Source organism: Felis catus, chromosome B2, assembly GCF_018350175.1.
Source record: "Felis catus isolate Fca126 chromosome B2, F.catus_Fca126_mat1.0, whole genome shotgun sequence".
NCBI classification, from domain to species: Eukaryota; Metazoa; Chordata; class Mammalia; order Carnivora; family Felidae; genus Felis; species Felis catus.
In genome coordinates this window covers 127,462,910-127,607,088 of record NC_058372.1, presented here as the reverse complement: position 1 = coordinate 127,607,088, position 144,179 = coordinate 127,462,910, and the positions used below count along the sequence as shown (strand labels likewise).

At 35.6% G+C, this 144,179-nt stretch overlaps 1 long non-coding RNA gene and 1 other non-coding gene across 3 annotated transcripts; one reads left to right on the top strand and one right to left on the bottom strand.

Annotated features, from left to right (window-relative positions):
• Nucleotides 1-28,807: 28,807 nt before the first annotated feature.
• On the top strand, nucleotides 28,808-127,979 carry LOC123385559. 2 transcript variants are annotated; one of them, XR_006598347.1, is made up of 6 exons: nucleotides 28,808-28,866; nucleotides 32,810-32,902; nucleotides 43,051-43,130; nucleotides 43,452-43,582; nucleotides 47,432-47,532; nucleotides 126,764-127,979. It is a non-coding gene; the product is annotated as an uncharacterized LOC123385559 (long non-coding RNA). The 2 variants fall into 2 exon arrangements; XR_006598346.1 differs by lacking the exon at nucleotides 126,764-127,979 and having other exon boundaries at nucleotides 47,432-49,505.
• On the bottom strand, nucleotides 119,144-119,228 carry TRNAG-UCC. Its single transcript has one exon. It is a non-coding gene; the product is annotated as a tRNA-Gly (tRNA).
• Nucleotides 127,980-144,179: the final 16,200 nt, after the last annotated feature.

Sequence of the window (144,179 nt, the reverse complement as noted above, 5' to 3'; positions counted from 1 at the left end):
CACATAACTTGTCCAAATATTAACGTAGAAAGTAAGTATACTTGGGGATACTTTTTTCTTTAAACAAATATGTCCTTAATCTCAAAGAGTGCTCTTTAACAAGAAAAGGAGTCAGTGTTGCAACTGTTTTAGAGGATTATAAAGGTGATTATGAAATTAAAAGTGAAAAATGGAGAGCTTAGAGTCCAAGAGAGCCTCTCACAAGTCATGAGAATGTAACCATGAGAAAAGGAAAAGCAAAGTACTTACAAAGTTTCAAACAGATTCAAGGCAGATGCTGTAAAGTTTAGGAAACAGCCAGCAGGTAGAGAGGAAAGAAAGACTCAGTTTCAGCTACACAGAAGAGCTAAATATTGTATCATCATGACAGTTTAGACCATGTGATCATCCCTTGATTTGAACTAATAAAGCTATTATACGAAGAAACAAGAAAATATGACATCGTAAAGCCTTTAGAATTAAAAGGTATAAGACAGCAAATAAGTTGAATTGCATATGAGGAGAAAAAAGTAAACAATGGAAGCAGCAATAATAATTTTGCACACAAGTCAAAGAACATCACATTATTTGAAATAGCATAGAATACTTCCATAAAATTATTTTAATGTTTATTTTTCAGAGAGAGAGACAGAGCATGAGCAGGGGAGTGACAGAGGGAGAGGGCGACATAGAATCTGAAACAGGCTCCAGGCTCTGAGCTGTAAGCATGGAGCCCGATGTGGGGCTCGAACTCATAAACCTTGAGACCATGACCTGAGCTGAAGGTGGATGCTTAACCAATGAGCCATTCAGGCACCCCTGGAACAGAATATTTCTATCATACATGAAAAGGGATCAGATATTTTAACATTTCAAGTCAGAAAAAAATATTGTATTAGTTTGATTTTATTAGCCTTATCTAAACTTAGAGAGAAAGTAGCCATGTGGTTTTTAGAGTGTGTTGTTCTTAGAAGTCATGCATAACTTGTTCGAACATTAAGATAGTTTCTTGAAGGCAAAAAAATTTACGGATCTACATACTATAATCATATTACATTCAGAACTTATTTATTGGGACAATAACTCTCTGAATATGGATTTACAGATTCCTGGAAATAATTCTGTTCCTTAAATACACTACATATATTCTCACCTTTGCGTATTAACTGTTTTCCTTTCATGAGCAACTTTCTGCCTGATCTTTTCAATCAAACTGTGCCAAATCTTCAAGGGCCACTTCAAGTTCTACATGGTACATGAAGCCTTGTTCCAACACCTTTGTCTCCAGTGATGTCTGCCTCCTTGAAACTTCCTTAGAATGACAGAGATGGAGGGAGGCTTTGAGACCACCACCACTTCTTCTGTGCTACACGAGGCAACCATTTGCCTGTATTACACCTTTGTGAAAATTACAGGACAATGCTTCTTTTGGCAGATGCAACTGGAACATATGGCTTGGCAGGTGGAACATGAGCTGAATTTCATCTCCTAGCAGCCCCTTGGCTAGGTATCATTGTACAGGACGCAACTGGCAATATACATTTCGTTCTGATCATATCCTGCCTCTTAACATCATTTGACTTTTCCATGCCAAATAATATGATATATAAGATTAATATAATTTCTGTGGGGTATAAAAAAAACAAATTTTAAGGGTACGATTACATATTTCTCTGCATAATTATAGAATCCAAAGAAGACCATCAATGAATAAGTGATATTCATATTAAAACTCCTAAAGGCAATCACATCATATTGTAATAGAAAAGTCAAATCAAAATTTGGGCACTAATATTTGAACTGAGTGGAAATGAAAGAAGCTTAAGCTAAAAGGCAAGCGAAATAAGTTATTTATTGACAAAGTATTTATCGAAAGGAACAAAGACTTTGGAAATGTCATGGGGGAAATTAAAGAATAATCGGTTTCAGAGAGAACAGAATTGTCCAAAGATTAAGATAATTCAGGTAATTCTTGCTTGACAGTGTGATATTGGTGAAGAGACAGACAAAAAAAAATCAATGGGACAGAATGGAGAACACAAAAATAAGTCCACACACAGTTATTCAGCGGATTGTTCACAAAGGTGCAAAAGCAATTCACTGAAGGAAGGGCAGCTCACTGAAGAAATAGCTCTGGAGAATTGGATATCCATAGGGGAAATAGAGGAAACTCAACTTAAATCTCCCATCTTATACAAAAACAAAACAAAACTTAAAATGGATTTCAGACAAATGTGAAATATAAAATGATAAAAAATTTTAGGAAACACATTGATCAAAATATCCAGAATCTAGGGCTAGGCAGTGTTCTTAGACTTGACTTTAAAAAACTATAACCTAGGGGCGCCTGGGTGGCGCAGTCGGTTAAGCGTCCGACTTCAGCCAGGTCACGATCTCGCGGTCCGTGAGTTCGAGCCCCGCGTCAGGCTCTGAGCTGATGGTTCGGAGCCTGGAGCCTGTTTCCGATTCTGTGTCTCCCTCTCTCTCTGCCCCTCCCCCGTTCATGCTCTGTCTCTCTCTGTCCCAAAAATAAATAAACATTGAAAAAAATTTTTAAAAAAATAAAAAACTATAATCTATAAAAGGGGAAATTGATAAGTTAGACCTCATCAAAATAAAGTAAAACAGCAAAAACTTGCCCCTTGGAATGTGGGTCACTCCTCTTTTTTTTTTTTAATTAAAGTGAGGCCACCTAGATTTATCTATGTGTGAAGCTATTATTAAAACTATTATTTTTCTCCATGAAAAACTCATCTTAAGGCCTTTTTTTTTTTTAAAGATTTCAAAACAGCTCAACATGTAAAAGATAAAATAATTTGCAACAGCTGTTAATTGGAGGAATGTTTCACAAACTTTATTATCTGCAGACAGATAAGGTTGCTAATTTCAACCATTAACAGATGCTTTAGCTAATGATTTCTACATAGTCATTGTATGAAATGTGCTCAAATGTGTATTTGATTATTTTAGTTGATCCTAAGAAGTTGCTGGAATTGGTGTAATTCATTTTCTGAAAAGTCTGTGACCAACCATATGAACTACTATTTCAAATAAGTTTGTATTTTTAGGAGATAGTGTATAATGTATAACTCTCTGATTAATATCACCCAGGCTTTTAAGCCATTGAACATATGACTGGAAGGATGAGAAAACCTATAAGGAACACTGTTATAAATCTGTAATCCTATATCTTGTTAAGGGAATCTAGTTTTACCTATACAACTACCAAGTGTATTACATTATTTCTTCATAATGCTCTGGCTTAGTCCTGAAATGGTGCTGGTATTCTGGCTCAATTTTATAGACCTATGAGATTATTGATTAATTAATCTAGAATAGTGTGTAAAATATGATAGCACCATAGTCTTAAAAAAATAGACAAAAAAATTGAGTATGAATTTTTTCTTACATAGTTTCCTTTTTAATTTTTTAAAGTTTATTTATTTTGAGAGAGAGAGAGAGTGCACATGAGTAGGGGAGGGGCAGAGAGAGAGAGATTGAGAGAGAGAGAGAGAGAGAGAGAGAGAACCTTAAGCAGGATGCCCACTGTCAACACAGAGCCCAACATAGGGTCCATCTCACCAACAGTGAGATCATGACCTGAACTGAAAACAACAGTCAGATGCTTAACTGACTGAGCCACCCAGGTGCCTCTATACAGTTTTATTTTTAAAAGAAAATGTCTTAAAATCTTCAACACTGATAATAAAATTCTTTATAAAACTGTTCCTATTTCTCACACTCCTTTAAATTATTCCTTTTATCTTTGAAATTGATGTGAAAGCAAAATTTGTATGTTAACTTGATTCCACTCTTTAAATTGCTTTTTGAAAAAAAAGAACTAAAATGAAAAAATATGTTTGAGACTCAAGAAGTCACCAAATGCACCTAATTTGTTTTGCAGTGATCATTAAAACATTGCATCTCTGTTATATTGTAACTGGCTAGCATTCAGGGTGACAATCTAGATTATTGTAGAACATTTTTAACAATTAAAAATATAATTTTCCCCATATTAAGAAAGAGAAATCTGGTTTGCGTCAAGAGTGAAATCTATAGAAATCCTGAAAACAAAATTTCCTTTCTCTTAATCATACAATTTAAAGGTTGACTCAGCTTGGCAGTCGTGAATACACCATCAGTAATAACCCTTCCAAACACCTTAGTATGCACACCTAGTGGAAACTTCTAGGAAGTGTAGAACATCTTTAATTTTCAATTCTTCTTAGTATGAATAGTGATGAAATAATAAATTATGAAGACCAATAGGAAAAAATTGAATTGATTTAAAATAGTCAAACATCATCTTCAATCAAAGGAAAACTAAAGGTATGTATTTTTTATTCCCAATATCATAACATGCAATACTTACCTAGGTTAGGTTAACTATATCATGTACAATTTAGTCAAGAAAATGAATCGTTTAAAAATTCTCCTGGGGCCTTATTTTTGCTTTCTAGCCTCAGCATAGCCTGTAGGTTGCAGATCTCCATTGGAAAGAAAAAGGGGTATGCAAGGAGTTCTCTGAAGTCCTGATCAAAGATTAGCTGGCTTGCCCCAGAATGAAAATCAATGCACTGTTCCCTTCATTGAAAAAGTCTTGCCCCTTTCCAACACATACAATTTAGTCAGCTGAACTAAATAGTGCGTTTAGTCGTATAGTTGATTTATATTCTGGCTCCAGCTCCTTATGTGGTATCAATCTGTCAACAGACAGTTTCCTGTCAGCAGTCATTTTGGGGTCCACACTTTGACAGCATTGCTAGGGTGGCTTGTTGCCCACAGATCAAAGGTAAAACACCCAAGAAGCAACCAGCTACTAAAGAAGCTGACGAACGTGTGCCCTCTCCAGGAGGGTTTAAGAACTTTCATTATTACTTGTTAATTTGGCACTCTGAAATTGATAACATCAGAGGTCTACTGACTAATAAACTTCACTCCTAGGTCCTAGTGCAAAAATTTTACTTGGGGCTTAGATCTATTCTTACTTCTGTGGGAACTTCATGGGAGCGAAGTGGGACTTATCTGGTTGGTTCCTATGTGCTACCTATGGCAAATATGTAACAATTATGCCAAAAGATTCTTGCTAACACACTGCATATGTGGAGAATATAATAAAGTCATCTATGGGAGGAAATGTTTCATTTGTAACTAAACAACAAAGGTTTTCTTTCTATTATTGGTAGTTTCCAGTGTGGCCCAATGAAGCCAGAAGGTATACATGATAGCTAATGAAAACACAGGCCACAGAATCAGATACTGGCAAGTTGTTTTATTTTCCATTTTCACTCAAGTGTGAATTTTAATACAAATACATGGGCATAAAGAACTGAGACAAGTCAAAATGTTTCAGTAAATAGGTTTCAGAAATGCCAAATTATAGCATATATAAATAAACTTATAAAATTGTTCTGCACAATGCCAGCTTTCAGATATTTTAAAGCCAAGAAAACTTCCCATTGATGGCAACTAAGTGGTTTTCATAGACTGTTCATTACATACTATGCTCCACCTACTGATGATACTTTTCTTTTTTTTTTAACTTTTTTTTAACATTTATTTATTATTGAAACACACAGAGAGAACGTGAGCAGGGGAGGGGCAGAAAGAGAGGAAGACACAGAATCTGAAGCAGGCTCCAGGCTCCGAGCCATCAGCCCAGAGCCCGACGCAGGGCTCGAACTCACAAACCGCGAGATCATGACCTGAGCTGAAGTCGGACTCTTAACCAACCTTGGGCGCCCCCTGAAGATACTTTTCGAGATGAGTTCTTACACATGCAAGTACTCATTTATAATGTTGGTTCTCCGTGTTATTCTTATAAGTATTCTGTTTAAGCAAATTAACTCTTCATAAAAATTACCCTGGGCTCACTGAAGTCAGAAACTGCGAGTTTCATGCCTTGCCTTGGATCAAGTGAATCTCAGGTTCCTCATTTGTGAAAAAGGAGATTGGTCTAGCTGACATCCAAGCCTCTCCAGTGAACAATTATTTGTGTGTCTGTCTGGTCCACTGTGAGGGGTACTGTAGATGAGAAGATAAAATTAGAAAAAAAAAACATTATACTCTATAAATCTTTTCTGCTTCTAAAATAGTATAATATCCTAATATTTGTTAATGAGTCTCCATTAGACTGCACCACGGTTTCTTTATTATCCTGAGAAATTAATTAAAAGCATTTCAAAGGATTCATTACTTTTTCTCTTTAATGAAAATGTTTAATGAAAGGAGTACTGTTTATAGAAAGCAGAGATGGAGAGGAATGATTTACTGTTGAAAAAAAGAAACATTAACTCATTACTGTCTTCTTTACAATTATTCAATGGATGTAGCTCTGGAATCAGATAGATTAGATTCCAAATCTTTTTTTTTTTCTGTTGTGTGACCTTGTGGGAAGTTCTTTTATCTTTCAGTGCCTCAGTTTTCTTATCTATGAATAAGGATGCTAACGGTGACTGAGGAGAGTCTATGGCAGAAGAAATGAGAGGCTATTTTGAAAAACATTTGGCTTGAAAATGCAAGGGAAGCCATGGGGAATATTACTGTTTGTTGACGCTGTAATTGTCCCTCTTGGTCTCCCCAGCTCTGATCTCTATTTCAATCCTGTTCCACACTGCCTTAGACTAACAAGTCTGTTTGTATCACATCCCTTCTTAAAACATGCAATGCTTTTCATCACAGGGTTCAAACCTATCTTCCTAACCTCATTTCCTGAAACCAAGCCTTCCCAGGTCTTACACTTCAAGGCCCTTTACTCCTTTGCAGGCTGTTCTGTAAATATGTTACTTCCTAAACTTTGTCAGTGAAGTGAATGTTTCCATTCTCCTCTCTGCCTGCATCTTGTCTCTTTTCTCCTCCCCAAATCATCAACTACAATGCAGTGAAATATTTATAGTGTAGTGTGGTACCTTATACACTAAGAGTTGTTGGAGTTAAAGTCCAACAACCCTGTTTGATTTTGTTTTCTGAAGACAGATCACATAGTACCAAGTTCATAGTAAACACCCAGGACTTGGAAATTTGGAGATTTTATGAAAAAACAATTTGATGAAAAAGTACAAATGATACACTCTCAGAAGCTCTAGAAAGTATTCTAAAATCCACACTAGAAACAGCTAAAAATTACCAAATAAGGTGCATAGATGATGTTGGCTCACTAATTGAATTTCTTTTTTTTTAATATGAAATTTATTGTCAAATTGGTTTTCATACAACACCCAGTGCTCATCCCAACAGGTGCCCTCCTCAATGCCCATCACCCACCCACCCCTCCCTCCCCCCCCCCCATCAACCCTCAGTTTGTTCTCAGTTTTTAAGAGTCTTTTATGGTTTGGCTCTCTCCCTCTCTAACTTTTTTTTCCTTCCCCTTCCCCATGGTCTTCTGTTAAGTTTCTCAGGATCCACATAAGAGTGAAAACATACGGTATCTGTCTTTCTCTGTATGGCTTATTTCACTTAGCATCACACTCTCCAGTTCCATCCACGTTGCTACAAAGGGCCATATTTCATTCTTTCTCATTGCCAAGTGGTATTCCATTGTGTATATGAACCACAACTTCTTTATCCATTCATCAGTTGATGGACATTTAGGCTCTTTCCATAATTTGGCTATTGTTGAGAGTACTGCTATAAACATTGAGGGGATTGCAAACCGGTGTAGCCACTCTGGAAAGCAGTGTGGAGGTTCCTCAAAAAATTAAAAATAGATCTACCCTATGACCCAGCAATACTGCTAGGAATTTACCCAAGGGATACAGGAGTCACTAATTGAATTTCTACAAAACGTTTTACTCTTTTTTTTTTTTTTGAGTTTTATAAGAAAGGAAATTAACTCTTTGTTTTGCAAGGCCATTTGCATTTATTTATAGGTATACATTTACTCAGATGTGAGATCAACTATATATATATATATATACATACATATGTATATATATTTGGTTACAGCTCTAAACTGTTCTGGGTCTATAAAATAATTTGTGTCACCTGTCTCCATTCCCCAGAAAAGGAAAAAAAAAAAGCAAACTGTTGTTCAGTTGGAGTAACCTTGGAAATCATTTCTTGTGCTCTGAATACATTACAGGTGTCTTTATGTTTGTGTTTAACATTAAGTTATCTATATATTTTAAATTACACCCTGCTACAAACCCCTGCTAAGTCAAAAATCCATCTTGATATTGACTGGATAGTACATATTTTCCAAATACTCAAAGTAATGGTGATAAAGTGAGTGAAACAAAGGTCAAAGGAACACAGCTTCTTAGAACCATAAGCCGGGAGAATCACGGAGACAGCCAAAAAGTTGATTGCACCTTGTTTGCAATCCTCTGACCAGTTGATCAGTGAAGCCTGCAGACAGAAGCCATTAGCCACACATTCTTGGGATTCACAGGAATATATTTGCTCTTTTGAGCAGTTCACCAGATTTCAGTGTTGCCATGACAACCTCTGAATTCATCCGTAGGTATGTACTGATATCACATCTTGCCAATTGAGGGGACCACATGATCCCTCTGGGCAACTACTTAAATTATCACCTTTTAAAATAGTGACAATTACAAAATTTTCACTTCACTGTGTATTAAGGTATCAGGCAGCTCTGGGTAGAATCCAAGTGATAATTTTTGTAATTATCCATCTACCAAGTAGCATGCAATGCCTTCCAACTAGGAGCAGTTAAATTCTTAGTTGTGGGTAATAAAACATGAAAAACTCTTCTTTTCTGATTCCCTGAATTTTACTTTAAATTATGTGTGAGGGCGCTGGCTCAGTTGGTAGAGCATGCAACTCTCAATCTCCGGTGGTCAGTTCGAGCCCTACGCTAGGCAGAGAGGCTACAAAATTATGTGTGGCTCATAATTTAGTTGAATAAAGGAGTGCGAGCATGTGAGATGACTTCTGGGACTGACCCTTAGCAGGAAACAAGAAAAGTTTTCCCAAACTGGAATTTAGGAGTTCAGATTAAAAGTTAGTTGGAAAGGAAGTGAAAATGCTGTAGGACATTTTCATTTTTAAATGGTGACATCATTTTCATGCTTCAATTATCTTCTCATCTCTGCACAGAAAAGTAAGGGACGCTAACTTGCAGAGATAAAATTATGCTTTGTTACTTTTTTTCTTTTTTTTTTAATGTTTATTTTTGAGAGAGAGAGAGGCAGACAGAATCCAAGTTGGGGAGGGGCAGAGAGAGAGGGAGAAACAGAATCTTAAGCAGGCTGCAGGCTCTGAGCTGTCAGCACAGAGCCCGATCCCAGGCTCGGACTCACGAACCGTGTGATCATGACCCGAGGTGAAGTTGGACACTTAACCGACTGAGACATCCAGGTGCCCCATGTTTTGTTACTTTTTTATAATACCAGAAACTCCAGAGACCAGAGAGCAAATATTTAATTTGTAATTTTTAAAAGAAAAAGCAAACAGATATTGGAGATGATAATATATTTAAATAAAAGTAATTTTTGTAAGTATATTTTAAACTACAGATTAGCTTACCTTAGAATTAGTATTTACTTCTTTTTAGGATATAGATATTTCATTAAATTAACTGATAAAGTCTTCTATTGTCCAAGAAAAAAGAAAAAATTTGCTGTATATGATATGTGAATATGCACAATATAAATATTAGTTATTAACTAAATTATCTCTAATTACAGAAGGTAATGTATGACTGTCCCAAGTAAGTGGTATGCCTGCATATTTTAACTAATTTTAATAAATCTTATGTTAAGTATAGGTGGGAATACACAATTAAAGCTCTGTCATCTCACAATATTGACATGAAAGGTAGATAACTTTTGCATAATTGAAGAAAATGGCATTTTCAATATTTAGTGCTTTTCAAGACAGTATCTAAAACACATGGTATCCAATATATATTTGTTGAAAGACAAAGTGAGTTGGCTTCTCATTTTAACATACTAAATGGTCATTAATATCATTACCATGGAAGATTACGTGAATGGGGATGGTATAGGTTCAAACTTTCAAACTACCGTGCAGATGGTACTGGCTGTAATGGTGACTGTAGGAAAATAAACTTAAATTCCAGTTAGTAAGGGAAGGTGGATGGATCCTTGGAAGTGGGAAATGTAATCAAGTGAGGGGAATGATGGAAACAAATGCTCTTGAAGGGAAAATGAAAGGACTTTGTCCCTGGTCTTGGTTTGGGACTTACCTTGACCCATTTGCAGAAGTAGTTCAAGAGGCATGGGGTGGGGAAACGTAAGTCAAGTATCAGTACAAAGAATAAATTATCACCAAATCTAAGACAGGAGAGCCCCTGAATAGGGAGAGTTTGGGGAAGTCAGCCACACCACTTAAAGGATAAAAGACAACTGGGTATGGCCAAAGGCAGGCTACTAGATCCAGTTTACTGGAGGATATTTTACAATGCAAATGTTAAGAAGAAATTGTCAACAGCATTAAAAATGAGCATAGTATGCCAAGACAATAACAGAGGAGCATTTCACAACAGCTAATGTCTGGGCATAGTGTAGGCCAATTTTGGTCTCTTTCCACAGAGACCTTGGAGTCAGTAGAACAATGAAAACTGTAAGAAAGAAGGCCGTGAACAGATACATCAATAGTCTTTCCTTTTTTCAACACGGGAGAAATTAGGAAAGAGAGAATTTCCGATGATCTGGCTGGAGACCTACTTACTGTTTTGTGTATAGATTTGCTTCTGCTAACTGATAAATATGAAAAAAAGATATATTTTGAAGCAAAGAGGTTGATTTGAAGCAAAGAGGTTGATTTGAACTAAAGACTCCACTCAAGTGCTTCAACAATGAAATGCGTACTTTACACTGAAATTCCAATAGCAATTATAATAGGAAAAATGATTCTAAAATCATAGACAAGAAACAGATTACTGGTACATTCTCAGACCTAAAGGGGTAACTATATTTTGCCACCCTCTCTTCACCAAACCCATTGGGGTTTGCCTATACAGTTTTTGCTCCTATAAATAGGGTCCATCTTGTGTGTGTGTGTGTGTGTGTGTGTGTGTGTGTATGTGTATACATATACATATACATGTACCTATACTTATACATATACCTATACATGTGTACATATACATGGGTGCATATATACATACATATATATACATGTTCATATATATACACATACATATATACATATATGTATATACATATATATACACATATGCATATGTATACATATGTATGTATACATACATATATATACATATATACACATGTGTGTGCATATGTATACACACACACACACACACATATATATCCCTTTAGCTCACTCGTACTCATCCTTCAAAACTCAGCTCAAACATCACCTCCTTTGAAAAGTCTGCCTTGATTTACTCACAAGCTGACCTAGATGCCTTTCCTACATACCCTATTCTATTTGATTCTAGCTCTTATCATGTCATATCAGAACCCGTTGCTTTGCTGTCAGTCTCTCCCACCAGATGGAGTGTTGCTTTAGACCAGGACTTCCTTTGGAGACTCTGCCCATTCTCAGGGTCTAACACGTTTGTGAGTATTCTGTTTACTCAAAGAAAGGCTGTAACAGATTTAGCAAACTTTTCTTTGGCACCACTGAGTCAGGTGCTATGGGGGTGACAGAAGAATTATAACACATGATCCCTGATGTCAGAGTGATTAAAATCTAGCTGAGCCATATCTATATCTACCTCACTTCCCTCCCTCTTTTTTTTTTTTACATTTCCTGTGATTCAAGGCACTTTTTTCAATTCAGTAACTAATATTTTATAATATTTGTCCTGGGAGAACTATTTAAGGCTTGAATACAGAAATACCAGAGATAAGAACGAATGGAGTTGTACCAGAGGATCAAAAGGCCAAGCAGAAAATTGAGGGAAAAAAAAACCAGAAAAGGAGGCTCCTATACTCTGCTGATGCTCAGGAAGCTTAGAATACCCTTTAAGGGACAGAAATGGGTGCTCCAGCTAGCAATGAAATTGAGGTAGTTCCTTAGTACACATGTTCAGTGTGGGATATCCCTGTGATTTTAATCCTTGCTGTGGCTGTAGGAAATGTTCTTTGGCACACAGATTTACTTTCCTTTCTCACTTGATATTTTTATTATTAGTTTTTTTAAATTTTTAAATGTTTATTCTTAGAGAGAAAGAGAAAGAGGAAGAGAGAGAGAGGGGGGAGACAGAGAATCTCAAGCAGGCTTCTCACTGTCAGCACAGAGCCAGACATGAGGCTCCATCTCATGAACAATGAGATCATGACCTGAGCTGAAATCAAGAGCTGGGCGCTTAACTGACTGAGCCAACCAGGCACTCCTCTTACTTGATATTTTAAAAATACTTAGCTGCTCTATTCACAGATGCTGCTTCATCAGGAGCTTAACCTTCCTTCTCCCTCACTGTCTCACCAACATATTGCAACAGGACAGTCCCTGACCATGCTCGCGCATTTCTTGCCTCTCTTCATCCTACATCGCCATCTGTGGGACATCCACCAGAGGAGACCTTATTCCATCTCCTCCTCTTCTCCAACCTGCCTCAAAGTTTGGTCCAGGATACTTTCTGTCACATTAACAAGGGGAGACCACAGAGGTGTGCTCAAACTCACTGAGAACCTAACCACTAGAGACAACACAGTTGTCTCAGAAACACATGTAAACACTGGTGTTGCAGCTCCACTAGTTGGAACTTCAACAGGAGAAAGCCATCTTGAATTCCAATTTCTTAGTTTGTAAATCAATATTTAGAAAATGAATTTTCTGTGACATAGTGGTTCCTTGTACCAGTGGAGCCTGTATATTTCAAAGGTGGGGAAAGAAAGTATTAGATCTCACTCTCAGAGAATCATGACTTCCTGGGCAAGAGAAATGGCTTAACACAATGATGATTTCGAGGGGTATTAGTTTGGCAATAGTTTACAGATGTGAATGGAGATGCCCGAGACAATTCATTCTGGGAATCTAGGTAGGGACTTCCTTTGTACTGAGAGGTGAGAGAATTAGATGTTAAAATATGGTGACATCAGTGAGCTTAAAGATTAAATAGCTAAGTGTAAAAAAGTGAGTTGAATATCTGGCTATGAGGCTTTCCTGGCCAGTGAGTTTTTCTCTTTCTAACTTTTCTGGACTTTCATCTGTCTCTTCTTCCTTCAGGATTCAAACTGCATCTGAACAAATACACAGAGTGGGTGAGGTTTGTGGTGCCCTTGGCCCCACTTTAATGCAATATTATTCTTTAGAACATCCACTTCTCCAGTTTCTGTATTCACTCCATTCTTCACAATGCCTCTGGACTCAAGGATTTATGTAGCTCTATACAATTTTAATTCAGCACATCACCTATCTTAGGGATTAAGGGAGGTGATGATGTTGAATCTTACATAGAATCATAGAATATAAAATTTCTACAAGACTTTGGAGGGTATAGAAACACTTTATTATGCAGAAAATGGAGGCCTCAAGCAGTGACATGATTTGCCAGAAAATGGCTATTTTCACTTAGGACTTTCCACTGGGAGAGGTGGTCTTTTTTCCAGATAAAGAAATTTCAAATATCAATCAATCATCCTGTGAGAGAATGGCAATGAAATAAACAAATCTGTATTTTAAGGCCATTTTTAGCTAAACACAAACTAGTCGTTACTAATATATATGTATATATTTAATATGGCACAATAGTTGTTTATAATAAGAGATAGAGATATGGTCATTTTCATTAATGAAGACAAAAAAAAGTAAAGAAAATGCAGTGTCATGATGTTAAACTGGAAATAATTCCTGATTTCATTGAGAGCTTGGGCAGGATCCAAACAAAAAATGATTAATGGATTTAGCCATCTTGTTTTTGATATTTCTAGCACTGTGAAATATAACTTATTTGAATGATTCGCAGACTCTTAGTGAATTTATCTGTGTCAACATGGTTTTTTTAGAAGAAAATTCTGCTTGACAGTTTTTTTTTCTAAAATACAGGAGAATAAAAATTAGGGGATACTTATATGGCATTGTGCTATTTGGTTCCTCTTCCAATCCCATTTTCATTGGTAATAAAAAGCAATAATATTTTTAATTCAACAGTAAGCTTTTCTGTCTCTTATTAAAAATAATGAAGAATACATTTTTACAATATGAAGCCTCAGGTGAGAGAGGAAAATTTATTGAGCAGTATTTTGTTAACAATAAAACTTGATTTGGGGTTTTTGACCACATAAAGGGACTAGAGCAAAAAAGAAAAACTCAGAAAAAGATTATTTTTATCTTGCTTTTGAAGTGAGGCTTCTGCACTTGCCTGAGATCTAATCACTCTTCTTCATGAATAACATTATGGTAAAAGAGAAAAGAAGAAAGAAAAGGTGTAACACTTTGCAATCAAACCGGTGGCCGGAAATCAGTGCCACAAAATGCAGTGGGTGCAGTTTAGGACAGGAGAGTTAGGAAAGAGGAAAAGACTCAACCAAGTAAGATAAGAGCGAATTGCTTTGCTATATGAGAAGAAAACCTGTACAGATTGCATATTTACCACTATATCCCAACCTGGGCATATTTATACTAGAACAATTAACTTTCTTAAGCTGCATATTCAATGACACATTGCTTCATTTTCTTACTGCTTCTTTGGATTTCCTCATGCTCTGCCTTTGAGATCCAGGACCCTCCAAGCCTTGCACTTCTAGACAGTGATTCACTTTTTGGATTTTTTTCCCCCCACTTTATCCCTCTGTTAAAATTTACCCATTCAACATGTCACTCTGCCTCCTAAATATTCCCCATGTCCCATGGTGGCAACATCCTTTGTATCTACCAGATACCATTCCTTGGGATGAGTTTCTGAGATTATACCCAACAGGGAATGCCATACATTACTCTACCATGAAGTCATTTCAGGCTTGACAACTGACTCTCCTACAAGGCTGCAAGTTCAGGATGACCTGAAAATTAAATTGCAGTGGGGTCAGAGGACAGTGTTGCAATTTGTGAGGTAAATTTTTGAAAGTTGTATAAAACTAAGGAACTTGGTAACCTAAAATAAACTTCACAAATTTACTTAAGATTAGCCTCCCAAAGGGGCGCCTGGGTGGCGCAGTCGGTTGAGCGTCCGACTTCAGCCAGGTCACGATCTCGCAGTCCGTGAGTTCGAGCCCTGCGTCAGGCTCTGGGCTGATGGCTCGGAGCCTGGAGCCTGTTTCCGATTCTGTGTCTCCCTCTCTCTCTGCCCCTTCCCCGTTCATGCTCTGTCTCTCTCTGTCCCAAAAAAATGAATAAACGTTGAAAAAAAAATTAAAAAAAAAAAAAGATTAGCCTCCCATGTGATGATAATATCACGTAGACAACAATGACACAGACCAAGTATTTTGCATTGGTATTGGTGTAGAAAGAAATACACAAATATACTTCATTTACATTATAAAAACAGGACTTTCTGTTGAACAAGAAAAGATTCAGTATCTATATCTGAATCTCTTTAAAAATAGAACATATTCACATTTGAGTGATTAACTTTGTAAAAGATCAAGGTGAACCTTGCTTTATTTCATAAAAGCACAAAATACTTCCTAATTAATACATCCAAGCTGGTGCATATGTAGATCTCTCACTACAAAACAGAAACAAACAGAATCTCGTGAAGGGTATAAAATAGATGAAGGGTGCCTGCAGTGACTTTTTGGCCTGTGAATGTTCTCTATTACTGGGGTAGGACATGTGTGGGTTTTTCTTAGTGTGTTTTTATGAATTCATTTATGCTTTGATTAGTGGAAATTCATTGAGGCCTAACGCATTGACTAACATTGCTGGTTTCCAAGAAAGTCAGAACTTTTGATCTCCTGGTATAATTTTTCTTCTCCTCTTCCTCTTTCCTCCTCTTACCCCTCTTTCTCTTCTTCCCTTTCTTCTCCTATTCTTCTTCCTCCTTCTTCTCAATGACTCTTTCAATGAGAAGTTGGAAGAGTTAGCTACTTCTCATCTAACCTCTGAATCTCCTTCATAATTTTATTATAATAGGTTGTGACAAAGTAAATAATCTCTGTTGGCTAAATTTACTTTACTGAAATGAATTTGAATGTATAAACAAGTGCAGTATCACTACTGGACTTAATTTAACATTCTAATTAGATGTCACTACTTCCAAACCTAGAGTAATTGACTTGTGATTTCAAGGACTTTAAGCAGATTTGCTTAAGCTATGACTAATGTTTTTTATTTTCCTGGAAAAATTATTCATGGCCATGATTCAAATAAAGAGAAAAGGCTTCTGTAACCTATGTGTGAAAGATCTGAAGATATGTCTGTGACCTCTGTGCTCCACTGGTCACCATGTTGATTGACTGATTTGGATGTGTTCCATATTTGTTTCTTTTAAAAAGGAAGACCTTTCCCCACAGAGAAGGAGGAGAGGTTCTCTAGGAAGGAAAGACTTTGGAAATGTGGTGCTCTGGATCAACAACTTGGCCATTTTTTTTTTCACCATGAAAATGACATTACATTTCCTTACATGGAATAATTAAAAATGTTGCCTGAGAGTTGCAACTAAGAGTTTGTTTTCTCATCAGAAGACAAGAAGTTCTGATAAAAATAGTAACAAAACTCTACAATAAATATTTAATCATAAATATATGGGGTGGGTGAGTGTATATGGACATTTTAGAAATCAGATACTGTACCAATAGTGAAATCATTAAAGCTTACTTGACCTATCAACTTTTCCCTGAGCTGTTTCCTACCGTATACCAATATTAAAAAAGATCAGATAAATTGTCCGAATGAGACAATGTCATTCATGTATAAATTATTAAATAATAATGAATTTTTTAAAATAAAAATTCAAAATTTGAACCAGGAAACATGACTTTGTTCCTTGCTTTTTTTTTTTCTTTTAACATAGATACCCTCCCCTGGATCTGCTTTACTTTTATTTTCATAATATGTCTGTCTTCAGCCTCTCACCTGAGTGACATATCTGCAGAGCAAACTGTCACTGGACATCCGTACTTGGGTTTCTCATTGGCTAAAATTCCACATGCCCAGGACATGGATAATATCTGCCCACCATCTTTTTTTCTGCAGCATGCTTGTGTACGTATCACACAAGATTACTCATATCCACATCTCACACTTCTTACCTAACTTCTGTTTCTCATTTCAGCAAGAGGCAATGCCACCCAGAGAAAGAAATATGCTATTCTTATTTCACTCTACTTCATCCTTACACTCCTCAATCAATTAACTATCAACTCCTGTAACCCAGTAACTGCAGTCCAAAGGCACACGGTTCATTAAGAGAGACAGACCACAGAAGGGGTCGTAAAACAAACCTCAATAAGTTTAGAAGGATTGAAATCATTCAGAGTATCTTTTCTGACCACTCTAAAGTAAAATTAGAAGTCAATTACATTTGACTGATAATCAAATTACAGTAAGATATTTGGAGAAAACCCAAATATTTGGAAATTAAGCAACAAACTTCTAAATAACTCATGGATAAAAGAATAAGTTACATGGGAAATTAAAAAGCATTTGAACTGAATGATAATGAAAACACAACATATTGAATTGTGGGATACAGCTAAAGCAGCACATAAAGGGATATTTGTAATTTTTTAAGTTTTTATTTAAATTCTAGTTAGTTAACATGTAGTATAGTATTGGTTTCAGGAGTTACATATAACACATAGTGCTCATCACAACAAGTTCCCTCCTTAATACCCATCAACCATTTAGCCTATCCCCTGCCCACCTCCCTTCCAGCAACTCTCAGTTTGTTCTCTATAGTTAAAAGAGTTTTCTCTGGTTTGCTTCCCTCTCTCTTTTTTCCCCTTCCCCTATGTTCATCTGTTTTGTTTCTTAAATTCCACATAGGAGTGAAGTTATATGGTATTTGTCTTTCTCTGACTGATTTATTTCACCTAGCATAATACATTGTAGCTCCATCCATGCCACTGCAAATGGTAAGATTTCATTCTTTCTGATGGTTGAGTAATAGTCCATTGTATATATGTATATGTATATATGCATATGTATGTGTACACACACACACACACACACACACACACACACACACACACACTACGTCTTCATCCATTCATCAGTTAGTTGATGGACATTTGTGCTCTTTCCATAATTTGGCTATTGTCGGTAATGCTGCTATAAACATCAGGGTGCCCGTGCCCCTTCGAATTAGTATTTTTGTATCATTTGGGTGAATATCTAGTAGTGCAATTGCTGGGTCCTAGGGTAGTTCTATTTTTAACTTTTTTGAGGAATCTCCATAGTGTTTTCCAGAGTGGCTGCACCAGTTTGCATTCCCACCAGCAGTGTGAGAGGGTTCCCCTTTCTCTGCATCCTCACCAACATCTGTATTTCCTATGTGAATTTTAGCCATTTTAACAGCTGTGAGGTGACATCTCATGGTGGTTTTGATATTTGTAATTTTTAATGCTTACATTAGTAAATTCCATGAAAGTAGATATTGTTTGCTGAGCATCCACATGTCCGGAACATAACATAGTAAATCCTAAATAAATATGTATTTATGGAATCAATTTCTTTATACATCACTTGTTTTCTGACACTTTCTAACTATATTCTCTCATTCAACTCTTTCTTGTTTATCTCATTTTCAAAATGTGTAAAAATAAAAAACTACAACATAAGTCTCTCTCACTTCTGGGTTTGATTTTATACTTCCCGATCATGAGAGTAGTGATTTCTTTTCAAGTGTCTTTAATCTTTTTTTTTCCTTATGGAAGTATATTCATCTCGTTACAGAAAATTATTAACAAAAATTCCTGTTTAGCTTCATTTTCATTTCACCTGCATACATTGTATGAGAAGAATGTTTAAGATGCAAATAATACAATTTAGAGAATGGTAAAACTTATACTAGCTCTCCACAAACAGACAACTGAATAAACACACAAGTTTTAGTGATAGAATTATTCTTAGAAGAATACATCATATCAGCCTAAATTTCATCTACTATTGAAAAAGTATTTGAAACCTTAGATCCTATTTGTGAATTAGTCACATCATTACTCTTTTTCTTTTTAGTCACATTGTCTTGATGTTTGACACTGATTGATTGTAATTTGTGCCTGCCAATTATGTATACCTTTGTCATTGGTTTTCTTTGTAATGTAGAGATCGAGTTTTACACAGATAATGGTCTCAATAACTATTGATACATATTTACCCATTTGGCTTGATTTCAAAGTGCTTACCTATGCTCACCACTCTCCACTCCCTACGCCCAGTGAGAGGGATAATTTCTGGCTCATTCCCCCAATACCTAAAATAGCACTTTGTGCAACATTTCATAATTCAAGTAACTAAAAGAATGCCGATAGCCTGAAGGAAGGAAGGAAGGAAGGAAGGAAGGAAGGAAGGAAGGAAGGAAAAGAAAGAAAGAAAGAGAAAGGAAGAAAAGACAAAAAAAAACCTGTTTAGTGCTAGTATGGTTTCTGATGAAAAACTTGAGGAGATCATCACATCAGTCTGTGGCTCCAGCACTACTGAATCTCTAATGACAGATAGAGGAGGAAGGTGTCCAACACTGACCTGGCTCTAAGAAGCACTTGTGCTTCTCCTGACTTTAAAACTATTCCTCTCTTAAAGTTGAGAGATGCTGGCATATGCTACCCAGGACAGTACTTATGGATTAAAGGCTCACTTTGACATTTTGACAAATAAACATGCGTGCTAATTTCTCCGAGCAGCCACAGATGACTGATTATTTCATCAGGTACTCAATTTAAAATGATAAGTGGTGCCAAGCCAAAATTAATCAGCAATCTAAGTGACTGACATGTTGCTTAAAATCGAAGGCTCTGCCATGCAACTTTATATGCTTATCCATTAGTCTCCAAATGCAAAAGGTGGTAGAGAAAGAAAATGTCATTTACTTGAAATACATTTTATTAGCTTGACACTAATAAAATGTAGTATAAAACATTTTTAGAAAAACAAAAAAAAGGATAATTTGATTACACACTGGTATTGATTATTTGAAAACAAAAACTAATGACTTTTTTTCACAAATCACTTTTCAAGCGATAAAGTACATCAAGCAAAAAGAAGATTAAGAACCAAAGAAACCACTATTTATCATAGATGCATAATTTTTTCAGCCTTTTCTTACCTAGGTATTAATCTGTTAGGATATAATTTTCTGAAGACAAAAAATTGGAGGAGAGAGTCCATCTAATATTCTACAAATTATTTTTTGTTTTTTTTTTAATTAGCAATTTATTTTCTATATCTTTTCCCAGTCTTTTATATAGCTCTGATTCTTCGTATGGTATTTTGTATTTCATTCATTCTGATTCCAGCTTCTTGGTACAATGGTACAGTAAAGACTTATACATATGAACCGAAGCACTCTCACTCAGTGCACAAGGGATTAAGGTTGGGAAATTCAACGATAATTAAATAAAGACTTAAAAGAAATGGTATGTAAGAATATTAATTCTTGAATATGCATGCATATGAATGTACTACTTTTTGATACTCTTTAATTGTGCCAACACTAATTATATTACCACACCATCTTCTTTTGCAGAAGCCACTATTCTTTTGCATTCAGTTTTTTTGTAAAAAAAATCATGCAAGAATTTAAGCACATTTAAAGTGTCTTTAACTGCAGGATAATTTTAGATTTTTTTCTTTTGCATGCAATCTGACAAATACGTTTTAATGCGTTGTTTTTGGTTATGTTTTTGTTTTTCAGATCGTCCTAAAACTTTCAAAAACTTGTTTTTAACAGAAACAAGTGCATCCCTTTTTTTCTGGTGTATATTATTTCTGGTGTGTATAATATTTAATAAAATTACATAGTTACAAGTTCTACTGAGGTACTAGGTTTGGGAACAAACACAACTAATTGAGTAAACTTCAAATTCATCGGTGTGAACAGGATATCCGAGTGTACTAGAAAGCAGCTGGGTCATCAACATGTGGCAAGGCATGGTTTCAAGTGGTTTATAAATGAGAAAGTGTCAGCTAACCTGGTATATTAGCTAAGTGGAGGTCAGTTAGAGTTTCAACCTCTCGTTTTTACATGCTGTTTTGTATGACAAAAGGTTGAATTAGGGGTTCAAAGAGTTTGAAAATTTAAGATTTCCATAGATATCACCAGTTTTTTCCCTCAAAGTATCTATGCTTCCATCAAAACTATAGGAGTTTCCATTTTCCATAGATTTATAAATGCTGGGTATTATCACACCACCTGGGTGGCTCAGTCAGTTAAGTGATCGACTTTGGCTCAGGTCATGATCTCACAGCTCGTGAGTTCAAGTCCCATGTTGGGCTCTGTGCTGACAGCTTTGAATCCTGTTTCTCCACTTTCTTTTTGCCTCTCCTCTGCTCACACTCTGTCTTCTCTCTCTCTCTCTCTCTCTCTCTCTCTCTCTCAAAAAAAACCAAACATTAAAAAAAATGCTGGGTATTATCCATCTTGCTAATCTTCTCTATACAATGGATAAAAATTATACTGTGTTTAATTTTCATTTCTTTGATTTTTAGAAAGATTGGAGTATTTTTTTTTAAGTTTACTTTTATTTTTAATTTTTTAAATTTTTTTAATTTCAATTTTAATTTTTAAAATTTACATCCAAATTAGTTAGCATATAGTGCAACAATGATTTCAGGAGTAGATTCCTTAGTGCCCCTTACCCATTTAGCCCATCCCCCCTCCCACAACCCCTCCCATAACCCTCAGTTTGTTCTCCATATTTATGAGTCTCTACTGTTTTGTCCCCCTTCCTGTTTTTATATTATTTTTGCTTTCCCTTCCCTTATATTCATCTGTTTTGTCTCTTAAAGTCCTCATATGAGTGAAGTCATATGATTTTTGTCTTTCTCTGACTAATTTCACTTAGCATAATACCCTCCAGTTCCACCCACGTAGTTGCAAATGGCAAGATTTAATTCTTTTTGATTTCCGAGTAATACTCCATTGTATATACCACATCTTCTTTATCCATTCATCAATCAATGGACATTTGGGCTCTTTCCATACTTTGCTATTGTTGATAGTGCTGCTATAAACATGGGGGTGCATGTGTCCCTTGGAAACAGCACACCTGTATCCCGTGGATAAATGCCTAGTAGTGCAGTTGCTGGGTCGTAGGGTAATTCTATTTTTAGTTTTTTGGGGAACCTCCATACTGTTTTCCAGAGTGGCTGCACCAGCTTGCATTCCCACCAACAATGCAAAAGAGATCCTCTTTCTCTGCATCGTTGCCAACATCTGTTGTTGCCTGAGTTGTTAATGTTAGCCATTCTGACAGGTGTAAGGTGGTATCTCATTGTGGTTTTGATTTGTGTTTGCTTGATGATGAGTGATGTTGAGCATTTTTTCATGTGTAGGTTGGCCATCTGGATGTCTTCTTTGGAGAAGTGTCTATTCATGTATTTTGCCCATTTCTTCACTGGATTATTTGTTTTTCAGGTGTTGAGTTTGATAAGTTCTTTATTGATTTTGGATACTAACCCTTTATCTGAAATGTCATTTACAAATATCTTTTCCCATTCTGTTGGTTGCCTCTTAGTATTGCTGATTGTTTCCTTTGGTGTGCAGAAGCTTTTTTCTTTTGATGATGTCCCAGTAGTTCATTTCTGCTTTTGTTTCCCTTTCCTCCGGAGACATATTGAGTAAGAAGTTGCTGCAACCGAGGTCAAAAGGGTTTTGCCTGCTTTCTCCTTGAGAATTTTGATGGCTTCCTGTGTTACTTTTATTTTTCTGTATGCTGTAAGAAAGTGGTCCAGGTTCATTCTTCTGCATGTTGCTGTCCAGTTTTCCCAGCACCACTTGCTGAAGAGACTGTCTTTATTCCATTGGATATTCTTTCCTGCTTTGTCAAAGATTAGTTGGCCATATGTTTGTGGGTCCATTTCTGGGTTTTCTGTTCTGTTCCACTGATCTGAGTGTCTGTTCTTGTGCCAGTACCATACTGTCTTGATGATTACAGCTTTGTAGTATAGCTTGAAGTCTGGAATCGTGATGCCCCTCCTGCTTTGTTTTTCTTTTTCCAGATTGCTTTGGCTATTCAGGGTCTTTTCCGGTTCCATACACATTTTAGGATTATTTGTTCTAGCTCTGTGAAGAATGCTGGTGTTATTTTGATAGAGATTGCATTGAATATGTAGATTGCTGTGGGTAGTATTGACATTTTAACAATGTTTGTTCTTCCTATCCAGGAGCATGGAATCTTTTTTCATTTTTGTGTTTTCTTCAATTTCTCTCATAAGCTTTCTATAGTTTTCAGCATATAGATTTTTCACCTCTTTGATTAGATTTATTCCTAGGTATTTTATGTGTTTTTTTTTGTGTGTGTGTGTGCAACTGTAAATGGGATCGATTCCTTGATTTCTCTTTCTGTTGCTTCATTGTTGGTGTATAGGAATGCAACCGATTTCTGTGCATTGATTTTATATCCTGCAACTTTGATGAATTCATGAATCAGTTCTAGAATTTTTTTTTGGTGGAGTCTTTTGGATTTTCCATATAGAGTATCATGTCATCTGTGAAGAGTGAAAGTTTGACCTGCTCCTGGCCGATTTGGATGCCTTTTATTTCTTTGTGTGGTCTGATTGCAGAAGCTAAGACTTCCAATACTATGTTGAATAACAGTGGCGAGAGTGGACATCCCTGTCTTGTTCCTGACCTTAGGGGGAAGGCTGTCAGTTTTTCCCCATTGAGGATGATATTAGCGTTGGGTTGTTCATATATGGCTTTTATGATCTCGAGGTATGCTCCTTCTATCCCTGCTTTCTTGAGGGTTTTTATCAAAAAAGGATGCTGTATTTTGTCAAATGCTTTCTCTGCGTCTATTGAGAGGATCATATGTTTCTTGTCCTTTCTTTTATTGATGTGATGAATCACATTAATAGTTTTGCAGATATTGAACCAGCCCTGCATCTCAGGTATAAATCTCACTTGGTCGTGGTGAATAATTCTTTTAATGTATTGTTGGAGCCTGTTGGCTAGTGTCTTGTTGAGAATTTTTGCATCCATGTTCATCAGGGAAATTGGTCTATAGTTCTCCTTTTTAGTGGGGTCTCTGTCTGGTTTTGGAATCAAGGTAATGCTGGCTTCATAGAGAGAGCTTGGAAGTTTTCCTTCCATTTCTATTTTTTGGAACAGCTTCAAGAGAATAGGTGTTAACTCTTCCTTAAATGTTTGGTAGAAATCCCCTGGAAAGCCATCTGGTCCTAGACTCTTGTTTTTTGGCAGATTTTTGATTACTGATTTGATATCCTTACTGGTTATTGGTCTGTTCAAATTTTCTATTTCTTCCTGTTTCTATTTCAAGTTTTGGTAGTGTATATGTTTCCAGGAATTTGTCCATTTCTTCCAGATTGCCCATTTTATTGGCATATAATTACTCATAATAGTCTCTTATTGTTTTTATTTCTGCTGTGTTGGTTGTGATCTCTCCTCTTTCATTCTTGATTTTATTTATTTGGGTCCTTTCCTTTTTCTTTTTGATAAAACTGGCTAGTGGTTTATCAATTTTGTTAATTCAAAGAACCAGCTTCTGGTTTCATTGATCTGTTCTACTGTTTTTTTTTTTGTTTTTTTTTTTTTGTTTTTTTTTTTTTGCAACAATAGCATTAATTTCTGCTCTAATCTTTATTATTTCCTGTCTTCTGCTGGTTTGGGGTTTTATTTGCTGTTCTTTTTCCAGCTCCTTAAGGAGTAAGATTAGGTTGTGTATCTGAGATCTTTCTTCCTTCTTTAGGAAGGCCTGGATTGCTATATACTTTCCTCTTATGACTGCCTTTGCTGCATCCCAGAGGTTTTGGGTTGTGGTGTTATCATTCTCATTGACTTCCATATACTTTTTAATTTCATCTTTAACTGCTTGGTTAGCCTCATTCTTTAGTAGGATGTTCTTCAGTCTCCAAGTATTTGTTACCTTTCCAATTTTTTTCTTGTGGTTGATTTCGAGTTTCATGGTGTTGTGGCCTGAAAATATGCATGGTATTATCTCAATCTTTTGTACTTACTTAGGGCTGATTTGTGTCCGAGTATATGGTCTATTCTGGAGAACGTTCCATGTGCACTGGAGAAGAAGGTATATTCTGCTGCTTTAGGGTGAAATGTTCTGAATATATCTGTTAAGTCCATCTGGTCCAGGGTGTCATTCAAAGCCATCGTTTCCTTGTTGATTTCTTGATTTGATGATCTATCCATTGCTGTGAGTGGGGTGTTCAAGTCTGCTACTATTATGTTATTATTATCAATGAGTTTCTTTATGTTTGTGATTAATTGATTTATATATTTGGGTGCTCTCACATTTGGCGTATAAATGTTTACGCCATTGTTAGGTCTTCTTTGTGGGTAGACCCCTTGATTATATGATATAATACCCTTCTGCATCTCTTGACACAGTCTTTATTTAAAACTTTTTTTTAATGTTTATTTATTTTTGACAGAGAGAGAGACAGAGCATGAGCGGGTGAGGGGGAGAGAGAGGGAGACAAAGAATCGAAAGCAGGCTTCAGGCTCCGAGAAGTCAGCACAGAGCCTGACATGGGGCTTGAACTCATAGACCATGAGATCATGACCTGAGCCGAAGTCAGATGCTCAACTGACTGAGCCACCCAGCCTCCCCGATACAGTCTTTATTTTAAAGTCTGGATTGTCTGATAGAAGTATGGCTACTCTGGCTTTCTTTTGTTGATTATTAGCATGATAGATGATTCTTCATCCTGTTATTTTCAATCAGAAGGTGTTTTTAGGTCTAATGTGGGTCTCTGTAAACACCATATAGATGGATCTTGTTTTCTTATCCATTCTGTTACCCTATGTCTTTTGATTGGAGCATTGTGTCCATTAATGTTTAGAGTGAGTACTGAAAGATATGAATTTATTGCCATTATGATGCTTGTGGAGTTGGAATTTCTGGTGGTGTTCTCTGGTCCTTTCCAATCTTCGTTGCTTTTGGTATTTATTTATTTATTTGTTTGTTTGTTTATTTATTTATTTATTTATTTATTTATTTATTTATTTCTATTTCATCTTTTCTCCGCTCAGAGAGTCCCCCTTAAAATTTCTTGTAGGGCTGGTTTAATGGTCACAAATTCCTTTAATTTTTGTTTGTCTGGGAAACTTTTTATCTCTCCTTCTATTTTGAATGACAGCGTTGCTGGATAAAGAATTCTTGGCTGCATATGTTTCTGATTCATCACATTGAATATATCCTGCCACTCCTTTCTGGTCTGCCAAGTTTCTGTGGATAGGTCTGCTGCAAACCTCATCTGTCTTCCCTTGTAGGTTAGGAACTTTTTTTCCCTTGCTGCTTTCATGATTCTCTCCTTCCCTAGTATTTTGTGAATTTGACTATGATATGCCCTGTTGATGGTCGGTTTTTGTTGAATCTAATTGGGGCCCTCTGTGCTTCCTGGATTTTGATGTCTGTGTCTTTCCCCAGGTTAAGAAAGTTTTCCTCTATAATTTGCTCACATAACCCTTCTGCCCCTATTTCTCTCTCTTCCTCTTCTGGGACCCCTATGGTTCTGATGTTGTTCCTTTTTAATGAGTCACTGATTTCTCTAATTCTTAAATCGTGCTCTTTTGCCTTAATCTCCCTCTTTTTTTTCTGCTTCATTATTCTCCATAAGTTTGTCTTCTATATTGCTGATTCTCTGTTCTGCCTCATCCATCCTTGCCGCCACTGCATCCATCTGTGATTGCAGCTCAGTTATAGCATTTTTTTATTTCATTCTGGCTATTTTTTTTCAACGTTTATTTATTTTTTGGGGGACAGAGAGAGACAGAGCATGAATGGGCGAGGGGCAGAGAGAGAGGGAGACACAGAATCGGAAACAGGCTCCAGGCTCTGAGCCATCAGCCCAGAGCCCGACGCGGGGCTCGAACTCACGGACCGCGAGATCGTGACCTGGCTGAAGTCGGACGCTTAACCGACTGTGCCACCCAGGCGCCCCTCATTCTGGCTATTTTTTACTTCTTTTATCTCTACAGAAAGGGATTCTAATCTATTTTAGACTCCAGCTAGTATTCTTATTATCATGATTCGAAATTCTGGGTCAGATATCTTGCTCATATCTGTGTTGGTTAAATCCCTGGTTATCGTTTCTTCATGCTCTTTCTTTTGGGGTGAATTCCACCATTTTGTCATTTTGAAGGGTGAAAAGGAATTAATGAGGTAGAAAAATTAAAATTAAAATCAAAAAAATATTAAAATTAAAAAATTAAACACACACACAAATTGAATAAATGATGCTAGATCCTAGGTGTGTTTGGTCTGGGTGTTGGAAGTGGTTTGACAGATTAGAGAAAAAAAAGGGGGGGGGAGAAAAAAAAAGGAATCATTTGAGAATTTGAAAAAATGAATACACTGAAGTACACTAAAATGAGAGGACGGGAGTAAAATAGAATTTGAAAAAATATACACAAAAGTAAAGAATATAGTAGAAAAAATTTAAAGAAAAATATTTTTAATAAAATTAAAAATAATTATGAATGTTTTCTTCTTCTGTGTTCAAGAAAAAGAAAAGAAATGAAAAAGAGACAAAAGATTAAAAAAAGAAAAAAAAGGAAGTCGTTTGAAAATTTCAAAACGTGAATACATTGTAGTAGACTAAAATAAAATAATGGAAGTAAAATATAATTTGAAAAAACTTACATAAAAGCAAAAAATATAGTAAAAATTAAAGAAAAATATTTTTAATAGAAATTAAAAGTAAAAATGAAGTTTTTCTCTTTCTGCATTCAAGAAAAAGAAAAGAAACAAAAAAGATAAAGAAAAAGAAGAAAAGGAAATCATTTTAAAATTTGAAAAGGTGAATACACTGAAGTAGACTAAAATAAAATGATGGAAGTAAAATAGAATTTGAAAAAATTTACACAAAAGTGAAAAATATAGTAATAAGAGTTAAAGAAAAATATTTGTAATACAAATTGAAAATAAAAATGAATTTTTTCTTTCTGTATTCAAGAAATATTTGTAATACAAATTGAAAATAAAAATGAATTTTTTCTTTCTGTATTCAAGAAAAAGAAAGAAGTGTCAAAGAGAAAAAAAAGAGAATTGAATAGATGGACCTGCTAACAGATTGAAGTAGGACTGAAATTAGTTCATTTTCCCCTAAAAGTCAGTCTGTGTAGCACTTTATAGTCCATAAACTACACGGGTGGTGAGACATGTTCTTGAAGAGTGAAGTTGGCCCAGTTGGGTGGGGCTTAGTGTAATGGCTCCTCTCTCCACTAGATGGCGCTGCTAGTCTACTGGGCTGGAGTATTGGGGCGCTCATAGGTGCATATGCGCATGCGCGGAAGAAGGGAAAATGGCGTCACCTGGTCTCCAGTATGGGAACTCTGTTCTCTCTGATCAGCAATCGCACACCCTCTGTCTTCGGCTCTCATCCACTCCTGGCTTTTTCACTCTCCGTGAACAGGCCCCAGGCAGTACCTCTCTCCCGAGTTTTGTCTCAGATGCGGCTGTTTTCCCCAGCCCTTTACTTCTGAAGGACTGCGGCTTTGACCCGTTCTGCCCCTCTGTGGGAAGGTCTCACAGAGCAGTGGCCAAATGAGCAATGGCTGAATGTCAGCTGCACCGAGGAACGCTTGCTCGACCCTGCTGCTGCCGGTGCCCCGAGGCTACGGCCAGGCGCCAGCCCGCCCCACAAAAAGTTCGCGAGATAGTGTAGCAGCAGCTTTTCAGGGATTGTGGAAAATCACAACACACATCTGGCACCAGGCTTCACCCTTAACGACCTTGTTCCAGCACCAGCGAATGTGGCCGCCTTCTGGGGTCTGCTGGGACCAGGTGGCTTCAACAGTCTCTACCAAATGTCCTTCCAGCAGTGGAGCTGCTTTTCTATGTGTGGCCCGAGAACCTCCCGGACCCCACTCTGTTCCTGGGGATTCGCCCTTCCCACCAGGAGCACCACCAGGTATGGAGCTGCGGAGTTGCAGCCTTTGCGCTCCCCTTGTTACAGTCTTAATGGAATTTAAACCCTCTCCTTTCTCCCTTTTTAGTTTAGACCCTGCAGCTGTTTCCAATTTTCCACTTTCTCTCCAGCTGCTTTTGGGTCCTCTCTCTGCTTGCAAAAGCACCTCCCTTCCTGCGCCTTCTAGCTCCCCAAGTTCACCTCTTGGTGCTGCGTACCTGCTGAATTCTGTGGTTCAGGTTGTGCAGATTGTTGTGTTACTCCTCCAATCAGTTTTCTAGGTGTGCAGGATGGTTTAATGTTGGTCTGGCTGTATTTCATGGATGCGAGACAGAGAAAAGACTTCCAGGATGTTCTGCCATCTTGCCTCCTCCCTAAATGTTTATTTTTGAGAGAGAGAGAGAGAGAGCTGCATGCGTGCGTGCACACACGTGGGTGGGAGAGGGGCAGAGAGAGAGACACACACAAAATCCAAAGCAGGCTCCAGGCTCTGAGCTGTCAACGCAGAGTCCAACGCCAGACTCGAACTCACAAATTGTGAGATAATGACCTGAGCCCAAGTCTGATGCTTAACCAACTGAGCCACCCAGGCACCCTAGATTAGAAATATTTTTACATTATTTTCTGTGAACTGCTAATTTATATATTTTTCTCATTATTATGCTATTATATTAGGCTTATTTTTTCATAGGAATTTTATATATTTCTTTTTATATATTAAAGCCTAGTTCACCCCCAAATATGCTGAAGTAATTAGTCTAGGGTAGCATAATTTTTAAAATGTCTCAAGATGATACTAATATACAGCCACAGATGAGGGTCAGTGGTCCAGCTTTATTTGTAGCTTTATGGATGATACCTTTCACATTATAGAAGGTTTTGTTATATGGTACACTTGTTAGCATCTCTCTGTTTTTCACTCATAATCAATATTTTATGCAGAACTGAGTATCTTTTTCCAACTTATTTATAATGTCTTTCATTCTACAAAAAAATAAATTTTAATATTGTCAAGATTATCAATCATTTTCTCTTTGTCATCAGATTGAAATATAGTATTTGTATTGTCCTGAAAGTAGATACAAGGGTCCTGGGTCAAGGTCAAATTACTTATTGCTTGTCTACAGTAATAACTCTGCTGAGTCTACCACACTCCAGTTACCCCTCTCTGGAGTGACTCCATGAAGGCCTGATGTCAATCTACCTAAACTGGTGTGTACTCCATGGGCAAGGAACCACAAAGTAAGAATCTAGAAGTTAAGCCAGAAAAAGTACAGCTGTCTCTTAACCCCTCCCCTGTGAGACGAAGAGAAACTCCATCTCCCAAGTGTAAATGAATTTTCCTTTGAACCCATAGAGAAGGATCCTTGGTTTTTGCCCTTTAGAATGTAAATAAACATCTCCAGGGAGAAGCTAAGACTAGTTTCTCTGAGTTTACAACCCATAGGTTGGCTCCATGGTGCTGGCTCCATGTCATCCCTTTCTTGAAATGTGAACCTATGCCTCAAGGGAGGGAAATCTCTGGAGTTTTCACTGACTATTCAGTCATAATTTAACTTCCATACCTTGTGTTTTAGTCCAGAAGTTCTACTTGTGCAGAAATAAAAAAATAATTTCTCTACAGTCCCATACTATGGTTGATACTTTTGTAACCCCCTTAAGTAATCTTTTCTTATGCCAAAGGCATAAAGATAATCTCAACTCTTTTAAAAATTTAGTTTGTGTTTTATATTTGAAGCTTTAGGCTGTCTGGAATTTACTTTTGTGTCGAGTATGAAGTAAGAAATTAATTTTATTTTTTTCCATGTGGACAATCTACTGTACCATTCCAGTTTATTATTAATAATTAATTCCTTCTCGTCATCGATTTTCAATTCTATATCTCAAATATAGCAAACTACAGCTTTAAAAATTTTTTTTTGTTTTTTTTTTTTTAAGTTATTTTGAGAGAGGCAGAGACAGCACAAACAGGGGAGGGGTAGAGAGGGAGGGAGAGAGAATGCCAAGCAGGTTCTGCACTGTAAACGTAGAGCCTGATGCATGGCTTGAACTCACAAAACCGTGAGATCATGACCTGAGCTGAAACAAAGGGTCTGATGCTAAACCAACTGAGCCACCCAGGTGCCCCAAGCTTACAAATGTATCAATAATACACTATTTCATTTACCAAGGCTCAATGATAAATTTTGATTAATTCAAGCTTTCTTTTCCTGCCCTCTCTCCTCTCTTTTCTTTCTTCCTTCTTTCCTCCCTCCCTTTTTCTTCCTCCCTTCCTCTTTCTTTTTCTTTCTTTCTTTCTTTCTTTCTTTCTTTCTTTCTTTCTTTCTTTCTTTCTTTCTTTCTTTCTTTCTCTTCTCTCTCCCCCATCTTTTTACTTTTTAATTTTTTTCTTCTCTTCTTCTCTTCCATCATTGCCATACTCGTCCTCCTCTTCCTCCTTCTCCTCTCCCCCTCCTCCTCCTCCTTCTTATTTTTCCTCTTCTGCCTTCTTCCTTCTTCTTCTTCACCATTCTTAAAACTTTCAAGTTTCCTACAAATTTTGGGGTAAGCTTAATACATTCCATAAATAAACTCTTTGGAATTTGATTAGAATTGCATAGAACTGATAGATGAAATTGTGAAGAACTGCCATCTTTACCATATCAAAATGTTTTCATCTATGAACCTGACCACTGTGTTGAAAGTGGACTCTGGGAAGGAGGGGCAGAGAAGGAGGGTGGCAATGATATAATCACATATACCAGCTAAGAGGTTACTGGAGCAATAATGTAAACAAGAAAGATACTGGCCCCTTAAAGTGGTAGCGACAGAGGTGTTAAGAGGTGGTAATGTTTTGAATGTTTTTTTTAAAATTGTTAACAGGATTTCATGACTGATTGGATATGATATTTGAGAGAAAGAAAGAGTAAAAGAGGGCCTCGATATTTTTGCCGAAACAGCAGGAATGATGGAGTTTATATCAATTATGAAGAAAGTTGTAGGTAGAGCCAGATTTGGGGGAAGAATTTCAAGAATTCATTTTGGAGTACACTCAGTTTGAGATATTAATGAGCAAAACTGGGAAGAGGTCTGGACCAGTAATATAAATTTGGGAGTCATCAGCTTGCAGAGGGCATTTAAAGGCATGGGAGTGGATGGGATCACCAAGAGTTTGAATGGAGAACAAAACAAGATCAAAGACTAATTTCTGGAAAATTTCAATATTAAGAAATTGGAAGAAAAGAGAAATCAGCAAACATCAGAAAATGTACAAACAGCTATGAAAGAATAAATAAAATATAAGGATGTGGAATGTGCTGGAAGTAACAAAAAGACAAATCAAGGAGGAAGTCACAATTTTTGTGCAAGTACCACTGACAGGTCAAATAAGACGACAGCTAGAAAAAAATCACAGGATTTAACAATGTAGAAGTCATGGCATCATTGACATGAGCAGTTTTGGTGGAGTGTTGGGATGAAAATCTGAGGTGTATGGGTTTAAGAGAGAATGAGAAGAGAGAAAATGGATAAAGTCAGTCTAGACAATTTCTTTCTATATGTTTTGTTGCCAACATGAGTAGGGAGGTTAGGTGATACCAAATGGGGAAAATGAGATCAAGAGGAAAAATATGGAGGAGAAATAAGAAAATGCTTATTGTTTAAGGGAAGAATCCAGCAATTAAAACATTAAAAGGAATTCCAATGTTTTACAACTTCAAGAAAATCAGAAATGTTACTCCAGCAATGTTTGTTTTTGTTTTTGTTTTTGTTGTTTTCTTTCCAAAATGTGCTTCCTCTAGCCCAGATTCACTCACTTCCCTGGCACAATCTCTGCTTGAACCTCTCATTTGCTAATCAATCAAAGCCTTGACCTCCTTTCCACTGAGTCTAGCCCATCCTCTCCCATCTGCCTTGGACCTTGAGAAGGCTCATTCTTTCTAACAGCCTATATCTTTCTCTGATCTAGAACCTACATCAGAGATGACTAGAAACTTGGCTTCAAGGACTCCTCTAGGAAGTGAATGTCAGGGTCAGGGGTGAACAGAAGGTAAAGCTGAGGGTAAGCCAGACAATATCCTTATTCAATAATTTATTTTCCTTTTTTTTTTTCAACGTTTATTTATTTTTTGGGGACAGAGAGAGACAGAGCATGAACGGGGGAGGGGCAGAGAGAGAGGGAGACACAGAATCGGAAACAGGCTCCAGGCTCCCAGCCATCAGCCCAGAGCCTGACGCAGGGCTCGAACTCACGGACCGCGAGATCGTAACCTGTCTGAAGTCGGACGCTTAACCGACTGCGCCACCCAGGAGCCCCAATAATTTATTTTCTTATTGCTGCTGTTTGTTTGGGGCCATGTTGGTTTCAGGCTGCAACCCAGGGGAAATGTAATTGGGTAAAGACTTTTCCCTTGAAAACTGGGTCAGTGCTGAACTAGTTGCAAATGCAGAGCCACAGGAGTATTAAATACTCTGAGGGTGTTTTTTAATACCTTACTTATCATGAATGTTGAGATTTAAAACCTATTAAATCACAACAACCTATCTCAATGAGGTTTTGTACATTTTCTTTTGGCATTTGTAAAATAATTTTTTTCTGAAGCTACAATAATAATAAAAATCTTTGCTTATTTAGGTGGTATGTCTATTGTTCCATACATTTATATTTTCTATCTAAAAAATTGCTTACTTTGTAGCATTAGGTACAATTACTACATTACTAATAATCACATAATTATGATCCTAATCTTTAATACTTGATTCACAATATTTTGAAATTTTCATAGCATTAAAATAACACTGCAGGTCAAAGATATACTTCTATGGAATAATTTATCTGGATAGTTTGCAAATATTGCACATATTCTTATCCCTCTTATTTGAAGTTAGAAGAAAACTTTAGACACCAAAAGATAAGCAGTTATCAGAAAAATTCTGTTGACTCTGAAAATACCATTTGACATTTTCTATTAAGTTTTGGGAGTGGAAAGTAACGTTTCCTTTACATTTGATTTATTTGTGTAAGACTGAACATAGTAAGTGATTTAAAAACTCTTCTTGACGTCTGCTTTCTGGTCCAGTATTTAAGGAGCTTGGGAATCATCACTTCCATCCTCAAAACAAGGTAAAAGTTGAATAAACCAAAAATCAATAACTAGTCTGAAATCCATCAGAAAATTAAAATAACAAAGCCCCCCAAACTGGAAAGATAGGCAGATAAAGAGAATCATTGCTTATGGGGAGCAGAAGCCAGGATGGGAGCCTGGCAGGAATGCCTAAAGAGCAATAGACTAATTGCTGGAAGCTGGGTGTAGACTACTTTGGGAGATAAAAACTCATGGGGGGCTGGGGGGAGTTGAGTTTTGAGGGGAGTTGAGTGAGCACCTGCATTTTCTAAATTTTACCTCCAGGAACCCCATCTGGTTCTTAGGGTGAAGATCAGAGAAAAATCCCCTCATGCTTCTGGCAGAAGAAGAGGAAAAGTAACCAGTTTCAAATAAGTCCAGAACACTCTGGTCTCCATAACAAAGGCCTTCCATCAAGGGACACTATTTCACGAGAGATTTAATTTGGGTTTTAACAGACCCTAACCAATCTGCGGAAAGGAAAATGCCGCATCTGGCCCTCTAGCCTTTCCATTTCACCAAGTGGGGGAAAACAAACCTGAGAAGAACTTGTGAAGATCACAGCCCAGGGACATACGATCCCAAAAGCCTAAGACTTAACATTGGATTATAGATAGAATGCCTTCCCTCCCCAACACCGCCCCACCATGAGAATATGGTTCCTATATAACATCAAGGGGTTACAGCTGAAAGAACCACAAGGCTCAGAACCTATGTAGGAGGTGTCTGAAAAGAAACCCCAAGACAATAGAGGCAACAAAAACAAAGTAATTAGATGGAAGTTAGACTCAAAGTCCACAACTAATGAAACAGTAAACACAACTGCACTCTTAGCTATAAACATAAAGCCTCACATCAAATGCCTTATCTCAGTTCTTTATACCTGACACATCATATCTGACTTTCCGCAAAAATCGTAAGTCATGCTATAAAAGGCAAAAAACACAATCTCAAGAGATAAAACAAGCATCAAAATCAGACTCAGGTGTGGTAGAAATTTTGGAAATATCAAACTGGGAATTTAAAGTAACTGTTATTAATAAGCTAAGGGCTGAAATGTAAAAACTGAGCAACATGGAAGAACAGAAGGACAATGTCAGGAGAGAAATAAAACTCAAAAGAAAGAATAAAAAAATGCCAGAAATCAAATTTCCTAACAGAAATAAAGAATACCTCCTACAGACTCATCGGTGCAATAGACATGACCTAGTTTGCTGAGAGTTTGCATCATGAATAAGTGTAGGATATTGTAAAATGCTTTCTCTGCATTTATTAATATGATTATATGATTTCTCTTGTTTAGCCTGTTTATACAGTGGATTGCATTGATTTTTGCAATCAATTTGGATTAATTGATTTTTGAATGTTGAACCAGTCTTGAATACCTAAAATAAATCTCACTTGGTTTTATATATGGTTGGATTCAACGTGTTAATGCTTTCTTGAGAATTTCTCAGTTTATGTTCATGAGAGATATTGGTCTCCAACATTCCTTTATTATGATGTTTTTGCCTATTTTGTATGAAGATAGTTCTGCACTCTTAGAAAGAATTAAGGAGTACTTTCTCTGCTTCTATTTTCCGAAACAGATTGTGGAGAATTGGTATCATTCTACTTAAATATTTGATAGAGTTAACCAGTGAACCCACTGGTACAAATAAGCAAATGGAAAGATGCTTAACATCATATGTCAGTAGGCAATTGCAAATTAAAACAAGATAACATTACACCCATTAAATGGCAAAAATCAAAAACACTGATGATGCCAAAGGCTTATGGAGATTTGGGCTAACAATTCTCATTCATTTTTGGTTGGAACACACAATGGTACAGTCACCTTATAAGAGAGCTTGAAAGTTTCTTAGAAAACTAAACATAACCTTGCCATACAATCCCACAACTGTGTTCTGTGGTATTTAGTTGAAAACTTATGTCCACACCAAACTTGCACACAAATGTTTATTATAGTGTTTTATCTGTAATTACCAAAACTTAGAAGTAACCAAAATATCCTTCCGTAGGTGAATGGATAAACCATGGTGTATCCATTTAATGGACTATTTTTCAGTGATAAAAAAAATGAGCTGTGAAGACACAGAGGATCTTTAAATGAATATTACTAAGTGAAAGAAGCCAGCCTGAAAGGCTGCATACTATGTGATTCCAACCATATGACTTTATAGACAAAGCAAAACTGTAGAGAAAGTAAAAAGATCAGTGGTTGCTAGGGGTTAGGGAGAAGGATGAATAAGTGAAATCTAAGAGATTTTTAGGGCCATGAAACCTTACTGTATAGTACTGTAATGATGAATAGATGATATTATGCATTCACAGAGTGCAGTCTAATGTAAACTATGGACTTAGTCAATACTAATGTCTAAATATTTGTCCATCAATTGTAACAAATGTATCACACCAATGCAAGATGTTAATAAAAGAAGAAACTGTGGAGGGTGGGGGGAAGAAAAGAGACTATACAGAAACTGTACTTTCTGGTCAATGCTTTTATAAACCTAAAACTGCTCTAAAGATAAAGTCTATTTAATTTTAAACAGTTCATCTTTACTGTTTTGTTGTTATCTTGAATAAGCTTTAATTTCATGAAGAGAATTAATAAAAGAAATAGTATTGTTGCTTAAAAAAATATCAGACAGCGTGTGGTGAGGTGTAGAATAACTCTATGGTCCTGTACTTAAAAGAAATGATTTCTCCTTTAACATCACTTAAATGACAAAAAGCTGCTGATGTGGAAGAGAAGAAATTATTTTGTTAGTTGTTAGGCATGATTTTCTAGGTAGCTGCAGTTTCTTAGAATAATTCATAGTTAATATTGGTCAAAGAAGCAGTGAAAATTTCACTTGACTTCTGCTTTCATTTTGTAGAACTCAAGTGATTATAAGAGACATGTAATGACAGAGCAAATGATGATTAGCATTTGAGATACAAAAGATAGCTTTTTGTTCATTTTTGTTGCTAGATAAAAAATGAATGAAGGGCACATAAATTTAGTCAAATTAACCAGAATCTTATTGAATAACTATATCACATAACCATTTCAGAGTTTGATTTATTTTAGGTTACCAGACACTTGATAAATGACAAGAATTTTAAGTATACTTGGCTAAGTTCTGTCATTTGATTGGGAAAATAGAAAAATGAAATCACATATTAAATTATATCAGATTTTATGGTAATCATTTGAACTGTAATATAATTCTAATTGGTTTACCAGTGAATTTTTTCGGGTTCTTATTTCTGGCATTTTTGATGATCAATTTCAATTTGCTTTCATGTATTTTATTTCTCCTTCCATCATCTGTCTTTTAATATTGTGAAACTTGGTAATAATATATTCATTTGAATTTTATGAGCCCAGTAAATGTCCTTTTATGATGCCTTTTTCATTTAGAGAGAAAAAGGCATTCCTAGCCTCAGAAGGTTATTTCTTAAAGCTTTTTATAAAAGCTAGTCAAATTGGTTCAACTGTCCTGACCTCTTCAGTTTTAGTCAGTTTTCCATTTTACTGTTGCAAGTAAAAGTACATCTCAAGTTTTTAGTAGCTATCAAAATTGAAGTACCGAAGATAAAAATTGGGGGAAAAAAACTCCAGCATGCTATGAAAACAAATTCCATAAAAGACATTATAGTATCATTGCAATTATATTATCCCCTTTGGACATAAAAGAGTAAGAAAATTTTTATTTTGTGACTGACTACCCTGAAGTTTGTACTGTAACACTCTTATCCTCAAAATATTTTCACATATTTTACACATTTATAGTAATAGCCACTATCACCTGAGCACTTTATATGAGATACCACCAAGCTAAATGTATTAGCGAAGGACGATTCAGTTCAAGAAGAGAATAGTAACGTTTTTAGCACAGAGCAAGTGCTTGGTAAAAGTCAGCTACTCTTATTACCCTTCTTAGACCATTATTTTTTTTTCTTTTTCTAATCTGAGATCTCTCAATTTTCTTCCTAAATTGAGATTTAATTTATGTGCAGTGAAGTGCATAAATGCACAGTCTAAATGTACAGTTCAATGAGTCTTGAAAAATGATTATATCCATGTGACCCATACCCAATCATAATATAGCATATTTTGATCTTCCTAGAGAAAGTCCTTGCTCTTTTGCAATCAATCTCTCCAACTGAGTAGAGACAACCTCTTTTTTTTTTTTTTTGTATTTTTTAATGTTTATTCTTTGAGAGAGAGAGAGAGAGAGAGAGAGAGAGAGAGAGAGAGAGAGAGCGAGCGCACAAGCAGGGGAGGAGCAGAGAGAGGGAGACACAGAATGTAGAGTAGGCTCCAGGCTCTAAGGTGTCAGCACAGAGCCCGACATGGGGCTCAAACTCACAAACTGTGAGATCATGACCTGAGTCGAAGTCGGATGTTTAACCTACTGAGCCACTCAGGTGCCCCAGATAACTTCTATTCTGACCTCTATTAGTTTAGATAATTTGTGCTTCTCCCCAAACCTTCTAGAGAGGAATTATATAGCTGTTCTTTCATTTCTGGCCTCTTTCAGTCATGTTTTTGAGCTCATCCACATTGTTCTGCATATCAGTAGCTTGTTTCTTTTTGTCTCTGAGTGATAGCTCATTTGTATGAATATATCTCAATGTGTTCATTCACCTGTTGATGAGCATTAGTTGTTTTCAGTGTTTGACTATTGCTAATAAAATGAATCCAGATCCATTCAATGAAATGCAAGGAGATACTTATAGCTGCATTTTAGAGTATAGGGAAGAAGTGGTAAGAGATCATGCTGAGAAAACTATGGGGACAGTAATGAAAGACTTTATTTTGCTCAGGGAGTTTGATTTTAATTGTCAAAATGATAGGGACCATTTGAGGAAACAATGTGTCAGATAATCATTTCAGAAATACTACTTGGGGGATAATGACTCATGACTGTCTATAGGCTGTACATTACAGGAGGAAAACAGGTATTGCTCAGAATTGAAGTATGCCAACTATTTCCTGTGAGTTAAAGCATAAAAGAGTAAGTTAGCATGTTAAGTTAGTAGGTGCATGTTTGGGGAAGAGGTTTTGTGGGCACTATGGTGTAAGAAGTAAGCACCCTACGCATAGAAAGATCAGTCAGCCATAGGTTGAGGGGATCACCTGGCAGAACTGTGGAATGTTCTGCACTGTCAGTGCAGAGCCTGACTCAGGGTTCAAACCCACGGACTGTGAGTTGGACGCTTAACTGACTGAGCCACCCAGGTGCCCCTATTTTAAAATTCTTATATCCTGATTGGTACCATTCAGAACAATCAGACCAAGGGTGGGTTTCGGTCTGCAGGGTCCAGAGGAAGCAGTGCGAGACTTAAGAACACAGGGGAGCCTGAACATATCCACCACCTAATTTTTCTTTATTTTAGAAACTGCCCAGGGTGCCTGGGTGGCTCAGTAGATTAAGTGTCCGACTGCGGCTTGGATCAAAAATAAATAAACCTTTAAATAAATAAATTAATTAATTAATTAATTAATACATACCTACATACATACTGCCTAAGCCTGGACCTGTTTGTCTAGGGTAGTTATGAATGTTTGCTCATTAGATACCAGAGACAAAGTATGTAAGAGAATGAGAAATTGTCTTCTGATTTTGTAATTTAATGGATTAGAATTATTGGCTTCAGCACTATAAGTGTATTACTCTGCAAAGGGCATTAGTATACTGTATCATTTTATTCTCACTGGAGTGTCACGCCCTCTCGGAAATCTCACTGGATAATTTTTCCCTTAGAGTAAGTAGCTCATTTGAGATCACAGAGCTAGTGACAGAGCCAGGACTTACACCTTCAAAATTTTTTTCCATCACACAATCCACTAGCTACAGAATTCACAAGTTTTTCATACAAGTAAAAGGCACAATGGTTTACTACAAATACTGTGACCATCCTAGGTGCAGTGACATTATCAATTTTAATTATCACTGGTCATATCAAAGGGATATAGAAGGGGCTGTCTCTACTGATATTTATTTTTAACTGAGATATAATTGACATATAACATTGAATTCATTTCAGATGAACAACATGATGATTTGCTATATGTATGTATTGAGAAATGACTACCACAGTAGGTTTAGTTAAGATCCATTACCACACATTGTTAAATAATTTTTTCCTTGTGATGAGAACTTTTAAGATCAATTCTCTAACAATTTTCAAATATTCAATACAGTATTGTTAACAATAGTTACCATGTTGTACATTATACCTGCAGGACTTACTTATCTTATAACTGGAAACTTGTATCTTTTGACCACTTTTACCTACATTGCCCACCCTCCAAACTTGGAAGCAAACCAAAATTTTAATCATTATATATTCAAACTTAGCACAAAATGATGCTTAGGACATAAATAAATATCTCTCGAGTGAATAAATTAATGAAGGAAGCTACTCAAACAGGAAACCAAACAAGTGTTAAATGTCATAGAGTCATTTGTCTGTGTAATTGTCGATAGGTCATTAGCCAGGACCATTTTTGGTGTGATGTCAATGAAAGCCTTATTGCATTCAGTACAAGAGGAAAAAGGAAAAGAAAGTAAACATGGTAAAAGTAGACACATGCAGATCTGTATATTAAGCAGGATTTAATTCAGCAGTGAATGCCAGAAAAAAATGGCTTACATATATTATAGCTAATTTCTCTCTCACATTCAATAATTACAAATCTAATAAGAAAAGACTTTCTGTGGTGTAATTTGGTGTCAGTGATGACTGAGATTCCTTTATCTTCAACTTTATCATTATGCTTCTAATTCCACACATCCCCTGAATTTATTAGAAAACATATTTATACTTAAATTATTTCTGTATGTCCTTATTTATGCTTTATTATGAGTTCTTCAGTTCATCAAAATATCCTTAGGTGTATAGAGAATGATTTTTTTAAGACAGAAAGGACTTGAACGTGTTTGCAATCTATTCAGAGTGAGCTAGGATACGCTTTAATGTGGAAATCACGGGGGGAAAGAGTGAGTAATTGAAGGGTCAACTTCCCTGAGGAGATAGGATAGGATTCATAGGACTGCTTGATGTATTATCTTTGAATGCAAAAAATAATTGTCCTTTCAGACTACAGGGGAAAGAAGTAAATATATAGAAATAAATGTACACAGTATTCTTATGGGTGTGGGATTTAAAGTTAATGGCACTCCATTAAGCCTCAATTTTCACTGTGAATTTGTAGGTGATTTTATTTGTTGGGACAGGGTGATTTGCTACTTCGGAGGATGGCAAAGAGAGCCTATCAAGGAATATTAAAATATAATTGTCCTTAGCATTATTAATGGCCCAATTTAAGTGGTGGTCATAAATTTGTGGTGATATCAATTTGGCCAAACTCTTAGTTTCTGCAGTAAGCCCTATGGCTGGGGTATAAAAGAAGAGAAGGGAGTCTGACTCATGACTTAGGGTATTCTGGGAAAATCACCAAGAGACATGGACAAGGGCATCAAAAATGCAGAAAAGAGAAGTCAAAGCCATGAAGTTTGCAGTATAACAAGAAAAAGTCATGAAGAAAGTGGATGTCAGACTAGGGACGGTCATGGGGAGACTGATGTTAATAACGGGTTTGCAAAGGGATAGAAGATTATGGCCATAAATTGGCTTTTTGATTTTAAAAGGGAACTTGTGGGTTGCTGAAGTGTAGTAAAAAGTGCAGCCCATTAGTGCCTAAGAAGTAAAGGACTTTTCAGGAGATGTGTCTGATGAGTTATACATACCGATAAACCGAGGATCTCCATCCTCAAAGAATGAAAAGTGATGAGTGGAGGATTTTATAGACGACCTCAGGGAGGAGGGGAAGTGGTATACAGTTGGAGCTCATAGCCAAGAAGCAATACACTTACTAGCATGCTTTCCACTGAGGAGCTGATAATTTACTTTATATTGGATTTTGATTCAAACTGCAAGAGTTGCTTTATTCATAGCAATTTCTTAATATTTAAACTGTAAGTATTATTTTTATATTAAATTACAGTTCAGATTTTTACTTTCCTTTTGACCCTCTTCCCACTACTCTGTGTTTTGCCTATTTTTTTTAAGTTTTATTTATTTATTTTGAGAGAGAGAGAGTGCATACACAGAGCAGGGGCAGAGAAAGAGAATTCTAAATAGGCTCCACACTGTCAGCACAGAGCCCAATATGGGGCTCAAACCCATGAACCATGAGATCATGACCTGAGCTGAAATCAAGAGTCAGATAATTGACTGAGCCACCCAGGCACCCCTGTTTGCCTGTTTTAACTACCTGCAAATCATTTAACCTCATTGCTCCCTTGCATGAAGTTCAGTACCATCTCAAGTTCACTACCAACCCCAGACATTCTTAATTTTCTCTTGGACTAGTCTAATAGACTCCTACACAGTCTACCAGTAAAATCATAATTAGTCTTCCCCAAGCTGCTTTTCCTAATCTGCTTCTCATTATTGCTAAATTTATCTTAGTGAAGCAGAGCTTTGAGCATCAATGGCATAGTTCCTTAAAAAATATGTCATGGTGTGCCATGCTTTTAGTAAGTGAAATCTACACTCTTTAATTGGGCATTCAATCCCTTGTATTTTTCTCACCATGCCTCCCCATTTTTTAAGTATGTCTCTCACTATATCTTTAAATTTTTTTTGAATGTTTATTTTTGAGAGACAGAAAGAGACAGAGCACAAGAGGAGGAGGGGCAGAGAGAGAGGGAGACACAGAATCCGAAGCAGGCTCCAGGTTCTGAGCTATCAGCACAGATCCCAACATGGGGCTCGAACCCATGAATTGTGAGATCATGACCTGAGCTGAGGTTGGATGCTTAACTGACTGAGCCCCCGGGAGCCTCATGTCTATGTCTTTTACAAAGATTCTATGCTATTGGTTCCTAAATGTAGCCAATGATCAGAATATCCAAGCTGTTGAAGACTGAATCCTATGTTTGACTAGGAACAAAAGAATTTTTTTTTTCACAAGATAAATGGTTGATTCTGATATCTGATAAATTTGCAAACTACTGTTTTAAATATTCAACATGAAACATACATCATATGTTTTTTCTCATCTGATCCATTTCACTTGCAGGGTCCTCCATTTCTAGCTAATGAATTGCAGTCAAAACTTCTCAGACCTAGTCCCCAGTTTGCCTCATCCTGAAGTTCCAGGTACCGTGCTAAGCACTTTACATTCTTTCATTTAATCTTCAACTCTGCTATGAGATAGATATAATTGATGCTAAGAAAGCTGTCCAAGAATATACACACCTAGAAGTCAGCACCAGGATTTGAACAGAAGCTGCCAAAACCCAAAATATTAAGAGAAAAGCATATTTTATTGGGACTTACACCAATTATACAAACCCTATTCACTTATTTTATATCAATTATCTTGCCACATGATTTTATGATCTTGTATAATGGTAATTCTACCTTGTTGAAATGTTTACTTATGATATTTGCTTTAGCTTCAGCTGTGTTTTCTTTTAGATTGGTTCCTGTCACTGAAATCTGCAATGAGGAAAAGCATTACAGAATCACAACTTTTCAAGCTATAGTGATTGAATTGTGATTAACTTGATTCACTAAACATCGATTCATCTCTTCTTAGATATCTAAAGGTATACAAAATAGCAAAATCTGGTGATAAGTAATAGTTTCTAGAAATATCAGAGGCTCAGGAAGGAGTGCCCTGGGGAAAGGAGAGGGGTCTGGAAGGTGGACAATTCAGTATCTCAATTTGTAAGGTATAAGAGTAAATGAAAATAACTTTTATCCATTTATGAAAGGCAAAGAGAAGTTTTCCCCCTTACCTTTTCCCTTAGAGTGTTTTCTTGGACACATATTAAAACTGGGTCCTTCTACTAACCTTTGCAGGGGTTTTTAAACGTTCATTTATTTATTCTGAGAGACAGAGAGAGAGAGCACGTACAGAAGCAGGGGAGGGGCAGAGAGAAGGACAGAGAAAATCCCAAGCAGGCCGCATGGTGTCATTGCAGAGCCCCATGAAGGGTTCAGTCTCACAAGATCATGACCTGAGACAAAATCAAGAGTTGGATGCTCAACTGACTAAGCCACTCAGGCGCCCTCTTCCTCTAACCTTTGGAACAGAGAGACTGATCTCCCTGAGGATTAAGCCCAGTCTCCATTTGCCCAAATAGGACCTTCTGGATTATTAGTTCCATTCTGGAATTCATTTTGTTTAGGTAAAAGCACTTGTTTTCTTGTGGTCATAAAAATTCTTAGCCTTGGAAAATCCCAAGTTAATTCTCTAGCACTGCCTTAGAAACAGATTTCTAGTCATGCCATGTTTTCTTAAAAGTTACATGCTTATACTGAACATTGCCTATTTCTGAACTTCTAAATGAAGCAAAACTATATTTCTGGAAAGCAATAACATTTCTTACATGTCCTCCTTGATGTCTTCATTACATGTCCCCTTTTTGTACAGTGTTTTCCCATTATTGCATTATTCTCAAAACAAGCTAATAAAAAGCACATAAAGATGCTACCTTCTCTCCCATATACAAATGCCAGAATTGATATACAGAGATGGCTAAGAATTTGTCCAGTAAGATATGTATAGGAAGGAGGACTGAGGCAATAACCATCCTTCTGGCGTTCTGCCCATCAGTCTTCCTCTTTTCTGTCAGTTTTGACAGGTGTTTTGAACATGACAGAATCCTTGGAAGAACCACTCCTTTCTCCTACAACTTATGGCAGAAGCAAGCAGGCTGGCCTGCCTCCCCATACCTCCACCTCAATATCTTAAACCACTGAGCAAAGAAAAGCAGTTAAAACAATCAGGAAACAAATATGTAGCTCTGTAAAAATGTCACGAAAATTAATACTCAAAGTGCTCTATGACTGTATCATAATGATTCTCAAGCTGATATTTTATCTTCATAGCAAATGCCAAAGAAACTCCACCGAGATTGAAATTAGAAAATAATATTAAGCTGAAGGAACCAGAACAAAATAATATTTTCATTTTATCTCTCAAATCAGGATTTATCTGACTAATAACATTTCTGGATTCATGTGTATTTAGCAATTTACTGAGGGCTATGCTGATATTTCAGGGATTCTTGTGAATCCTATGAAATAAATGAGTTTGCTGGGGACTGTGTGGCAGATAGCAGTCAATTGTTTTTACTAGTTAAATCTATTGATAATATAAGAAGAAAATAACAGACCTGTGAAAACTGCAATAGGAATTAAATGGCTGATTTTGTTAGAACACAGCGTATGTGTCTTGTTTTGAAGTGTATATAACTAGAGGGTTTTTAATGAAGAGAAAAATGTAGTTTCGTATTGATCTTTACTCTTAATGTTCCCTCATTTCCTCTTTTGAAATCTGATAGTACTTTGTGCAATCTTGAGATACTTGTAATGAATTACATTACTCTAGAGTAATTTATAGTCCTTTTAAGCTGTTGCTGAGTACGTTTCTCCAGGTTAGGCACATGCTGGATACTCCCCTTCTTCTTATAACACCTAGCTCAGTATCTGGTTAAAAACATGTTTGAATATTGAAAAAAATATTCAAAATCATGATTAATAAAAACCTTTCCCAAAATTTTTATGTCAGAACCTCTACTTCCTTGGATTTTTCCGGGAGGAAGATGAAATTTGCCAGCATGATGGGTATAAATTTTGCAAGATTACGGGATAGAACTCACAGTCAAGCATTATTACCTAACATCCTTCTAAAGGATGGAGGCAGCTTGCCAACTAGCTGTCTTTGCTATTCTAAGATGTAGCTTTAACTTTCTAAAGTTTAAATATTGCTACTAAGGTTTTGCTTTTAAATCTTTCTTCAGCTTTCAAACATGTCTTGTGGACTATTTTACAGTTATCCTGAGCTGTGTGGCGAAGTGGGGTGGGGGTGGAGCAGGGTTCAAGGACAGTTTCTAATGTCCCAGAGAATTAAGGAAATGGAGAGAGTCCTACATAAAGAAATGTGTGGCTGTGCAAACAGAAGTCCTGTGGTAGATAACATTCTATAGGATGTCATTTCTTTGAAATTCTAACATTGCATCAATAAATTTTTTTTTGGCATGTCAAGGACATTTATCTCAAAAATTTTTATCAAAAACATAAATATACTCATTAATCTTTTACCAGCTGATTCTCTAAGATAAATATAAATGTTAGAGAAATAAGCTTGGAAAGGGCAGCACAGGCAAAATAAATGTTTGTTCAAAAGGGGAATTTAAAAGTGTCAACAAGGAGTATCTCAGATCTCCATAGGAGATATGGCTAGTCCACTTGGCTTCGCAATTTTACTGTAGGCCTGCCCTGGATAAGGGTGAGCATTTCATTAGCCATTGGCGTCCCTTCTTAGCATTTATTCTTGGTACTTGAGAAGAGACTGTATCTTATAATGACACTAAAGCTGCTTTTCCTCTCCTGGGAGCTGTGTTAACAATAGCACATTCCTTTAGCAATCACTGTGAGTGGCAAGGCAAGGACGCCTTCCATTCTGATGCTGTCTGGAAATGTTCTCCTGCATTCTTCAAGCTCCAGATTAATCTGAAGCCTCTGCTCACACATTGTGCTGCTATTAGTATTATATCTGCTGCATGGATATGAAGAGATAATATCAAGTGATGAATAATGTATTCTAAAAATACAGCCCAAAAAAGTAAGGTTGACATTTTATTATAGTAGAATCTATGGAATCAAATTTACGCTTGTCAAAAGATCATAAATGGCCTTTGAAAAACCATGGCAAAAGAGATTTCCAACTATAACAGAAGTCATTTAGTGGCTGGAAAGGTCAGAAATATCCGCCAAGGTCAAAAGAATTGAGAGAATTACATTTTATCTTTTGCTTTTCATGTGAACAATGATTCACCCATCAGATACTCAGAAGAAAGCTGTATTTTGTATGGCTGTAAGATTAGCTGATACCATCTGTAAGTTGATATTAATTTCCTTGTTTGCTGAAATTGACTGGACAGAACATGTTTCTGTTTAATGCTTCAGAATACTAAGTTCTTTTTTATATTTATGAATATATAATTTTGGTTGGGTTCATGAACAGAAAAATAGAAATTGTAATAATATGGGTTTTTTTGGAAGTGAAGGTCATAGCATTCATACAATTTTCAAAGGGTTCCTATATGCCAGAAACAGCTGGCATACACAAATTGAGATAGTCTGGAAGATTTAAATAGGAGACTACGTATAAAGTGTGGGAAGGTATAGGAAAATCATGTTGATAACGCAATATTCTTGGGCTTATACCATACAAGAAAAGAACCACCAAGGAGAGGGAAAGTGGTAAGCGGGAAAGGTAACTGGAAGAAGAGGCAGAGAGGTCCATGCAGAGATAGCTTCCTGGCAGTAACCATGAACTTCAGTTGATAGGTGATACCATCTGAAGGTGATCTCCCCTTCTTCCTCCTAGGTGGGAGCCAGAAGATACTCTGATCTCATTCTCATTTCACTTTCTGTTCTCATAGTCATACACTAATTGGCAGAACCCCGGAATCCAGTGGGCAAAGAAACCTGTGATGTAGGCCAAGTGGAAGAGTCTCCAAGGACATTGAAAAAGATGATAATGGTAGGAATTGGATCCAGAGAATGAATGAACAAATGAATGAATGAATGAATGAATGGTTACACATGTATAATATTATATATAGTGTTATACACATTTACATATAATGTATATAGGTCTATATTTTTAACTATGTTAATATAACTGTATATCTATATCTATATTTATATATGTATCATCTATATCTAGCTCAGTTTTACCACTAAAGCAAGGTTACCTCTTGTTAACTCATTTTCTCCTGCAAAGTAGAAATGTGTCTCCTTGTGACTCTCACATTTGTTCAAATTCTTATTCTTAACTCTCCAGAGCATGGTTTGGTATTCCTTAAATATTGGAATACATTTAGCATTTTCCTTTTAACTCATCTCTTCTCCAGTTTTAGCTAACAAGATTATCAAGAATTTCTCCTGTTATATCTAATGGGGTAGTTTAGATTCTAAAGTTAGCAAGAATGGTGGAAATGAGCATAGTTAAAATAAAATTACATTTTAAATCACTCACACCATCCATATAACATGTATACATTGTTTAATGCATGCAGTATTGTATTGGAGAGCCACGACAAAGGCAACAAAAGCAAAGTCTACATGTAGCTGTGTGGGAATTGAAGCTATTTTATCTCATATGTGACTACAAATCCACAGTGGTGAATGGAAAAGGAAGGAAAAATTCTAACGCGTTCCTAATTGCCTGTAGGGTTTATGCCATTCTGTTTTAATATGAAGTCTCTCTAGTTTTTATAAATCTGTGTTTGTTTCTTCCTGCGAGGATTAAAGAAATGAGTGAAGTGACATCTTTGGAGAAGATTATAAGACATAAGTTAAATGTGTATATGTTATATTTCTACAATATATGGTTTCTACTCTCCTCTCAACTCCCAAAACCCTCTTCTTGGAGCACTATTTCATCAGTATTTCTTGTCTAAGATATTTAGACTTGGACGTGATATCCCAGTTTTGAATTCCCTATGTAGAGGATAGAGAATAATAATAATACCTTAGACTTAAAACTATAATGCACTTACTACAACCAATAATTGCATTGCTACATTGGTTAATTTATATTAAATTAAAATCTTTAACTTTGTAAAATAAGAGCTGTTATTTAATTAGGCACTGATAAATTGAGAACCTATGTAATTTATAACCCAAATAGATGCCAATTTATTGGTCTTCGATAAATATTTTTTTGAAGTCACCTAACCTGTTGCAAGAAAATTGTAAGAAATGAGATACATAAGTTTTCAAACTCTAGATGAATAAACATATTTGTGAAATATTGTAGAAGGGACTCCTTCATTACACAGATATTTGGAATTAATGAGCACAGAGGTCTTTTAATTCAATACATTCAACAAATATTCATTGAATATCTATTATGTGACAGGTGCCATAAAACAAAGTTACAATTAATAAGTAATTCATGATCCCTAGCCTAGGACTGCAGTTTGGTAGGTTGACAATATGTATGCCAAAGTTAGGGGTGGTGCTTTGAAAAGATAAATGATGCTGTGAGGGAACAGTGTAGTTAGTCTTCCTCGGGGATGAAGGTAAGGTATGTGCATGGTAGAAATTCTTCACAAAAGATATAACAGGAATCTTGAAAGATACAAAGAAAGAGTGGGGGCCTCACAAAAGATACTCCAGGATAGGAAACAGCATCAATGGTTCATTAATATTAAACTAATGTCTCCTACAGAGCTACAGAGATCATAGAGGTATAGAGAATATAGGGATATAACCAGAGAAACAAGTAAGAAAAATATTATTAAGATCTCTACCAGACTTGTATTTTGTACTTCATCCTATGAGCCTTGAGAGCCAATAAAACACTTTAAATTAAGGTGTGATTCAAAAATACCTGTCTACCAGGTGCCTAGGTGGCTCCGGAGGTTAAGTGTCCAACTCTTGATTTGGGCTGAGATCATGATCTCATGGTTCCTGGGATTGAGCCCCACATCAGGCTCTGTGGAGCCAGTGGGGAGCCTGCTTGGGATTTTCTCTCTCCCTCTCCCTCTGCCCCTCTCCTGCTTGTGTGCATGTGCTCTCTCTCTCTCTTTCTTAAAATAAATAAATAAACATGAAAAAAGGAAAATAAATCTCTACCACATGGAGGATGAAGTAGATTTGGTATAATGAGGTTTTGAACTAACATAGTAGCAGTGGAAGTGGAAAGATGGGGAAATATGATGAAATCAATCACTCAGTAGAACTTCATGTTATGACAAAGAGTTAGCATATCTCACATCTGGCTTGTTAAACCAGGTAGATAGTTGGGGCACGTGGGTGGCTCCATGGGTTAAGTGCCCAGCTCTTGATTTCACTCAGGTCATGATCTCATGGTTTGTGGGTTCCAGCCCTGCCTTGGGCTTTGCATTGACATTATGAAGCCTGTTTGATATTCTCTCTCTGTCTCTCTCTCTCTCTCTGTCTCTCTCTCTCTCTCTCTCTCTCTCCCCCTCCCCTGATAATGCTCTCCTTCTCTCTCTCTCAAAAATAAATAAAAACTAAAAAAAAAAAAAAAAAAAAGAAAGAAAGAGAAAAAACTAGGTAGATTGAGTTGGGTTTACCAGAAAAAGATCTGAGCATGAGAAGATTTACAGGTAAACACTTTGGCCCTTTAACTCTTAGGTTCCTTTGAGACACATAATTTTCAAAGTAGACAGTTCAATATATGATTCTAGAGACCAGAAAAAAAATGTATGGGATGAATAAATATATTAGAGAGTAAGATTAAAAAAAAAAAAACAGATATATGGTTGCAGGCATATTATACAATAGGGAAAGAGAGGGCCAAGATCAAAACCTTCTTCTTTTTTTTTTTAATCAAAATTTTTTAAGTGGAGGGGCGCCTGGGTGGCTTGGTCGGTTAAGCGTCTGACTTCGGCTCAGGTCATGATCTCACGGTCTGTGAGTTCGAGCCCCGCATCGGGCTCTGTGCTGACCGCTCAGAGACTGCAGCCTGTTTCGGATTCTGTGTCTCCCTCTCTCTCTGCCCCTCCCCTGTTCATGCTCTGTCTCTCTCTGTCTCAAAAATAAATAAACATTAAAAAAAAAATTTAAAAATTTTTTAAGTGGAAAAGGACTCATCAAAGGGCGATGTGAAGAAAAAGAGAGTCATCAATATTATCAGAAGTCAAAGGCTGATAAAATTGGATGAGGTCATTGAACTTGGTGATTAGATGTCGTTGGTAAACTTGCTAGAGGAGAGGGGTTTCCGTGGAGAAATTGTGGTAGAAGTTCCACGTGCACTGAAAGGTGAAAGGCTGGGCTGGGAAGAGGGAATGTAGTCATGAGCTTAGATTCTTGTATAGTCGCTGAGTGTGGGCTGTTCTTTTCAGGTGCTTTGCTTTCAACAGAAGAGTGACAGAATTATAGGGTGGAGGGGTTTGGGTATTATGCATAAAGAAAAATGAACAAGAAGCTCCAGGAAGTGGGGAAACATTGAAAACACAAGAAAAGGACTGTTGATGGAGTAAGTTTTGACATGAGAAGACAACAGATCAGATAATGAGCACAGGAAGAAGGAGCCAAAAGGAGGCAATGCTTTTTGAGAATGGGAGAAATAAGGAGAGTGGATTGAGATTTAGACGAATTTGTAAGTAAGAATACTGACCAAGTTAGCGTCTGATAGGTTATTTGCTCTCTGTTAGTTTTGGAAACTGAGAATGTTGGAATTGTATATTAAGAATTGGGGCAAGTTGATTGATGAAATGGAAAAGGGCTTCTGGGACCTGTGCAGAGTTGTTATGGGCTGAATTGTGTTCTCTGGGAAGAAAAAAAAAAATGTTGAAGACCTAACCACGAGTATTTTAGAATGTGGCTGCATTTGGCGATAGGCTCTTTACAGAACAGATCAAGGTAAAATGAAGTCATTACAGTGGCCCCAAATTTAATATAACTCATATTCTTATAAGAAGAGAAAATTTGGTTGCAGATATGTACTGAGGGAAGACCATGTGAAGATACAAGAAGATGGCCATCCATAAGCCAGAGAGAGTGACCTGGAACACATCCTTCATGGCCCTCCGAAGAAACCACCCAGGTGACACCTTGATCTTGGACTTGGCCTCGAAAACTGAAAAAACTAAATTTCTGTTGTTTAAGCCACCTAGTCCATGGTACTTGTTATGGAAGCCCGAGCAAGTTAATACAGAGATAAACTAAAAATAAAAGCATATTTTCATAGTGATATGTTACTTTGCTCTTCAAGATTTGGTGCTCCAGGAAGAGATGCATAAAAGTTATATTTTATGTAGTATGTGATAACTATTTTTTTTTTAAATAGTATATGTGTCATTGTCCTCCAGGGAAAGAACAAAATATCAAAATGATGTTAAATTTGGACTGATATGTATGAGAATAAGTGGTATATAATATATATCTACACAATTAATGTAAAATTTAAGTAACACAAGTAAGGAAGAAAATTGGAAAAACAAGAAAGAAGGTGATAGGCAGTTAAGTAGGAAAGAATCAACTACATATTTATTAAGGCTTACCACCAGGAAACATGTTTCACTAACACATCTAAATTCACTCCTTAAAACAGCCTCTAGGATTAATATTGTCATTTTACAAATAAGGGAATTGAATGTCAGAGAAGACAAATAACTCATCAAGATCATATAACTATTAAATATCAGAACTGGGATTTGAATCTAACTCATCACCTCTAAAGAATAATACAAGAGGTATAAGAATGGAAAATATAATTAGTTGCTTGGTGAGTCATTGTTTTCATGAATTCCTTTTTTGTATTATATGAAAACACATATTTGCACAATAACATTAGGTGAAAATAAACTCAGACTTTCTTTCAATTTGTTTCAGTTCTTAATAGGCAAAAGGAAACCAGTTGAGGCTCTGATAAACTACTTTGTATTGAGTGATAGTTAAAAACTTTAAGATGTGATTTTTACAAGCAGCGAAATAAAGAAAATAGATTATGTTATGTTACATTTTATGTCACCTGATGTGATAGTTACAGAAAGCCTAGTAAAAGATCAATCAAATTAAATCCTATTGTGGTTGTTAAAATGAATAATTTTATAGACCTAGCAAAAGATAAAATGTTATGGCTAGAGAAACAAAAAATTGTGTTTAATATACATTGTTTTTGTTAAACACCTATAAAATATTGGTTTTGAATTACAATTATAAGAGCAATGTACATTCTTAAATACTTTCAACAAATAACAGTAAAGTTGCTTTTCCTTCTTGTGTAATATATTCCCCACAGAGAGTTTGAAGAAATTTATAAATACATACTTACGGAGGGCCTGTAGGTCTGGAGGATAATGTGGTAATCTGATTCCAATACTCCATCGCACTCCCTGGAATAAATAAAACAAAGCAATAAACAAACATGAAATCAGCGAAGGTAGCAAATAAAACTACACATAATCCACAACTTCAGCATTACTAAGAGAGAGAATACCACAGCTTATCTACAAGCAGAGAAATAAATTCCTAAAGACTTCCTGCTGCCTGCTGCTTCCAGCCTGTGGGTTCAGAGAGCCAAGAGCAGGAGACCTAAAAGTCTCAGTGAAAAGAAGACATAGGCAAAGCACGGGAAAAAAAAAATCTCTCTCTGTCTCTGTCTCTGTCTCTGTCTATATCTCTCTTTCTCTCATACACACACACGCACACACACATTCTCAACTAGCAAATATTTATTGAGCCTCTATCTCTCAGGAGTGAGAATTCTTACCAAAGATGCTGAGAGAAGAATGCCTTCCTCCCTTCCCTCTCCACTCCAAGAACTAAGATCTTCAGTCCAGAAGAGCCTAAAGTTGGCAGGAATGGAAATCACTAATTCTTCATGTGGGTAACTGGGAATGATGATGAGAAGGACCAATCCCAATCCTACCTCTTTTGTCCTGGACTCATGTTTCCTAGCTGTTGAGAACACAGGTTTACGTAATAGCCCCTGGTTCAATTAATATACTTCACCTTGAGAGACAATGTCCTAAACACATCCTTAAGCTGGTGGTTTAGCTTTGACCTTAGAAGGCCACATAATGTATGAAATGGTAGAATCAGCATATACTTGATTATTTACCACCATTACTCCTATTTTTTTTTTTTAAAGTAAAACCCTTATTCTAAGGAGAAGTTTGGGATATTTTATGATGATATATCAGACACTCTATAAGCCTTTTAACAGTGATACTGTCCAAGATGCTATAGGAAAGAAAGGCAGTTCTGTGCCCCAATACCTATTAATTCAAGTTAGGACAAGTCACTATTCCCTCCAGGGTAGAGCTGGTCTGATCTTTTAAACTTGTCACCAAGCAGTTAGTTGGTCTCCCTGATGGGTGGTACAGTGACAAGTTCACATTGGTCTCTACTTTTAACTGGTTTGACAGTCAATGGCAGTTGCACCTAGTAGCACTTTAGCAAGAGAGAGCCCATGCTGGGGAGCTCATGTATTATGCCACCAAGGCTATTTCATCCATAGGTCCAGTGTATGAGCACTGGAGTGTATGAGGAAAGAGGCTGGCTGAACTCTTGATGAGTTATGTGTCCAGGTGTCCCGTTAAAATTCTGCAAACTTGGAGGGTTTCTCCACAGCGTTGCCTCCTTGAGCAAAATGGAGGTGTAACAACAGTTCATATTTTATTCATTGCAACTATTGTGATCCATTCCTGAACCAGGCCTGGGTTTTCCCCCTGCTCTATCAGCTGATTGGATGGGATCTTCTTAAAATACAGGTGTAAGTCCAAGGATTGATGTCCATACAACCAAAGCAATAAGGGAATCTTGTGTCTTTAGAAACTGCGCATGCTCCACTTTGAATATACCACTTCCATCATATAATTTGGATGATCTGACAATAACTAGCTTATGAAAGGTGGTACCAGTTGCATAGTTATTTAATATCCCATAGTCAGGATACCAGTTTAAGTTAGGACCAAGTAATATTCCAGGAGCTGTGTTGTTAATGCTGATTAGGTCTCTGCTGCAGATGGCCTTGCCCCGGCATCTTTGAGGTGTCTTCTATAATCCTCTATAGGGCTTGCCAAAAACTGCATATGGGTTCTTTTCTACCACAGATAGTTCTAGAACCAGGAGATCTGCTGAGTCATATTGACCAAGTGACAGGCTGATATGGACAAAGTATGGGTATGGTACTCTGAACCTGTTGTAGAGAACTTTTTTGCTCTGGGTTCCCCTCTAAACCTATATCTCTTTGGTTCATTTGATAAATGAGATGGAGCAGTCCTTTAAAGGTATAGAATGTGCTATTTCCCAAATCTGAAGAGGTCTTCTCAATTCTCAACTGCTCCTTTAGTTGTAGAATTCTCAAAGTGCAATAATTTCCCATTTTCTGTGAATGACATGGTAGCTGAAAGATAGCTGCAATTTTTTTTTTTTTTTTTTTTTTGCTATTCCTTTCATTAAGAGGTTGAATCCAATTTCCCTTTCCCCTGAATTTGGGCTGGACTTAGTTACTTATTTTATTAATATCCTACAGCAAAACTAATTCTCTGGGGCTTTTGAGGCCAAGTGCTACATGGCCTTGCAGCCTCTGCCCAGCACTCTTGAGGCATTCACTCTTAGAATCTAGTTTCTGTGTTGTGAGGAATGTCAACATGTCCCGAGAAGACGTCTATGTGAAAAGGAACTGAGGTTCCCCCTGACAATTCCAGCTGAGTCCACAGTTAACAGCCAGCCTCAACTTGCTAGCCATGTGAGTGAACCTCCAGCCCTAGGTGATGCTGCATGGAGAGGGGAGGTGGGTTCCTGCCCTTTCCTGCTAAATTGCAGATGCATCAGCAAAATAAGTGATTGTTGTTTTTCTAAGTCACAAAGTGTTAGATTGATTTATTATGCAGCAGTGGATAATTGGAACAGAGAGAAGGCCTTGTCATGCCCCATATCACAGGACTGCTAAATACTTTACCCAAGTGGCAGGCACCTGAATGTTTTTAGGGTTTAATTCCCACACTGTGGTTCACATGTGGCTAACCATCATATATGTAGTATACTTGGCAATTTCTGCTTACTTCTGAGTCATATATTGTCATCAACGTAATGGATTAGTGTGACGTTGTAAAGAATGTCTCCTGGTATAATCAGAGAGGCACAGTACCTTCTTAGAGAAAAAAGAAACTATTAAATAAAAATGTGTGGGACCTTGCCAGTATTTATTTTCTGGCAGCAAACAGGAGAACATGTCTTGGAACAGATCTGGGGGATATGGAAACAGGGAAGATAGAATATTAAAGTGGATGTGAGCAAGTCTTTGCTGTGAAGCTAGCTCTTGCACACCTCATAATTTAATATCCTGTCATTGACACCTGAAGCTGGTCCTAATATAGCGCTGGTATCACTTCTTGAAGCCCGGGTAAAACAATGGGGGGTAGCAGTGATGTGGAAATGCTGAACTATAAAACCATATGGCATAAAATAAATCATTTACAAATAACTTAAAATAAGACAAAGATAAATTACGATTAAGTGGGTAATTCTTATAACTGATGGGATTGGTTATATGGATATTTAATTTTCTTTTTTTTTTTTTGAATATTATTTTCTAGGTCCTCTTAGCAGTGATCTCTTTATCTGCCATATGGGAATAGGCCAATTTTTATTCTGCTGCAATTTTTCAAAGAGATGAACCCTTTGATTTTGCAGAATATTTCACCCATGATCAGTTTTACTCTACAAAGTAGTACAGAAAATGTGTTAACATTCACTAGGCTTTAAATTTCATCATGAGAAAGAAATACATATTTCAGTGCGGTGGAGTTTTGTCTCATTTCCTATCATATCTGCATTTGGATTTTAAAATGTTAAAATTACTTTATATTCAAACTCTTCCGTCAGTGCTGGCTGAATTCTCATTTTTTATGCATTGTTTGTGCATTTATATTTAAAACCAGACATGAAGTTGAAAGAAACAACAGAAATGGAAATTAGAAGAAGACAATGAGGAACCCAAACCATAAATAACATCCAGGCACAAAGCCTTTATTTAGTTAAGAATCTAAAGCATTCATTCGTTCATTCGTTTGTTCATTCATACAGTTATACTTTCCTTCAGTAAATTATTACTGGGCATCTGTCAGACATTGAGGATCTGTGAATGAACAAGATCTAAATGTTCCCTGCTTTCATAATGCTATAATCTAGCAGAAAGAAATATATCACAAGGTTACAAAATAAATTAGTTAATTAAAACTGTGATTGATTGTTGTAAGTACAAAGAACACAATAGCCTTCTAAGCAGCCTTCCTTCTTCTGCTATTGCCCTCCAACAGCTCCTGTAGTCTTTTCACAACATAGCATCAATGAATGCTCCTTTGAAGACATAAGTCATTCCTCTGCTCAGAATCTTCCAATGGCTTTCTATCTCACTTAGAGAAAAATCCTACTTTGATTACTTGTTGCAAAGTAACAGACCACCTCAAAACTTAATAGCTTAAAATAACAGATGATTATCTCTTACGTTTGGGATTGACGGGGTTCAGAGGGGCTGGTTCTTGAAGTTTTCCATGCGGTTGCGATCAAAAGCAGCTGGGGCCAGACTCATAGAAGGCGTGATGAACCTGCACATTCAAGATGACTTTACACTCACATGTGCATTAACTGAATGGCCGGAGCTGCTTGGAGATGGCCAGAATCTCTCTCAACATGCAGTTTCCCCATTGGATAGCTTGGGTGTCCTTAGAATATGGAAGTCTCAACATAGACTTTTTATCATAGTTAACTTTCCCAAGAGACACAGATAGAAGCAGACACTTTATGACTTAAGTTTTGAATGCCACACTATTGCGTACAGTGGTTCTGGGTTCCTTGTGGAAGGCGTCTTTACAAAAATGTGATTACTAGGAAGCCTAACTCTCACAAGTTCAAAGTCCTTCAAATGACTTACAGGCCTCTGAAATAAATCTCAGGACTCACTTCCCTATTAATTCTGTGTCCTAATTCTATACTCTCCATCCCTTGATCATTCCATTCAGCTATTCTGGCTTCCTCATTGCTCACTGAAAGTACTAGGTTGAAAACAATAACAGGGAACATTGTACTCTAATTTCCTCTTTCCATGACATTCCTTACCAGATGTTTACATAACTCCCCCCATTTCATATTTATGATGAAAAGTCACCTGGGTGAGATGTTTTCTGATTACCCTGTTTAAAATTGCCACCAATCCTACTGAAACCATGATCCTCCTATGGCATGTCTACTCTTATTTTTTGCTTCTTTTTTTTCCATGTATTTAGCGTCTAACATATTATTTTTAGGTAAAAATAGTTGGAAGTATGGCATACAGACAGCAGAATCATAGAACATAAAAGGTGCATCCCAAAGTGAACAAATCCATAAAACTTACACCAAAAACAAGTAACAGCATATCACTACCACCCAAGAAACTTTTCATTATTCCCTTCTAATCACCACTACCCCATGAGTGGTAATCATCCTCTTGATTTCTAGTAGCATGAATTTTTGTCTGCTTTTAAACTCTCCATATAAGGAATAAAACAGAAAGTTTACATTCTTTTATTTCTCTCACTAAATACGACATTCATGAGATTCATTTACTGTTGGTGCATGTAGTTGGAGTCTTGTCCTCGTCACAATATGATATTCCTTTATATGAATTCACTGTAGTTTACCCATTCTATTATAGATGAGCATTTGGGTTTTTCTGTGTTGGGCTAATCATATTGCTATAAACACTATTGTATATGTTTTTGATAATTTTATGTATTTACATAAACAATATACATTTCTGTTAGCTATATGTTCCAAAGTGAACTTTCTGGATTGCTGATATTCTACTTATTTTATTTGATTATTGACTGTTTCCCCTCTTAATATGAATACAGTTTAATGAATACAGAAGGTTTTGTCTGTAATGTTAGAAGGTGGAATAGTGAATGCTTTCATAGAGAAAGAAATTAGAGTTAAAAATTTAAGGATGAGTAGGTACCTAACTATGAAATACAGTTGGGAAAATCCTTTCTCAAGCAGAAGGGAAAAACCTGCTCAAAAGCACTGGAGGTGGCAAAGAGAACGGTGCATCCAGGAAAATGAAACACGTGTGTAGAGCTTAGAGACTAGAAAGTAACATGTTAGAAGATTCTAAAGATTTTTTGCATCCTTTAGAATATCATTTTTGAGTTTATTTATTTTAGAGACAGAATGAGAGTGAAAGGACAGGAGACACACACACACACACACACACACACACACACACACACAGAGAGAGAGAGAGAGAGAGAGAGAGAGAGAGAGAGAGAGAGAGAGATTCCCAAGCAGGCTCCCCACTGTTAGTGCTGAGCCAGATCCTGGGCTCAAACTCAAGATCACGACCTGAGCCAAAATCAAGAGTTAGACACATAATAGACTGAGCCACTCAGACATCCTTAGAATATTTTACAGGTTTTACTTATTATTTTTTTAAGCAGCAGGATGTGTCTTTTATAAGATAACTCCATAATCATATTTTCACTTACAAAGAGAACCCTGGGTCCACAACATGATAGGGTAATGAGTTGGGGGAGAGGGAGACTGTTTGGGAGGATATCTAACAATGTAATCAAGAAACAATCAAAATTGGAGAGGAGATTTGGAAGGTATTTAGGATTTGAAGAAACAATGAATTTATTATGGTTGAGACATTTTTTTCTAAGATGTCTTCAGGCTTGTTTGAAAAAAAAAAAACAGGTTGAGATGTATTTAAGATATCCCAGGAAAGATTTGGACATATACTTCCCCAAGGAAGGGTCTTAGAGGAAAGGATAGAATTTAGAGCAATTTGCAATATAATAAAAACATGATGTTGTATTTCAAGATAATAATGGTCAAGATCAGGGCTAGAAGACTGTCAATATCTAAATTACGGTTGGGAGAACACAAGCCAGAACATGAGCCTGAGAGAAAAAAATGGCCAGAGATGTGGAGGAAAAGCTAGATACATTTAAAAACAAAAGTGTTTTAAGGGAACAGAGTGACTAACACAATTATTGACATCATAGAACTTATCATTGTCTGACATCATTTTTGTTCTTTTATAGGAACAAACTCTCTCCCAACTCATTACTCTATCCTGTTGTGGGCCCAGAGTTCTCTTTGTAAATGAAAATATGATTATGCTCTTATCCTATAAATGACACATTTTGATGTTTGGTATCATCAAACAATTTGTTTCATGTTTTTGTTAGTCTTCCACTTACTAGAATATGAGACCTTCAATTTCTGTATTCTTTGTGTCTAATACAGTGGTAGGTATTCAAAAGTGTTTGTTCAGTCAACATGAATGAAGCAGTTTATGTATGATGAAGACTGAAGGTATGCCCACTGGATTTATAATATGGTGGTTTCAGTGACTGTTCCAAGAGTTGGGTATTATTAGTGTGCTTGGCCTGTCATGACAAAAAACCCACAGATATGTGGCTTACAAAGCAGAAATGCATTTTCTCATACTCTAGAGACTAGACGTCCCAGATCAAGGTGCCAGCAGATTAGTTTCTGATGAGCCTACTCTGTTCCTAACTGATACAGACAGCCGTCTTCTCAATGTATCCTCACATGGCCTTTCCTCTGTGTGTGCAGAGAGTGTGAAGGAGCTCTCTGGTGTCTCTTGTCATAGAAGCCCTAATCCTCTTGGGTCAGGTCCTATCCTTATGACATATGTCAGAAAATGGAATTAATAAGTTTCCCTATGATATGTTTGGCCTGGAAGGTGTGGAATGAGATAAGGCAACAGTTAGAACACATAGATTGAAAGTCGGGTTTTTATTCTGTGTATTCATTTATTTTACATGAAGAAGACAATAAGACTGATCAAGTAGGAAGCAAGAGATCAAGATGGGAGGAAAGAGCAGAGAAAACGGATGACATGTGTTTTCTGGAAAGGCTGAAGGGGATGAGATCCAGAGCAGAGAGAGAGCTTGAGTTAGATTAGATAATGTTTGCTTTGTATAAATTAAAAGGCAGGGGGAATTGGGTGTGGATGCAATGAGGTTTAGAGGTGGAGGGATGAAGAAGCATTCTCATCTGGAAGTTCAAATTTTCTCTATGAAGAAGTCCAGGGTCTTGCCAAATTAGGTGGTGAATGGTTCAGTGGTAAGGGAAGGGATTAACCAGGGGAAGCATTAGGGTCTCATGACTTCATCCACATGCACACTGAGTGTGCACTATGCATGATCCCTGTTTGATGCCCTGTGATAGGATATCATGTGTATGAAGTAATATTTATTGCAACATGTTACCAGAATGGAAACAAGTAACCAGTCTTATGATTTACTGGACGCAAGACAAAGTTTACTGACATTTTGAGGAAAAAAAAACAATAACAAAAAAAGTGATTAAGCAGGATGGTATTTAGACAAAGGCACAGCATTCCACACCTACTTCATACTCTGTGCACAGTAAATCCTCTCAGAGAAGTTAAGCAAAATAAGGCTTGTATTAAAAATGGCATAGGATACCATTATTATTCTGGTTTGCAACAAAAGGCTCTATAAAATCTCTGGAGGAAAAAAGTGCAACACAAAACCATGTAACAAAGGAAGGCAAAGTAGCAATGAAGCAACAGCTATCCCCTGGAAATCTCTCAGAAGAATCACAGTACAAGTACATTGTTTCAAAGAAGGCTCCTAGTACCCAGCTTGGGGAGTGGAGACCAGAGAATGTAGGTGGTTGTTCACTCACAGCAGTTACCTATAGTTTTTGCTTGCTTGTTTTTATATGCCTAAATTGTGTTTGGCATAGGTTTTTGACAGGAACAGAATTAGGAGACTAGAGTAGTACTTAAATGTGTCTATTGGACTTATGTAGTTCTTGAGATTAAAAAAATATATTTAGGGCATTAAAAATTTCTGTGAATTTTATATTGTGTATTCAAAGAACACAGAATAGATTATTGCACTCTCAAATAGATATTTTCTATTACTGGATTACAGCATGTTGTTCTTTCCCTTAACAGCACTTAGTACTAATTGTATTATATCTTTGTGTTTATTTGTCCAATGTCTGTATCTTCTAGTAGAAGATAACCTTGTAATTACAAGGATCTGCCTCTCTTGTTTAGTTGAGCACTGCTTGTGCTCAATCATATTTATTGTGTTGAATGTGTGAAGTCCATGTAATAGTTTCCCCCCTGAATATTAGCATAAGGTTCTGTTGATGTGTGGGGCCTCTTCTTGTTTGCTAACTTGGTTTAAAATCAGTGATAAATGAAAAGATAGTAGACTTTGAAGCCTAAGTGATGTCATACAAGTTACAGGGGCTCTGGCTCTCAATTTTCTCATCTATAGAAAGAATGCATTAGAGAAGAAATGATGCAATCTAAAATAATGGCAATTGAAAATTCATCTCCAGTTCAGGAAAGCAGGGGTTTAATCTAAGGGAAAGGGATTATGAAAGGGTAGGTCCTATCTAGTCTTAGTGAAGAAAATCGAGAAAAGCAAGAATTCAATTTTTCTGTATAATAACGAATTAAGAAATGTTGAACCATCTGCTAGAGTTGTTTCCCCAGTAGAGTTGTTTGGGGAAGATCAGAAAGCAATTTGGATAAGAGATTTGGTTTGAAGAAATGGAGCCCTGAAATGATGGTGTCAGGCTAGGGCTGTGGAACCTCATAGGCAGTTATGAACTTCCCCATGGCAGTGATGAGTCATAACGTATGGCAGAGAAGTAGAAACTGATATATGATAATCAATTTTGAATTTTTCCCATTGTGTTTTGTAATTTATAATTTCTCTTCCTTATCCAGAGACCCTGGGTACTGTTACTAACAGCTACAATGGAGCTAAATTCAAGTGTGCATGTGTATGTGTATGTGTGTGTAACCATGCATGCATGTGTATACAGATCTTCTGTTTACAAAGCTGATTAGTTGTATTTATCAAGATTGCTGATGTCAAATGCATGTATCTTACGAAATCTGACTCATCTCTACTAAATATTCCAAACACAAATTTTTTCTATATTGTTGGTTTTAATAGTCTATTTTGGAGAGGAACTTACAAGGTAGTTCATTTCAGTTTAAATTGTCACTCTAGGTTAGATTTTCCTCTCTCGCTGAGCAGTTAGCTCAGGCTGCTGGAACTGGGCTGACCTAAGGGCAGAATTTGAGCCTCTAATGTTTCATTTTAATCCAACCTCCTACAGACTCTATGTGCTACCCCATTGACTCTAGTGAATGGATCCTCAGATACAGTTTGACTCATGCTTCTGTGACCTTGGGATACAGCAGGCAAAGCACAGATATGCCCTTCTTTTCTATTGAGCCTCTCTTCCTTAAATTCTTATGTTCTTATAGCTTCATAGTTAACTATTATGTTGGACAACCATGTGGCTGCATAAATCCTATGCAGCATTAATGATATTTTAATTGTACATGATTTGACATATATTTTCCAATTCACTCTTCTAGAATTTACCTCTTAATTTCTTGGTAAACTGAATTTTTCAGAGTGTTGGATTGAAACAGCTTTCTTGATAGATAACATCATGCATTATTTATGTTCAACCTTTGTGTGAGGGACACAGATTTTGGAAACAAGTTTAATAGGCAGTTTTGGATGGGAAGTTTGCTTCTGGCTACATATAAAAGTGCATCTAAATTCTCATCCTGCAAGGTAGTCAGAATGACATTTGTTGGTTTAACTTGAATAGTAAATAATGGGATCATGACATTTTAAAACATTAAAATCAAACATGATGACAACATAATACAGTTTAAACAAGATAAACAAGTTCTGCGTATACAGTAATGGGGTGGATATTGCTAGCTGTTCACCCAGTATCCTCTTTCTTCTTTATAACAGAATGCTAACTTGCTTTATGTATGTATTTCTCTCCCATATACCTTATGCTGCCTCAGGGAAATATGATCCCCCCTCAATTCCAAGGATAGCTCAGATTGGACTAAAAGAAATCCCACCTCTCTTGCCAATGATCAACTCAAGAATAAGTTGTGATCCAATGTTGCTCAACAGATTAGGTTCTGGAATCTTTGGGGGAAGTATTCCCTTGGTCTTAAGTCTCTGCAAACCAGCTCTCTCCCTCCTGCTAAATATGAAAGCAAGGGGATATGAAGTTCTGGCAGTCATTCTACAATCTGATTTTTCACTGAGTCAAACAACCTTGAAGTCTGACCTACCTTGGGTCTTGCTTTCAGGTGAGCTAATGTGTCTCCTCACTGTTAAGAAAGTCCAGTTTTGTGAGATAAACATTAATGAAATGATAGTAAACACATTGTCACATAAACATATGCAAGTAAAAACAACCTGATAAACATGAAAAAATACATGTGACTGGGAATTTAATTTAGGGGTCAGAGGAGGCCTCTTTGGAGAGATCATGATTACGTGGCATCAGATGTATAATTTTTCTAAGCGAAGAGTTCAGAAAAGAATATTCCATGCAAAGAGGCCTTGAGGTAGGAAATTTGTTGGCACTTTTGAGGAACTTAGAAATACTTAGCATGGCTCAATCAGGGATAAAGAGTAAGCATGGAAATAGAAAATTGGTATGAAATGAAGCTGGGGATATAAGCAATGGCTAGATACTTTAGGAAGTTGAAAGTATTAAAGGAATAATTAATTCAATCAAATATCATCAGATTTTGTAAGTTGAATGCTGTTTTTCTCCTTTACTTCTCCCTGAACTTTTATTAATAACCACCATGGTGGGGGGGAGCTGGTAGGCAAATACCTGAGCAAGGAAGATGAATGTCCTTCCAAGGCTCCCACTGTCCTCTTTTTCTATTGGTGGAACCACAATGGCCACATGTTAAGTTTTCTTTCTTTTATACCCAACTTAATGAGTTCAGTATGAAATACAAGAAAAAATTTATACTGCCCAATTTTTAGTTACCCTAAACCAGAGATTGGTTGGTTAAATGTGACAAAGAATTTTGTTATCTGTGTTCAGTTACCAGTGTGGTTGTATCTTTTAATTAGCAACATAGGAAAACATTTAGATGTATATCAGGGGTACATAATTGTTTAGAAACCCTCAAAAGAACATACAACTGAAAACAGTGAACCTGACTGCTGGTCCTTCTTTACCACTGTGCTCTTGTTAGCCTCATGCTTAACCTACCATGAGTAAACAAGAATCTTAACAAAGTACTGGTGGCAAAGCAGAGGGAAGTAGGGTTTATTAAGAGTGGACTGAGGGGGTGCCTGGGTGGCTCAGTCGATTAAGCTTCCAACTTCAGCTCAGGTCATGATCTCATGCATGGTTCATGGGTTTGAGCCCCCCATCAGACTCAGTGCTGACAGATCGAAGCCTGGAGACTGCTTTGGATTCTGTGTCTCCCTCTCCCTCTGCCTCTCCCTCACTTGTTCTCTCTCTCTCTCTGTCTCTTTCTCTCTCTCTTCCTCTCTCTCTCTCTCCCTCCCTCTCAAAAATAAATGAACATTAAAAATTGGACTGAGAAAAATTTATATAGGTAAATGATTCTTCCCTGAGTGAGGTGGCTAGCAGGGGTCTAAATCACAAGGTCTGTGGAAGAATAGTACCTTGATCTGTTAATAGCATCTAAAATTAATAGCAACTTAGTCTGTTAATAGCAGCTGAAATATAAAAAGTCTGTATCTGATGGATGAGATACAGTAGCAAGATTTATCAGGGAAGCAACACTTAAAATTAAATAGGTAAAATCTTTATGATTTAGGGAAAATCATATCAAAAATGGGGAACGGAGTTTTTCCCCAAAGAAAAAGACTACCAAAAGCTGGTAAGGTTGACCAATAGGTTGGGAAGCTGCCAAAGCTCCAAATCCAGGGGAAATAATGGAAAAGTAGTGAGAAAATGAGGGAGATACCCATTAAAAAAATAGAAATAGGTACCCATTGTAATCTCTTACTGGTTTCTTCATTAATCGATAAATTAAAATAAAATCATTGATAATTGTTCAAAAACTGTAGCAATAACAACAAAACTGCAACTATAGAAACAAAAACTATGAAAGCTATTATTGCCACCATTTTTTTAATACTAAGTACACTGTGATCATCACTGTTACAACAGAGATATGTGATGGTGACTGACTAGTTACCCAATATTCATTGGAAGGGGAAAAATTCCAAAAAAGTTCTTCTTTGAGAAATGTTCCTTATTATCTCACTGAGGCAAAATACACAAACTTTGTTTGTTTGTTTGTTTGTTTATTTATTTATTTGAGAGAGAGAGAGAGAGAGAGAGAGCGCATGTGAGTAGGGGAAAGGAGTAGTGGAAGAGAGGGAATCTTGAGCAGGCTCCATGCTCAGTGCAGAGCCCAAAACGTGCCTGGATCCCACAACCCTGGGATCACAACCTGAGCCCAAACCACAAGTCAGATGCTTAGCCAACTAAGCCACCCAGGCACCTCAAACTACGATAAGTCAAGTATGATAGATAGATAGATGGTAGGTAGGTAGATAGATCTTTTGTACTTGCAAGGCAAAAGAAAAATCAAAATAAAAAATTTGAAAATTTAACTGTATTTCTATATTTCATAAATTAAAACTCCCAGAAGTTGTCCTACAAACCCCGAGCTCTGAACTAACTTGGAAGAAAGACCACTGCTATGAGCTAAAAACTCTGTATCCGTGAGCACAAAGGGTTTAGTAGAGGTGTCATACAGTTTGACTAGATAAATTTATTACCAACTGACCAAACATTGCTAGGCAAAAAGAAATTAGGGCAATTCTCAGTATTATAACTGGATGATAACAACAGTTATTTCATATATTTATAAAGGGAATTACATGAGAACAATGTAAACAATTTTTTGGCAGTGATGAATATTCTAGGACCTGTATATTAGTTGTAAAATAAAAGTAATTTTCCAAATTTAAAATTCCTTAAGAATTTTTTTTAACATTTATTTATTTTTGAGAGACAGAGAAAGAGCACAAGGCGGGGAGAGGCAGAGAAAGCCAAGGGACACAGAATCAGAAGCAGGCTCCAGGCTCTGAGCTGTGGTCAGCACAGGGCTTGACGCAGGGCTTGAACTCACGAACCGTGAGATCACGACCTTAGCTGAAGTAGGATGCTTAACCCACTGAGCCACCCAGGTGCCCCAAAATTCCTTTAGAACAGCCACTTAGTTCATTCATAAAGGGTGTTGGGAAGAGGCAACCTGAATCCAATGAAATGAAAAAAATTCAGACACTGAATCCACAAGGAGGCTGTCTCTCTCATTTATGGTTTCTGTTTTCGTTGGCCTCTCTTCCTGCTCCAGCAAAGTGTGGCTTTAAAATTATAATTGCAAATGAAGCTAATAATAACACGTTTTGCTAAAGCTGTTTCTAGCAAAGTGTAAAATCCCACATTGATCTACCCTGTTTGAGTCCATGAAAGCCAAAAGCAATCAATATGACATGAAAGATAACTCCATTTCTCTTTCAAACCTGCACATTGCTGGGGGAAGAGAGTCAAAATAATTTTCACATGTTTTCTGGTTGGGCAAATATATTTCAAGACTCTTTGCTTGAATTATATAGTAACAGGAGCAACAGTGCATACCTTAATTCTGTTTTGAATAGCAGGCTTAGTGCCTTTTTGGGGTTCAATGGAATGCTCTAATTAGCTAAGGGAGGTTTCAGAAATATATTCAGTAATTGACTTGTGGACAATTGCAGCTAATCCTTACAAGGCATTCAGTTGTTGTCTAAATCATCAAAGTACTCTAAATATGGATGGATGGGTTTACAGTAGATGTTGAAGACCAAATATTTGTCAAAAGAATTAAGAAAATTGTACATAAGCTCAGGATTATTTATTTATTTGTTTAACCTTTTCATTTCTTTACTTGGTGATGCCAAAAAGGCCAACAAGTCTCAGGTGGTTAGGAAAGGCACAGAGACTCTAGTGAATTTTATAACATCAAAATTGAATCATGTCTAGTTTCCCACTGTCCATAAAAATTACATAGTTTAACACTGGAAGAACTGATTCACTTTCTGCAAAAGCAGGCTCATTCTAATAACCTAAGGAAGTTAAGACATTATAGGATTTCCTTTACCCCATATTCAGTTGAATCCTTTTAGTAATTAGTGGAGGCACTCCTGAAGATAATAATCAAGTTTTACATTTATACTGCACATGACTCTATGCATGTAAAATTTTAATATTACCACGGACAATTGGCACAGAAAAATTCTTTGCCATTTTTGGTTTTAAGGAAGTAACCAATTCTCTAGTTATTACTTATCTCCCATTTGTAATCCTTAGATCCAGGTCCACATACATGTGGCCCTTTACTTGTGAATTTATCCTCTAAAATGAAGTTTTCCTCTCTCCATTCAGTATATGACCCGGAAGATCCAAGTGTAACTTTAATTAGGAAAGAGTCTCATTCAGTGGGTAATTCTTTCCTTTTGGTATTACTGGTTGTGATATGAATACCTTTTTTAATATCCTTTTAAATAATGTTACATTCTTATAGTTGTATAATCTGAATCTCACATTTTGCTATGTTTAGTTAAAATTTATTTCAAAATTTGCCTGGGGAAGATATCTATGCGTTTAACCACAGAATAATTTTCAGGATGGTTTGGAATGATGGCTTAGATCTAATAAAATGAACTGTAAGAGGGACAAATGTAAAATTCTATGTTTATATCTTTAAAAATACATTCAGAAAAATACAACTTAGTGGTACAATGGGGAAAGATGTTTAGGAATGTTTGGTTTATTGTCTGCTCTATTTGTGTTAGCGTGATGGTGTTGTCAATAGTGTTCATAAAATCTTAGGTTATGTTTGTGGAAAAAGTGTTCAGAAAAACTCCACGGTGTATTGATTACCCCACACCTTGTTGTGGAGCAGTGTAGACCAGATTCTATGGGACACACTTTGAAGTCACATTGTTTAGGGATGAGTTTTGGCTCTTGAATATACTAGTTATGCAAACTTAGATGGGCTAGTTAATAACATCACAAAGACCCAGTTTTCTTATCTTTGAAATTGGGATGACATAATAATACTGTCTTCAGAGTGATGTTGAAGAATTAAATGAGATAATATTTATTGGTATGCGTATTTACTCATTAAATCCAAAATATTAACACTCACGAAGTAAAGTAGTCTCCCAATTCACTTTTTTTTTTTTTTTTTTTTGCCTATGGTATCCCATTCCCTGGTAAACGGATATCCCACATCATTAATTTGGTGATGAAATGCTTTCTGTACAATTTACTTTCATTTAAACTTGGCTTTTTTCTGTACTCATCTCTATGAGATGGGCTATTTTCCACCTTCCATATGCTGTGGCCTAGAATTCTCACTAAGAGCTTCCCTAAACCTTCAGCCTTCATTTAAAAGCTCTCTTATATTGGGGGTGGGGTGGGGTGCGGTTGCATTCTGTCTAAACTATTTTATCCCTACTGTGTTGCAGTGATATGACCTGCTAATAATCACATTTTCATATCCATTGAAGGACTCTTAATCATGTGAACTCAGTTTTTCTGAGCAAAGTAATACAAATCCATATTTTAATTCCAAAATTGTTTACCTATTTACATTTTAAAGATATTCTTATGTTTCTCAGTTAATTGTTGTATTAAAGGGTATATAGAAAAAGAAAAAAATATATATATACTAAGGATATTATCTTGATCAACACATTGAAAGATAGTTGATTAACAATCACCAAATAGTCTATAATAATCTGTTTATAATAAACAAGATAGAGAGACAGGTTTATACTTTGTTAATTCATTAGTTTGCCATTTAATGTTTCCTTTCTTGCCCTAGGATTTAATGTCATTGTGACAAGGTATTACTTGTGAATAAAAATATGGTTTAGTCAAATATATAAAGCTACCATAACCATATTTATTTTACGTTAATATAGTTTCATAGGAACTTTACATTTATGCTTTAAAATTTTACCATGAGTACATTTAATAAATGTGATATTTCCACGTTAATATTACACAAATTAAACTCTTTCAATACTAATGGAATTCATACACTAACAAATACATCATTTAGAAAACATAATACAAGACATAGAAAGTAGGCCTGAAAAACCCGGACCAAGATTAACATTGGAAAACGTATAACACTCTAATTTGAAAATAACTGAGTTTTCGGGACTTAAGAACTTAATTACCCCTTGAATATTTTATGAGTCTGTTTATACAAGCAACTAAAAAATGTGCCCTTTCGGTTCATTTGTTAATTCTAATCAAACTTTACTCCTTTATCCCATTTTCATACTTTGAAATATCTTTACAATAAGGGTATTTAAATCATGTAGTTAGATATTTCTATTTTACAGTGCCTTAATACATCATTAACATTTTCAGTATTTTTCATGTTACCTATTACTTTATGCTCATATTTGGAAGAAATGCATATTGTAGTCATATTTTTCAAAAGTGAGTTCCCTTATGTATTTTCTGTATTTCCAAAGCATTAAAATAGCTACATTTTTTGTTAGACTTGGTGTCTCTGATTATTAACTAAAGACTCTCCTTCCTCTCTGCCAGAGAGTTAATGATTCTGGCTCCCTTTCAGTCTGAATAAAAAAGAAAAAAAGAAATCAGTTTTCATGAATAATGATAGAAGGTTTTATTATTGCTATGACTCTTTATTGAAATACTGTTAAGACAGTCCCAGTTTTTTTCTAGCTTTTTAGCACATATATAATGTTGAGGGAAATAGCTGTAATAAAAAAAATTGAGGAATAGATGTTTACATGAGAAGAATATATATTATGTAGTAAAAATATTAGCTTTTAAAATTCATTTTCTTCTTTGGATAAATACATTGTTTTGAAAAACAAAACAATGAGAAATACCGTTGCATTTGTTTTCTTTTGTTTAAATGTAGTAAAATTTAAGAAATAGTAGAAGTTTGGGAAAGAATTCCAGATTACAAAACCTCAAAACATTTAATTAAGGAATAATTTTAAAACATTCTATGTAAGACTATTGGTTCAGAAATAGGAGTCCTTGAAGAAAGAGACATTAAAATAGTTTGTTGGCAAGAGTAATAATCTTTAAAAATCTTTCTTCCTTTCCTTACAAAAACTATTCTCTAAATGAGTCCATGTGGAATAAATATGCTGCTGTGGCTGTGTGTGCTCTGATTACCTACCTACCTTACTTCCACATTGATTACCTTCAATTCTATTCCCAAATCACCTTCTCAATGAAGCCTACACTTAGTACTCCATTTAAAAAATCACACCTGGGATGCCTCAGTGGTTCAGTCGGTTAAGCTTCCAACTCTTGGTTTTGGCTCAGGTCATGATCTCATGGCTTCCTGAGTTCCAGCCCTGCTTTGGGCTCTGTGCTGATAGGGCTTGTGATTCTCTTGTCTCCCTCTCTCTCTGCCCCTCCCCCACTTGCACTGTCTCTGTCTCTCTCAAAATAAATAAATAGAGTTTAAAAATATTAAGAAAAATAATTTAAAAAAATCACACCCTTCCAAACATACTTCTAATCCTCCTCACCTTCCTATATTTTCTCCCCAAATATTTATCTCAATGTAATACACTATATAATTGATTTATTTTGTTGTTTTTTTCCTCTGTGCTCACTAGATTGTTCCTCTAGGGTAGGAATCCCTAGTGCCTATAACATCATGTTTATAAAAATATTTGAGGAGGATTCCAGGAATATGGCATAGTAGGTAGCACCAAGAATCGATTTTCTTGATGAGGCAACAACGCACTAGTAGAATCTAATATGACTATTTTGGAAGTTTGGAATTGACTGAAGAATTGCAACTTCTACAGGAAGCCTTGGACAATAATTTCTAGTTAATTTTGGTCACTATCATCTCCTAGCTCAGCAGCAACTACCTCTACCACACTCCAGCCCTGTGGCAGGTAGCTGGGCGCCTGTTATGGAAGCAGCTTGCACACTGTTTGCAGAGGCCATAGCGGGAGTACTGATTGTTGATGGCTGCTTTTGATTAGGGAGGTGCAGACACAGAGTGGACAGCCAATGCTGCATTGTTGCGAACCCCTTAAAGTGATTAAAATCTTTGTAAGGAATATAAAGGGCTGGTGGCCTTACCCCTTCATTCATATTTTTTTTCTTTTCCTGCTTGAGAGACAGACATTAAAGAGAATCAAAAGCAACGGCATATACAGGGGAAATAGTTACCGTGCATGCCCAGGGAAAGGTGCAGCCTCAGAAAAGATCGAAAAATTCTAGGTTTACACTGCAGACTGTTCTCAGCATAGAGACCTCCTACAACAATCAACAACACACACAAAAAAAGTAGAAAAACAAAAACAAAAAATAGCAAATTCTAGGAAAGGGGGCAAACCTTATTTCTAGATTATTAGATTCAGATGTTCAGTTTTCAACAAAAAATCACAAAGCATACAAAAAGACAGGGAACTATGGCTCATTAAAGGAAAAAGTGAACAAAGAGAAATTGCCCCTGGGAGAGACAAGATGGCAAATCTACTAAACGAAGAATTTAAAACAACTGTCTTAAAGACAATCAAAGAACTAATGGAAGATGCAAGAAAGTCAAGAAAGTAATGTATGAACAAAATGAAAATACCAATAAAGAGAAAACCCAAAAGAAACCATAAAGTCAGTCTAGAGCTGACAAGTACAAATAAAAATTTCACAAGACAGAAATAGTCTAAATAAAAGAACAAAATCCAATTGTGTACTGTCTACAAAGAAGGAATGTTAACTATAAAGGTATAGATACATTAAAACTAAAAGGGTGGGAAGAGATATATTTAACATAACCCCAATTAGAATATCACCACGTATCCTTGTAAAAATTGACAAGCTGATTCTAAGACTCATATGGAAATGCAAAGGTAGCCAAAATAACTTTAAAAAAGCAAAACAAAATATAAAACAATACCTGTCCTTGAGTCAAAATCAGCCCCTAAGTAGGGAAAAAAGTAAACCTTGTAAATTCGCCTCCATATAGGCTTTTATTCGGGTTGACTATGCTCTTTAATCTGTCTCTTATTTACTTTTCAGAGTCCTCAGGTAGTTGCCTTTTGAATTCTATCTAGAGATTTTAGTTGTAATGAGTAGGAGAGAGAGGATATAGTCAGCTCACTGCAGCTTGGCTGGTACCAATAGTCATTAATTCTTTAAAAGCCCCAACGACCCTTTTCAATGTTTTGTACTTTTCTGCTTTCATATTTATTATTTGTTTTCTTCTTTTATTTGGATTTAATTAATACATGATGTGATGATGCTAACAAAAATTCTAGATGTGAAAATTCAGTGGGAAAAAGCAAGGCCTTCAATCCTATAGCACTATAGCATTCAATTTCTGAGCAAAGGCTATGAATTTTTTTTTGTCATCACCAAAATGGTTATGTCTAACCAAAGACATATTCTTTGTCTTTATTTCCTGAAGTCTCCTCTTCCTCCTCCTCCTCCTCCTCCTCCTCCTCCTCCTCCTCCTCCTCCTTCTTCTTCTTCATCTTCTTCTTCTTCTTCTTTTTGTAATTGTGTTAGGTTGTAATTTTCTGCAAAGACAAGTGAATAATATCCATGATGTAGTGATTTGAGAGATTTTTGCATGCCAAATACATTACAGCAGAGTGGACATCTAGAGTAAGACCTACATCCAAATCCGTGACCTATGAAGTGTCAGCTGTATGACGTTGAGAAATTACATAAACTTTCCTCAAATTCATTATCTATAAAGTTGAGGTAGTATATCCACTTGATAAGATTATGCATATTAAAGGAGATTTTGCAGGTAAGGTGTCTGGCACATTGCTAGCATGTGGTGAGCATTAAGTTCATGGTAGCTATTCATTAATTCTAGTACAATGAATATTGTGATTGATAACATGCTTATTCTGGTGTTTTACAACATTTCATTAAGCAATTTTTATTTTTTAAAGTTTTGGTCTTTACTGTTTTTAATGTTTATTTTAAAGAGAGAGAGAGAGAGAGAGAGAGAGAGAGAGAGAGAGAGAGAGAGAACGAGCTGGGGAAGGACAGAGAGAGAGGGAGACAGAGAATCTGAAACAGGCTCCATGCTGTCAGCGCAAAGCCCGTGGGGCTGGAATCCATAAACTGTGAGATCGTGACCTGAGCAAAGGTCGCATGTTCAACAGACTGAGCCACCCAGGCTCCCCTGTACTTTACTGGTTTTCAATTTGTGTGGCATTTGATTAGAAAAACAAGAGAGAAAAACTTCTATCATGATATGATGTAAGAGCTGGGATTTTTTGATGCTCAGAAATGACATATGTGTTCCTTCTGAACAAGAGCTGGATTTAAGGGAGAATTTAGCATCTAGTAACTACCTTGAAAGGCTCCATGTAGAGCATACTGTTGGATATCTTATCCCTGCCTGTGTTGTAAAGCCAAATATGCCTCACTTGTGATGCTTTAATGGCCTTGATTCACTGGATGCTTCTCTGCATGGTGAGGACTAATTTAGAAAGCTAATAAACATCACATATAGAGCATATTTATTTTGAAGCAAAACAGAATAACTTTTTGAAGTGAACTGATTACAAATGTACAATTTGAATTAGTGTTTGCTTCACTAAAACTCTGTTATACTTTTGAGATACTTAAATGTGAATAAATTGTTATTAATTCTCTTATGGGAGGAGAATAGAATGTATAAATTCAACTTTGAGCAGTCTTCACATTATCTATTATTTCCTTGAACTTTTCTACTTTGTAAATGGAAATAATAAAAATAAAATCAAATTTTAACATTAAAGAATAATCTAATAAATACTTCTCTTATTAACCAAAGGCTTAAGCCCCAATTTACTATAGAAATGAAACAAAATATCATTCATTTTAAACAAATACTTTTATGGCACTGTATTATAAAGTACTAAGATGGTATTTAAGTAGCTTAAGAAAACTGACATGGTAACCAGTGATGTTAAATTGAATGTCTTACGATACAGTGCCTTACCATAATGCATATTATTTGAATTTTTTCTTCTTTACAATTTCAGTCCAAAATTCATAATTAATGCAACAAATCATGAGAGTTATGATTCAGAGAGAGTTTCTTTGGTGGTTTTTCACGTACATTTTTTTTATGAGTCTCAGTGACATCTCATTATACTTGGAGAAATGTATTCTAGTTTGCTGGTTTTCTTTTACTATATATTCTTCCAAATAATGGAATTAAAGATTAAGCCATTCTTCTGCTTTTAAATAAGGATTGTTTCCCTTTCTTGAATTGCCTTCTCATTCACATTAATTGTTTCATTTTTTCAAATGACTGCACATTGCGTGCGTGCTCTTGAAAGTGTGTATGAGAACGCTTCTTTGAACACGCTATGCTCTTTCCTATTGTTACAGTTCGCTATCAAAATTTCAATTTCTTTTGAATGGTACGTTGTCTCAAAGAGAGTGATTGACTTTACTTTTAGGGCAAGAATGAGCAAACTCCAGCTTGAGGGCCAAATCCAGCCCACTGACCTTTTTTGTACAGCTATGAGTTAAGAATGGTTTTCATGTTCTGACATGGTTGGGGAAAAAAATTGACAGGATACTACTTAGTGAAAAGTTGAAATAATATAAAATTTAAATTTTTGTATGTGTACATAAAATTTTGAATTTTTGAAATTTAAATGTTTGTGGAAATGTTCTTTCTTTGTACCTCAGTTCCACATAATATCCTTGACTTTGCCTCTTGGACAGCAAAGCCTAAATATCTAGCATGTTGCCATTAAGAGAAAAACTTTTCTGACCCTTTTGTTAGAGGAATGGATTACAATTTTTATGAAATATCACTTTTTATATCATTTTTACATGATTTAAATGGCTAAAAGAAATATGCATTCTAAAGCAGAAATGAAGTTAATTTTAAAGCAGGTATATGAGATCTGCTTGTAAGTAATCCTCTGGTGAGAATATATATTCGTTCCATAAGGTTTCACAACAGAATCATTTTCTAGAAACAACTGACATCAATAAATTGGACTCAACTTAGAATCATAGATTTGTCCTCTCATTCTGAAAATAAAGTTTATTGTTTTTTTTACTTCATGTCCTAAATTCTTTGAGCCACATGCTATCCATTTATTTCTTAACATGTTTGAGCCACACGCTACCCATTCTCCTTCCATTTTAGTACTCTCTATAGCCTCCATTCACACTTCTTTTTTAATGTGTTATCCACAGGCACTCCTATCACTTGTGTAAAATGCACCAATGGTCATTCATTTGCAATCTCTTAGTCAGCCCAACTGAAATATCCACTCAAGACCATGAGCAGATCACTTTCTACTTTGCCAGTCTTGTTTTCCACTATTCTCTGATATAATCCAGTCACATCGAAAAACTTGTCACTCCTACGATGCCATGTTTACTTTTGTCTCACACTTTGAATAAACCATTTTTCCCCAAAGGGACAGGAGATTTCCCTGCAAAGATCTACTCATCCTTTCTGACTGCACAAGGACCAGTTCTGAGATATTTTACTCTTTACCTCTGTGAGGACTGAAGTTAGTAATAATCCTGGGGGTTTTTTAGGTGCTCTGTACTGAACTTACATCTTTTGTAGCATTCACAATGTTGTAATGGTTGAATTGCTCATCTGTCTTCTCGTTAATGTAAGAGTTCCTAGAAGACATGGCAGAGATGTACCTTGCCCTGTAGTGTCATTTATAGGCACCTCACCTTGCCTATTGTATGTATAAAATGGCAAAGCCTTTTTTTTTCTTTTTCCGCTACAATTTTGTTAAATTGGAAGGTTTTCAATAACTCGCAGAGAGCGAGTCTCTGGGATGCGTGGAAGTGGGAACTTTGTAGGAAAATGCATCTGCTATGGCCTGAAAGCTTGTGTCTCGCCCGCCTTCCCAATTCATATGTTGGATCCTAATACCCAGAGTGATGATACTTTGAGGTGAGGCCTTTGGGCAGTGATTAGATCATGAAGGTTAGAGACCTCATGAATGGAATTCGTTCTCTTATAAAAGCTGCTCCAGGGAGCTCCTTTGCTCTCCTACCGTGTGAGGACACAGTGGAAAGACAACTCGCTGTGAACCAGGAAGCTTACTCTCATCAGGCACCTGATCTATCAGCACCTTGATCTTGGACTTCTCAGCTTCCAGAACTGTGAGAAATAAATTTCTGTTGTTTATAAACTACCCAGTTTATGGTATTCTATTATACAACCCACACAGACTAAGAAAACAACTGAAAAAAAAAAGTGGAGCTTTATGCATTGCTTGTCAAAAGCAGAATAAAATAAATTCATAAATTCACATTAGTTCTGCTGTGAGTGTCATGAATTGATAAGGTGGTAATAACTGGCTAAGCATTTCTATTTTCGTCCCTGAAAATCAAAGACTGCTTATATGTGGGATTTTGTGTGACAAATGTGTCAAATTGGTGAATTGAGATTATCTACAGTGTTTTGTCCTCATGCATTTCCACTAAGATATGTATGTGTGCGATATGCATATATACATATAATATGTATATGAAAAAACTAAGGGTTACATTTTTTTGCTTGCTCTTTTTGAATTTTTTCTTTGTGTCTCTTAAATTATTTTTTGTAGACAATGTAAACAATATACTTAAGAGGACTGTGATAATTCACAATCAAAGTCTCTAAGAATAGCAGTGAATAATAAATACATTGTTTACTCTCCTTGAAATCATTTACATTAATGTGAACATTACTTACCTAATAAATGCTCTCTTCTCCATTGGAAGGAACTATTTTACAATATTTTGAAAATCATTTTATAAAGTACTATATTTCACAAAATTGTATAATTTTTTTATCAATTGTTTTCAAGGTAAATAGTTATGTAGGACAACATTCCTGGACTATCATTATAAAACAATAGCATACTAAAAATATTGAGTGTTTTTTGCCCAGGATATACATAATTAAACATCTACTTGTTAAAAATAAGAATCTCACTTATTTTTTATATTATTATAAATGCAAGTGAAGGACATGGTTTTTTGACATTTTTTTCTCCACTGATACTGTTTTTTTTATTTTTTTAACGTTCATTTATTATTGAGAGACAGAGAGAAACAAAGCATGAGCAGGGGAGGGGCAGAGAGAGAGGGAGACACAGAATCTGAAGCAGGCTTCAGGCTCCAAGCTGTCAGCACAGAGCCCGACATGGGGCTCAAACTCACAGACCATGAGATCATGACCTGAGTCCAAGTCAGACACTTAACTGCCTGAGCCACCCAGACCCCCCAATTGTGTTCTTCTTTTAAAAATGTTTATTTATTTTTGAGAGAGAGAGAGAGAGAGAGAGAGAGAGAGAGAGAGAGAGAGAGCGCACACACGTGTACAAGTGATGGATGGGCAGAGAGAGAAAGAGAGATACAGAATCCTAGGCAGGCTGCAGGCTCCACGCTCCCAGCTGTCAGCACAGAACCGGAGGTGGGCTCAAACCCACAAACCATGATATCATGACCTGAGATGAAGTTGGATGCTTAACCAACTGAGCCACTCAGGTGCCCAGGTATTGTGCCCTTAATTGCAGTAAATGGATGGGAGTAAATCACAAAAGTCTAGAATGATATTGAAATGAATAAACAGGTTCATATCAAAAGTTTCTTCAGTTCTATCAAGAAAAATCTAATAGTTTGTAATGATGCATTATAGCACTGTTTTTCTTAACCCTTTAAAAGAGCTATAATACTTTATTGATTTCTGTCCGCAGTTTTACTGCAGAATTTACTGTCTAGTGATTTGTTTTCAATTATGTTCATCTTCTCTTAGATGAAAGAGTAGTTACTCTTGTTAGGATCTGAAAGTCTAAATCCCTAATGTTCCAATGATTTCTGGTGATATAATCAATCAAAGTAATAAAATGTTTTTATAATGGATTGTATAAAATGCGTGGAGGAGAGAGGAAAGTGGGTGATGGGCATTGAGGAGGGCACTTGTTAGGATGAGCACTGGGTGTTGTATGGAAGCCAATTTGACAATAAATTATATTAAAAAATAAATCTTTAAATGCTAAAAAATAAAATAAAACAAAATGCTATCTTTCAATGTATTAGGTTATAAAATTCAAATTAATATCTATAATAATTATAAAAGACCAATATGTAATTAGCATAAAATTATAAAAATACAAATACTCAGATACCATTACAGACATTTCATATCAAGCCTAGTCACTCTCAGGTACTGATGATTATTGAGTCTCATCTTTCTTGGACAAAGGCTATAATAGTACAGAACTTTAGTTTTGTTTATTTAAAATAAAATGTATTTTTTTATTGTAAATGTTATGTTTTAAACAACACAGTTAAATAACAAATTCCATGCAACCCTTACTCATTTTTCTAGAGAGTTAACTTTTAAACTTTAGCTTGAATAAATGAATACATCTGTGCCTGGAATAGTCATTGCACACACACTCTCTCTCTCTCTGTCTTTAACTACTTTACAAGGATATATACAGTAAAACCTTGGATTCCGAGTAGCTTGTTCTGCCAATGTTCTGTAAGAGGAGCAAATATTTCTAAATTTTAATTTAATAAATGAGCAACGTCTTACAATATGAGTAGTATGTGATGCTGAACGTCATGTGATCACAACTTAGCCAATGTTTCTTCTCCCCCCACCCCCTTGCTGCGGGATTGTGGGTGATTGTCTCCTATGCTCAGATGCTCAAGTCTCAGGTTGCAGTGTTTGGCAGAAATCAGTGATTTTTTCAGAATGCTGGAACTGGCACTAGTGTATTCTTTGTCACTTCAAAGCACCTACGGACAGTCCTTTGCTTTTCAGGTTGGGAATGAGGTTGGGAATGCTTTGCTTCATTTTAGGTTAGGCTGCCTGCAGATATAGACCCTTTCCTCTGTTGCCTTACTGCCAGTTACATTAAATATAGTATATGTTAAGAGTTTATTAATACTATACTGTAGTCAACATCCACTAGTGATAGGGAAAGTCATCCTACACAATAAGCCTACTCTCTCTTGTCTCCCTCACACCAGCCACGAAGTTTTTCAAAGGTAGGTGCAGGTTAATTTATTTTTCTTTATATTTTGTATTTTCTCTATTATTTTGTATTGCATTACAGTATTGTAATCATTTTTATACAAATTTTTGGGTTATGGCACGAATCATATGAGTCTCCATTATTTTTTATGGGGAAATTTGCTTTGATATACAATGCTTTGGATTACAAGCATGTTTCCAGAATGAATTATGCTCACAAACCAAGGTTTTAATGTAATTCTTATCTGTTATCCTATAGGTAAGGTATTTTTCTCCCTCTGACTTCTTTCAGAATTTTCTTATTTACCTTTGATTTTCTATAGCTTGAAAATAATATGCCTAGGTGTAGATTTTGTTTTGTTTATTTGTTTGGGTTTTATTGGTGGGAATGCTTTATCTTACTTGACATTGTCTGAGCTTCCTGGATCTGTGGTTCGGTGTCTGTCATTAACTTGGAGAAATTTGCAGTCATTACTGCTTCAAATATTTCAACTGTTCCATTTTCTCTTTGTTCTCCTGATTATTCTCATTACCCTGATGTTATACTTTTTGTAGCTGTTCCATGGTCCTTGGATACACTGTTGGGTTTTTTTTTTTCTCTTTGCTCCCTTTCCTTTTCAGTTTTGGTGATTTCTACTGAGACATCCTCAGACTCAGAGCTCCTTTCCTCAGCCATGTCCAGTGTACTAATAAGCTCAACAAAGGTATTTTTCATCTCTGTTACAGTGTGATCTCAAGCATTTTTGTTGGCCCTTTGTTAGGTTTACCATCTCTCCGCTTACATTGTCTGTCTGTTCTTGCATGCTGTACTTTATCCATTAGAGTCCTTAGCATGTCAATTATAGTTGTTTTAAATTCCTGGACTGATAATTCCAATATCCCTGCTGTGTCTGGTTCTGATGCTTGCTCTGTCTCTTCAAGTTGTGTTTTGTGCCTTTTAGCATCTCTTGTAATTTTTTCTTGATATCCAGACATGTTATTACAGGTAAAAAGAACTGCTCTAAATAGGCCTTTAGTGACATGCTGGTGAGGAGTCGGAGCAGAGGAAGCATCTAGACCTGTGATTAGGCCTGTCTTTTAGTGAGCCTTTGCTGGACTGTGACCTTCCTACATGTTTCAGGTTTTTTTTCTGCCCCTGGAGATGAGACAGAATGACTGGAGTGGGCTGGAGTTGGGTACTTCCTTTCTCCAGTGGAAGGCTAGAAGGGACTTGAGTTGAGTATGCCCTTTCTCCCAGGTCAGTTAGGCTCTGATAATACCCCAGCAGGTTAGGCTCTGTTTAACTGAGGACAGGCCTTTGAAGATCACAGTGCTCTGGTCAGTTTCAAAATTGTTCTTTTCCCCCCTCCCTGATGGAAGCCCAAGGGGATTTTTCTCCAATATTTACAGTGGGGATTTGGTCAATATCCTGGAGGTAAATATTACAACATTTTGGGGCTCCCCTAGAGTTTTTAACACCCAGAGTGTCCACACTCAGCCTCCAGAAATTCATCAATTACGGTTTGGGTTTGTTTTGTTTTGTCTTGTTTTACCTTAGTTTCCAAGGTGGTTTCTGCTCATGAGTCTGCTCTGGTGAGTCCTGACTCCCTGCATTTTAAGTTTTTATTTTAATTCCAATATACTTAACATTCAGTGTCATATTTGTTTCAGGTGTACAATCATACATTATCCAGTGCTCATTACAGCAAGAGCTCTCCTTAGTCTATTTCACCAATTTCACCCATCGCCCCACCCTCCTCTCCTCTGGTAAACCATCAGTTTCTTCTCTATAGTTAAGAGTCTGTTTCTTAGTTTCTCTGTCTCTGTCTCTCTCTTTTTCCTTTGCTTGTTTGTTTTGTTTCTTAAATTCCACATATAAGTGAAATCGTATGGTTTTTGTCTTTCTCCGACTGACTTATTTCACTTAGCATTACACACTGTAGCTCCAGCCATGTTGTTGCAAATGGCAAGATTTCATTCTTTTTATGGCAGAATAATATTCCATTATACACACACACACACACACTCACACCCCACTTCTTCCTTATCCATTCCTCAATCAATGGACACCACTTGGGCTGCTTCCATAATTTGACTATTGTAAATAATACTGCCCCCTTTGAATTAGTGTTTCATATTTTTTGAGTAGATAACCAGTCATGCAATTACTGCATGGTAGAGTAGCTCTAGTTTTAATTTTTTGAGGAACCTTCATGCTGTTTTCTAAGAGTGGCTGCACCAGTTTGCATTCCCACCAATAGTGCACAAGGGTTACTTTTTCCCCACATACTTACCAACATTTGTTGTTTCTTGTGCTTTTGGTTTTAGCCATTCTGACAGGTGTAATGTTGAAATTACCTTTTATTTAAAAAAATTTTTTTTTCAACGTTTATTTATTTTTCGGACAGAGAGAGACAGAGCATGAACGGGGGAGGGGCAGAGAGAGAGGGAGACACAGAATCGGAAACAGGCTCCAGGCTCTGAGCAGTCAACACAGAGCCCGACGTGGGGCTCAAACTCCCGGACCGCGAGATCGTGACCTGGCTGAAGTCGGATGCTTAACCGACTGTGCCACCCAGGCGCCCCTGAAATTACCTTTTAATTCTTCTTTTGCCATGAGTTAATTAGAAATATGTTGCATAGTTTTTCCAATATTCAAGGAATTTCTTTTGTTACCGATTTTTAGTTTTAGCCATATATTTTACATTATTTTTCTTACTTAGTCTTAAGCAACTCCTGTGTTTTACAGTACTAGCATTCTCAATTTGTCTGAAGCAGATTTTTATTGCTCAACAGCCATATTTGGCTAGCAGCTTCTGTATTAGAAAGCACGTATATATATTTTTTAAAGTTTATTTATTTATTTTTTATATGAAATTTATTGACAAATTGGTTTCCATACAACACCCAGTGCTCATCCCAAAAGGTGCCCTCCTCAATACCCATCACCCACCCTCTCCTCCCTCCCACCCCCCATCAACCCTCAGTTTGTTCTCAGTTTTTAACAGTCTCTTATGCTTTGGCTCTCTCCCACTCTAACCTCTTTTTTTTTTTTTTTTTTCCTTCCCCTCCCCCATGGGTTCCTGTTAAGTTTCTCAGGATCCACATAAGAGTGAAACCATATGGTATCTGTCTTTCTCTGTATGGCTTATTTCACTTAGCATCACACTCTCCAGTTCCATCCATGTTGCTACAAAGGGCCATATTTCATTTTTTCTCATTGCCACGTAATATTCCATTGTGTATATAAACCACAATTTCTTTATCCATTCATCAGTGGATGGACATTTAGGCTCTTTCCATAATTTGGCTATTGTTGAGAGTGCTGCTATGAACATTGGGGTACAAGTGGCCCTATGCATCAGTACTCCTGTATCCCTTGGATAAATTCCTAGCAGTGCTATTGCTGAGTCATAGGGTAGGTCTATTTTTAATTTTCTGAGGAACCTCCACACTGCTCTCCAGAGCGGCTGCACCAATTTGCATTCCCACCAACAGTGCAAGAGGGTTCCCGTTTCTCCACATCCTCTCCAGCATCTATAGTCTCCTGATTTGTTCATTTTGGCCACTCTGACTGGCGTGAGGTGATACCTGAGTGTGGTTTTGATTTGTATTTCCCTGAGAAGGAGTGACGCTGAACATCTTTTCATGTGCCTGTTGGCCATCCGGATGTCTTCTTTAGAGAAGTGTCTATTCATGTTTTCTGCCCATTTCTTCACTGGGTTATTTGTTTTTCGGGTGTGGAGTTTGGTGAGCTCTTTATAGATTTTGGATACTAGCCCTTTGTCCGATATGTCATTTGCGAATATCTTTTCCCATTCCGTTGGTTGCCTTTTAGTTTTGTTGGTTGTTTCCTTTGCTGTGCAGAAGCTTTTTATCTTCATAAGGTCCCAGTAGTTCATTTTTGCTTTTAATTCCCTTGCCTTTGGGGATGTGTCAAGTAAGAAATTGCTACGGCTGAGGTCAGAGAGGTCTTTTCCTGCTTTCTCCTCTAAGGTTTTGATGGTTTCCTGTCTCACATTTAGGTCCTTTACCCATTTTGAGTTTATTTTTGTGAATGGTGTGAGAAAGTGGTCTAGTTTCAACCTTCTGCATGTTGCTGTCCAGTTCTCCCAGCACCATTTGTTAAAGAGACTGTCTTTTTTCCATTGGATGTTCTTTCCTGCTTTGTCAAAGATGAGTTGGCCATACGTTTGTGGGTCTAGTTCTGGGGTTTCTATTCTATTCCATTGGTCTATGTGTCTGTTTTTGTGCCAATACCATGCTGTCTTGATGATGACAGCTTTGTAGTAGACGCTAAAGTCTGGGATTGTGATGCCTCCTGCTTTGGTCTTCTTCTTCAAAATTCCTTTGGCTATTCAGGGCCTTTTGTGGTTCCATATGAATTTTAGGATTGCTTGTTCTAGTTTCGAGAAGAATGCTGGTGCAATTTTGATTGGGATTGCATTGAATGTGTAGATAGCTTTGGGTAGTATTGACATTTTGACAATATTTATTTTTCCAATCCATGAGCAGGGAATGTCAGAAAGCACGTATATTTTATTTTCATGTTTTTACTTTTAACTTAACTGAGTAATTACATTTACAATGGATTTTCATTGCATTTTGTTAGTCTTTCTTTTATCCTCTCTGATAATATTAGCCTTTTAAGATTAAACCATTTACATTTAATAGTTATAATAGTCTTAATAATTGTTATGCCAATTTTGTTTATATTTGTCACATAAACACATTGTCGTTTTTCCATTTTTCTTGCCTTCTTTGGAATTAATTGAATTTGTATTTCCATTTTATCTTCACTCTTTTCTTATTATCTATACTACTTTGTTTTGGTCTTTGGTAGTTGCTGTGGAGTTAAAAATATTCGTATTTAACTTATCAACATCTACCTTCAAATAATATTAAACTATTTCATATGGAGTATAGGAATCTATCAAGATACACTTTCATTTTGCTTCTCCTCTTACCTAGCTTATTTTTAGTATCTGATTTATAAATGTTATAAAGTTTACAATGAATTATTACCTTGCTTAAATTATTATCTTTTAAAGGTTTTTTTTTAAATAAACATTTTTTCATTGATTTTTTCCATTGGTTTTCAATTTTATTGATTTCTGCTCTTATGTCCTTTTCTTTTTATTTTTTGGATTTATTTTGCTCTTATTTTTCTAGTTTCTTGAGGTAGGAACCTACATTATTTTTCTGAGACTTTTCCTTGTTTCTAATGTGAGCATTAACTGCTGTTAATTTCCCTCTCAGTACTGCTTTAGTTGCATCCTATATTTTTAATATGTTATGTTTTTATTTTCACTCAGGTCCATGGGTTTTTACAACTTCTTTTGAGCCTTTTTCTTTGACCTATGAATTATTTAGAAGTGGGTTATTTAATCTCCACATGTTGTTTTTCTGTTACTGATTCCTAGTTTGAGCCCCTTAAATTTAGAGAATACATTCTTTATCATCTCAATTCTTTTGAACTTGTTAGATTTTTTAATGGCCCAGGTTATAACCTATCTTATGAATATACCATGGGTTCTCTGAAAAAATGATATTCGCCAGTTCTTGGGTTGAATTTTCTATACAGGTTCATTAGATCTTGTTAGGTGATTGTGTTGTTTACCTTCATTTTTGACGACTGTATTTTTTCAGTGTTCAGAATTCTTTTTTGATTCTTATGAGTTTTAGCACCTTGATGCTAGAATTACACCATCTTCAGGCTTCATTCTTGCTGTTAATAAATCAACTGTCATTCTCTCATTTTTTAAAGGTAATCTGTATTTTTATTGTGCTTGCTTTGAGAATTTGGAAAGAAGAATAATTGTTATTTCAGATTATAAACTTTATGTTCCCCTTGGTCTAACTCAACTATAATTATAATTATAATTAGGCAAATCCTACCATAACTCTATCAATTGACTGAATTTTAGAATCATTTTGAACTAAATTCAGACTAAGTGGAAGAAATTCTGGGGTCAGGAATATAGAACCAGCATTGATTTTTGTGAATCTCTCCAAAGTCTTTCTTAAAATATATAGAGTTCAACTAAGGGTGTAACAACAACAAAAAGACAATTTAGCAGTAGCCAGTCAAGCTTGATGTCTTTTTAGGCATTCGTGCTTTCCCATGTTTTTCCCATATTCTAAGTGCCTGTACTGTTCTACCTGCTGCCGTATTTCTCTCTACTATGACATTTTCTGAGGACACCACTGACAAGCAATCACCACCTTTTACCAGGATGGCTTCTTCTGTTTTGAAGGAAACAAACAAACAAACAAACAAAAAGTCGAGCCATTCTCAAGTTACCACCTGCTTGATTGGATTACTCCTGGGACTACTGGTGCTAGTTTCTTGTCTTCTGAGATATAGACACCAAAATAGGATTTATTGGGATAAATGCCTCTCCGAAGGAAACAAAAAGAGCATTTACCGGGGAAAGCTGGAAGAAATAGCAGACATAGGGAGAGTCTGACCCTGAATGAAGTGGAGGCACGAAAGGTTGGGTGAAAGTCTCCTAGATGTCCACAGTGTTAGGAATATTTGGCAAATATATCGTGGAGCCTTCAAGCCAAAAATGTCCCTCAGAGGAGTCCCATGTCTCCCAGGAGTGGGTATGCCTCACCATTTTTGTGGGGTTCAGTCACCAGTTAGGATCAGCCCACGGGAAGCTTGGCCTTTTCCCAAATGCAGTCGTGGATTTCAGAGCTCTCATTCCAGCATCTTGGTTCATTACACTCTGTAGTTGGAGGTGTGTTTGGGGCATACTCAAAGCAGCCAAGGATTCTTAACTTTATAAAAACTTTTGCTTCTGTGTTCGGTGATATCATTTCTGGCCATTTTCCTAAAGATACAGTGTGGCTAATTGAGCTAGTACCTTGTATTCTAGAGAAGATGTGAGTTAGTAGCATTAATAGCTCTATTTTATAGATGAAGAAAATGAAGTTAGAAGACAAATAATTTTCTCCTATTCATTCAGCCACTTAACTTGGGATTCAAATTCACATCCATCTGAATCCCAAATCCACACTGAAACAACCATGCATAGTGTGAGACAGAATGCCTTTAAAGTTTGATATGACTGTTAGTAATACAGTTACAGTTAGTAATACATACAAATTTTAGAAATAATTTGTCAAATCTTCTCCCTCTACCAAAAATACCCCCAAACTTACTAAAGTTCAGGTTGAGATTACATTGAATCTATAGATCAGTTCTGAGGGAATTATAGTATTGAATATTCCAGCCCATAAATCTAACAACTATTCAGTTATTTAAGTTTTTTTATTTTACTAACTTTTTTTTTTTTAGATTGACCTCTGGGTACTTACTGCTTTTTTTAAATGCTATTTATAAATGGTACACTTTAAAAATGTCAGTTTCTAATTTTGCTGGCATATAGAAGTACAAGTGATTTTTGTATGTGTCTTGGTATTCAGAAATCTTGCTAATTTTATTGGTTTGTTAGTAAATTCTTTCAGATTATCTACTTAATCGTGTCATCTGCAATTAATGATATTTTATTTTCTTCTTACTCAAACTAATTTTTTAAAAAACATTATTGTCCTGGCCTAAACCTCAGATACTATCTTATCCCAATGTACAGTGAAGTTAAAGAATTCTGTAGCAGACATTTGTATACTCACCACCTAGATTGTACCATCCTACATTTACTAAGTTTACCACACTTGCCTTATTACACATCTATCGGTCTTTCTATCCATCCACCAATCCATTCATTTTAAAATTATTTTTTAGATGCATTTTGAAGTAGTTGCAGACATCAAAACACTTCCCCCCAAATACTTTGGCATGCCTATAATTATCCAGTACCACTGTGAATAGGAGAAGTGATAACGGACATACTTTTCTTGCTCCCAATATTAGAAGGAAAGCTTTTGATATTTTAAGAATGATGTGTTTGCTATAAATTTTGTTTAGATAACCTTTATCAACTTAAGACAGTTTTCTTATTTATTTTAGCTTGTTAAAATAAACATTCATATCACCTGATGCTTGTCGAATTATATTTTTTTACAAAAGAAAGGATTGAGTGATATTGAAACAAAAAGGGTGAAATAATTTTAGAAGAAAAAGAGAATTATGCAATTTTATTTACTTGTCTCTAGGAATTTCTCATATATGGCAACATGCTGAGAGCTAAGCTACCAAAACATAAAATACTCACCAGAATAAGTAAGCCTTGGTTACGGATAATCCAACTTAAGAAATTATTGAATATGTTAATATGTTAGTATTAATAGGTATTAATATGTTAATACCTTCTGGATGTAAGAGATTAACACTATTCATAATTTAGTAAATATAAGTTTAACAGACATGTATGCTTTTAATAATTTAATTCAGAATATATTTTTCAATATTTAATTTGGAATACCCTCCTAATTATATAGATAAAAGTGAATATATTTCATAAAGATGCAATTTAATTAAAAAATATTAATAACCTTCTTTTGCTATAAGATATATGTTAAAATCTTACAGAAATTTAAATGTGGTGCCACAGTTTTTTTAATGCATGATAATAATAGCACTGATACTATTTAGCCCCAAGAACTAAGAAGGGAAGATCTTATGTGGACAAGAGGCAGTGATTGAGGATATAATCCCTAAATATCTGAAATATAATTAAAAAATAAGAATAAGTAATTAATTCTTGAAACTTTACCTCATATCTAGGAAAAATGAAGAAATTATTAGTTTTTCTTATAACAGAAGACTTTCTTTGTGATGTAAATTTTAGAAGCATATTTTTTTTTAACATGTTAGAGGAAATCCTACTTTGGCTGACTTCTGGTAAAACTGAGGGGTTGTGATATTTGGTGTCATTAAATTATAATACGAAAAATGCTGTAATAACTGGAGAGCTTTGAATATTATACTAAGAACTCACTTGGCAATTTCACAACCCTTGGGAGTCTATTCAAAAGTTACAATGAAAATGTAATTTTAACTTTATTGATATTTTATTTGTATGTGTGGATATGGATGTCTATCTATGCATCTGTGTATCTATCCACACATGCATATGTGTGCACACACTAAAATAAATGCCATTTATTGAATCCTTGGGGTCTGGCACAAAGCCAGGCACATTATATTCATCATATAATTAGGAATCTAATACCATGCATTGGTTTACATTCAAAGAGAAACTGAGTGAAATTAAGGTTTAGTGTTTTTTTATTCTTACATTCTTTCAGCATTTACTTTTACTGCTTCAAAACTCTTTTTTTTTTCAAAGATGATCCTTATTTATTCAACTGATATATGGAAAGTCAGAAAGCATTTTTCTTTGGAATTTGTGATTATGATCAAAGGGTTGCATAGAAGAACGGTGAAATACATAATGCTCCCTCCTTGTATTTACTGAGAGCACAGGGACACAGGAAGTCTGTTGTCAGTGATCAATGACTGCCAAAGAATGGCATATGTCCTGTAAAGAAAAACTTTCCAAACTTTCCTTCCTACCTCTTTATTTCTGGTTAGGGGATTCAGTTATCATGGTAGGTGGAGAGGGCAGAATTGCAAAGCCATTAGAAAACCCTGGAATGTAGATGAGAGACCCGTTGAATCGTTGTGAACACTCCCAATTGAAGTCAGTCTGGAATACCTCATATTTTTTGATGTACTGAATTCCACAAGATCAGTGTGATCTCTATTAGTCAGCAAACTGGAGAGCTGAAGCCTTCTTCAAGAATCATGACTGCTAATGATGGGATACTATTTTTCCTCACGAAACATAGACCAATCACATCTAATTCTATGAGGTGCCATTCTTATTCATGTTTAACTGAGAAAGAGTTCATGCTCAAAGAGGTTAAACCACTTGGGATGGGATTGAGAGTTTATAATCTTGCTGCTTCGTAAACTCAAGCAGTGCCTATGGAAACAGTATGTTATGAAAACACTCAATTCTGAAATATGAAACTTGTGGTTGCTAACTAACCCATAGCAAATATATTGCTGGAGACATTTTAAGGCTCTCAATGCTCCTCACTTTTTATTTCTTAAATTTTCATAGGGGATCTCTCCTTTCCATCTCTCTCCATTCTAGATGGACCATGAATAAGGTCATGAGAGGCATCCGGAACTGCTCTCAATCCTCAGAGGAGTACTTCATTTTGTTGTGCAAAATGAGAATAGCCTTATACTTCATGATACTCCCACATTTAGAGTCACCTGCGTGTAGGGCAGGTGACTTTTTGTTTCTGCTGCCATGTGGAAGCTCACCAGAGCAGCACTGATCTAGTCTGTGTCATGATTGACAAATCAAATTCATCCAGAATTGGGCGCATGGTGAATAGAGTAAAAGTCCTATGTTCCACATATTGAACTAGAAATCCTTATCATATGTGTTTTAACCATGCTTCTAGAATGTTCAAAGTTTAATAAAGAGTAGTCTTCATTATTTTTGCCCTAAAGACTGATTCTGCCCTTGTTGAGTACACGCACGCCCCCACACACACGCACACACACACACACACACACACACACACACACACACACATACACACACACACACGCACATGCACACATCTTTCAGGTTTAGTAGAATGTTTTTCATATTTGCTTCTTCTCTCCCTCTTCTTCACAAAACAAATGTATATTAGACCATGTAGAGAGGCAAGCTTGTTTTCTACAGTGTTCTCAAACACATCCAACTCATCCAAAGCAGAACCAGCCTCAAGTATATTTGCCGGATGCCTTAATATCCTGGTTAAGTTCCTTGTTTGTGCCTTTAGCAATAAATTAGTGGCAGGAGAGGGATTAGAACAGACGTTCCTGAGGTGCTGATCTACCATATACTCTTGTTTCAGTTACGGAAAGAAAAATAAAGAAGATTTTCTGTTGCATGCTTGGTAGCGAATTAGGCTTTCTATTGTCTAAATACTAATTGGTTTCTTATTCAATCTATTCACTTAAGGTGAAATACCAATTAAGTTTTTTCTCTTCATGATTTTCCTGAAGACAACAAAATAGCTAATGAACGGTGGGGGCGGGGGGTTCAGTGTTCAATGAATGCAAATCAATATATACAAGGAGTTTTTATATTATATTAGGGCTTTCACAGATACTGATGCAATTTGGTTTGTATAGATTTACTATCATTAAAAAATCCCTAAAGTTTATAACGAGACAAACATGCCATAATGGGAGAACAGATTTGAGCCAGTGATGTGCAAGTGAGGTGCAAGGCTCCTCTGCACCTTCCCTATTTCCTCCGTGCTGCTGTTTTCTCTCTTCAGTACATTAGCTTGCATGAAATCTATTCCTGCTGTGAGTGTGTGAGAGAGTTTATGTTCCTTTGGGAGGAAAGTCACACTCATAATAACTTTCTGTTAGTGGCAATTCGCTAAAACCTTATGTTGCTAAAGACTACTACACGACTTTACTAAATACGATTTATTGATGTAGTGTTTATGTTTTTGTGAAAATATGTTCAGGCTTCTGCAGAAGGGAAACATGGTTTCTGGAGTACATGGTTAGGCCTCTTTCGCATGATGAAACAACCAAAAAAGTATGAGTATGTTGTATAACTTTATTTTGAGATGTTTTAAGACTCATAGTAATTTGCAATAACAATACAGAGCTTACCTGAGTACCCTCCACTTAGCTGTCCCCATTAATGACATCTAACATGACCATAGAATATTATCGAAATCAGGAAACTGACACTGATACAATACTATTAACTACACTACAGACCTTATTCAAACTTCACTTTTTACATGCACTTGTTTTTGTTTGCTTTTGTTTTGTTTTGGCATGTACCATGATAAGTCTTATCGTGTGTTTAGATTCATATAGCCACTAACAAAATTAAGACAGAGCTGTTCCATCAAAACAGAGAAAATCCCGAATCTCTGGGTCCATCACTATAATTTTGTCATTTCAAGAATGTTACATAAATGGAATCATGTAGCATGTAATCTTTTATACCTGGCTTATCCCACCCAACATAATGCCCTTGAGATCCGTCCAAGTGGTTGAGTATATCACTAGTTCCTTTCATTAATTAGTGACTATTTCAGAATATGAACATTCATGGTTTGAGTTTTTGTTTTTGCATGAGGAAAGACTTTAAATTATTTCTTTTCTATTTTTTAAAAATATTTTTATTGTTTATTTATTTTTGAGAGAGAGACAGAGCAAAAGCAGGGGAGGGGCAGGGAGAGAGAGGAAAATACTCAGAATCCAAAGCAGGCTCCAGGCTCTGAGCTGTCAACACAGAGTCTGATGTGGGTGGGGCTCAAACTCAGGAGCCATGAGATCATGACCTAAAACAAAGTCAGACACTTAACTGACTGAGCCACCCATCCTTTTTTATTTTCAGCTGAGGTGTGATTGACATATGACATTATATTAATTTCAGATGTACAACATAATGATTCAATATTTGTATATTTTGCGAAATGATCAACACAGCTCTAGCTAGCATCCATCAACAATATAGTTACATAGGTTTTTTTCTTATGATGAGAACTTTAAGATTTACTCTTAGCAACTTTCAAATATGAAATACAAAATTGTTAACTATAATTTCCCTGCTATATATTATATCCCCATGACTTAATTATTTTGTATCCAGAAGTTTATACCTTTGACTCCATTTACCTATTTTGACCATTCCCCACTCCTGCCTTTTGCAACCACGAATCTGTTCTCAGTATCTATTTTATGGTTTGTTGTTTTTTTAGATTCTACATAAGTGAGATCATACAGTGTTTGTCTTTCTCTAACTTATTTCACTTAGTATAATGACCTCAGTTTCCATCCATGTTGATACAAATGACAAGACCTCATTTTTTATGGAAGAATAATATCTATGTATCTATCTATCTATCTGTCTAATTTTTTATCCATTCATTCATCAATGGACATGTAGGTTGCTTTTATATCTTGGCCATTATAAATAATGCTTAAATAAACATAGTGTGCATCTTTTTGAGTTAGTATTTTTGTTTTCTTCAGATAAATACCCAGAAGTGGGACATCTGGATCAAATAGTAATTTTATTTTTAATATTTGGAGGAATTTCCATACTGTTTTCCATTCCCACTAACAGTGCATAAGGGTTTCCTTTTCTCCACATCCTTGTTATTTTTTGTCTTTTAGATAATAACCATTTTAAGGATATGAAGGGATATCTCGTTGTGGTTTAATTGACATTCCCCTGATGACTTGTGATGTTGAGCATCTTTTCATGTATCTGTTGGCCATCTGTATGTCTTTAGAAAAATGTCTATTCAGATCTTCTTTCCATTTTTAAGTCAAGTTATTTGTTTTTTTGCCATTAAGTTATATGAGTTCTTTATTGTTTTTGGATATTAGGTCCTTGTCAGATAAATGATTTAGAAATATCATCTCTCCTTCAGTAAGTTGCCTTTCCATTTTATGAAAAGTTTACCGGCAAGTTTCCTTAAACTGTTCTTAATATGAGGAAGACTTTATTTCTTCCTTACTTTTGAAAGATAGTTTTTCAAGGTACAGAATTCTACACTTGTGGGTTTTTCTCTCAACATTTTAAATATTTCACTCTGCTTTTCTTGCTTGCCTGGTGTCTGAGAAGTTGGATGTTATTTATTGATTTATAGCCAGCAAGGGAGGGGCAGAGAGAGAGGGAGAGAGAATCCTAAGCAGGCTCTGCATTGTCAGTACAGAGCCTGATGTGGGGCTTGAACTCACAAAGCGTGAGATCATGACCTGAGCTGAAATCAAGACTCGGATGCTTAACTGACTGAGCCACCCAGGTGCCCCTGGATGTAAATCTTATGTTGTTACCCTAAGGTAAGATGTCTTTCCCCTCTGGCTTCAAAGATCTCTGGTTCGATGTCTGACATTAATTTGGGGGAAATTTTCAGTCATTATTACTCAAATATTTCTTCCTTTCTCTCTTTCCTTTTCTTCTGGTATCCTCATTATGTGTATGCCACACTTTTTTAGTTGCCCCACAGTCCTTAGATACTCTGTTCTGTTTTCTCAGGCTTTGTCATATTTGCTTTTCATTCTTTGAGGATTCTGTTGATAGATCCTCCAGCCCAGAGATTCTTTCCTCATATGTATTCAGTTTATAATAAGCCATTCTTGATTTCTTTTAGTGTTTTTGATCTCTAGTATTTCTTTTTGGTTCTTAATTAGGATGTCCAACTATCTGCTTACATTGCCTGTCTGTTCTTGTGTGCTGTCTGCTTTATCCAGTAAAGCCCTTAGCATATTAATCATAGTTATTTTAAATTCCTAGTCTGATAATTCCAACATCCTTGCCATGTCCAGTTATTCAAATTATGTGTGGGGATTGCCTTTTGGATATGCCTTATAATTTTTTCTTGATAACTCAGCATGATGTTCTGTATAAAAGGAATGCTTTAAACAGGTCTTTATTAATGTGGTAGTGAGGTGTTGGGGCAGGGGAAGCATACTACAGTCTTATGATTTGGTCTCAGTCTTTTAGCAACCCTATGCCTCTGGACTGTGAACTTCAAAAGTTTTTTTTTTCCCCCACACCTTTAGGTGCAACAGGATTGTGAGAGTGGGCTAGAGATGAATATTTCCCATACTCCAGCAGCTTAGCCTCTTGTTAACTAGTTTCTCCTGAGGGCAGACCTTGTTAAGAATAGAGTACTCTGTAATGCATAGGGGCACTTGTACCCCAATGTTTATAGCAGCACTCTCAACAATAGCCAAATTGTGGAAAGAGCCTAAATGTCCATCAACTGATGAATGGATAAAGAAATTGTGGTTTATATACACAATGGAGTACTACGTGGCAATGAGAAAGGATGAAATATGGCCTTTTGTAGCAACATGGATGGAACTGGAGAGTGTTATGCTAAGTGAAATAAGCTATACAGAGAAAGACAGATACCATATGGTTTCACTCTTATGTGGATCTTGAGAAACTTAACAGAAACCCATGGGGGAGGGGAAGGAAAAAAAAACAAAAGAGGTTAGAGTGGGAGAGAGCCAAAGCATAAGAGACTGTTAAAAACTGAGAACAAACTGAGGGTTGATGGGGGGTGGGAGGGAGGGGAGGGTGGGTGATGGGCATTGAGGAGGGCACCTTTTGGGATGAGCACTGGGTGTTGTATGGAAACCAATTTGACAATAAATTTCATATATTGAAAAAAAAATTAACATCACTATATAAAACAGAAAAAAAAAAAAAAGAATAGAGTACTCTGGTATATTTCAAAATGGCTCCTTTTCTCCTCCCCCTGCCAGAAGCATGAGTGGATTTTCCTCTGATATTCCCTGTGGGAATCTGGTTGAAATCCTGGAGGTAAGTCTCATATTTTGAGGATCTCCCTGTGACTGGGTCCCCCTGGAGAAGTTTTTAATGCTCAAGAGTTGTCCACATTGAGCCTACAGCAATACAGTTCAGGTTTTCCTATCCTGGTTCTGGTTCCTACAGTCGTTTCTGCTCGTGAGCCTCTGTCCGGTGAATCATGACCCTCTGTGTTCTCCTATCTGTCTCTCCAATCTTGGAGACCTTGGTTTGCTCTGTGTCCTTGCCTTTCTTAGGGATCCAAGAAGTTGTGGACATTTTAGTCTGTTCAGCCTTTTACCTGATAAGATAGAGTGGTGACTTACAAGCTTCTTACATATAGAACCAGAAACTGGAATTAGATTTTACTTTTTAATCTAGATTAAAGCCTCTTTTAAATTTTATGATAAAATCTCAACATAGTCAAATGTATGAGTAATAGTAAAAGCTCTCTGGACCTATCCCACACATGAACTCTAAAGCATCGCCAACAGAGTTGTTGGGTCTCATATAGTTCTTCCCAGCTGCAAAAGTAAAATCTCAGAATTTGGTTTTTACTATCCCATGCTTTAAAACATGTTATGCAGATGATGTTGTAATTTATGTGTGTTTATTCTGCAACTTGTTCTAACAATTCAACTTTACATTTGTGAGTTTTATGTATGTTGATAAATATAGCTTTAGTTTATCTGCTTATATTGGATTCCACTGCATGAATAAATACACACATGAGTGTGTGTATTGATGGACTTTTTGGCCACTTCCATTTTCTTTATAACCAGAATTTCTAATAACACTCTTTTGTATGTGTCCTTGTGTGTCTGTGCGTTAGCTACTCTAAAGTTTATACCTAAGAGAAAAATTATTGAGTCGAGGGTAAATATGCTTTATCTATACAGATGGGGCCCAATTATTCTCCAGATGGTTTTAAATAATTAATATCCCTAGCAGCATTAGATGGTGGTTCTCTTTGCACCACACCGTCATAACACCTGATAATAATAGTCTCTTTAATTTCTGCCAAACTAATGGAAATGAAACGGACTCTCATTCAGGTGTTACTACTGAGATTAAATATTTTATTATGTATTTATTGGTCACTAGCCTTACTTCATTTATGAGTAACCAGTTTATTTTACCCCATGGAGTTTTTGTTTTGTTTTATTTTTTTCTTTATATCCTTGGTGTACTAACATTTTATCACTTATATGTCCTTGGAACATCTTTTCCTAGTTGGCCATCTGTCTTATTTTTCTCATAATACGTTTTGAAAAATAGTAGTCTGGATATGAATGCATAAAATTTAACAATATTTTATGTACTTTTGGATTTTATGAATTTCATTAATTATTTCATTAATATATTTTAAACTGTTGTGAGAAAATACAGTAAGAGCTCTAAATGTTTCTTCTTGCATATTTGTGCTTAGTCTTAGTGGAACCAATATTTCGCATTGTTTGATATGAAGACCTATTATTCCTTACTCCAACATCGAAAATTATCACAGTATAACTTATTAAGTACTTCATCCTTTTCTGATCTAAAATGTCACTTCCATCATATACTAAAATTTCAAATTCACATTTCTGTGATCTATATATATTTCAACACTATATTTATTTAATACTTTCACCAAAGCTTGTGTTGCAAATGTTAGGCTATCTTTAAAATATTCAAATTTTATGTATTAATATGATATATAGATACATATTTCTATGTATTTAATAAATTTCAATAAAATTGTATAACTTGTTCCATAAGGATCACGATCACCTTTTATAAAAGATATGCCTCTGATACCTACACACATACCACACACACATACATACATAAATATACATATGGAAAGAAAGAGATTGAATTGAGAGATTGTGTTGAATTAGGTTGAGAGGGAAAAGGAGTTGCTATGAAAAATGGAATCCTTTTAAAAATGTTTTTCTAACTTTGTTGTTGCATATAGAAAAATATTGATTTTTGTATATTGATTATATCTTTATGCAAATTGCTAAATTCTCTCACAAATTATAAAGATTTTAGATTCCTTTGAGGTTTCTATACAGAAATTAATATACTTGGTAAACATGACAGCTCTGCTTCTTCATTCATAATTTCCAAATTTTTATATCTTTCTCTCTTTTTTTTAATACATGAAATTTATTGTCAAATTGGTTTCCATACAACACCCAGTGCTCATCCCAACAGGTGCCTTCCTCAATGCCCATCACCCACCCTCCCTCCCTCCCACCCCCCATCAACCCTCAGTTCTCAGTTTTTAACTGTCTCTTATGCTTTGGCTATCTGCCTCTCTAACCTCTTTTTGTTTTTCTTCCCCTCCCCCATGGATTTCTGTTAAGTTTCTCAGGATCCACATAAGAGTGAAACCATATGGTATCTGTCTTTCTCTGTATGGCTTATTTCACTTAGCATCACACTCTCCAGTTCCATCCACGTTGCTACAAAGGGCCATATTTCATTCTTTCTCATTGCCATGTAGTATTCTCTTGTGTATATAAACCATAATTTCTTTATCCATTCATCAGTTGATGGACATTTAGGCTCTTTCCATAATTTGGCTATTGACCTATATAATGGTTAGACCTCTATACCTTCCTCCTTTCTTAGAAATGGCACCCTCTCCTGGTTTCCTCCTTCCTTTGCTGGCAAATTTATAGCATTCTCCTCGACTGCTTCTTCTTTGTTTTTCTGACCTCCAATGCTGGGTGTCCCAGTAATCAGACCTTTGATTTCCTCTCCTCTGTATCTATATTCCTAAGTACATGCATTTCACCTCATTGCATTAAGCATATAAGAACATAGATGAGTCTCAAATTGATATTTCTAGGTTAGTGCTCTTCTTGATATTCAGACTTGCATGTTACACTATTGATTCAACTTCTCCAACTTATATGTATATTAAGGATTTCAAACTCACCAGGTTAGAAAACAAATACCAACCACTGGGCAATCTAAAGTATAAGAGCAGGTAAGGACAACGCTGTGAATTTCATCGCAGACATTATGAAATTTTGTCTTTGTCCTAAAAACAGTAAGAAATTACTGATATGCTCTAAGAGAGGAACAATGAGTTCAGATTTGCCACTTTTGAAACACTAGTTACAGAATATAGAATAGATTGAAGTGGAGCATGAGGAGATTAAAAGTGCAGCTCAGGGACTTCTTCAGTAATCTGGGTGAGAAATGATGGTAACCAAGATGAGGGTAGTGGCTGTGATGTTTAAGAGAAAGAAATATATTTGAATGACTTTTACACAATGAATGTGATAAATGGCTCTGTATAAACAGTTGGCTCTGATTTGTGTATTCTAATCTGTTGATTTATCCCCTTATTCTTACACCAATATCATACTGCTTATTTACCTTACTTTTTGTGTATGTTTTAGTATTTGGCAATATACTAATTTTTTGGTTATTTTCTTTAAATAAAAAAAAGCTATTTTTGCTCATTTACTTCCTAGAACAGAATTTACAAGACAAAAAAATATTTTCTAAATATTTTAAAAATATGCCACAATTTTAAAATCAGGATATTTATATAAAATTGGATTATTTCTTTCTCCTGAAATACCAGAAGATCCAATGATACTGAGACTATTTACCATATTTCATCAATTGGCAGGAACTAGGAGGCTGCCCTCTTGTGAGAGAATGTTAACATATGTCCTGGTTTGTCTGGGATAGTGTGGGTTATAACTCTCATCTGGAATAATAATTAATGGTATCTCCTTTTACTCTGATAAATGTCCTGGATAGGAAGACAAATTGTAGGTTTACTGTATCTTTGCATATTGAAATGCCCTTGCATTTGATCTTTGTTATTTAGGTTAACTACTTGGGCCTTATTAGAGTTTGAATTCAGGGATATTTTTTCTAGATGAACACTGGAGTAAGATTGTCAAGCTCCACATATCCCACTGCATTTTTTAATGAATATCCATTGAATTGTAAGTGATTTGGAAAGTGTGGAGGATATTTTATTTCCATTCCCAGTATCACTTCTACTATTATCTTTGGATAATAGCTTCGTGGTTTGGTTCAGATTCCAAAGGTAGCTGTTTATAGGCTTAAACCAATCAGCACCTGGCATTTCTCCCACCACAGTGATGAGCTGAGTTGAGTACATAACTGAAGTTTGGCCTGTTAGGATGTATTTCAGTAATTTTATTTGAAAGTTGTGAATGTCTCGCCTCCACCACCCACCATGTAGACCAGGAATTCTACAGCCCAGGGAGTTTTTGGTAACTAACTTGAAATCAGGAAAAGAAAACAACACAAAAACCTTGGAATAAAGCTAACAACACACCAAGAAGAACATACACTGAGAGGGAAAAATAAAGTGAGACTTTGGACATAGTCAACAAGTTAAGCCGACTTTGAATTTAAGTTTTCTTCTAGACTTTCAGTTACATGAACCAATAAATCCCTTGGTCCATAATGCCAGTTTGATTTTATTTGATGTTACTTTTTTTTTAATTTTATTTTTAATTTTTTTTTAATTTACATCCAAATTAGTTAGCATATAGTGCTGATTTGATGCTACTTTTTTACATTAAATGACCTGATTAACATAGGGAGAAATAATGGAATTTTTGTATGTCATCTTCCCAGTCAGGAAAGGAGTACAACCTACATTTGTTTACATCTTTTCTACATGCCTCAATAAGTGTTTGTCTTTCTATACATATCCTGCTGATTTTACTATGTTTATTCCTTGTGATTTTCCTAGAAGGGATCACTATAGGGATTACTAAATTTACAGCATAAGTTGAGCTTCAAATTTTATATACATTATCTATACCTACCAAATGGTGAAGGAAAGCATTATTTGGGAATTCTTGAAAAAACCAAAACATAGTTCATAAATAAATGAACTAAGTGCAGTAAATGTTCACTTCTGAATGACATACATAAAAAGAGTAAGATTAATATATTTTTTGAAAAAGTTGAGAAAATATCCGGATCATGATACCTGGCTTTCAAACAGGAAATTATATTGCAAATGATTCAAAGTAGACAAGCCAAAATTGAAACTTTTACAAATGATGCTTAAATTTAGCCTCCAGGTAAGCAAAAAGGTTTTTATGAATACCAAATACAGTAAAACCTTGGATTGTGAGTAACTTGTTCTGCAAGTATTTCCCAAGACAAGCAAACATTTCTACTAAATTTTAACTTGACAAACGAGCAACATTTTGCAATAGGAGTAGTATATGCTGCCAAACATCACGTGGTCACAACTGAGCCAATGGTTCTTGAAATTTGATATTCAAGTGCTTTGGATTACAAGCATGCTTCTGGAACAAATTATGCTCACAAACCAAGTTTTACCGTATAAAGACAGGAAGTTTAAACTTACATATAGCCCTTGGCTTTTGACAAATGGAATATTTCTTAAATTGCTACTGTGAATACAAATTGAAAATTTTTCAGAAACCTACAGAGCTATTAAAATATAAATCAGTGTCAGGCATCTGGATGGCTCAGTCGGTTAAACATCTAGCTTTTGACTTCAGCTCAGGTCATGATTTCATGGTTTGAGCCCCACATTGGGTTCTGTGCTGGCAATGTGGCTTGGTATTCTCTCTCTCTCCCTCTCTCTGCCCTTCCCCTGCTCATGTGCTCTCTCTCTCTCTCTCTCTCTCAAAATAAATGAACTTTAAAAAACATACAAATCAGTGTAAAATTTATAAATTCTTAAAAGAAACACTGCTTTACTAAATTAAGGTAATTTTTTGTTGAATTGGTCATTTGGTGAAACAATCATTTGATAAACAGCTGTTTAGTGAAATGATCCATATCTGCTAATAACATTCTCTTTTCTCTAAAGCTTAATGTGAAAATTCTTAAAGTTTTATGTCTTTTGGTCTATGTTGGTGTTCAGTAACTCTGTGCTTGATATTTAAAAAAAATTTTTTAAGCTTATTTATTTTGAGAGACAGTGAGAGTAGAGGAGGGGCAGAGAGAGAGGGAGAGAGAAAGTCCCAGGTAGGCTCCATGCTGTCCAAGCGGAGCCCGATGTGGGGCTTCAACTCACAAACTGTGACATCATGACCTGAGCCGAAACCAAGAGTCAGACGCTTAACCGACTGAGCCACCCAGGTGCCCCTTGATATTTTTAAATGAAACTGCAGTAAAAATAAACTATACTTGCTTTTAAAATATTTTTTATGTTTATTTATTTTTCAGAGATAGAGAGAGATAGAGTGTGAGCGGGGGGATGAGCAGAGAGAGAGACAGACACAGAATCTTAAGCAGGCTCCAGGCTCTGAGCTGTCAGCACAGGACCCAGTGTGGGGCTGGAACTCACAAACCACGAGATCATGACATGAGCTGAAGTCAGAAGCTCAACTGACTGAGCCACACAGGCGTCCCAATTATACCTGTTTTTTAGTATGTCTACCAAGCCATATCTAGATTGTTAAAGTATAAACAATTCTGAAAATTTTCAGTGAATGTCTAATTCTGAGTAGAGGCTTCCTTTTATTTGTCCTGTGTTTTCCCAGGTCCACAGTAAATATGAAGATTTAAGTTACTTTTAGAGCTACCTCCTCAGTTAGAAGCATAATGTTTCAGTATAATTAAAATTGGCTTCTGAATTGTAAAAAGACTAAACTACAATTTGGCTCATTTCTTATTAGACGGGTTAATTATACCCAAGAGACTAATTACTTTTCCCATTTTGATGTTTTAAAATTGCAGTGTGGATTTTGTGCCTTGGGGTAATTAAGCAATTGTTTATTTTTGAGGATTAACTCAAATGACTTACATTAGAGAACTATACCCTGGAAAAATATTGCTTTGTTTTAAAGGCAACAAAGCAAAAATGCTAAAATTTCATTGTCTTTTTTTCATTTTTGGCATGATATTTAATTAACTAAGTAATTAAGGGCTTATTAATTATGACAAATTCTTACTTTAAAAATAAACGTTACAAAAATGTCCAGTTTAAATAGCAATATTGATATAAATGTAAATAAGTACCATATGCAATTCATTTTTTAAAAATGTTTATTTATTTTTGAGAGAGAGACAGAGCATGAGTGGGGGAGAAGCAGAGAGAGAGGGAGACACAGAATCCGAAGCAGGCTCTAGGCTACGAGCTGTCAGCATGGAGCCCAATGCAGGGGGGGTCACGAACCCACGAACTGCGAGATCATGACCTGAGCCCAAGTCGGATGCTCAACCGACTGAGCCACCCAGGCACCCCTGCAATTCATTTTAATTAGGTCATCACAAGCACTCAAAACACTCTCACATAAAATAAAGGGCAATCAAACCTAATTTTTAAATTAATTGATCTAATTATGTATATTTCTATAATTTATTTTCGTGAAAAGGGTGCATATTGATAAAATACAATATCTTTTGCTTGATTTAATCTTTGGAATCTTGCATGCTTCCTTTAAAATTGCACATGTGAATTTCTCAGTTTGTACTCTTTCGAAAGTTGTATCATCATGACAAGATGCTAAACCCGTATTTATATTCTAACTATAATAATAATGTAGTGACATTATTCAACAGTTTATCTTCAAAGAACCCAAAGGCGATAGATAATATGTTATCCCACACATCACAGCATTCTTGTGAATTCTGATGCTTTCTTTTCTTTTTGTTTAAATTAAATAATCCCTGAAATGTTAAAAATGAAAACACTATATTGAGAGCATTATGAACAACATAGTTTATTACTTCTTAAATTCTAAAGTAGGAATTTTGAATTTTTAAGGTTTTATCAAAAGTGTCAGTGACATGTAATTTAAAAAAATATCCAACTGATCTAATTCAACCTTTCTCGTAAAGCAGGATGACCTTTACATTATTCCATACATAGCATCGCTCAATTGTACTTAAAGTCTCCTGTGTTAGGAGACAATCTCTTCCAGTATTAAGTAGTTCTACTTCCTTATAATATATTTTTAATATTCAGCTGAAATCTGCCTCATGTGCAGTTCACCTTTTGGCTCCCATTCTTTACTGTGGGACAATGCATCACACATATTCATCATTGATCAAATATTGATCACAATCCCAGGTCAATATTTAAGCAGCATTGAGGCATTTCTCTTAATGAGTCAAGGCCTAATGGCAGGGTTTGACCTGCAGAGGGCTCAGATTTACATTCTCTGGATTTTATAGTCTGGACGGCCAGTATTTTTTTGTGAATGGGAGAGATCTTGAAGAGACTTTGTTGCATGAAGAGAATAAATTGGATAGGACAAATTCTGAGTGTAAATGAAAAATTTGCAGAATAACCCAGGAAGGAGATAATAGGAACATCATCCAGTGAAATAATAATTAGGGTTGAAAAAAGGGAAGAGTTTGGAGTTTTTTAGAGTTAGCTTGGAAGATGTTGTGACTCACTAGATGTGAGGCAGAATGGCCTCACATATGACTAATATTTGGAGCCTGAGTGACAGCAGGAGTTCTAATGACATCAGGAGAGTATCTCATTTAGTCAATAGATCTGAAAATTCACCACACCATGTAACTCTATACATATATCACTCCCTGCTTAATCCTTTCAAATGGTTGCTCATTACATATCAAATAAAAACCAAATTCCCTACTGTGCTTTGCAAGCTCTTCATAATCTGACTATTCCTACCTTTTTGACATAATTCCATGACATTCTAGCCCCTATTTACTCTCTTCCATCCCCACAAGGCTATATGTTTTATAAATTTGCTTATTTGAACATTTTATGGTAAGCTTATTACTGTACTATCAATTACTATATTTGCTATAACCTATGCTTGAAATACTCATTCCTAAAATCTCCATGGTTATTCAGGTCATAGGTAAAATATCATCCTCTTCAAGAAGACTTCCTGACAAAATATCTACATTTTTTAGCTTCTTTTGAATTGAGTTATGGTTTCATGGGTTTTTTTTTAGAAAGTTTTGTTTTTCTTTGTATTTGAAGTATATGTATCATATATTTACATTTTCCAATCCCTCCTTATACCTTTTGTTATATTGAATATCTTTTGTCGTAGGAGGCCACTGTCCCAGAACCATCCATCTTCCTGATCAAATCCCAATCAAGTTGCTTTGTTGGTAGTTCTTTTCCTTGATTGCTTTATATACATTTACTTTTCTCCCCCCCCCCCCCCCCCGCCAACCCTTTTTTTGGCACCCAATGACTTCCTCTTTCTTTATTGGGTAAATGCTATAAAAAATCCCAAAGTGAATACTGGCTCAAAAATATGGTGCGTTTATTTCTTGTCTACATAATAGCGCTGGAAGCATGAACATGTCAGTGGGAAGGTCTTTTCTGCATTCTCTTTCAGAGACCTAGATTGATGGAAGTTATGATCTCTTCAATATATGCATTTTCAGTGCAATCTATAGTTCAGTGCAATGTAGGTTAGTGCAATAGGGGCTACTATTTTTTCTTTTTCTTTTAATCACCAGAATTCCAGGTACAATATCTTAGACCAAAGTTCTCTTTTTTTGTGGTAGTTATTTTTCACTTCCGGTTTAATCTTTGTCTCTGCATATATACTTCCTCAAAATAATCTATTGGCACCATTTCTCTTTATTCAGGATTGTTGTGCACCTGCTATGGATCGTTCTAACCTAAGTCCTCGTACATTCTGTTTACATCACCTGGGTGAAAATCAGCATTGGTTCACAGAGGCAGCTGAGTTCACTGCTTTCTCTAATGATGGAAGGAATTCTAGAACCCTATTGGCTCACATTACCTAAGACTGCTTTGGGCTGGTACTAAAAATGTTTCCTCATTTTGCAAAAGAAAAGCAGAGGGAGATCAAAAAGAAATTTGAGAGAGATCAATGGTGAATACCCTTTGACTCCTTCCTAACTTCTCCTGCTGTTACGATATTGGGTTCAAATATTTTCACTTGTCTACACACCACAAGCATCTGCGCCAAAGATGACCTTTACCAGTTATATTAAACAAACAAAGAAAACCAAATGATAAAGATTGTAAGATCATGTCTGTGATTTTTTTAATGTTTATTTATTTTTGAGAGAGAGAGAGAAAGAGAGTGAGAGAGCAAGGGAGGGACAGAGAGAGAAGTAGGCTCTAGTTTCTGAGTTGTCAACACAGAACCTGGCACAGGGCTCAAACTCATGAAATGTGAGATCATGACCTGAGCTGAAGATGGACGCTTAACCGACTGAGACACTCAGGTGCCCCAATCATATCTGTGATTCTTTGGGGAATCCTTAAATGTCACTTACTAAAGTTTGAAATTGATTATTATTTTCTGCTTGTAGTTTACTTTCTATTTTGATCTTTTATTTGAAGATAACATTACATACATAAACATAGAGATCTCAAATGTATGATTTGAAGTGTTTTGTTATATCTTAAGGATATAGAAAATTTCTGCCTTTCAGAAAATTCCTTTGTGACTTTCCAGTCAATACCCATACTTGTATTTTTAGAGCAGTTTTAGGTTTATGGCAAAATTGAGAGGGAGTACAGAGATCTCCCATATATCCCCTGTCCACACACATGCATAACCTCTCCCATTACCTACATTACTCATCAGAGTGGTACGCTTGTTACAATTTATGAACCTACGTTGACACATCACAATGACCCTAAATCCATAGTTTACATTATGGTTCACTCTTGGTGTTGTATAATCTGTGGGACTGAGAAATCTATAATACATGTATCCATCATTGTACTATCATACAGAATATTTTTAATGCCCTCAAAGTCTTCTATACTCTAGCTATTCATCCCTTCCCCCAAATCCTGGCAGTCACTGATCTGTTCATTGTCTCCATAGTTTTGCTTTTTCCAGAATGTCATATAGTTGGAATCATACACTATGTAGGCTTTTCACATTGGCTTATTTTACTTAGTAATATACATTTACGTGTCCTTTATCTCTTTTCATGGCTTGGTAGCTCATTTCTTTTTAGTGTTGAATAATATTCCATTATCTAGATGTAGCATAATTTATTCATCTATTCACCTATGAAGGAGATCTTGGTTGCTTCCAAGTTTTAGGAACTATGAATGATGCTGCTGTTAACATCCTTGTGCAGGTCTCTGTGTGGACATAAGTTTTCAATTTCTTTGGGTAAATGCCAAAGATCGTGATTGCTGGAATATATGGTAAGATTATTTTTAATTTTTTAAGAAACTGCTGGGCTGTCTTACAAAATGGCTGTACTATTTTTCATTCCCTCCAAGAAGGCTGGAGTGTTCCTGCTGCTCCATATCCTCACCAGCATTTGGTGTTGTTTGGGATTTTGTCTATCTAATAGTATGTAGTGGTATTGCACTCTTATTTCAAATTGCGTTTCTTTGAAGGCATAGGATATGGAGCTCATTTTCATATGCTAATTTGCCATCTGTGTACCATCTTTGGTGAGGTGCCCATTATGGTCTTTGATCCAGTTTTTAACTGGATGTATTTCCTTGTTGGGTTTTTAGAGTTCTTTCTGTATTTTGGATAATAGTCCTTTGCCAGACATTTGTTTTGCAAATGTCTACCAGTCTGTGGCCTATCTTCTGATGCTCTTGACATTATCTTTCACCGAGAAGTTCTTAATTTTAATGAAGCCCACCTTATTAATTATTTCTTTCATGAAATATGCCTTTGGTGTTGTTGATTTCTCTTTTGCATTATTGTTTTGTGGCTGTTTTTTTAAGGATATGCTAGAAACAATTCCTTTATTATTTTTATATATATTATGAATTATTTCTTAATGGTGAACAGATGTTTAAATTTTAACGAAATCCGAATTATCATCTTTTTATTTTATGGTTAATATTTTGTGTGTCCTTTCTAAGAAATCTTTACCTCAACATCTTGAATATTTTTACCTAGAACTTCTTATAAAACTTTCTAGTTTTTTTTTTTATGTTGAGTAGTAGGGTTCAGTATTCATTTATTTTCATGGATTTATCCAGGTATTGCTGCATCATTTGATGAAATAACATTCCTTTCCTTAATAAAATACCTTCAGACTTTTGTTGACCATCAGTTGACTTTCCCTGTATGAGTCTACTGTGGATTCTATTCTCTTCCATTGATTCACTTATCTCTTCACATTTTGATACCACATTGCTTGGATTGCTGGGGGTCTATGCAAAGTCACTTTCAACTGCATTACTCTTTCATAAAGATTGTTCCAGTTATTTTAGATTTTTAGCATTTCTATGTAACTATGGGGATAGACATGTCAAAAGAAAAATGAGTTGATATTTTGATTGAGATTGCATTAAACATAGAGATTGGTTTGACATGTTAATAACATTAAGTCCTCAAATCCATAAACATGAAATATTTATTTATTTAGGTTTTTAACTTCTCTTAGCCATGTTTTTCAGTGTTGCATTAGAGGTTTCCACATTTTTTCTTAAACTTCTTATTTATTTTTAATATTATTCTACTCTAATTTACATGTTTTATTTGCAATTGTTTGGAGCTAGAAAATAAGGAAACGTTTGACTTTATTGATTTTTTAGAATTCTGTCCTGGTAGGTTCATTTTTAGATTGAGTCTTTTTGTTGTATATTATTTAAAATTTTCTAAATATATAATTTTTAAAATGTCATCTGCAAATAAAGACAGTTTACTTCTGCTTTTGATATTCACACACTTTATTTCTTTTAATTGCTTTATTGCACTTCAGATTTTCAGGGCACTCTTGACAAGATATGGTGAAATGAAACATCCTTGCCCTCTTCCTGAATTCAGATAGAAAACTTTCATTCTGTTCTCATTATGTATAATGAAAAATCACATACAACATTTGGGGATTTTTCTCAAATGGCTTCTACTCCTGGTTTTCTGCAGTTTGCATCTGACAGAGTGTTGAATATTTTTTAAAAAAATGTTAATAGAGGTCACTTGATTTTTCTCCTCTAACAACAAGAATAAAATAAAACCAATAAAATGGTATGTCCTTTAGAACTATATCATCTTTACCTCTGTCCATATCTATATTCCAAATCTTGATTCCTTCAAAGGGAGGAGAGAACCACATATCATTATAGGTAACAATGAGTTCTGGGTTTAGGAGACTGTCAGATTACCCTGCAAAATAAATGTTTAAATATTCACCTCACAGAAGCACCGAAGTCTACCAACTCCAGTTTCTTGTCCATTCTCATCCATTCTAAATTTATTTCAACTCAAATTTCAGTTCAGATAAACAGAAAATATTCAGTATGAAGCACAACAATACTTAATACAAGTGTTTCCTGATACAAACGTTTTAGAATGGTTGGAGAAGAGGCTCTAAATTGACTCTCTAGTACTAATTGCCAGAAAACACCACAGAATGTGTTAGCCAAGGGAGCTGCCACCTCTACCACATTCAAAAAGTTGGGAAATCAAATAGTTGCTGTCAACTGCTGCTTTCTTCATTGTACAAAGCTGAACTTGGATCTCAGGATCAAATATCTGCTATGAATATTTATTCTAGTTCTATATCAACAAAATGAATGCCAGGTATACACTATCTTCTTTTTCTAGCCAAGTCACTCCGTATAAGTCTCACACAAGTGCACCTCATTTGTTTGGTTTTCCAGCATCTGCAGTGTAAGCATGTACACTAATGTGGGAAAGGATATTAAAAAGCTGATCTATCATATCCATTAGAGGAATGCCCTCGAAATCTCCAGACATCCCAACCAAATGAGAAGAGTTTTGTCTGGTGGAAATGTGGGAAAACAGCAAGTCTACCTTCCCTTCATGGATAATTTTTCACCAAGAATCATGCTTTGTGTTTCTAGAGCTTTAGTTGGGAAACATATTTTTCTGTTAAGAATATCTCCTGGTATGTGGTCTAAATTTCAATACAGAGCTATTAATTAGAACTATTATTTTCTGACTAGGGATGTATGTAAGGAATATAATCTAAAAGGTTATAAAATAAACACAGAGAGGTGCCTGGGTGACTCTGTCAGTTAAGCATCTGACCTCAGCTCAGGTCATGATCTCACCATTCCCAAGTTCGAGCCCCACATCAGGCTCTGTGCTGACAGCTCAGAGCCTGGAGCCTATTTTGGATTCTGTGTTTCCCTCTCTGCCTCTGCCCTGCCCCTGCTCGTGCTCTGTCTTTCTCTCTCTCAAAAATAAACAGTAAAAAATAAATAAATAAACACAGGAAAAAAAAATCAACCCAGGTAATTCAAAACTAGAACATGAGTAAATAATAGTACTTGGGGTAGGATGAATGATGATATTTGTTATGTTTACCATTTTGCAACAAAACATATGTCTTTTTGTCAAATAGTTCTGACAAAATAGGTCAATCTATAATATCATTAGACCGTATCATTTTGTGGATAGAAGAATATATTCTTTCATTTTTTAAATAAAAAATGGATTATGAAAGTATGGCCTGAGAGCGAATGCATTTTTTATTGTGTTGATTTGCTATTACTTATAAATATACAATGTAGTCTGTCTTCAGAGATTTTACAATAATATCTCAAAGAAAACAAAGTGCTGAAATCATGTGGGATCAGCAAAGGTAGTCAACTTCAACTTCTTTGGAGAGATTTGAAATAAAGTGGAAATACAATTGCTAGATTTTATAAGGCAGAGATATATTAACTTGCCAAACAGACATCTCGGTCTTGTGTTTCTCAGGATGAAATTGAGATTATGAAGCTCTTGAGGTAAGAACATTGGTCACAAATCAATAAAACCAATTACAGTCTGTTTTCAACTTCCTTAGATTTGGGACTTTTGCATCACATAATTGTGTTGATGAGCTAAAAAAAAAGTGTAAAATTGAGTAGTTTTATTTTGATATATTTTATTTTATGATATAAATAGTATTTCTGTTCTTCAGTAAAACATTTATTGTTATAAGAATTTTATAAAATATGTAGACATATTTCCCAAGAGTTCTAGTTTTTACAAATGGAAAATGGAATAAATGGAGACAGAAATACACTAACAATGCTTGGGAAGAAGAAAAAATGTGTAATATATCTTCATTTAGTCTTTTATACTTGTATTCTCTTTTGCTAACAAAATATGCCCGTATTATGCCCAAATATGTCCAAATATGTCATACTAACAAAATGATGGCCATAAAAACTGAGGTTATTCTAGGCACATAAAGTCAAATATTGTTAAACATGTGTTCTTATTCTGTACTGAAGACTTGAGTGATGTTAGCAGATATTCCTTTCACAAAATAAATATTAAGTTTTGCTTTGCTTTGTTGTTGATGATGTTGCTGTTAAACGCTATTTGGAGAAGTCTTATCTTTTTACCAGTGGTTTCTGTAAAGACTGTTTATCACTATTACTGTGTTATTGGATATTAGGATCTTTTGTTAGCGTTAGGGGAACTGAAAAAAAATTCATTCAATATTTGTCTTATTTAAATAGGTGTGAAAGAAAGAAATCTTCACAAATAAATTACAGACCCCAATATTAAAATATCTTCTCTAACTTCTCTGGTCAGTATAATAATCCTTGCTTCATAATAAACAGAAGAAAAAGGACAGGCAGAGTTTCTTTCATAGGCAGTGTGATTTCCTTTTTAATAATTATAGCTTGGGGTGTCTGGGTGGCTAAGCGTCTGGCTCTTGATTTTGGCTCAGGTCATGATCTCACAGTTTGTGGGATCAAGCCCTGCATCGTGCTCTGCTCTGACAGTGCGGATCCTGCTTGGAATTCTCTTTCTCCTCTGTCTGTCCTTCTCCGGCTCATGCTCTCTCTCTCAAAATAAATAAATAAACATTAAAAAATAGTTATAGTTTACCACTACCAATTAAGCTGTAGTTCTGAAATATTCACATGCTTCTATGTGTTTCAAATATTAAAAATTTTTCCATCTTACATATCAGAGGGACACCTAGATTTCTATCAAGAAGCAAGAAAAATTGATCTATGTGGAAATGTAAAATATAAGAAAAGGATAATGAGGCAAATTCCTTGGAAGGAAGAAAAGTAAGTAAATATAAGGCCACATGTTTTGTGCTATGTCTCAGTAAACAGAACCTAGATTCAAAATAGTGTAAAAACTGATGAGGGGACAAACAAAAAAATGATCTCTTTTGTCTCTCAGGGCTTGCCATTAGTCCCCTATGTGGTTGAATGTTAATATAATTGACACATTCAACTCTGTAAGCACATTTTCTTGCAGATTTCCCTTTTGTACCCACAACTCACTTGAATGAGTCTAGTAGGAATGGTGGTATTTTTAACTGTTAAACGAAGTATAGGAACTGGTTTTGGTGAGAAGTAACAAACAGCAAGGATGTGGGTCAAAAGATCGGCATTAGAGGTGTCTTCACTCAGCCTCCCACAGACATCCTGTTTTCTCAGGGTAAGAAAGGCACTGCTGGTTGTGTTATAGGGCACTGTTTGACTGGAGTCACTACATATTTTAATGGTAAGGTGTGTAGGTGTTGGTTTTCTTTTTTTTTTCCTCCTTTCTACAGAATGGAGCCAAAGGCCAGGAATTGTTTCTCCATGGAAAGAGGTTGAGATCTTTCACAATCCCATCATCTTAGAATTAGGCTGTGATGGTAATATTGGCACCATGTTTGAACCTGTCATCCCTTGCTCCATATTGTTCTGTTCCCCCAAAACTGGGTTAGTGTTCAACTCTGAAAAGACAGAGGGATCTTCATGGCTTCATACTATTTAGGCCTGACATGTTGTAAAACAAAGTTGCAGGGGTGGCTGGGTGGCTCAGTCAGTTTCGTGTCTGACTCTTGATTTCAGTTCAGTTCATCTCACGGTTCCTGAGTTCGAGCCCCACAATGGGCTCTGTGTTGACAGTGCAGAGCCTGCTTGAGATTCTCTTTCTCTTTTTCTCTCTGCCCTTCCCCCACTTGTGCTCTCTCTCATGAAAAAAGTAAATAAAATTTTTAAAAAAACACCAAAAATGTTGAATAGTGCAGTAGTATTTTCCTTGAGTTATATGGCTCCACAGTCTGAAATCACTTTGCCTCTCATTTGGTAGCAGTTGCAACTTCTGCAAAACAATGTGTTTGAAGACCATATAGAAAGGCATGATTGTAGTCTGTGGGGCAATATTCAGAAAATCCTGGATTTCCTAGCCCAAATATTAATAGTCTCACAATTTCATCCCTTGTTCTTGCACTGGAGACCACAGAGTGTTATATCCAATATTTATTCTTATTGGGTTCTTGATAACCTTGGCTTTGAGTGGAAGAGAATTAAGTATTATATCAGAGATAATAGAAAATTCAGAAGAAAAGAGAAATAAAGGTACCTTATAAAAGGATGAAAAAAGAAGAAAACATAGTTTTGAAGATTTATTATAAAAATACTTATTTGGGCATTGTCAAATTATAAATTATCTTCCAAAGTCTAAATATAGATCTGGTTCTGTAATCAATATTGGAAAGTCAGTTTTAAGATGTCATATTTTCAGTATTTTATTTCAAAATGGACTTTAAAAATCAAGATCTTAATCTTATAAAGCAAATGCAAAGGCCATGAGGATAAAGTTCAGAAGATGACCTACAAGGATGTCAAAGTGAAATAACTTTTTATTGGTTCAGATACAGAAAAATTACATGCCTCTTTTGTAAAGATTTTTTTTTTAATTTTTTTTCAACGTTTATTTATTTTGGGGGCAGAGAGAGACAGAGCATGAACGGGGGAGGGGCAGAGAGAGAGGGAGACACAGAATCGGAAACAGGCTCCAGGCTCTGAGCCATCAGCCCAGAGCCCGACGCGGGGCTCGAACTCACGGACCGCGAGATCGTGACCTGGCTGAAGTCGGACGCTTAACCGACCGCGCCACCCAGGCGCCCCTGTAAAGAATTTTTAATAGCTTAGAGGATACACAAACCATCATGTTCACAAGCCTTGGCCATTTCTATTGTGATTTAAGATCTGGCGACTTTTCTAGCAATTCCAATAGTTCTTTAAATCTGATGCTACATATAGAGAAAAACATTGCTTTGGGCTGCTTATAAAGTAATAGCTTATGCCTAGATGTCATTAATAAATTATTCTTCTCCTTGTAGTTCTTAAATAAAGCTACTGAAACCTGCTTATTCTACTTCTGAAGTGTCCTCTGTTCCTTTTCAATTTCCCAGGCTAATATCTTATTACACTTTGTTTGAATCACAGAAAGACATTGTTGCTCTCGAACTTTAGTTTCATCATTCCACCTGTAGATATATTACGGAAATACAATCTGAATTTTAGGATTTTTTTCTTTTCTTTTTCTTTTTTTACTTTACATTTTATTTATTTTTATTTTTTAAGTTTTTATTTACATTTCAGTGTAATATTAGTCTCAGGTATACAATGTAGTGATTCCACACATCCATACAACACACTGTGCTCATTACAATGTAGTTCACTCCTTAATCCCCATCACCTATTTAAACCATCCCCCCACTTACCTCCCCTCTGGTAACCATCAGTTTGTTCTCTATAGTTAAGAGTCTGTTTCTTGGTTTGCCTCTCTCTCTTTTTTTTCTTTTGCTCATTTGTTTTGTTTCTTGAATTCAACATATGAGTGGAATCACACAGTATTTGTCTTTCTCTGACTGATTTATTTCACTTAGCTTAATACTGTCTATCTCTACCCATGTTGTTACAAATGGCAAGATTTCATTCTTTTTTATGGCTGAGTAATATTTCACTATATGTGTGTCGATAGATAGATAGATAGATCACATCTTCTTTATATATTCATCAATTGATATACATGGGGCCACTTCCATGATTTGTCTATTGTAAATAATGCTCCTATAAACATGGGGATGCATGTATCCCTTTTAATTAGTATTTTTGTACTCTTTGGGTAGATGCCTGGTAGTGCAATTGCTGGGTTGTAGGGTGGTTCTGTTTTTAACTTTTTGAAGAATCTCTATACTGTTTTCCAGAGTGGCTGCACCAGTTTACATTCCCACCAGCAGTGCAGGAGGGTTACCCTTTCTCCACATTCTAGCTACCACTTGTTGTTTCTTGTGTTGCTGATGTTAGCCATCCTAACAGGTGTGAGTATTATCTCATTGTAGTTTTTATTTATAGTTCCCTGATTATCAGTGATATTGACCATCTTTTCGTGTGTCTGTTGGCCATTCAGCTCTCTTCTTTGGAAAAATGTCTATTCATGTCTTCTGCCCATTTTTTAATTGGATTATTCATTTTTTGGGTGTTGAATTTGGTAAGTTCTTTATTTATTTTGGATACTAACACTTTATCATATATGTCATTTACAAATATCTTCTCCCATTTCAAATGTTGCCTTTTAGCTTTGTTGATTGTTTCCTTTGCTGTGCAGAAGACTTTTATGTTGATGAAATCCCAACAGTTTATTTTTACTTTTGTTTCCCTTGCCTCAGGAGACATACCTAGAAAGATGTTACTACCATTGATGTCAAAGACCTTACTGACTATGTTCTGCTCTAGGATTTTTGTGGTTTCTGGTTTCATATTTAGGTCTATAATCCATTTTGAATTTATTTTTGTATATGGTGTAAGAAAGTGGTCCAGTTTCATTCTTTTGCATGTTGCTGTCCAGTTTTCCAAACACAATTGTTGAAGAGGCTATCTTTTTCTCACTGGATATTTTTGTCCTGCTTTGTCAAAGACTAATTGTCCACATAGTTGTTGGTTCCTTCCTGGGTTTTCTATTCTGTTCTGTTGATCTATGTGTCTATTTTTGTGCCAGCACCATACTATTTTGATCACTACAGCTTTATAATATAAATTGAAGTCTGGAATTGTGATGTCTCCAGCTTTGCTTTGCTTTTTCAAGTTTGTTTTGTATATTTGAGTGTCTTGTGATTACATACAAATTTTAGGATTTTTTGTTCTAGCTCTGTGAAAAATACTGTTGGTATTTTGATAGAGATTGCCTTAAATGTGTAGATTGCTTTGGGCAGTTTAGACATTTTAACAATATTTAGTCTTCCAATCCATGAACATCGAATATTTTTCCATTTCTTTATGTCATCTTTAATTTCTTTCATCAGTGTTTTATAGTTTTCAGAGTACAAGTCTTTCACCTCAAATAAACAACCTAACCTCACACCTAAAGGAGATAGGGAAAGGACAACAATGAAGTCAAAAGCCAACAGAAGGAAGGAAATAATAAAGATTAGAGCAGAAACAAATGGTACAGAAACTAAAAAACCAATAAAACAGATCAATGAACCCAGGGGGTTTTTTCTTTGAAAAAATTAATAGAATTACTAAACCTCTAGTCAGACTTACCAAAAAGAAAGGATAAAGTACCCAAATAAATTAAATCACAAACAAGAGAGGAGAAATAACAACCAACACCACTATAGAAATACAAACAATTGTAAAAGAGTATTATGAAAAACTGTATGCTAACAAATTGGACAACATTGAAGAAATGGATAAATTTCTGGAAACATGATCATTTCAATAGATTATCATTTCAATTTCATGATCATTTCTAGAAACTGTGATCATTTCAATAGATGCAGGAATTGCATCTGACAATGTACAACATCCATTCATGATAAAAACCTCAACAAAGTAGGTTTAGAGGGAACATGCTTCAACATAATAAAGACCACATAGGAAAAACCCACAGCTAATATCATCCTCAATGGGGAAAAACTGAGAGCTTCTCCCCTATGGTTGGGAAGAAGACCAGGATGTCCACTCTCCCACCATTTTTCAATACAGTCTAATAGCACAGAGCCTGCTCTGGATTTCCCTCTCTCTCTGACCCTTCCCTGCTTACATGCTTGCTCACTCCTCTCTCTCTCTCTCTCTCTCTCTCTCTCAAAAATAAATAGATACACTTAAAAAAAAGAATCAACCCCATTTACAATTGCACCAAAACCAATAAGATAACTAGGATGTTTTTCTTTCAGAATTAAAGACAAGAGAACCAGAAATAGGGTTGGGAGGAAGAAATACACTGAATGAATATCTTGAACTTCAGTTCAGAAAATATGCTTGCTAATTGTATCTAGAGGATGAGGGAAATAAGGTAAGCTACAAATGAATAGAAAATGAGAGCATTCTCAATGAATATGGAGAAGTCCAGAAAATATGCTGCTTTAGGGATAAAGGAAGTGGAGATATTAAATAAGATGTAACAGTATAACTTAGAATTGGACATGCCTGCAGCACCTGGGTGGCTCAGCCGGTTAAGCATCCACTTCCCTTCAGGTCATGATCTCCCGGTTTGCGAGTTTGAGCCCTGTGTTGGGCTCTGTGCTGACAACTCAGAGCCTGGAGCCTCCTTCAGATTCTATATCACACACTCTCTCTCTCAAAAATAAATAAACATTAAAAAATAAAAAAGAAATGTATACGCCTACACAATGGGCATTTGGAACCTTACACTGGAATCCAGGAAAAAGGTACAATTATCTTTGACATTATCACTATTATATTTATATTTAAAATTCTAAAACAGATTCATTGAGAAAATAACTAGGTTTTAGTGTGATAATATGTGAACCATCTTCTCTACCCCATTTTTATTTAGATGAAGAATATTGCCATAAATATCACTCCTCACATTTAAAGTATTGATTCATTTTTTACTTACTTTTGCTAATATACAAGATGATTAAAAAAACCTGAAGTGTGAGTGTTTTTATGCCATTGAAAAGGTGAGAAGCCTCATTTAACACTTCTGCTGTAGCCCTTTGGTCATGCCTTGGAAATCAGTGGATTGCTTCTATTGGATAAATTGAATGTGAGGTTATTTATCTGTTTCCCAACTAAATAAATGACACATTGCCCTAAGTGATATTCTACCATATAAAGTGGTTAAAACAACTTCTTTAGGATATTGGACATTACAGTAGTTTCTCTGGGTCAGCAGAACTCAAATTGTTTCAAGAGTTATTGAATTTCATGAAACTCGCATAGTTATCCCCAAAGCAGTATTACTAAACAACCCAATAGAATATTCCCTTTTTTTCCCTCACATTCTTTAAACTAAATTTAAAGATAGTGGGACTTTGTATAAACATATTGCATCCCTAGCTACCCTAAACAGAAATTGATTGCACATGGCATAGACAAGTATCTAAATCTCTGTGAATTAGTGAGATATCTGTGATGGAATGACAAAGAATTCCCGGTGGATCAAGTCAGTGATCATCTGTTGTGTATGCTGAGTTTCAGTCAACTTATTTGTCTAAGAAAGATGAGTTAATTAAGAACATTATAAAATAAATTAAGGTAGAATATCCTATTAGGAGAGGAATGACTGCACGACTCACTCTGCTTTAATGAAAATATTTTCTACTTGACAGCTGAGCTTGAGCGGAAAATGATAATCTTATAGACAAAGAAGAAATAAATGTGGGTGTGCATTCACATCTGTTTTCTCTTAATTCCCTACAGTACAGTTTTGTTGCTTTATTATGATAGACTTTGTCATAAAGAAAAACATTTTTGTTCTCAGCTTTCCCACTGCTATGAAATAAAATTAGTTTCTGATAAAGTATAAATATAACTGGCCAGTATTTTTGAGGGTTAAACAAATCTAAGATTACCATATGTACTCAATTTTTCTTCTTTCCACAAAAAAATCTTCCTGAAATTATGAGTGGAGATAATAGACTATAAATTCCAAAATAATGATATTCATGCAATATGAATGTTGGCTGAAGTGTACGTGTACGTATCACCATCCACTGACTCCTACATCATAATTTCAGGGGACGCTGGCAAGGATTTAAGTGGAATTTTTCCTGAAAATGTTATAAGGGAAATGTTGACACAGAACTGGCTGGAGTGTTTAGCCAAGTTTTATGTTAGCAAAAGGTCAGCTTTAGAGATCACGTTTTCTCTCCAGGGAGTGGAGAGTGGGGGAGGGAAATAGATCAAGGTTCCTTCTGAGTGGTAAGAGAGCTATAACACTTTATTTTCATAAGTTTTCTTATATGAAACTTCCACAAACTCCCCTTAAGAAATACAAATTACATACTGCCTCTTCTACTTCAGTTGTTTGGGAAATCTCACAAAATAACAATCCTCCTCCTGAGTGGATAAATCCCTAGCTGACTGTTGCTGAAGAAAGTCTTGGAGGCAGAGATAATCAGCCTCTGGAGAATCCATCAGGGAAAGAAAAACAAAGACAACCTCATAAAGAGTAAATAACATTCCTGATAATATATAAACGTAGCATAGGATTGCAGTCACTTGTCTTAGTTATGGGCACTATAGTTCAGTGGTTCAGAGAGAAGACTCTAGATCATGTCACCTGGCTTTGAATTCTTGTTCTACAATTGACCAGGCTTTGGACCTAGGGCAAAGATGCATGGTTTCTCTGTGTGTCCATTTCCTTATCTGTAAGGTGAAACTAATGATACCTACTTCATCGATGTTTCTGGGGAGACTTAAATGAGTCAACACACAAAATGTGCTTAGAAATAGTGCCTGAGAGGTAGTAGGTGCCTCCTATATGTTACTATAATTATTATTAACTCTGCTGTCTTTGAGCTTCTGGTAGGTCATTACAAATGGTATGTCCATCAAGGGAATAATTGGGGAGAAAATAATGCCTACAGTTTTTCTTCAAAATCAAAGAAGAAATAAATCCCTTCCCACCCACAGACTCTTTAATACTTATAAGATAAAGCTAACAGAAGTATATTTAATATTGTATTATTATTAAATATTATTATGTAGAATTATTATATATTACACATACTGCTCCAAAAATTTCTTAGAAAAGTACGTTTTTCTTTATATGCATGTGCCATCTGCTATTAGCTTCACAAGCTATAGTTACAGAGAGGGGAAATATGCCCTGTGTGTATGATGTGAAAGAAGCTGGAATAAGATGCTATAGCCCAATTAATTGGCTTTGTATATGTTGTGTCATCTCACTAGGCATATGGTATTAGGCAAGATGATCATATAAGAAGTGCTTCAGTTAACACAGTTGCCAACACACAATAGTAATAATTATGGAAATAAAAAAATGAAACTGCTGATTTTTGTTTTTTGCTTTTGCAAGGGAACATGTTTCTATCATTAAGGGTACATATTTAGTATGTAAGCATAGCTTCTGGAATCTGGGAGACCTAAGATACACAAATATAATAGTAGCAGTATCCCAAAACATTGAAAATCTCAAATAAAACAATAGAGAAAAGATGGACAAGCCACTTCATCCTATCTAATTGGATTTCTTTTGCCAATGGACAGTACTACTTATATTTGAAATATACACCTCCAAGTTTTTTTTCTCTAAGAATTTTTATAACATTTGCATATGTATATACATGCATACCAGAATGAGTTCATATTCTTCATAACCGACTGTGTCTTTATTTTCTAATATCACCATGTCTAATCAGTTTGTTCATGCCAGTACTGACACTTGTATTTTATTCTTTTTAACGGTTGCATAGCTTTTTTTTTTTTTAATTTTTTTAACATTTATTTATTTATTTTTTGAGACAGAGAGAGAGCATGAACAGGGGAGGGTCAGAGAAAGAGGGAGACACAGAATCTGAAACAGGCTCTAGGCTCTGAGCTGTCAGCACAGAGCCCGACGCGGGGCTCGAACCCACGGACCGCGAGATCATGACCTGAGCGGAAGTCAGACGCTTAACCGACTGAGCCACCCAGGCGCCCCTGCATAGCTTTTTTTTAAATAATTGTTATAATTTAATTGTGTCTCTATTGGTAAACATCTGTGTTGTTAACAGATTTTTACTATTATAAACCATGGTTTTAATATTCAATACTGGGAAAAACTTCAATGGTTGATATATATTAGATAAATGCTCAATAAACAAACATCCATGGAAATATCAATTTCCAAAAATGAAAAATGAAAAATTTTACCCACATCATATATGGATATAGATGTGGAGAAATGGAAACTCACATGTACTGGTGGTTGATGTGTAAATTAGGGCTTCTCTGGAGAAATTTTCACTGGTAAATTTGAAGGTGTGTGTTGCCTATGGTTAGCAATTCTTTTCCTACTTACTACAATTCCTGTGTATCTTTAAAAGATCTCCTGAGAATACATCTGAGTAGTTCTTAACCTATGGGTGCTTTGAAAACATACGGGATATAGATAATTGCCACAATGATTGAAGGATGCTGCTTATGAGTAGTGGGCAGGGCCAAGAAAGCTAACCATCCAGAAATGCACAGGAAAATCCTATACTACAAAGAATTATCTTGACCATGATTGTATTTTCTTTCAGATGTCCTACTGGATGCTTACCTAGATGAAATGTCTATTTTCAGTAATCTGAGCTCAGACTATAACTCCATTTTACATTTAAAAATAATGTATTATTATAGAGGTCTTAAGTGGCTCAGTCGGTTAAGCATCTGATTTCAGCTCAGGTCATGGTCTCACAGTCCATGAATTCGATCCCCATGTTTACTTAAATCAAGCAAAATAAAAATAAAGCATTATTTTTGTATGATTAAATATACCCTGAACTTGTTGTTGTTGTTTGGAAATTTACCATGCTGTTGTTTACCATTTGAAACTGCCACTAGTAATAGTAAAGCGGGTCACAGTTTTTAAGTCACCAGCACAATTGTCCTTTACCAAAGTATATCGTAATCATGAATGTTCATTCTAGTGTGACTAAATTTTGGGACTATAATATCTCTTAATAGGAAAACAGATACTTTGTGGTCTTTTAATACCAGATACACTACATACCTATTAAAAGGAATAAATCTAATCTACAAGTATCAATATACATAACTCTCAAAACAATATGGAATGCAAAATAACTTATACATTGATATTACAGTATGGAATAGCTTATATTAAGGTTAAAATATGCTTAACCTTTTTATATCTGTTTACAGAATTATACATATGTGATACATTATAGAAGCATGTAAAAATTCTAAATACTAAATAAGGGCATTCGTTCCTCCTGAGAATGTAGCAGAGAAGCTTGGGGAGTTTCCTACACAGGAGGCCTAAATTCTATCGGAAATGTTTCTTGAACTAAACAATGGGTATGGATTATATGATTATTTTAAATTTTAATTTATCTGAATTATTTCATAATAACCTTAAAAGTGAAATTATAAAAGGACAAGGAACAAGTATGATGTTAAGTTTCAGTAAGTGTTACTCACTTTAGAGCAAGGTATTTGGAATGAATTCATACAGATTCAAATATAATCCCGTAACTAATATCACACCAGAACTGTTTTAAGTATCAAAATGAATGGATCCTTTTTCTTTTTTTCCAATACTTCCTTCAACCGTACAATTTCAATGTTTGTATTTAGACCATGGTTTTCTTGCACAATGGTTTTCTCTAGTACTTTTGTTTTCTTTTTTTCTCGAAAGAAAGGCAAATAAAAAGAAATACATTTTCTTCATTCAATTAATAGCTTTTTGGTATTTAGTCACCCTATTTGTTAAATGGTTTGGAAAGCACTGAATCATTTCTAGGCCTGCTCCCTAATTGTCACACTCCAAATTCTTTTTATTACATGCTCAGATTTAGGTCCACTATACCTAGGATCCCATGTCTCACTCTTTTTTCTCTGTATTATTTCCCTAAATTTTGTTGTTGTTTGCTTTGGCATGAAATTCCGGCTTAAAAATAGTTTTCCCTAAAAACTCAAGGACTTATTACGTTATAACATCTACTATTAAAAAGCTGTTTCCAATTTCAATTTTGCGCTTTGTAGTTATTCTGGTTTTTCTTCTCTGTAAGATTTTATGCTCTTCAATTTTTCCTTGAAATCGTATTAAAATGAGTACTTGCAAAAATTCTACTTGCTGCTTTTTGATTTTTATTCTTTGAAAAGTTGTATCTTTCTCCTGCCTTAGCAATGTTGTTTATGCGATTACTCCCCCATCCCTTTAATTTATTTGATGTCTCACTCTGGTTGCCCAGTTAGGTGACATTGACTTTCTGAATTGATCTTCCATGACTCCTGCACTATTTTCTCATGTTTTTTATCTCTTCCTCTCCCTCCGCCCCCTCCCCCCCCCCCCCCCACCATTTTTTTGGGAACTATTTTCTGGGTTATTTGCTTGGCTTTTTCTCTTAATCTTAATTTAAATGTTTATGTTGGCAAACATTTCTATATGATACTGTAGTAACAAATAATTCTAGAATCTTAGTGGCTTACCACAACTATGGTTGGTTTTTGGCCGCTGTTACATGCTGGCTATAGCTGAGTTCTTTGTGTCTTATTTCCTTTGGGAGACACAGTGAAGATAGAGCTAGTCATCTGGGACCTTCTGTTTTCATGGCAGGAACAATTGTGTATTCATGCAATAGCTATTAAAGTTTCTTCTTAGATGTGGTATACCTCACATTCTATTGCACAAAGTATTTCACAGAAGAAGGCCAAGTCTAACATTATTGCGGTTGGAAACAGACCTGGCAGAGTGTCTTACAGGACTAGGAGAGGATTACAGAAATACTTTGAGTCTATAATGCAGTGATCACTCATCTTTGTCATCTTTCTTTCCTCTGATTGCCTCCTTTGTATATTTTCTTGATTTCTCCTTGATTTATTCAAATACATATTGCAATATTTTAAAGGCTTTCTGAGAATTCTGATTAGACTTTTATTGTTCTTGTTATTTCCATCTTTCCAGTAACTTATTTGTATTTATTCTTAGGATAGTTTTTCTATTGTTTACACCGATCATTTATACAGTTGTTGTTGGTTTACCTCAGTTGCCTGGTAATGTCTGAGCATATTTATGAATTATAGACTTGCTTAATTAATTAAAATAGTAGGAAGTCATTTCCTGTACAATTACCAGATTCATCTTTGAATGAGGAGCTTTCTCTGTGCGTGCACGCTTATCAGACAGGTTATACTTTATTTGAGCGAAATGGAAGAAATCAGAGATGATGGGCTTTCAGCCCCAAATATCAAGGTTGGATGGGACATCAACCTGCATCTGTCAACTAGTCTCCACCCCGTCACTCCTAAGAGTTGGCTTCCTTTCTAGAAGTTATTTTTCTGATTTCAACTGGAGGTTGAGTTTCAACAGTGAAAGTATAAGACTGGGAATAGTAAATGTGTGTGTTGTGGGTCAATGAGGGACAAATTCCACATTCATCCTATAATGAGTTCACCAGTCAGATTACTTTGTCTGCCAGTCCTCTGATACTCCAGGAGGGCTCCTCCGCTGCTTCAGCTTTTTTTGCTTATATCCATCCTCCTGATTTTTGAGTTAACCATCAATTTTGATCTGGTAATTGTTTTTTCCACTTGAAGTTCATAATATTTGATTTGCTGAAGTATCTTTTATCATTTTCAGTGCCATTGTGAATTTATTACTTTCTTAAGACATCTCCCTCTTTTGTTGTCATTGACTTTTTAGCAAGACAGGAAAGAAACATGAGGCCTATTCATCATTTTGAACTAGAACTGGCTATGTATACTTTTAATTGTTGAGAACAACTAACCCCTCCAAATGACTGTATTAATTTATTCTCTCAAGATTAAAGTATAAAATACAATAATTTTGCCACATGCTAACAGAAGATATTGCAATATTTTGTAATTATTACCAATGTAAAAGAAGTAAGATGTTATCTTACTGTGGCTTTCACTTGCATTTCCTTGTTAGTAGTGTAGCCAAATGTGTTCATGCATGTTTATTTGCATTTTTCTTCTAATTATCTACTCATTTCCCTTGCCAGAGTGTCTTATATTGAATTTTGTTACTGACTTTAGAATAATTTTTCTTATTAGTTGCTTATCTTTTAATTCTTCTATTGTGTCTTTGACATACAGATTTTTTACATGATTAAGTACATATTTTCATTTTAATTTTTGGGTTTCATATATTTTTAGAACATTTCATCTAACTCCATATTATTACATTTTTATACTGTATTTTATTCCTTTGATGCCTTTTTGTACCTTTGCAATTTTTTGTTTTTCATTTTCATCCTTAATGAACCAATATATTTTTTGTGATACTAATTAGAGATTTAATTGAATTCTTCTCCATATGTATATAACAGTTTTCCCAAAGACAGTTTTTTAATGGCTCATCATTTCTATGTTATTTGAAATACCACATTTATCCTGTACTCACAGAGGTGAGTGTATTTCTTTGTGTGTGTGTGTGTGTGCACACGCACATGTGTATATATATATATATATATATATATATATATATATCTTAGTTTTAATATGGCTACCTTGTTGTATTATCATTTTTTTCTGTATTCAAATTCTAGAAGCAATAGAATATGGTTTTATTTAGCACTGATATTAGAATATTTTGATATCTGATAAATAAGAGTGCTCTTCTTTTATTTGGTTTAGTATTTTGCAGGCTCTTTCCTTCTGAAGATTTGTGCCTTTCATTAGCCTTGATAACTTGGGAAATTAGGAACCTCTAGTTTTTTTTTAAATATGTCTTTATTCCTCTTTGTACATACTCTCTTTCAGATAAATAGTTTATTTCAAATGACTTATTTGAAATACTTGATTTTTTTAATGTGAAAAATAAACAGACATTACATTAATATTTCAGCATTAATCTGGCATATGTTTCCATTATTCCACTTTCTAATATGTTCTTTATTATGAATTATTACTCATTCTGGGCTTGGACATTTCAAAACAGATTTGTTACTAGGCTATTTATAGACTTTTATTGCCTTTCTAATCATCCTCCTCTGTAGCTTTTTCTACAGTCTTTTATTGGTTTTTTTATCTTTTTGCATTTTTCTGTTGGTATGGATGAATAAGAAAACTAGTGGGTTTATCAGTTGAAATACCATATGAGACCTAATAATTATTCAACTAGTATCTTGCATTTTACTGTAGACTACTGTATACATTATGAATTATATTGATTATTTATTCCTTTCCAATATATAAAAGACTTATTTTTTCATCCCATTTTATGGTATTAAAAAGTACTTACAACATAGAACATTCATAGTGATGGCAAAGAGATTCTGCAGATTCAGGGAAACTGTTTCAAAAGACATGGCTGATGAAGAACTATTACCCAAAATATACAAAAATACTAAAACAACAATTAAAAAAATGAATGATTAAAAATGGCTCTGGGGCACCCGAGGGGCTCAGTCGGTTAATCACCCGAGTTTGGTTCAGGTCATTATCTCACAGTCATGAGTTTGACCCCTGCTTTGGACTTTGTGCTCACAGCTCAGAGCCTGAAGCCTGCTGTGAATTCTGTCTCCCTCTCTCTCTGCTCCTCCCCCACTTGTGCTCTCTCTCTCAAAAATAAATAAACATTAAAAACACTTTTTAAAATGGCTCAAAGTTGAACCACTATGTTGTACATCTGAAAATAATGTAACATTCTGTCATCTATATGCAAATGAAAATAATGTAACATTCTGTCATCTAGATGCAAATACAAATTATTTTTAAAAAATGAGCCAGGGCACCTGGGTGGCTCAGTGGGTTAAGCATCTGACTCTTGGTTTAGGCTCAGGTCATGATATTGAGGTTTGGAAGTTTGAGTCCCATGTAGGGCTCTGTGCTGCCAGTGTGGAGCCTGCTTCAAATTCTCTCTTTCTCTCTCTCTCTCTCAAAGTAAATAAATAAATTTAAAAGGATAAATAAAAATTAAAAAATGAGCCAAGACCTTAATAGCCACTTAATCAAAGAAGATATACAGATAGAAAATAAGCATATTTGAACATTATCAACATCATATATTATTAAAAATACAAATTAAAACAACAATGAGATACCACTGCATACCTATTAAAATTATAAAAATCTGGAACACTGATAATACCAAATGCCAGTGAGGATGTGGAGCAACTGGGAACTCTCATTCATTGTTAGTGGGAATAAAAACTGTTGCACCATTCCAAGATAGTTGGACAGCTTCTTATAAAAGTAAACATACTCTTAACATATGACCTAGCAATCACATGCTTTGGTATTTATTCACCCAAGGGAGTTGAAAGCTCATGTTCACACAAAAATCTGCACATGGATATTTATAGCAGCTTTATTCATAATTATCCAAACTTGGAAGCAATCAAGTTGTCCTTCAGTAGGTGTATAAATTGTGATACATTTAGACAGTGAAATATTATCCAGTGCTTAAAACAAATGAGCGATCAAGCCATGAAAAGACATGGAAGAAATTTAAATGCATATTGCTAAGCAAAAGAAGCCAATCTGGAAAGGCTACATAGTATATGATTCTAACTCTATGATATTCTGGAAAAGACAAAACTTTGGAGGCAATAAAAATGTGAATCCTAAGGTAAACTATGGATTTTGGTTGATGATGATGTGCCAATACAGGTTGATCAGTTGTAACAAGTGTACATCTCTGATGAAAGATACTGATGGGAGAAGAAGGTATGCATGTGTAAGGGTGGGGAATATATGGGAAATCTATAACTTTCTGTTCAATTTTGCTTTGAATCCAAAACTTCTCTACAAAAACAAGGTCTAATTTAAAAAAAACATAAAATTTTAGTGATAATGGCAAAAAAGAGACATCTTTTTTAGACCATATTTGGAATATATCTGTGAAGGAATGATGTTTATGATGGTTTTTAGTTTCTACTTAATAGTGAAGGACTTTTCATAGTTTCTGTTATTATTTCTAATGCGCTTTCATGCCATAAAGTTTTGAAGAAACTCAGAAAAAAGGAAAGGTTTGTTTGTTCTATGATTTGACATTTGTAGTTATTTGAAAACAGTAGAATCTCTAGTAAAATTAGCATGCACTTAACGTTGAATATTGCTAAAATCCTTGTTTTGATAGTTTATTAAGTAACATGTGATAATCAGGGATATATTACATAAAATTTGGTGAGTCCCATGAAAGTTGAATAATTTAAAAGGAAGAGATATTAGAATCCATTTTGTAGCAACATCAAAATTAGTGACAATTTATAGTCACAAAAGCAATAATTTGTGTAGTTTCTTTGGCAGGAATGAGTTAACTCAGTAGGCTTTGATTATTCACATCCTGCACATTCCAAAGAAAAATCTATTTTCTGGACTATCCTTTAGCCAGCTTCTTGGAGATAGCCTCTGACCCCTTGGAATATTCTGTCTGATAAGAGGGTTTTTATATGCCAGCAGCCATGGGCCATGGTGTACCAGACTGACTAGAAAAGTTGTCCTTCACATTCTAGCAATGTGATTTATGGTTAATGCCTGCTTTTTTTTCTCCCAGGTAAGATGCCTGGAGTCTGAGTAGCTTAGTTCACTCATGTGGGTGCTGCATGACTACGTGACTGAACCCCAATAAAACACCTGGACATCAAGGGCTTCCCTGGCTGGTAAGACTTTGCATGAGTAACCATACAATATTTATGGGAGAATTATATGTCCCTGTATTGACTCCACTGAGAGGGACCACCTACAAGAGTATGCCTGACTTCTCTTGGACTTCACTCCATACATCTTCTCCTTTTGCTGATTTTCATCTGTATCTATTCACTGCATATAACCATGGGTATAATAGTTTTTCTGTGTCCCATAAGTCCTTCAAGTGAATCATTGACTCTGAGGGTGGTCTTGTGGACCCCTGACATGATTGTACATGAACATTCCCAAGCTTTGTTCAAATGTCAGTTATTAGTATATTCACATATTCATTTCAAAATGTACTTGTGAAAAATATTATCATAATAAAACTGTGGTCCGAGTGACTGAATACAGACTAATAACTTTTGTTGCCTTAACTATAGCTATTTAAAATTTGTCAGGTGGGACGCAAGTAGAATTAAATAATTTTTCTACAGAAAGTCCTGTTTAAGGTTGCAATTTAAACGTATCTGACTTTAGAATGAAAGAGTTTGAGAGAAGAGTAGAGATTTACTTAAGATTAAGGAATATACATAATATAACAGTTTCTTTTTTCTTTGAAAAAACTTGTATCTCCTTTTCTTTGACAATGCCTATATGATGTGACAACTATTTTTAGTGGAAGTTGTTGTCTAGCTTACCATGAATTTTTAATCACGGGTGGTGTTTTATTCATGTACTACTCAGATTAACTAAAGAACATTATTAAATGTTGGATTACTCTTGAACTACTGGGATGATTTTGCCTGACTATATTATGTTGTGCTTTTTATGCACTTCAAATTTGTCATATTAGTCAGGATTTTTACAAGCAGAGTCATAAATAAAAGCAGTCCTGTTTTGTAAAATTGTCTGATCAAGCTTACACTTGCCTCCTAGCATTTATTAATGCATGTACTTATTTATCCTTTATCAATCCAATATTTAATAATTGCCTCCTTTGTGCTACTAGAATGGCTTAAATCAAGGAGATAGACAATAACAAGGGTTAACAAGAATGTATAAAAACTGGAACTCTCATGCATTTCTGGTGTATGTATAAAATGGTATGGGCATTTCAGAAAAAAAATTGGTAGTTTCTTAAGAAGTTAAAAATGAATTGAGCATAAACTCAAGAAATTCCATTTCTAAGTATTTCCTAAGAAAAATTAATAAAAAAGAAATGGAAGCAATTCAAATATTTATTAACTGATGAAAGGATAAGTGAAATGTTTATATCAATACAACAGAATACTATTAAAAAATAACAAGAAATGAATCAACTTTGCAGAGCACAACAGTGATGAAACTCAAAAATGTTATGCTGGGTGAAAGAAGACAATCACAAAAAAGACTGTATAAGATTAAATTTATATGAAATATCCAGAAATAGCAACTGTATGATGGCAACTGCCATCATTCAAATGTATGAATTTATTATATATATATGCATTTTATATATATGCATTATATATAATACAGTGTTAGTATTTAGCATCCCTAACAATGGGATTGTTAAAATATCAAAATATCAAAAGCTCAGGGGAAAAATGGGAGTTCAGTAAACAATGTGAGGATTATTTGTGTATCCCAAACGAGGAACAGAAGGAAACATTCATTGTTAAAGAAAGTACAGGACATCTGGGGCATAGTGAAAGTTTCTACCATGCATGTATTTTAGAGTAACAGGAGAGGGGAGAAAGAATGAAACAATATTTGAAGAGATACTGTCTGGGAAGAAAAATATTCATAGGTTGAGATAACATTACCAAGAACTAAATTAACAATTTACATATGAGGGAAAGATATGGATTACTATAAAAATATACATAAATAACTATTGACTTTTCAATATAAATTATAGAAACAGAAGATAATGGTATATGTGATGTACTGAAAGAAATATATATCAGTCTAGAGTATTCAACTAATTAAGCTGAAATATCTAAGAAATCAATGTGATCATTATAAAGAATAAACGCATTTCTATGTGTCTTTTGTTGAACATATTTCTTTGGGAAATCTACATTGGAGTGAATTTAGATTGTGTATTTGTTGAGATTTATTAGATACTGTTAAAGTTTCCCCAATGTTAGCTGCTATACCAAATTATATAATCACCAACAATAGGTGAATCTTAGGGTTGCTCATCATCTTCATCAATATTCTGCATCACTTCCTGTTTATATCATTCTGTAGAGTGTGTTTTGGTATCTAGTTGTGGTTTTGATTCATATTTTCCTAATGACTATTTATTCTGAATACTTTTTCACATGGTTAGATCATTTGGAAATCTTACTAGTAATTATACAAGATTTCTTTCCACATTTTTAAAATGACTTGTGTCTTTTTTTTCTGATTTGTGTGAAGTTACTTTCAACAGATGATATTAACAATAATCTTGTTAGCACTGTTATTCATAGGAACCCCATTTTAGAAACAACCCAAATTCCCGTCAACAATATAATGGGTTAATAAAATATGGTATCTTTATACAATGGAATATTGAATAGAAATGAAAATGAATAAAGTTCTAGTACATACAGTATGATGGATATCACAAACATAATTGGGAGGGAAAGAGGTAAGTTAGAGTTGAATATAAACTGTATTTATATAATTTTCCACAATAGGCAAAACCAAATCTTTTTTATGATAATAGTTAAAACATGATTAAATTTATCGTTATATTACAGAATAAGTGGAGGAATAAGGGAAACTGTTTATAGAAATTATTTCTTGACATGGGTGATTTTAGGGGGTTACTCACTTTGTATAAATTCATCAAAGAGGTGTTTATAATTTTTTTCTTTTTCCGTCTTTTTCATTCTGAGTTTACATTAACAAGAGAGAAGAAAATAAAACACAGGTTAATTGAATACTGCAAATAACAGAGAAGGGAGCCTTTCAATTAATTCAGTCAATAACAAATTTATTTTATAGATGATTTATTGATTATCCATGAGTTTTCTCCAACATGTAGTATCTTTAGTTAATATGTTTTTGTAACAGTACAAAACATTATTTTTTTTTTTTAAATAGACTTTTAGTGATTTCTTTGAAATAAAAAATAGATTTCTATTTTCTGGCAAAACACAAACCCCTACTGGCAATCATAATTAGAAAGTTTTTAAAATGTTTGGAATTCTTTTACTACTTTGTAAGCTTATGTTGAAATTTGTCCTTATACCCATGTGCTATAGAAATGTTATTTGACTCAAATATGAAATTGCATTGCTTCCAACACCATTATCATGCCTCGCTTAAAATGTGTCTCAAACTTGTAATGTGTTTTTAAAATTTTTATCTTGCAGCTAGCAATGGCATTAATTTAGAATGATATGTAATTTGCAAATAGCAATTTTGACATTCAGATAGATCATTTCTCTGCTCAAAGGAGCTTCTAAGTTGTATGCATAAGATTGTGTATCTTTTAGTATCATGGAAAGTTTCATTTTTTGCAGCTTTGCAAGAAATTAAAACCCAACTTGTTGTAGTAGAAAAGTCTGGAAAATTAAGATATAAATACAATGGTTATATATTTTTTGAGGGGACATAGACATAGACACAGTTATACTTTTACCTTTTCCAACACAATCTACCTTGCTGCATCACTAATATTTATTGATTTTAGCAAATAAAAATATGAAAACAAGTAAAAATACATTTAAAGTGTAAATAATATTTAAAAAAATTTCCTAAAACATATATTAAAAATGTAGGAAGGATGAAAGATTTAATGTATAGAGATGGCTATATATAAATGAAGAGTAATATTGAGATGAACTTAAATATGGAATTTCATCTGATAATGTTTTGCTTAATTACTGAAAAGATTAATTTCCACCATTTATGTATTTTATTGAAACAATGTCGTGTCATAAAGATCCTCCAAGAATCCCAGATATTTTTTTTCCTTTTTAAAGTGTTTTTTTGTTGTTGTTGTTGTTGATGTGATCCTCATGCCTGTTGGTATTTTTGCCTTATATAGTTCTCTTCCACACTGCAAACAGCCACTTGATAAGCATACATACGTTGGGGCCTATTATTTTGAAATACTTTTGAGACCTAGACACTATGTGAAGAAATACACAGTAGTTACATGGAGATATTAACCTAAGGAGGAGGGAGAGGGGGAGGGAGAAAGAAAGAGAGAGATGTCTTTTCAGCAGTTCAAAGGGTTTTATTATGATCAAAACCCATTTATTTATTTTTTTTTAATTTTTTAAGTTTATTTTATTTTATTTTTTATATGAAATTTATTGACAAATTGGATTCAATACAACACCCAGTGCTCATCCTAAAAGGTGCCCTCCTCAATACCCATCACCCACCCTCTCCTCCCTCCCACCCCCCATCAACCCTCAGTTTGTTCTCAGTTTTTAAGAGTCTCTTATGCTTTGGCTCTCTCCCACTCTAACCTCTTTTTTTTTTTTTCTTCCCCTCCCCCATGGGTTCCTGTTAAGTTTCTCAGGATCCACATAAGAGTGAAACCATATGGTATCTGTCTTTCTCTGTATGGCTTATTTCACTTAGCATCACACTCTCCAGTTCCATCCACGTTGCTACAAAAGGCCATATTTCATTTTTTCTCATTGCCACGTAGTATTCCATTGTGTATATAAACCACAATTTCTTTATCCATTCATCAGTGGATGGACATTTAGGCTCTTTCCATAATTTGGCTATTGTTGAGAGTGCTGCTATGAACATTGGGGTACAAGTGGCCCTATGCATCAGTACTCCTGTATCCCTTGGATAAATTCCTAGCAGTGCTATTGCTGGGTCATAGGGTAGGTCTATTTTTAATTTTCTGAGGAACCTCCACACTGCTTTCCAGAGCGGCTGCACCAATGTGCATTCCCACCAACAGTGCAAGAGGGTTCCCGTTTCTCCACATCCTCTCCAACATCTAGAGTCTCCTGATTTGTTCATTTTGGCCACTCTGACTGGCGTGAGGTGATACCTGACTGTGGTTTTGATTTGTATTTCTCTGATAAGGAGCGACGCTGAACATCTTTTCATGTGCCTGTTGGCCATCCGGATGTCTTCTTTAGAGAAGTGTCTATTCATGTTTTCTGCCCATTTCTTCACTGGGTTATTTGTTTTTCGGGTGTGGAGTTTGGTGAGCTCTTTATAGATTTTGGATACTAGCCCTTTGTCCGATATGTCATTTGCAAATATCTTTTCCCATTCCGTTGGTTGCCTTTTAGTTTTGTTGGTTGTTTCCTTTGCTGTGCAGAAGCTTTTTATCTTCATAAGGTCCCAGTAATTCACTTTTGCTTTTAATTCCCTTGCCTTTGGGGATGTGTCGAGTAAGAGATTGCTACGGCTGAGGTCAGAGAGGTCTTTTCCTGCTTTCTCCTCTAAGGTTTTGATGGTTTCTTGTCTCGCATTCAGGTTCTTTATCCATTTTGAGTTTATTTTTGTGAATGGTGTGAGAAAGTGGTCTAGTTTCAACCTTCTGCATGTTGCTGTCCAGTTCTCCCAGCACCATTTGTTAAAGAGGCTGTCTTTTTTCCATTGGATGTTCTTTCCTGCTTTGTCAAAGATGAGTTGGCCATACGTTTGTGGGTCTAGTTCTGGAGTTTCTATTCTATTCCATTGGTCTATGTGTCTGTTTTTGTGCCAAAAACCCATTTATTTTTGGTCATTCTTTATCACCAGTGCATAATGTAATCTCTATATGAATGAATACATAAATTATTAAATCAATTAAACACATCCCCAGGGGGAAAATAATTTGGGGCTGGAGTTTTAAAATTCTATTCTTATGGTAATGAAGAAAGAGAGAGAATTGCCTTATACCTGTTTATTTAGAACAAAGAAATTAAAAGATTTGAGTTCACATTCTGAAGTGTGTGTAGATTCCAGAATAATGTTCTCCATTTCTATTACAGTTACTCTCAACAGTTTGACTCCAGTCATGACCGAGAATAAAAAATTCTGGGTTATGAACACTAGGGAGCTAGAATAACAACCAGGAATTTTACCAATTTCATTGTTCAAGAGCAAGCTGAAGTTATCAGAATCTGGGGAAATAGCTGAGACATAAGAAAGCATACTATTTTTTGAAGGTTTTCAAGGTATTTTAACTGACAATAGGGAAAAGTAATATCCATGAAATCAAATGGGTTTATAATGACAAGTATAGACAAGAGTAATAGCAATAACAAAGCTAATGAGTGCCATGCTGGAATAGGGATACTTGTATTCTGGCTTCCTATATGTCTTCTTGTCATTTTAGAGTAATGACTTCAAACCTATATTTATTCATAATCAGCAAAGGATGAAGTATGGGCCTAACGCTAGACTCCAATGTGGGTAGAGGCAAAGGAGCAAGAATAAGGAGCTGGGGTCATAGTGGCTACCCTGCCCTCTCACCCCAGCCCACAGCAGCATTAGGCATCAGAGGTAAGTTTGGCATGCTGACTTGTATGCAGGGGAACAATGATTGTCAAGGCTTTGCCATCTAGGCCTGTGGTATCAGGAGTTAAAAATAATCCTCACCACATAGAACTCCATTCAGTTGTACCCCTTGACCTGTGCTGGAAGGAAACAATGTCAGTTTCTGAGAGTAAATTATCCAGAATAACTAACACTACTACATTTGAGGTGCAGGGCCTTGGTGCATAAAACCTGTCCAGTCATTTTTTCATGGCTCTATTTTGTATATATTTCAGAGGTACTGGTGAAAAGGAAAGAGTGAATTAAGGAAATTCCTCAGAATATCAGTAATCCAAAAATGAAAGGAGCAGTTAAAGTTCATTTTGAAAATGAATATGTTTTGAAGCAAAAATGGGTAATGGTAAATATAGGTTTTAAAAGGTAAAATACTGGAGCGCCTGGGTGGCGCAGTCGGTTAAGCATCTGACTTCAGCCAGGTCACGATCTCGCGGTCCGTGAGTTCGAGCCCCACGTCAGGCTCTGGGCTGATGGCTCCGAGCCTGGAGCCTGTTTCCCATTCTGTGTCTCCCTCTCTCTCTGCCCCTCCCCCGTTCATGCTCTGTCTCTCTCTGTCCCAAAAAAAATAAATAAACGTTGAAAAAAAAATTAAAAATAAAAGGTAAAATATTGCTAGTCTCTCTCCTTGGTTTTTCCTTGATGTTCTTTGGAAAAACTATTTCTACAGTCGTCATGATGTGATTCTCAGGAAATGATGAAAGTACTTAAAAATACTAATATGGGGAATTGGGAGAATTACAAAATGATTTATTCCCATTTGGAGCTAATTTAGAATTTGTTTAAGCCACAAAACATCTTTTTTCAGGGTCTGATTTTCATTTCTTCTTATTCGCACCTAATTCCCAATTTTCCATGTTTCATTTGTGGCCTTGAGTTATTTTCCTTTAGAGGTAGGTTCAGTGTTCTTATCTATCTCCAAATTCTTTCAAGTGATTGCTCCAGGATCAGGTAAGGACCACAAGAACATGTTTTTCTTATCAAGTAATACAGGATGTAAAGGCAGAAGAATATTATAGCAATGCATACTATGACTGTCACTATAAGTTACACTTTAAAACATATTAATTTATGTGTTTTTTTACGCAGTATTGAAGGTGAGATCTTTCCTTGGACAGAGAGTAGTTTATTGTTGCTGGTGCTTGAGAGCCAATGAAGTATTAGAAAACCATCTTCAAGTTTTTTTATTTACATTTTAGCCAATAGAAGTTGAATTTTTTCGTTGTCCTTTATATCCCCCACCACATCCCAATTCTATCAACTCTAATTTCCAGGAAATGCTTTGCACCTCATTTAAAAAATTTGTTTCACCTATATAATTTATTTTATATATTTTAGTTTAAAAAATCCAATTCTGTTTAAGGGCACACCATTTTCATTTCAGATTAATCTCACCTACAAATTGAGTAACATGATCTGACTTCTCTGACTCCTATAACTTTTCTACTACTTGACAGTAACGTATCCTTTGCCATTTCCTTTAAAAATCTCATGACATTGAATTAATATATAAGCATATAAAGTGTTTGTTGCAAACCAGCAGATGTGTTTTGTCGAGTTAGGATAGTGAAATTATCTTTAAACTCATTTATAAATGGTTTTGGCTGAAAAGACACAGTCCAATTGACCAACTTCACCATAAATCCCTTTACACTATTTTACCTGTGTAGTCTCTATGAGAATTGGCAGTTTTATACTTCATTTAGAGTAGCAGATGTCTCACCTGATCCATAAGGAAGAGCAGATCACAGGAAACAGATCAAACTTTGTCCAATTCCTGGGCCACCCTTTATTCCTTTAAAGTGAATCATATTCCATAAATCCATTTTCCCATTACAAAGGATGAATAATACCACTAGCACTCTGTGAGACTATCCAACAAAACTCTTTGCAATAAGGAATTATTCTATGTCTGCATTCTTTATTTCAGTAGCCATTTATTATGTACAGCTATTAAGCATTTCATATGTTAATATTAGTTTATCCAAAGAACCTCAGCTCTTTTATCCCTAAAACTAAGTAATATGAGATATTCCATTCTCTGTTGCCTTAGAATTTTGACTGGCTTGGATATCTTCTAGTTATTTGTCAGTCACCAACATGTTCATTGAAAGCAAAAAGGCAAATGGTAGTCACTATCTAAGACCATGTGCCTTCTTCTGGGGTCAGTGTTGAATGCTGGCTGTGGATATAAAGGAAAGTTTTGCCCCAACTTAAATGAACCTATGCCTCTTTCCAGAAAGCAAAGTATTTCCTAAAAACCCATGACAGTTAAATTTATTTTCTGTGAAGTAAGTTTATTGTCTGTGAATTTTATTTTCTGTGAAGTAAAATCTCATTAAATTCTTTTAATAGGGTGAGTAAGCAGTAGCGTCTTGGATGCTGAGCTCTTGCCCAGGGGCCTGACACTCTAAGAACTGACCTAGCCTACCATGTGCTGATGCTGGTGTCATTTTCCTCCCTGTCTGACCTTTAAAAATAACTCTCTTACTCTTCACAGGTGGTGATAAATAGAACATATTTCACAAAGTCTTGAGGAAGGGAAATGAGGATGGTGGAAAAGAAAAGTAATAGAGAACATTGAGAAGAAAATTAAAAGGTACTTTTGATGTCTCGTTGTGTATTATACTTGGAAATATTTAGATGGAATGATAACAAAAGAGAAACAAGGACTCTAATAGGACTAAGAACTTCAGGGCTCACTGCAGTAATAACTACTGTAGTTGTCTTCCTCACATTTTACATGTCTAGTTGCTACCTTGCTTTCTTCTCACAGCTTCTGACTGTAAGTTCTCCCTTAGGTTATCAATCTCATGGGTGCACTCAATCTTTACTCCAAACTACATCTTGCTTGAAATGAATGCATGTGACAGTTCTGGTTCATCTGGCTGGTCTTGACCCCAATAAGCCTTGCCAGACTATCCAACATTTCAAGTCTCCTTGCTTCATAAATACTTGCAGGGCAAATGCTGATGGCCCATGCTCCATCAGATGCATATTATTTTTTGTGTGTAGGAACCAAAATACAATGGCACTTTTTACTTTCGCAACTTTTAAAAGGTAGCAGAATTTGGACTGTCTTTTTTTCTTGAACTTTTCTGCTAAACTTATTGTCTTTATGATGGATCATGATCATTTCAGCTTTCCAAAATTTCTCTTGCATCCCATGTGGGCATTGGATTAATGTAAGGCAAATCCTGGAAAATACTACAATTTTCCTAGATGTGCAACATTGGCAAGCTCTTGCACTCCACAATTCCCCCCAGTTTAATCCAATTAATCTTCTACTTCTCTCAAGATATGAAGCTTGATGTATAGTTCTTTCCCCCAAAAAATCTAAATAAATCTTTCCAAATAAGCCCTTCCCTTTTCCAACATATAGGCATTTACTCTCTCTCTGGGGACAAATACACCTCAGTAGAAAATGATTTTACAGGGATTTCTGAAGACTTGGCTGAAACCCTTCATACATTTATCAATCATAAATCAGGCAAAAGAGTAATATGAAAAGCTCTATATATTTTTAAAATAGACTTTATTTTTCTAGAACACTTTTAGGTCCACAGCAAAATAGAGAGGAAATTACAAAGAGTACTCATATATAGGCACCTGGGTGGCTCATTCACATAAGCATCTGACTTGATTTTGGCTCAGGTCATGATCCCAGGCTCATGAAGCCGAGCCCCACATCAGGCTCTGCGCTGAGTGTGGAGCCTGCTTAGGATTCTCTCTCCCTCCTTTTGGCCCTCTTCCCCACTCTCACTCTCTCTTTCTCTAAAAAAAAAAAAGAGTTTCCATATATCCCGTATATTTCTGCCTCTACACATGCATAACTTCCCCCATCATCAGCATCACCTCCCAGAGCGATATATCGTTTTAGTTGATGAATCTACCCTGATTCATCATCGTCATCCAAAACCATAGTTAACATTAAGGTTCATCTTGGTACTGTATATCCTATGGGTTTTGGTAAATGAATAATACTATGTGTCCACCATTATAGTAAGATATGAAATAGTTTCACTGCCTAAAATCCTCAGTGCTCTGCCTATTCATCTTGTGCCTCCCCAAACCTTGTCAACCACTGATCTTTTTATTATTTCTATAGAATACTAGTACTAGTATTAGTATAGTAAAGTACTAGTACTCTACTATATATATAGTATATACTAGTATACTAGTATGTATAGTGGAATCATACAGTATGTAGCCTTTTCAGATTGGCTTCTTTCACTTGGTAGTATGCATTTAAATGTCCTCTATTTCTTTTAATGGGTTTGGTAAATCATTTCTTTGCAGTGATAAATAATATTCCACAGTCTAAATATATCACAGTTATGTATCCATTCACTTAAGATCTTGATTGCTTTCCAGTTTGGGCAATTATGAATAAAATTGCTGTAAGCATCAGTGTGCAGCGTTTTGTCTGGATGTAACTTTTCAATTCCTTTGGGTAGTTACCAAAGAGCATGACTGCTGATTCATGTAGGTAGATAATGTTTTTGGTGTTTTTTTTTTAATTTTGTAAGGGACTGTCAAACTGTCTTTCAAGGTGACTATACTATTTTGCATTCCTATCTGCATCGCATGAGATTTCTTGCTTCTGCGTATCCTCATCATCATTTGTTGTTGGTGCTCTGGATTTTGGTCATTCTAATAGGTGTATAATGGTATCTCATTGTTGTTTTAATTTGCATTTCTTTGGTGACATATGATGTAGAGTGTGTTTTCATAGGCTTATTTGCTACTTGTATATCGTCTTTGGGGAGCTGTCTGTTAAAGTCTTTGGTCCATATTTTAATCAGATTGCTTTTTTTCTTAGTGTTGCTATATAACATATGGTGTTGAGCATCTTTTCATATCCTATACATTTTTCCAGAACAAGAAACTGAAGTCCTAGTGGTTTTGGATACAGCAGTTGATATAATACATGCGCAGGAAATAGCTAGCAAAAGGATAAAAAAGAATAAAGTGGACACATGGGAGGGAAAGTGAGATTTGTCTTTGCCGTCATTTGGCAATCACCATGTTGTCCCCACTACAATTTTCTGGGGCCCCTGGTAAATGAGAAGTTAAAATATTGGTTGCTATTAGGTGATATCAGGCATAAAGTGTGCCGTGTGCAATAGGTGGTAACTTCCAAAAACTGTGATAGACTCAGTCTAGAATTTTGATTCATGGACATTACCTCTGGATGTGTTGGAGAAATAAAAGGAACTTTGAGAGAAGCAATAACACTATGTGTAAACTACATCTATTTCTACATCAGTCTGTCCATCCATCCATCCATCCATCCATCTCTCTCTTAAAAATTAAATTTCAGGGGCGCCTGGGTGGCGCAGTCGGTTAAGCGTCCGACTTCAGCCAGGTCACGATCTCGCGGTCTGTGAGTTCGAGCCCCGCGTCGGGCTCTGGGCTGATGGCTCAGAGCCTGGAGCCTGTTTCCGATTCTGTGTCTCCCTCTCTCTCTGCCCCTCCCCCGTTCGTGCTCTGTCTCTCTCTGTCCCAAAAATACATAAACGTTGAAAAAAAATTAAAAAAAAAAAATTAAATTTCAAAGCCAATAAAAAGTTAAAATGCTGAAACCGTGTAACATATTTTGTCTTCCTCAACTGGTAGGTATGAGGTATGCATGCTGACAAGGCCTAACAAATGAGTAATTTATGTGTCATTTAATCCCTAGAGTAGCTAGGAAATATAAAAATGAATTCATTCTTTCTCTTTTATTCCATTTAGACATAATTCCTTATATACTGCAAATTTTGTTTCTCTCTCAAATCTTTTTCTCACTTTTCCCTATCTACCTGTTTGTGCTCCCTTTACTAATAGCAGCATAAAGAATAAACTAAAAAAAAAAAAAAACAGTAGCCCAAATATTCTATTTGTAGATCACCAGTCTAAAGAGAATGAAGCATTCATTCTTTGATCTATTTCTTCTGCTTAAAAAATATAGTGTTGAACTGGATGGACTGTTGGCCTGGAAGCAGTCAGTGGCAGTTGGAACATTTTTTTTTCCTGTGAATTAAAGGATGAAAATTTGCTCCACAGGAAGTAAAGGACTGGAGCTAATCCCACTACAGCAAATCACACATTGAGATAGAGCTAAACACTGCCTGGGGACCCAAAATTAATAAAATTGCAGACTTAGGGGGGAAGGTGTACACAGAACAGCGACTAGATATGAAATATCTTCCTACTGTCTCAGGGTTTGATTTGGCAATTTACATGTGTTGCTTTTGTTGTTGCAGGACCTTGTAAATGCTAAAAACAAAGTTTAGTTTCTGAACTGATATTTTAGTAGCTGGCTGAAGAAAAGAACAAAATATTCGGCTGGTTACAGGGTAGAGAAGAAATAGAAGAAAGATGAAAAAGAGGCGGGGGATAAAAGAGAGAGAGGCATCTACAACCATATTTAAAACAAGTGATGAATATAAATGCTAACCAGGGCTGCCAATAAAATGAAGCATTTTATGATAGGCTTAGTCTAGATGAAATTAACAGTTTCACAAGAATGAAAAAATAACTATCAGAATGTTCAAAACATAAAAGGACAATATGTGTAGAAGTGTGTTAGATTTCTATGAACACAAAATAAACTTTATACAGTACAAGTATACCTTCTAGAGCATAAAATCTAATGTGTCATATTACCTCAGATGTTTTAAGCACACTAACAATAATAACAAGTTATAAGCATGTCTGTTTCATTGCTTGTCAGTGAAGTACTGCTCTCAGTTTCTAGAGGTCACTCGTAGGTCCTTGTTATGCAGCTTCCTCCATGAGGAGTTCACAGCACAGCTGTTTGCTTCTTCAAGGCCAACAAGGAAACTTTTACTTCATGTCTCTTCCTCCAGGGAAGACCTGGACCCTTTTTAATAGGGATCACCTAATTTGGCCTGGCCCACCCAAGACAATCTCTATTTTGATGAACCCAAATCAACTGATCAGGAACCCTAATCACATCTGTAAAATCCCTTTACATTTGCCATATATTGTAACCTAATTACAAGAATGAAATCACCTTAGATTCACAGATTCCATCAATAAGAGAAGATTATACAGGAATGTGCATGGGGGGGGGGCAGATATTTTGAGGACCATTCTAGAATTCTGCCTACCAGACCATCTTTAACTAGAAGTCCAGTGAGTTCTATTTGGCCTAAACCTCTTTTACATCTCTTTAAAATTGATTTCAAATGAGCTAAATTATTTAAAATGATGGTAGTTATAAGAAAACTAGACCTTCTATAACCTGAAATCTAACTGAAGCTATGAATAGATATGTAAAATCAGTGACTTGTAGAAGATATAAAATCTACAGTATCACATTACCTTACATGTTTTAAGCACCCTAACAATATAGCAAAGTTATAAGCTGAATCCTCAGAAGAATTAGAAAAATCCCTTCTAGGATTATGGCTTGAATTAGTGTCCTATGGCTTTCATGACAAAGTGCCACAGCTGAGTGGCTGAGAACAACAGAAGTTCTGAGACCACAAGTCCAAAGTTCCAGAGACAAGAAGTCCAAAATTAAGCTGTCTGGAGCGCCATGCTCCCCTGGAAAACTAGGAGAAAGATCTTTCTTTTTATTTTCATAGCTTCTGGTGATTTCTTGATGATTTTTGACATTACGTGGCTTGTAGATGTAGCACTCCAGTAACATGACCATTTTCTCCCTGTGTGTCTTTATATCATCTTCCCTGTGTATGTCTGTCTCTGTGTCTGAATTCCTCCTTTTATAAAGTCACCAGTCATATTGGATTAACACCTACTCTAATAAGCTCATTTTAACTTGATTGTCCCCATAAAGACCTGTTTCCAAATAAGTATTCTGAAATATTGGGGGTTAAAACCGCAACATAACTTCTTCTTGTGTGACAAAATTCAACCCATAATATGGGCATCTGTAATCCTAACAATTTAGGTACTGCAGACATGTTAGTAAATTTATGCACTCTGCCCTTATCTCCTTTCCTAGCATTGTCTCCCCATTCTAAGGTGGAACATAACTTTGTCATATCCGTTTTGTTCTTAAATATCTCTCGATTCTAAACACCTTCCTTCATCCCTACTACTGTGTCTTTAAGCCAAACTTCTATCATCTCTTATTTGCACTCCTCAGTTGCCTACCAACTAGTCTTGCATCTACTTTTGCCGCCCATAAAATCTCTTCTCTTTACTGCAATTAGGGATATTTTTCAAACAAAGTTCTTCTAAGACTCCCATTGTTCTGAGGATAGAAAATACAGTCAAACCCTTTCTGGTAAGACCAAGTGAAGTGGTCCCTGGTTATCTCTTCAGTCTCTACTGAATCCAATCATAGTCTTGCTCTCTCTGGCAGCTACTCATGCCTTCTCACAATATATTGGATGCACTATCCTGTCTTCTACCATAGGACCTTTGCACATTTTTTCTTCTTTCTCAGGAATGCTGTTTTCAACTGTCTTTTTCTTCCTTAACTTGATGAACTACTAGTAATTCTTCTAATCACATCTCTAACTTCATGTCCTTAGAAAAATTTTCCTGACCTCCCATTCTAGATGAACTTCCTTTGTTGTGTACTCTTACAGAAATACACAGTTTTCTCACAGAAAACTCAGACTTTTTTGAGATTATGTAACTATACTTTGATAACTGTGATCATTTGAAAAATAGTCTCTGTTCCACTGACTCATACAGTTCATGAGATCAAAGAATGACTTCCATTTCTGCATTTTAGGCACAGTGTTTATCAACTAGTAAGTGCAAATATTTCTTCAATGAATAAAAGATATTGCTTCATGACACAGAGTATTTGTATTCAATCAATTGAATGTCAGGTTTAGGCATACAACCCCAAGGAAGACAGAGAGCTGATCTGGGTAAATGATTTCCTTCTTAGGTCTTTGGAACTTATGGTAGAGCAGAACACTGGCTGGTTAGTGATGAGCTGAATGAGTAAAAACATACTGGTTACAAGCCTGGATGTCTGAGGTCAGTAGTATTCAGATGGAGAAAACTATCTTGCAGGAAATAAAGAAAGAAAAAAAGAAAAAGTACAATACAACAGGCCTGGCAAGAGAAATGAAAATGCAGACCATGTGGTCCTTGAACAAGAGAGAAGCTTCAGTTTCTGGTTTTTCTGTCCCCAGCTCTAGTCCCCTTAGCTGTGTTCACAGCTTTTATGTTGTGTGAAATTCCCCTGTTTCTGCATATCATGAATCCCAGTTAAGAATAATTCTGCCTGAATAACCAAACATGCCTTGACTCCACCAGCTCATATTCCAGTTTTCAAATGTAAAAATGATAATGTAAAAGAAAGCAAAGGAATAAATAGAGGCAAATTACTTCTACTAAAACAATGTTAAAGACTTTATGCCATAGACCCGGTGAACAAATATGTAGGATAATATTTTTCTAACACAGGACAGAGCTCATTTGGGAATGATTCACAGAGGAAAATACATTTTTTAACTTTAAGTTAGTAAGAAGAAAATTATGTTTTTCAATAAGTTCTTCATTTCAGCAACTATCCATAAATTTATTTAAAATTCTCTGTGATGCATTCAACATTTCTTTAAATCTCTATATTTTCAGTGAAATATTATTTTGATTTTGGCGCTAATGATATTCAACTGTTTATCTCTCTCCAAATGTACCCAAAGAACCCTTCTATCGTGTCTCCTACTGTGCACAAAATATGCTAACATAGTCATTAGTGTTTCTAATTTAAATCCATTAAGAAGGGGAAGATAATATTGAAGATGTTACCAATTTGCAAAATAACCTAATTTATATGCATTTTCTACTCAATTCCTCAACTCTAGCTATGTTGCCTGAGCACTAAAATCATTTTAAACTGTTCTCTCAAAATATCCTGAGACCATTTAGAGTAGAAACACATTTATGATGCAACTATTCTGTAGAGCTAAAAGAGGAAATAGTCACACTTTCCCTCAAAATTAATACATAAAGAATGCATATCTATACACATGTATAACATAATGCTCACCTTCCTGTGTTCTTGTAAGTCACTGTTCAAAGTTATTTGATTCAGAAAGTCTTCCATTTTTACCATATTTGTTTGCCAGTGATTTTTTCATTTAGATTATACATTTTCCTTTGTTAAAAATATTTTTGAAAACTTTTAAAGTTGTCACGTATTAATAGGGTTTTAAAGATTTTTCAGTTTTCACTGAGGTGGATAATAGGTGATGAAAACTGTACAGAAGAAAAAAAAGCTATATGCTCTAGCATTGTGGATTTTTGAAAACAAGAGTTCCAAAAAATAAATTATGAACTGTGTCAGGTGTTGATTTATCTATGTTATCACTTACACCAAGGGCTATGGTCCTTGACCTTGAAAGCAATCCATAAGATCTGTAGAATCAACAAGTTTGAAAATCTTGTTGCAAACTGGGCTTGCATTTCTGATTCTACCCTTAAAAATACTGTGGTGAATGACCTTGGAAGAAATTGCTTATATTCTCCAGTCTTATTTATTTTCTGGGAAAACAATATTTGTTATTGAGACTGGACTATTTTAAAAATTGCCTGTGTATAGATGAATGCACTTGGTATTTCATTTTGTGTTTTATCATACTGCCTCAATTTAAGATATATGTAGAATTCTTTTGTTTTCCAGATGAAGATGAATTATGATGTTTATATTATGTTTAAGTGAGTCACAGACAACTTCATTTTGGATTTTAGTTTAATATATGAAATATCCCCCATCCAAAATATAGTCAAACCCACACGAGGGACATAAAGCAATTTAACATTATATTGGTAACTATGCATATTTTTTTGTTTATTTCTGGAATAAAAGTGTCATGCACTTGGAAAATAAAATACCTTTT